Source organism: Anomaloglossus baeobatrachus, chromosome 2, assembly GCF_048569485.1.
Source record: "Anomaloglossus baeobatrachus isolate aAnoBae1 chromosome 2, aAnoBae1.hap1, whole genome shotgun sequence".
Taxonomy (NCBI): Eukaryota; Metazoa; Chordata; class Amphibia; order Anura; family Aromobatidae; genus Anomaloglossus; species Anomaloglossus baeobatrachus.
The window spans coordinates 290,209,976-290,324,284 of NC_134354.1; the positions used below are offsets into that span (position 1 = coordinate 290,209,976).

The following is a 114,309-nucleotide window of genomic DNA, read 5'->3' on the forward strand; positions in this document are numbered from 1 at the left end:
GACCTGATGCAGGGTCCATATAGCCGTGTAAACCAGTACCCCAACACATTAACCCCTCACTCATTATCCCCTCAAACATTAACCCATCCCATGCTGCTTTTCACTCCCCCCTTCCTCATGTGAACTTCCAGGCGCTACTCCATGCCGAGCACTTTGGTACAGAACTAGCTGTCAGCTTGTCGTCCTCAGCAGCAGTGCCTGGTCAACTTGCAGCATAAGGAACGATTTTTTAAATGTCCCCGTTCTGGGATCCATGTTTGTGTAGCACTCTCCTTCTAGTGCGGATAAATTTGTCTTCGAAAAAATGGCGGGCGGCGTCTGCGGACACTTCCGGGAAATCTCAATCTTTCTCCATAGAGATGTCTCAGGAAGCACAGATGTCATCAAACACCGCCGGACAAAACGGGAGCCTGGAAAACGGCGATAGACTGGGCTTTCTGCATGTTATGTGCCTGGATGGTTATGTCGTGATAACTGGAAGGCAAGTATTATATGGAAATAATCGGGGGCGCATTTTCTATGGTTGTTTTAGTAGAGAAGCTGCACAATACAGTCATCCTGAAGAATCTGACATACCCTAGTAATGGCTAGTTTTATATCTCCTTCGTCCGCCTCCATATACCCCAGCAGATACAGTGCCATCATAGGCAAAGCCCATATTTACCAGGGCTCCGCCACAGTGCACAGGAAGTGCCCACTCATGACCTGAGCACCAACATGGTTGTCATGGCAACGCCTGCAGCCAGAAATGCCATGTATGGCCCCTGCCATGGTAAGATCATGCCCCTATGTCCACAGCAGTCAGTGGTTAAATGAAAGTAATGCTTAGATAGTTGCCCCGGACAATCACACACACATACACAGTGTGTATAAACGCATACATACATATTATGTAATACATAAACACATTTGTGTGAACACACATACAACTTACATTTGTGTGTGTGTGTGTGTATATATATATATATATATATATATATTACACACACCGGTGTAAAAAACTTTGCCCCTTCCTGATTTCTCATGCCCAATTTCTAGAGTAAGGTAATCTTCTCTGATGAGCCTAATTTTCAGCTTTGCCCAACACCTGGTCCATCTAATGGTTAGACGGAGACCTGGAGAGGCGTACAAGCCACAGTGTCTTGCACCCACTGTGAAATTTGGTGGAGGATTGGTGATGATCTGGGGATGCTTCAGCAAGGCTGGAAATGGGCAGATTAAACTTTGTGAAGGACGTATGACTCCAGCCGCATACAAGGTTATCCTGGACAAACATTTGCCTCCTTCTGCTCAGGCAATGTGCCTCAACTCTGAGAACTGTTTTTTCCAGCAGGACAATGCGCCATGCCACACAGCTAGGTCAATCAATGTGTGGATGAAGGACCACCACATCAAAACACTGTCATGGCCAGCCCAATCTCCAGACCTGAACCCCATTGAAAACCTCTGGAATGTAATCAAGAAGGAAGAAGAACTGCTTCCATTTTTGCACCAGAAGTGGCATAAGGTCACACAAAAGCAGTGTGATAGACTGGTGGAAAGCATGCCAAGACATATGAAAGCTGTGATTAAAAATCATGGTTATTCCACAAAATATTGATTTCTGAACTCTTCCTGAGTTAACACATTAGTATTGTTGTTTCTAAGACCCGCAACACACATCCGTGTAATTTGTACGTGTGTGGTACATATTTGCACGTACCGGAGACACGTACACACGGAGACCCATGTTATTCAATGGTAGATGGCACACACACGTAAAATCACACGGAACATGTGACCATGTGGTAAGTACGTGTGTGCGCTTTTCTGCACGGACGACATGTCCGTTTTTGGCCGGCAGCACGCAGGCATGGACCCGCCAAAGTCTATGGGTCCGTGCCTGCACGTACCGCACACGGAGTATGTCCGTGTTCAGCACGTTTCGTGCATGTGCGTTTTTTACACTAGCGATCATATTTTTATTTTTTTTTAAATTAAATTCAGTATACTTCAGTATACTTACCTTTTTTTCTGCTGTTCTCAGTCATACTTACATTGGCGCTCGGTTTTTTTCTTCCCCCGGCTCATACCGCTCCCCGATCACCAGCGCGGTGAGGAACAGCTGTGCAGAGAATACGCGGCAACAATTACTTTGAATATGCCGGCCGCTCATTAATCAATCTCGTATTCCCTGCTTTCCCCACCCACAGATGCCGGTGATTGGTTGCAGTCAGACACGCCCCCCACGCTGAGTGACAGGTGTCTCACTGCACCCAATCACAGCAGTCGTTGGGCGTGTCTATACTGTGCAGTAAAATAAATAAATAATTAAAAAAAGCGGCGTGCGGTCCCCCTCAATTTTAATACCAGCCAGATAAAGCCATACGGCTGAAGGCTGGTATTCTCAGGATGGGGAGCCCCCCAGCCTAACAATATCAGTCAGCAGCCGCCCATAATTGCCGCATACATTATATGCGACAGTTCTGGGACTGTACCCGGCTCTTCCCGATTTGCCCTGGACCATCCTGGAGTACGCCGGACATGGAGGGCTTTTTCGGGCTTATAAAATTGGTGAACAAAGCAATTTGTTAGTGTTTTTTTTTCTAATAAAGGATTGTTCAGGTGTGTGTGTTTAGTTACCTTCCATGATTAATCTGTAAATTACAGTAACTAAACACACACACCTGAACAATCCTTTATTAGAAAAAAAAACACTAACAAATTGCTTTGTTCACCAATTTTATAAGCCCGAAAAAGCCCTCCATGTCCGGCGTACTCCAGGATGGTCCAGGGCAAATCGGGAAGAGCCGGGTACAGTCCCAGAACTGTCGCATATAATGTATGCGGCAATTCTGGGTGGCTGCTGACTGATATTGTTAGGCTGGGGGGCTCCCCATAACGTGGGGCTCCCCATCCTGAGAATACCAGCCTTCAGCCGTATGGCTTTATCTGGCTGGTATTAAAATTGGGGGGGACTGCACGCCGTTTTTTTTAATTATTTATTTTACTGCACAGTATAGACACGCCCACCGGCTGCTGTGATTGGGTGTAGTGAGACAGCTGTCACTCAGCGTGGGGGGCGTGTCTGACTGCAACCAATCACAGGCGCCTGTGGGTGGGGAAAGCAGGGAATACGAGATTGATTAATGAGCGGCCGGCATATTCAAAGTAATTGTTGCCGCGTATTCTCTGCATAGCTGTTCCTCGCCGCGCTGGTGATCGGGGAGTGGTAAGTATGAGAGAGGGCTGCTAACTTCAGTCACTCGGGGGATTAGCGGTCACTGGTGAATCCTTCACAGGTGACCGCTAATCAGTACGTGGCACACAGACAGAGCCGCGGCATGACAATGAAGTCTGGTGAAGTTCACCCGAGTTCATTCTCATCGCGCAACTCTGTCTGCTGTCAGCCGACATGTATCAATGACATTGTGCAACACACAAACGGACATTCCACACGGACATTCCACACGGACATTCCACGTACACATACACGGGCATTTTACACGTACACACGGCTCGCATACGCCATCACACGGATGCCATACGTACCGGAGAAACGCCACAAAAAAACGGAACACGGACCCGAAAAATGGACCGTGTCACACGAACGTTTTTATGCGGAAGTGTGTTTTAGGCCTCAATGATTATGAACTTGTTTTCTTTGCATTATTTGAGGTCTGAAAGCAATTCATTTTTTGTTATTTTGACCATTTCTCATTTTCAGAAAATAAATACAAAATACAAAATGTATTACTTGGAGATTCGGAGACATGTTGTCAGTAGTTTATAGAATAAAAGAACATTTAACTCAAAATATACCTATAGAGAAAAATCAGAAAAACTGAAAATTTTGCAGTGGTCTCTTAATTTTTGCCTGTGTAAGTGTAAATATCAATTCCCTGACTGCCCCGGCAGCCTGCAGTTTGTTTTCCTCCTCTAGGGCCAGCAAATTGTTCTCCATATTTTTCTTTAGTGAATGAGTCTGCCTTTTTCCATAAGAGGGAACAATTATAATAAAACTCTTTTACAGCAGATTGTCTCACTATAGGCATGGTAAAATGACAAAGAAACATGAATGTAGAAATCAAGTTTATAAGATGGCAAAGTGTCACCCAGTGGTATTATATGTGGTCTGTAAAGAACTTTTTATTGCTTGTTTCTTGACTTAAAGGAGTTGTCTCATTATTTTGAGGGATCATTTGGAAAGTGCTGGTAATAATTAACTTGGTAACGTATTTGTTATTAAAGCCCCCTTCCTTTCTTAAGAACATAGGTTGTTGTTTTTTTTTATTATTCTAGCAGCAGGTGCTGACTATGCGCAGTGGTTTCCAGCTCTTTTCAGTTGAGCTTGTAAGCGCTGCTCTGAACCTGGCTTGATTGCTTGAGCACACTTTTGGCTCCCAATCAGACTTAGCACAATTGCTTTCCTTTCATGCTGTATTTGCTTGCAGCATCTGTGAATGCACAATTAGTTTCTGCGACAATGCCCCTGGCCCAATCTGTCAGTCAAGCAGGAGTGCACCATCCGGCACACTGGATGAACAGCCCTTTAATATTTTTATCATGTTTTCCTGATTTTGCTTTTAGTGTAATTTAGATACTGAAAATAATAAGACTCTAACAATTGGTGGAAAAGAATGAATAGGCTAGTACAAATTCATAAACCTTTAAGGACCTGTGTTTTTAATCATAGGATGAAACATCAAAGTTGACCATGACGCCTCTTCTTTGAAAACATGGACTTCCCAAATTCCTATCATGCAGCTTTGTGCCTTGAAGATTATTTCCACTAAATAAGCTACTCAGGTAAGATATTAGTATCATCTGACTATTTTCTTTGCTGGCAGGTAATCTACTCTGTAGTGCTTTATAGTGTCAGCAGTCAATTGCATAAAGGGGTTCTATGAGAATGTGATAATATAGCTTCAGCTTGTCCTAGTTATGTGATGTGCCAGCATGAGACGCAGGCTGAAGACTTACAACTCCCCAGACCTGTGTCTCAACTGACAGAATAGCTGTATTATACTTACCTCAATCTGCCAGGAGCAGGGCTGTGATATGTGAAGAAATATTTTTTTTCTTGCCGAACACAGCAGGGTTATTTCCAGATTAATTCTCATCTGACAGCTTTATAGCATTGCACAGAGGCTGACAGAACCTAAATACAAATAAACCTTGAGGAGGATGAAGTGGAAATAACCCATGTCGTAATAAGGAATGTGAATATGGATTTCTTCACATACCACAGCCCTGTCCCTGGTAGACTGGCGACAGCAGCATAAGGGAGCGATTCATTAAGATGTTTATCCCAGAAGGCTGGTGGAAACATCTTAAAAGGTCACAATCTTTTTGCGCAGCTTGGCAGTTGTGCAAAAATATAGCAACCTTTGGGGTTTATACACTAGGCCTGATTAGCTACTCCAATATGGACGTAGCGTGGATGTGACCTCGCCCGCTCATCAAATTCACCTTAAGCTGTGCCACTAAAGTGGCTTAAGTTACCTCACAAATGACATTACCCACCGCTGGTGTACAGTTCCAGCAACTACGCACACTGCATATTAGACGCACCAGATTCATTAAGTGGCTATCGCTGATTGATTAGGTCACAGCACTCAAGTGAGCGCATCATGAAGATTGGCATGTGCTACGCTAGTCTTAATGAATTGCCACCTAATACTGTCGTGAAGGGCCAAAACTAATACGCTGAGCTGTATTTTGCTTAACATTTTATTGCTGCAGTAAATTACTGAGTCCGCAGCTTTCTTGTTGGCTGCAGCCGTCTCGAGACATTATTTATGTCATAGGAACGGCAGGAGACTCAAGACCTCACTGATGTAGGAGGTAACTAAACATTTTTTTTTTATGCAGCAGTCCGTGTGCAGTTATAAAAGGTTCTCCAGTAGTGAACAGCCCCTGTAAGGGTTGTCGTACACATTGCGATTATGTACTAATGTTCATTTTTTAGCCTTTAATAAAAACTATTTGCATCCATGTGGACTTATGTAGAATAAATATGTCTTCAATTCATTCCACATGCGTGGATCCACGAGTCACAGGTGCATCAGGCCCAAATATCTTTTCTCTTGGCCCAAAGTGTGCTTCTGGAGCAGAATGAGCCTCAGAATCACACTTTGGACCAGGTGAAAATATATTTGGGCCATTTATTGTTTATTAATCGGCCATACTAATATAACCACCTGCCTAATTCTGTGTAGTTTTTGTGTCGTGTCGCACGGTGTTGAGCTCTAAATTCACCGAGTGTCATGGCGACTTCTATCCCTGTTCACCAGACCTGGGCAAGGGGCGGCCCGCGGGCCACATCCGGCCCGCCTGCTCTCTGTGACCGGCCCGCCCGTCTTTAGCTGGTGCAGTGGAGCCGGGCTGCAGCGTGCCGAGCAGGGAGAGATCCTGTGCAGGTCCGCACAGTCAGTGCAGGCAGCGGAACGCAGGAGTCTTTCCTCTGTTCCCTGCCGGCACTAATTGTCACTGACACACGCGCGCGCTCTGACGTTGTCAGTACTGCGCTGCGTGTGTCATTTCAAAAGTTCCCGCCCGCCCTGCAGGAGAAGGAGCAGCACAGCAGACGGAATAATTCATCCTGCACTGTAGGACCTGCGATGATGTCACGCCCATGTGACTGTGTGGGAGGAGACACAGGATGCCGGGCAGACAGCAAGATACTGAATCCTGAAGGAGATGTGGACACATGATGACTGGTAATGAGAAAAGAGGGGACATGAGGGGGAGGGGGGCTGCAGGGTGAGTGCATATGAGGGAACATGGAGCTGCAGGGTGAGTGCATATGAGGGAACATGGAGCTGCAGGGTGAGTGCATATGAGGGAACATGGAGCTGCAGGGTGAGTGGCATATGTGGGAACATGGAGCTGCAGGGTGAGTGGCATATGTGGGAACATGGAGCTGCAGGGTGAGTGCATATGAGGGAACATGGAGCTGCAGGGTGAGTGCATATAAGGGAACATGGAGCTGCAGGGTGAGTGCATATGTGGGAACATGGAGCTGCAGGGTGAGTGCATATGAGGGAAGATGGAGCTGCAGGGTGAGTGCATATGAGGGAAGATGGAGCTGCAGGGTGAGTGCATATGTGGGAACATGGAGCTGCAGGGTGAGTGCATATGAGGGAAGATGGAGCTGCAGGGTGAGTGCATATAAGGGAACATGGAGCTGCAGGGTGAGTGCATATGTGGGAACATGGAGCTGCAGGGTGAGTGCATATGAGGGAACATGGAGCTGCAGGGTGAGTGCATATAAGGGAACATGGAGCTGCAGGGTGAGTGCATATGTGGGAACATGGAGCTGCAGGGTGAGTGCATATGAGGGAAGATGGAGCTGCAGGGTGAGTGCATATGAGGGAACATGGAGCTGCAGGGTGAGTGCATATGAGGGAAGATGGAGCTGCAGGGTGAGTGCATATGAGGGAACATGGAGCTGCAGGGTGAGTGCATATGAGGGAACATGGAGCTGCAGGGTGAGTGCATATGAGGGAACATGGAGCTGCAGGGTGAGTGGCATATGAGGGAACATGGAGCTGCAGGGTGAGTGCATATGAGGGAACATGGAGCTGCAGGGTGAGTGCATATGAGGGAACATGGAGCTGCAGGGTGAGTGCATATGTGGGAACATGGAGCTGCAGGGTGAGTGCATATGTGGGAACATGGAGCTGCAGGGTGAGTGCATATGTGGGAACATGGAGCTGCAGGGTGAGTGCATATGTGGGAACATGGAGCTGCAGGGTGAGTGCATATGTGGGAACATGGAGCTGCAGGGTGAGTGCATATGAGGGAACATGGAGCTGCAGGGTGAGTGCATATGAGGGAACATGGAGCTGCAGGGTGAGTGCATATGAGGGAACATGGAGCTGCAGGGTGAGTGCATATGAGGGAACATGGAGCTGCAGGGTGAGTGCATATGAGGGAACATGGAGCTGCAGGGTGAGTGCATATGAGGGAACATGGAGCTGCAGGGTGAGTGCATATGAGGGAACATGGAGCTGCAGGGTGAGTGGCATATGTGGGAACATGGAGCTGCAGGGTGAGTGCATATGTGGGAACATGGAGCTGAAGGGTGAGTGCATATGAGGGAACATGGAGCTGAAGGGTGAGTGCATATGAGGGAACATGGAGCTGCAGGGTGAGTGGCATATGTGGGAACATGGAGCTGCAGGGTGAGTGCATATGAGGGAACATGGAGCTGCAGGGTGAGTGGCATATGTGGGAACATGGAGCTGCAGGGTGAGAGCATATGAGGGAACATGGAGCTGCAGGGTGAGTGCATATGTGGGAACATGGAGCTGCAGGGTGAGTGCATATGAGGGAACATGGAGCTGCAGGGTGAGTGCATATGAGGGAACATGGAGCTGCAGGGTGAGTGCATATGAGGGAACATGGAGCTGCAGGGTGAGTGCATATGAGGGAACATGGAGCTGCAGGGTGAGTGCATATGTGGGAACATGGAGCTGCAGGGTGAGTGCATATGTGGGAACATGGAGCTGCAGGGTGAGTGCATATGAGGGAACATGGAGCTGCAGGGTGAGTGCATATGTGGGAACATGGAGCTGCAGGGTGAGTGCATATGTGGGAACATGGAGTTGCAGGGTGAGTGGCATATGTGGGAAGATGGAGTTGCAGGGTGAGTGGCATATGAGAGCTGCAGACTGACAGAAGGATGTGAAGGGGTGCAGAGTGTTTGAGAGGGGTAAGTTGGGGTACAGGCAGGGTGAAATATGTGGGCAGGGTGTGTGACATATGGGGGTGTAGTGTGTGTGATATGGGGGTGCAGGCTGTATGGGGAGCAGGGTGTGTGACATATGGGGGTGTAGTATATTACAGGTGTACTATATGGAGGTGTAGTATATTACAGGTGTGCTATATGGAGGTGTAGTATATTACAGGTGTGCTATATAGGGGTGTAGTGATGTAGTATATTACAGGTGTGCTATATGGAGGTGTAGTATATTACAGGTGTGCTATATAGGGGTGTAGTGATGTAGTATATATTACAGGTGTGCTATATAGGGGGTGTAGTGATGTAGTATATTACAGGTGTGCTATATAGGGGGTGTAGTGATGTAGTATATTACAGGTGTGCTATATGGAGGTGTACTATATTACAGGTGTAGTATATGGGGTGTAGTGATGTAGTATATTACAGGTGTAGTATATAGGGGTGTAATGATGTAGTATATCGGAGGTGTATTATATAGTGGTGTAGTATAATACAGGTATATGGAGGGGGTGTAGTATAATACAGGTGTAGTATATAGGGGTGTAGTGGTGTAGTTTATTACAGGTGTAGTATATGGAGGGGGTGTAGTGATGTAATATATTGGGTAGAACTGAGGTAATTATATTAGTCCGGCCCTCTAAACCAATCCCAATTTCTCATGCGGCCCCATGGGAAAATTAATTGCCCACCCCTGCTGTTCACACTGCAGAGTCTGATACACCACCTGGTGCTTATGAGTTGCAGTCAGACTCGGGCATCAACCAGTTGTGTGTTTTTCAGTGATCAGTTTAGCAGGAGTTAATTTCTGCTAGCCTATGGATTGCTGCTGGGGTCTTAGGTTTCTGGAAACTGATCGCAGTCGCCTCTGCCCTTTAACGCATGGTGGAGCCTGTTGGTCCACTCCGATTATAGCTCCATTTTGCAATACCTTTCCTTGGGCTGTGGTGATCCTGTGCGTTATTTGGAGTGTTGTGGAAATCACCTTATCATTTATTTCTTACAGAGCTTGTATTCGCGCGCGCGGGTGTGTGTGTGCAGTGAGTTTGAGTTTTGTTTTTTCCCTGTCTGTCTATTTGTGTGGGGTACACGACTCTTGTACCCGCACTCCCTGGGGGTGGAGGGAGAAGGGGTCTAGATCAGGGCTATTCAGGAGCTAGGGTTGTAATGGCAGCCCAAACATCGTCACCATTAGGCCTAAGCCACACTGCGAGAAAAACAGTGCGAGTGGAGTGCGATAAAACATCGCATTCCCCTCGGACCAATTCTAGCCTGTGTGTCAGCACACTTGAGCGATTATTTTCTCAGCCCTAATCAGACCAAGAAAACAATCGCAGCATGCTGTAATTGTAAGCTGAGACTCTTTTTCTCTCGCACCCATTCAAGTGAATGGGGCGAGAAAAAAATCGCACTGCACTCGCGGTACACCGGTGTACCGCTAGTGCAGTGCGAGAATGGCAATAGCCGGCTACGCAGGCGAGAGGGAGAGAAATCCCTCCCTCCCCTCCTGAGTGCCAGCCTGCCCCCCGCAGATGAGGTCTGCTCGCACGAACGGACCTCAGTTGCAAGGACACAAGCATGACACTCGGCTCTGCTGTACTGCCAGCACGAGCCGAGTGTCATGCAAGGGGATCGCAGTAGTCCCCGTGTGGCCCCAGCCTTAGATGTATCTTTGTGAACAGGGACAGCTCAGGCCTTCCTAGCCCTGGGGCCAGTGTAGGTGCCCCTGTACCAAGTTACCTCGTTACACCCCGTGACCGTTTTCCTCTGACACGTTTCTGTATGAACTCCCAGAACCTTTGAAGATGTCTTGTGTATCTTGCACCAAAACAATAGATGCAGATCCTTTTAAAGTTAAATGTATTTTTAACCCCTTCTTATTACACAATGTCGTCTGACCAGAGTTACCTTAACTGAACAAACTGAACTGAAAGATTTGGGAGAAAAATAAGGGGTGCGTCTTGAAATCCAAATGTAGATTCTCGAGGGGTTACAGGAGGCAGGGCAATGCTGTGCTGTTCTCTGTGGCTCTGCGCTGTGTGGCAGGCAGCGCACAGGCCATTCTGAAGATGTCGGCAGTAAGGGCTTTCAAATAATGGTGCGTGCGCAGATGGAGCTCTCTGCTCAAGCTCTCATCTGTGCATGCGCCAACTCCAGACGCCATTTCTTTGAAGCCCGCACCACCGACATCTTCAGAATAGCCAGTGCCTCACCGCCCGCAGCGAGCACCAGCACAGAGCATCGCCGGCTGCCTCAGTACCGAGCAGAGGACCGCCACCTGCCCCAGCACAGCGCCACAGCCTGCAGTGAGTATCTGCACCGCCCACAGCATCGCCACACTCTTGTACCTCCCCTGCCTCCTGTAAAAATTAAATTTTATGGGATAAAATAAATAAAAATTGCCAAAATTTTGATTCCGTTACCAGTGTTTACTGTATAGAATATAAATTAAATCTTCCCCCTGTAGTCGCGTTCCAGTAAGTCTGCCAGACATGATTTAAATGCTATTTTTCAGCAGTTCACCACTATGTTCCATTTCAAACCTGCTCCTAAGGCACTTGTGCTTGCAAACTGATGAGTGATGCAAATAGTAGCAGAGGGATCCCATTGTCTTTTTTTTTTTTTTTCCTTTTGATGCTTTTTTGCTACCATTGTTTAAAAGGATACATCATGAAGCTCAGACAGACTTTCTAGTTATTAGTGGGGACACTCTGCTTCTGTTTGGATCTGTTTTTGAAATTGTCAATTCCTTTTAAAAAAAAAAGTCCAAATGCAAGTGTAAACTTGGCTTCATACAATGCATTTTTTATTGTTTATTAAACATTCTTCCTATCAGGTGAATTTTGTTTATTTTTAGACTCCAGGATGCCTGTCGAAACCATGTCACCCAAAGACATTATGACAAACTCTCATGCCAAGTCAATCTTAAATACAATGAACTCTTTGCGCAAGAGCCAAACATTATGTGATGTGACACTCCGTGTAAATATGAAGGATTTTCCTGCTCACCGAATAGTACTTGCTGCCTGCAGTGATTATTTTTGTGCAATGTTTACTAGTGAGGTAAGTAGTAATTAAGATTATGAAACACTGTAGAACTAGCTCACACTACAGCTGCAGTAAAGTTGGCAGAATCTGCTCTCCTGTGTGTGATGTCACCTCCCCCGTCCAATCTGGGAGTTTCCAAAAGGCTAAAGGAAGATGAAGTATAGGATCACAGTTCGGAGCCATTTTGTTGGTGGCTGCAAACTGATCCTAATATGTCTAAGGCCAGCTGCATAGTGCTCCACCGTCTCCCTATGGCCCGCTCGCTGACGGTCTCCCTATGGCCCGCTCGCTGACGGTCTCCCTATGGCCCGCTCGCTGACGGTCTCCCTATGGCCCGCTCGCTGACGGTCTCCCTATGGCCCGCTCGCTGACGGTCTCCCTATGGCCCGCTCGCTGACGGTCTCCCTATGGCCCGCTCGCTGACGGTCTCCCTATGGCCCGCTCGCTGACGGTCTCCCTATGGCCCGCTCGCTGACGGTCTCCCTATGGCCCGCTCGCTGACGGTCTCCCTATGGCCCGCTCGCTGACGGTCTCCCTATGGCCCGCTCGCTGACGGTCTCCCTATGGCCCGCTCGCTGACGGTCTCCCTATGGCCCGCTCGCTGACGGTCTCCCTATGGCCCGCTCGCTGACGGTCTCCCTATGGCCCGCTCGCTGACGGTCTCCCTATGGCCCGCTCGCTGACGGTCTCCCTATGGCCCGCTCGCTGACGGTCTCCCTATGGCCCGCTCGCTGACGGTCTCCCTATGGCCCGCTCGCTGACGGTCTCCCTATGGCCCGCTCGCTGACGGTCTCCCTATGGCCCGCTCGCTGACGGTCTCCCTATGGCCCGCTCGCTGACGGTCTCCCTATGGCCCGCTCGCTGACGGTCTCCCTATGGCCCGCTCGCTGACGGTCTCCCTATGGCCCGCTCGCTGACGGTCTCCCTATGGCCCGCTCGCTGACGGTCTCCCTATGGCCCGCTCGCTGACGGTCTCCCTATGGCCCGCTCGCTGACGGTCACCCTATGGCCCGCTCGCTGACGGTCACCCTATGGCCCGCTCGCTGACGGTCACCCTATGGCCCGCTCGCTGACGGTCACCCTATGGCCCGCTCGCTGACGGTCACCCTATGGCCCGCTCGCTGACGGTCACCCTATGGCCCGCTCGCTGACGGTCTCCCTATGGCCCGCTCGCTGACGGTCTCCCTATGGCCCGCTCGCTGACGGTCTCCCTATGGCCCGCTCGCTGACGGTCTCCCTATGGCCCGCTCGCTGACGGTCTCCCTATGGCCCGCTCGCTGACGGTCTCCCTATGGCCCGCTCGCTGACGGTCTCCCTATGGCCCGCTCGCTGACGGTCTCCCTATGGCCCGCTCGCTGACGGTCTCCCTATGGCCCGCTCGCTGACGGTCTCCCTATGGCCCGCTCGCTGACGGTCTCCCTATGGCCCGCTCGCTGACGGTCTCCCTATGGCCCGCTCGCTGACGGTCTCCCTATGGCCCGCTCGCTGACGGTCTCCCTATGGCCCGCTCGCTGACGGTCTCCCTATGGCCCGCTCGCTGACGGTCTCCCTATGGCCCGCTCGCTGACGGTCTCCCTATGGCCCGCGCGCTGACGGTCTCCCTATGGCCCGCGCGCTGACGGTCTCCCTATGGCCCGCGCGCTGACGGTCTCCCTATGGCCCGCGCGCTGACGGTCTCCCTATGGCCCGCGCGCTGACGGTCTCCCTATGGCCCGCGCGCTGACGGTCTCCCTATGGCCCGCGCGCTGACGGTCTCCCTATGGCCCGCGCGCTGACGGTCTCCCTATGGCCCGCGCGCTGACGGTCTCCCTATGGCCCGCGCGCTGACGGTCTCCCTATGGCCCGCGCGCTGACGGTCTCCCTATGGCCCGCGCGCTGACGGTCTCCCTATGGCCCGCGCGCTGACGGTCTCCCTATGGCCCGCGCGCTGACGGTCTCCCTATGGCCCGCGCGCTGACGGTCTCCCTATGGCCCGCGCGCTGACGGTCTCCCTATGGCCCGCGCGCTGACGGTCTCCCTATGGCCCGCGCGCTGACGGTCTCCCTATGGCCCGCGCGCTGACGGTCTCCCTATGGCCCGCGCGCTGACGGTCTCCCTATGGCCCGCGCGCTGACGGTCTCCCTATGGCCCGCTCGCTGACGGTCTCCCTATGGCCCGCTCGCTGACGGTCTCCCTATGGCCCGCTCGCTGACGGTCTCCCTATGGCCCGCTCGCTGACGGTCTCCCTATGGCCCGCTCGCTGACGGTCTCCCTATGGCCCGCTCGCTGACGGTCTCCCTATGGCCCGCTCGCTGACGGTCTCCCTATGGCCCGCTCGCTGACGGTCTCCCTATGGCCCGCTCGCTGACGGTCTCCCTATGGCCCGCTCGCTGACGGTCTCCCTATGGCCCGCGCGCTGACGGTCTCCCTATGGCCCGCGCGCTGACGGTCTCCCTATGGCCCGCGCGCTGACGGTCTCCCTAAAAACTAGGCAGCTGGGGATTGGAATCCACAGTGCAGGGTGCCCAAGCTTTCTGGGCACCCCCACTGCGAATTGCAGTCCGCAGCCACCCCAGAAAATGGCGCTTTCATAGAAGCGCCATCTTCTGGCGCTGTATCCAACTCTTCCAGCTGCCCTGATGCCGGGTGGCTAGCCGGGTAATAATGGAGTTAGGGCTAGCTGTATATTATCAGCTAGCCCTAAGCCCGAAATTCATGGTGTCACGCCAATATTAGACATGGCCACCATGAATTTCTAGTAATGATAAAAAAAAACCCACAACACACAGAAAAATATTTTTATTAGAAATAAAACACAACACAATTAGTGACTCCATCTTTATTGAAATAAACCCCCTGTCACGAGCCACCGGGGGGGGTCACTCAGAAATCCCCCGCGCTGGCTACTAGTACGTCACAATCGGGGTGTAACAAGTGGGGGGTCACCCCTCCTTTATACCTCCCGACCGACAGACAGAGCACGTGATGCGCTCTCTAGCGCCCCTCTTATAGTCAGGCCAATTATGGAATTGCCCGACGATAAGCAAGGAGGCCGCTATACTACTTATGCCGATTATTGAAGGGTCCCCGGTGAGAGTAGGGTATATATTCCCCCCGACCTCCGCGGGCGGAATATATAAAACCTCCCCGAATCTCACTGGCCTCCCCACAATAATCCTTGGCACAAACTCGCTGCCACCAACCGATTTACGGTAACTATTAGCCGAACACACAGACGTGGGATTCAAGATCGAGATAACAGAACAGCCCAAGATTAATTATATAATTTAATCAGCCTAAAGCACACTAGAAACTACAATATATACAATAGGGAATCTACAGAATATACAGTTATGTCAGAGTACAGTTACAGATAAAGCATGGTTTACAAACAGGCATACACAGTTCCAGCAGTTACCTTGTGCGTCTGGCCACAGGGGGGCGCTGTAGACCAGGTTTCCAGGAACTCCCACAGATGTTTCCTACACGTGACCCCCAGCGAAAGAACCCTGGAAAATGGCCGAAGTAGGGTTATCAACCTGGGCAAATCCAGGTCCCCTCCTACCTTAGTGACCTCAGAGGGAGCACTGCTCCACCCCTGGCTGGAGTTATGGACAAAATCCACAGCATGGAATATGGCCATAACTTGGCCTGGGAGCGTCGTAGGCGGACGCCAATGCTCTCATTGTGACAGTTATGAATTTAGCTACAGAATGAGAGGACTCATGACTTGTCTACTAGTTCCCCATTGGCTGATATCACGCCTGGGGTATTTCCCAAGCTCCCGCTCCCATAAAAAGGGTGTGCCAGCATCGTCCGCATGCGGAGACACCATTTTTATGGTTGCCATATTTATCGGAAATATGGCTTGCGAGATATGAACCATTTTTTACTGGAGTCGTTCTGTCTGGATACTTCCAAGCTTGCTAATTAGATAGCAGCTCCTACCACAGGGTCACGGCAGGGAGTCATCCTGTGTCCATTGTTCCCACATCACCTAATTTCCATATCATAGGAGATGGCCATGGGATGTGACACCTTCACAGATGCTGGACATTGAGGACAAGAAGGGAGGGGGGCACTGCCAGGGAGTGATGAGCGATTATGACTGGAAGTCATAATTCATCTTCATATCCCGGGATTTGCCTCACACCTCCCCCCTTTTGAGGGCGCTAGGGGGCAGCACACTCCGGTGTTCCCCCGTGCGCCCGTCCGCGACCTCTCCTTGTCGGGACAGCCCGTCTGCGTTACCGAGGTCACGGCCCCTTTTGTGGCGAATGGTGAAGTTGTATTGCTGGAGCGCAAGGCTCCATCGCAACAATCGCCCATTCGTCCCAGAGACGGTGTGCAACCAGCTGAGGGGATTGTGGTCCGTCTCCACGATGAAGTGGCGCCCGTATAGATAGGGTTGCAGACGCTGCAGGGCCCACACTATGGCCAGGCACTCCTTCTCCATCGTGGAATAGGCCACTTCCCTTGGTAACAGCTTCCTGCTCAGGTAGAAGACTGGGTGCTCTTGGCTCGCAGAGTCCACCTGGCTGAGCACCGCACCGAGGCCGAAGTCACTGGCGTCGGTCTGTACTACAAACGGCCGCGTGAAGTCGGCTGCCTGTAGCACGGGCGGGCTGGACAGGGCGTCCTTTAGGGCCTGGAAGGCTGTCTCGCAGTCCATTGTCCAATCGACTGCAGAGGGCAGCTTCTTCTTGGTGAGGTCCGTCAAGGGCTTTGCCAGGCTACTATAGCGTGGAACAAACCTCCTATAGTACCCGGCGGTCCCTAAGAAGGACATCACCTGCTTCTTGGTCCTGGGGGTGGGCCAGGATGCGATGGCCTCCACTTTCTCAGGCTCGGGCTTCAGTGTTCTCCCGCCTACCCGGTGACCGAGGTACTGGACCTCGCTCATGGCCAGCTGACACTTTCCCGGCTTGATGGTCAAACCTGCCCGGTGGATCCGCCTGAGCACCTGTGCTAGATGCTCTAGGTGGTCCTCCCAGGTGGGACTGAAGACGGCAATGTCATCCAGGTACGCGGCCGCGTACCCTTCAAGTCCCTTGAGCAGGGTGTTGACCATCCGCTGGAAAGTGGCAGGGGCATTCCTCATCCCGAATGGCATCACCGTGGACTCGTATAGTCCAAATGGGGTAATAAAGGCAGAGCGTTCCCTGGCCTTGCGAGTCAGGGGGATCTGCCAATATCCCCGGCTCAGGTCCATGATGGTCAGGTACTGAGCCCCGGCCAACTGATCGAGCAGGTCATCGATGCGTGGCATTGGGTACGCATCGGCGACCGTGACAGCATTGAGCCCCCTGTAGTCCACGCAGAACCGAGTGGTTCTGTCCTTCTTAGGGACGAGGACTACAGGCGAGGCCCAAGCGCTGTTGGATGCCTGGATCACCCCCAGCTTCAGCATCTCGTCAATCTCCTGGCGCATGTGTTGCTGCACCTCCAGGGAGACCCGATATGCTGAACGCCGGATCGGGGGATGATCCCCAGTGTCCACGTGATGGACAGCCAAGTTAGTCCTTCCGGGCTGGTTGGTAAACAACCCCCGGAAGGGGTGTAGGGTGGCCCACAGCTGGGACCGTTGGTCTTCCAAGAGCTGGTGGCCAACCTCCACATCCTCAATGGATCCGCCTGCCCTAACCTGGGCTAGCATATCCAAGAGGGTTTCCGCTTCTCCCTCCTCGGGCAGGTTGCACACGGGGAGCGCACATGCCTCCCGCTCATGATGTGCCTTCATCATGTTCACATGGAAGGGCTTCCGCCTTCCACGGGCAGGGTCCAGGGTGACCAGGTACGTCACAGGGTTGAGCTGCTGGTACACGAGGTATGGGCCTTCCCAGGCTGCCTGAAGCTTGTCCTGTGGTACGGGGACCAGTACCCACACCTTTTGACCCACTTGGTAGGTCCTCTCACAAGCGTTCTGGTCGTACCAACGCTTCTGATCGGCCTGGGCTTGAGCCATATTGTCGTGTACCAGTTGCGTCAAGGCCTGCATTTTGTCCCGGAAGCGCATGACATACTCGATAACCGACACTCCAGGGGTGGCCAAATCCCCTTCCCAAGCCTCTTTCACCAGAGCCAGGGGGCCCCGCACACGTCGCCCGTACAGGAGCTCAAACGGTGAGAATCCTGTTGAGGCCTGTGGAACCTCCCGGTAAGCAAATAACAGGTGTGGGAGATACCGCTCCCAGTCACGCCCATGGGAGTCGACCAACATCTTAAGCATCTGCTTTAAGGTGCCATTGAACCGCTCGCACAGGCCATTAGTCTGTGGATGGTACGGGCTGGCCACCAGATGTCGCACCTGGACTTGCTTACAGAGGGCCTCCATCAGCTGGGACATGAATTGGGTCCCCCGGTCAGTGAGCATTTCCTGGGGAAAACCCACTCGGGAGAAAATCTCCAGCAATGCGGTGGCCACCTTGTCAGCCCGAATGGACGACAAGGCCACTGCTTCTGGGTACCGGGTGGCATAGTCCACTACCGTCAGTATGAAGCGTTTCCCGGAGCTGCTGGGGATGGCCAGCGGGCCGACCAGATCCACAGCCACCCTCCTGAAAGGCTCATCGATGATGGGCAGAGATACCAGTGGGGCTTTGGGGCGTGGCCCCGCCTTCCCCACTCTCTGACAGGTTTCACACGAACGGCAGTAGGCAGCCACATCGGCCCCCATTTTTGGCCAGTAGAAATGCTGGTTTAACCTGGCCTTGGTCTTAGCGATCCCTAGGTGTCCGGCCATCGGAATCTCATGTGCGATCCGCAACAACTCCGTCCGGAACGGATAGGGTACCACCAACTGTCGGTCCCTGGGCCACGCCTCCGGTGAACCCTGCTGGACCGTGGCCCGGTACAGCCGTCCTTGGTCCCAGACCACTCGCTCCGAGTCCGAGGGAGGCTGTGCCGCCTGCTCCTTAAGAGCTTTCAGGCTGTCGTCCGCTTCTAACGCTGCCTGAAACCCCGGACTAGATGTGGCCAGAATCGACGAGACTGTCACATCTTCGGTCAGTACCCCGGGACCTGTGTCCTGGCCTCCACCTGACTCGGCTGCCACTTGGTCAGAAGGGGAAGAGCTATCGGACCTCCGGGAGGCCCCTTGGCTTCCAGCACTCCCACTGCGGGTGACAGCGGCCACAGCCGCTGCGACCGTGGGTCGTGCCTGCTCCTCCTCCGTTCCTGACCAAGTCGCCGGTTCAGGCAGACCGACCTGGCTTCCTGACACCCCGGTTGTGGGGGAACCATGCACCGAGATCTTACCTGGGAGCACTTCCGCTCCTGGACCGGCCCCAATCTCACCTGCCTGTTCCCCTCCTGCAGCAACAGAACCCCGCTGTGAAATCTCTGGGGACCCCACATTTGCTGTGGTAGCCCCCACCCCACACACTGGTCCCCCCCCTGCAGCACCCTGCTCTCTGCTTATCCCTGCAGAGGGCAGCAGATCCCAGCTCACAGGCTGATTACTTGTAGAGGCATTGTCACACCTTTCTCTGACCCCCTCCCCTGTCACAGCTGCAGCTGAGTGTGTGTCTATGGTGTCTGTGCAAGCAGAAATATCAGAGTTCACTCCCCCCTCTCTCACATCATTCATAGATAACACATTAACATTGTCAGGAGTCATGTCCGTACTGGCTGAAGGTTCAGCCCTTGGTGGGGGCCCAAACTGGGAGGTTATCTGCCCCAAATCTGTCCCAAGTAGCACGTTTGCGGGGATCCGATCAGTTACCCCCACCTCCCTCACCCCTCGCCCTGCGCCCCAGTCCACATAAATGTCAGCAACAGGCAGCGCCGGGTCAATGCCTCCAATCCCGGAGACAGCGAGGGTTTTTCCAGGGATCAAGTCTTGGGGGGACACCATCTCAGGCCGCACCAGAGTCACCTCCGAGGCGCTGTCTCGCAGTCCTATGGTCACAGACCGGCCGACGGTGACAGGTTGGAAGCTGTCCAGGGACCTACCACCACTACCACCCACACAATACACCTTGGGCGGCCCTTGGGACGGGGACGGAGCCGGGGCCTTGGGACGCTGAGGGCACATGGCCTTGAAGTGTCCAGGTAGGTTGCACTGGTGGCACCATCTTGGCTCTGCCACGGGCCTGGAGAGGGGAGTTGAGGGGGACACCCCCTGCAGTCTAGGGGCAGGTGGGGCAGTCGCAGAATTCATCTTACCCCCTCTCCAGGTGCGGCTGGTGGCTGCTCTCCTGGCCTCAGGAGCCCGATTGTTGGTGTAGTCATCGGCCAGGGCAGCTGTAGCCGTGGACCCCTTTGGCTTCTGGTCTCGGATGAACTGGCGGAGATCCTCAGGGCAGTTCCACAAGAGTTGCTCCGTGATGAACAAGTCCAGGATCTCCGGTCCAGTGGAAAGCTGCAGGCCTTGGGTCCAGTGGTCGGCAGCTCGGGCAAGTGCCCGCCTGTGGTCAGCCCAGGAGTCCTGTGGTCCCTTCTGTAGGCTCCGGAACTTCTTGCGGTAGGACTCTGGAGTGAGGTTGTACTGTTGGATCAGGGCCCGCTTGATGGTGTCGTAGCCCTGATCTGCCTCAGCAGGCAAGTCCCCAAGGATTTCCAGGGCCTTACCCCTTAAACGGGGGGTCAGGTATTTGGCCCACTGGTCCTTGTCCAGATGGTGCTGCAAGCAAGTCCGTTCAAAAGCAGTCAAGAAAGAGTCCAAGTCTCCATCCTTCTCCAGCACTGGGAAGTCCTCAACACGGACCTTTGGAAGTTTGGTGTCTTGAAGGTCACGTGTGGCTGATGAGGGCCGGAGCTGAGCTAGCTGCAGCTGGTGGTCCCGGTCTGCCTGTTGCCGTCGCTCCGCAGCCTCACGCTCTGCCTGGCGCTCTTCACGCGCTGCCTGCCGCTCTGCCTGCCGCTCCGCAGCCTCACACGCTGCCCTGCGCTCTGCCATGAGTTCCCTGTAGCCCTCCCGGTCTCCAGCCTGGAGAAGGGCCATAGCCATTTGAAGAAGGCTATCCGAGCCTCCCAGGCTCGGTGGAATGGCACGTGGTGATCTGCGGCCCGCTGCGGAGCCTGGTGATTCACTGTCCATTGCAGAGCGGAGGGCTGGCATCTGGCTCGTTGAGGACCCTTGGGTGAGCTGCTCCTCATCTTGTCCAGCAGTGCCAGGTTGTGCAATGTCCTCTGCAGAGCTGTTTTCTGGCGTCGAGCTCCTGGAGGACTCGTGGGCAACCTCCTCATTACTGTCCACAGCACCGTCCTCCCTCTCTTCGGCTCCTGCTTTAGCATTGGCCAGTTGCCTAGCTCTGCTCCTGGTGCCATCAGCCATTCTTGCAGACTTTTGGTCACTGACACAGAACTGACACCTGATGCCTCCACACACCTTACAGTATCTGCACTCTGACACTCTAGTGTTGAGCTAGTCTGAAGACCCCAGCAGCCACAGCTGCTGCAGGCAGTCTTTAGTGTCTGGGAGTATGGGTCTCACACTCACACACACTATTATCTCGATCCCACCGCTATGCCACCAATATGTCACGAGCCACCGGGGGGGGTCACTCAGAAATCCCCCGCGCTGGCTACCAGTACGTCACAATCGGGGTGTAACAAGTGGGGGGTCACCCCTCCTTTATACCTCCCGACCGACAGACAGAGCACGTGATGCGCTCTCTAGCGCCCCTCTTATAGTCAGGCCAATTATGGAATTGCCCGACGATAAGCAAGGAGGCCGCTATACTACTTATGCCGATTATTGAAGGGTCCCCGGTGAGAGTAGGGTATATATTCCCCCCGACCTCCGCGGGCGGAATATATAAAACCTCCCCGAATCTCACTGGCCTCCCCACAATAATCCTTGGCACAAACTCGCTGCCACCAACCGATTTACGGTAACTATTAGCCGAACACACAGACGTGGGATTCAAGATCGAGATAACAGAACAGCCCAAGATTAATTATATAATTTAATCAGCCTAAAGCACACTAGAAACTACAATATATACAATAGGGAATCTACAGAATATACAGTTATGTCAGAGTACAGTTACAGATAAAGCATGGTTTACAAACAGGCATACACAGTTCCAGCAGTTACCTTGTGCGTCTGGCCACAGGGGGGCGCTGTAGACCAGGTTTCCAGGAACTCCCACAGATGTTTCCTACACGTGACCCCCAGCGAAAGAACCCTGGAAAATGGCCGAAGTAGGGTTATCAACCTGGGCAAATCCAGGTCCCCTCCTACCTTAGTGACCTCAGAGGGAGCACTGCTCCACCCCTGGCTGGAGTTATGGACAAAATCCACAACATGGAATATGGCCATAACTTGGCCTGGGAGCGTCGTAGGCGGACGCCAATGCTCTCATTGTGACAGTTATGAATTTAGCTACAGAATGAGAGGACTCATGACTTGTCTACTAGTTCCCCATTGGCTGATATCACGCCTGGGGTATTTCCCAAGCTCCCGCTCCCATAAAAAGGGTGTGCCAGCATCGTCCGCATGCGGAGACACCATTTTTATGGTTGCCATATTTATCGGAAATATGGCTTGCGAGATATGAACCATTTTTTACTGGAGTCGTTCTGTCTGGATACTTCCAAGCTTGCTAATTAGATAGCAGCTCCTACCACAGGGTCACGGCAGGGAGTCATCCTGTGTCCATTGTTCCCACATCACCTAATTTCCATATCATAGGAGATGGCCATGGGATGTGACACCTTAACAGATGCTGGACATTGAGGACAAGAAGGGAGGGGGGCACTGCCAGGGAGTGATGAGCGATTATGACTGGAAGTCATAATTCATCTTCATATCCCGGGATTTGCCTCACACCCCCCTCCGCAGTAATCCTGGGTTAGGGTCCCGCGCCGTCCAATCCGGATCCAATATCATCTGATCATTGGGGAAAAAAAAAAAATGGGTGAACCACCCCTTTAATGCAGAACTAAAAGTCCCCCATTGATTGTGAGAGCAGCCCCTCACTTCCACCTGTGACGTCATTGCCCCAGCAGAGAGGCGTGCGCGCACACACACACACATATTATACGCGCACACACACATTATACACACACGCGCGCACACACACATTATACACACGCGCGCGCACACACATTATATACACACACTATACACACACACACACTATACACACACACACACTATACACACACACACACTATACACACACACACACACTATACACACACACACACACTATACACACACACACTATAGACACACACACACTATACACACACACTATACACACACTATACACACACACACACTATACACACACACACACACTATACACACACACACACACTATACACACACACACACTATACACACACACACACACACACTACACACACACACTATACACACACACACACACTATATACACACACACACACACACACACACACTATACACACACTATACACACACATTATACACGCGTGCGCGCGCGCACACATTATACACGCGTGCGCGCGCACACATTATACACGCGTGCGCGCACACATTATACACGCGTGCGCGCGCGCACACATTATACACGCGCGCGCGCACACATACATGCGTGTGCGCGCACACATTATACACGCGTGCGCGCGCACACATTATACACGCGTGCGCGCGCACACATTATACACGCGTGCGCGCGCACATTATACACGCGTGCGCGCGCACATTATACACGCGTGCGCGCGCACATTATACACGCGTGCGCGCGCACATTATACACGCGTGCGCGCGCACATTATACACGCGTGCGCGCGCACATTATACACGCGTGCGCGCGCACATTATACACGCGTGCGCGCGCACATTATACACGCGTGCGCGCGCACATTATACACGCGTGCGCGCGCACATTATACACGCGTGCGCGCGCACATTATACACGCGTGCGCGCGCGCACATTATACACGCGTGCGCGCGCACATTATACACGCGTGCGCACATTATACACGCGTGCGCGCGCGCACATTATACACGCGTGCGCGCGGACATTATACACGCGTGCGCGCACACATTATACACACGCGCATACACACATTATACACACACGCGCGCACACACACATTATACACACGCGCGCGCACACACACTATACACACACACTATACACACACACACACACTATACACACACACACACACTATACACACACACACACACTATACACACACACACACTATACACACACACACACTATACACATACACACACTATACACACACACACACTATACACACACACACATACTATACACACACACACATACTATACACACACACACACTATACACACTATACACTATACACACTATACACACACATTATACACGCGTGCGCGCGCGCACACATTATACACGCGCGTGCGCACACACACATTATACACACGCGCATACACACATTATACACACGCGCGCACACACACATTATACACACGCGCGCGCACACACATTATACACACACACTATACACACACACACTATACACACACACACTATACACACACACACACTATACACACACACACACACTATACACACACACACACTATACACACACACACATACTATACACACACACTATACACACACACTATACACACACACACACACACACACACTATACACACATTATACACTATACACACACTATACACACACATTATACACGCGTGCGCGCGCGCACACATTATACACGCGTGTGCACGCGCGCACACATTATACACGCGTGCGCGCGCGCACACATACGCACACACATTATACACACGCGCATACACACATTATACACACACACGCGCGCACACACACATTATACACGCGCGCGCGCACACACATTATATATACACACACTATACACACACACACTATACACACACACACACACTATACACACACACACACACTATACACACACACACACTATACACACACACACACACTATACACACACACACACTATACACACACACACACACTACACACACACACACTACACACACACACACTATACACACACACACTCTACACACACACACACTATACACACACACACTATACACACACACACACACTATACACACACACACACTATACACACACACACACTATACACACACACACACTATACACACACACACACTATACACACACACACACACTATACACACACACACACACTATACACACACACACACTATACACACACACACACTATACACACACACACACACTATACACACACTATACACACACTATACACACATTATACACACACTATACACACATTATACACGCGTGCGCGCGCGCACACATTATACACGCGTGCGCGCGCGCACACATTATACAGGCGTGCGCGCGCGCACACATTATACAGGCGTGCGCGCGCGCACACATTATACACGCGTGCGCGCGCGCACACATTATACACGCGTGCGCGCGCACACATTATACACGCGTGCGCGCGCGCACACATTATACACGCGTGCGCGCGCGCACACATTATACACGCGTGCGCGCGCGCACACATTATACACGCGCGCGCGCGCACACATTATACACGCGCGCGCGCGCACACATTATACACGCGCGCGCGCGCACACATTATACACGCGCGCGCGCGCACACATTATACACGCGCGCGCGCGCACACATTATACACGCGCGCGCGCGCACACATTATACACGCGCGCGCGCGCACACATTATACACGCGCGCGCGCGCACACATTATACACGCGCGCGCGCGCACACATTATACACGCGCGCGCGCACACATTATACACGCGCGCGCGCACACATTATACACGCGCGCGCGCGCACACATTATACACGCGCGCGCACACATTATACACGCGCGCGCGCGCGCACACATTATACACGCGCGCACATTATACACGCGCGCGCGCCCACATTATACACGCGCGCGCCCACATTATACACGCGCGCGCACACATTATACACGCGCGCGCACACATTATACACGCGCGCGCACACATTATACACGCGTGCGCGCGCGCGCACACATTATACACGCGTGCGCGCGCACACATTATACACGCGTGCGCGCGCACACATTATACACGCGTGCGCGCGCACACATTATACACGCGTGCGCGCGCACACATTATACACACGCGCGCGCACACATTATACACACGCGCGCACACACATTATACACACGCGCGCACACACATTATACACACGCGCGCACACACATTATACACACGCGCGCACACACATTATACACACGCGCGCACACACATTATACACACGCGCGCACACACATTATACACACGCGCGCACACACATTATACACACGCGCATACACACATTATACACACGCGCATACACACATTATACACACGCGCATACACACATTATACACACGCGCATACACACATTATACACACGCGCATACACACATTATACACACGCGCATACACACATTATACACACGCGCATACACACATTATACACACACACAGCTGTGAGTGCTTTCCTGCAGTGACCTGGAACTCAGAAGGTGAGCCCAGGTCAACGCAGGGGCGCACACACAGCAGTGTGTGTGTGTGTATGTATATATATATATATATATATATATATATATATATATATATATATATATATATATATATATATATATATATAGTGTGTGTATGTGTGTGTATAATGTGTGCGTGCCTGCTGGGGCAATGACATCACAGGTGCTAGTAATTTCATTCACCTGACCCCGTGAAGACAGTGCCACCCGATATCACTACCGTGACCGGGTCTCGCAGCACTGCCGTCACGGGGTCATGTGAGTCCATTGTGAACTTACCTCACCTGACCCCCGATGTCGCTGGCAAGCTCCTGTCCTGGCCCGGTGTCCTGAGGCGGCACGTCATCATAGCTACAGCTGATCGCGTCCTCCGATCAGCTGTTCTGCAGACACCAAGCTGTGTAATGCGGGCTTCAGAAACATGGCGCCGGAGATAAGCGCTATGCGCAGAGGCCCACTCCGGCGCCATGTTTCTGAAGATTAGATTTTTACATTCAGCCAGAGGGAGGGAGGGAGGGAGGAACAGGCAGCGCGGGGGGGCGGGGAACACGTGCAGAACCCGCCCGGACATCAGGAGAGAGGGAGGAACAGGCTGGTGGGGGGGCGGGGAACTCCTGCATAACACGCCCGGACATTAACAGAGAGGTGCACACGTCAATCAAAAAGTGCACGAAATTTCAAACTTTATAAAGTTGGATTTCACTGCCTAAACACCCGAGCTGCCCCCTGATGGTATGTACACACTGTGCATGATAGTGCCAGCACTGCACTGGCTGCAGCTTATACACGAAAATCCTGATGGTTGGTTCCCTTTAATCCAAACATGTGAAGCTCATTGTTCTTTGTGCCTGAAATACTCCTTAATACTTTAGGGGAACCAAACAGAATTCTTGTGGTTTGAGGGGTTGAATAATAAATGACCCTCTGAATAAACTTTTCACAATTTAAAAAAGAAATAACATTCTTTTTTGCTGCAGTGCATTTCACACTTCCAGGCTGATCATTCAAATGTCACAATGCCAAGTTAATGCCGAATGTGTAAACCTGCTAAATCTGCAGGGGGTTGAATACTACTTGTAGGCACTGTATACAGCATTCTAGAATCTAAATATATATAATCGTCTAATTCTGTCTGTAACGGAAATCCCGCATTGCTGATTGGTCGCGCGAGCCGCCCGCGACCAATCAGCGTCCGGCCGCGAATTGGTGCGGCATTTGAACCACGCTTCGCTGATTCGCCACGCACAGAGACCGCCACACACCGAAGCCTCTATATACACCCCAGCAGCCTCTATATACACCCCAGCAGCTTTTATATACACCCCAGCATATACACCCCAGCAGCCGTTATATACACCCCACAAGCGAAAGCCTCTGTATACACCCCAGCAGCAGCCTCCAGCACGATTATACTCCCCTTGCACTTTCTTCTCTTTTCATACTTTGTAGTACTTTCTCCCTCCCCTCGCTGGCCCTGCAGGCTGGGAGATGCGGCTGCTTCCTATTTCCTCCTTTGCATGTCCCGCCCACCTCTCTGCTCAGCTGCCTCCGGATTGGATGTGGGTGTTGCTGAGGGAGTGGTGCGGGCTACATAAACTACATACATATTCTAGAATACCCAATGCACTAGAATGGGGCCACCACCTAGTATTGTATATAAGAACCCAGGCTGATCTGTGTAACATAAAAAAACAGCTTTTTAATACTCAGGGGGTGGTTTGGTTCAATGGGTGTCGCTGCTCTTGGTCCGTTGCCTCCTCCATCTTGCGCGGACGCTGTCCTCCTTTTTCTGAGGCCCCTGTGGATGACTCGTCCTATGTTGTCCAGAAAGGCCAGCATTGTGGTCCTTCGCATGTGTACTTTGATCTGCCAGCTGACGGCAGATTAAAGTCTTGTAATGCTCATGTGCTGGCAGTCCTTGACCTTTTCTCGCGCCTGCAAATTACAGTACCTTGATCTGCCCTTAGCGGGGAAGATGAAAGTGCGCCTGTGCAGGACCACAATGCCGGTCTTTGTGGATGATGTAGGACATGTCACCTACAGGGGCCTCAGAAGGAGGACAGCGTTTGTACAAGATGAAGGAAGCCCCGGAACAAGACCAGTGACACCCATTGGACCAGACGCCCCCGAAAGTGACTATTCTAAAGGTCTTTTTTTAAGTTATACAGAACGGCCTGGGGTCTTATATACAGCTGTATATAAGAGCTAACTGGTTGTGGCCACAGGTCATAAGGGAAAAACCTGGTGACAGATTCCCTTTTAAAGGGGTTGCCTGGTCTTAATCTACAAGTTTTCAGTAACTCTATGTGACTGCCGACTTATGAATCCTCACATCTCACCCACTGCGGGCTGTGAGGATTTCTCTGGTGCCACCACTGGGAGTGGCAAGTACATGATTTGCATACATGTGGTAACATACCAACTAGACTATTGAGCCTCACACAATTCAACTGTATTGAGCTAGGCCGGAAACAGTCTAGTTGGAATGTCGCTGGAAGTATGCAAATCGCATACTAGAGGTCACATGTCTGCCACTGCTGGCACTGGAGAACATGCAGACTGCGCTGTGCATGTGATGTGAGGATTCACAAGTGTGCAGGCTTGTAGCTTAAGACTGGACAACCCCTTTAAGTTCTATATTATTGGATTCTAATCTAGGAGAAATAGTGGTGAAGGTTTCTTAATAAAAATTGTGTTGAATAAGATGCGACTAATTCGCTAAGAGGCAAGTTCATTCTGGTTGACACAGAGCCCAGGCACTGACAGCGCTTGTAATGACAAAGACTGGACTGACCTGTCAATCAAATGCAGGAGCAAGGTGCCAGACCGGGAATTAGGAGTGAGGGCCAGCAAGCTGGAAGTGCTATAACGCTCTCCAATGCACCTGTAGCTAGCATGCAAATAACTTTAACTTCAGATTTCTGCAGTTTCGATTAACTTAGTGTAACAGGTTCCTTTTAAATCTGAGCAGAATAACAAAGGCGTTTTGGATTGCCACAAATTCTGCTATATTATATTTTATCCACAGCTATCTGAGAAAGGCAAACCATATGTGGATATCCAGGGACTAACATCATGTACTATGGAGATTCTACTTGACTTTGTATATACAGAGACTGTTCACGTTACTGTGGAGAATGTACAGGAGCTTCTGCCAGCTGCTTGCTTACTTCAGTTGAAAGGTAAGTGGTTACAGATGAATATTTCTCAAGTGATTGTGCAAGAATTAGTAATGACCTTCTATTTATAGCTCTTCGACGGACATACACAAATGTACACTCCTCCGCTTAAGTTGCAACATGAGGAAGAAAATATCGAGAGGTTAATAAAATCACAGGATCAATAGACATATCAGTGAGATTTAAATGATGAAAAAATGTAGACATTTTCAAAACTGTACAATTTATTCAGTATCAGGGTATGTGCACATGATCAGTGTCCACAGTGTTGTGTACGCTGTTTGTTTTTGTGGCTTCCAAAACTCTGCATTGTACAGTACAAGCACAGTAGATGGGATATATTGAAATTTCATGCCCACTGTGCTTCTTTTTTCTGCAGCATATACTTACATGCGGCGCAGCTTCGTGAGCTGTAGCATGTCATCTTATGCTGCAGAGACGAGACTGTTTTCAGCAGGAGAACACAGCGAAAATCATGATCCTGGGCACGGGGAGCTGTGTTCTTTGCCAGAGAACACTGGCGTCTCCGCAGGAGGCCCGACACTGCGTCTAGAACGAGTGTCTATGCGCAGGCACATAGTGTGAGCACCATGCACAGAAATACCAACTCTTCTAAGCCTTAGCAGCATGCTATAAATTAGATCAATTGTTGTTTGTCTAAAGGGGGCTTTACATGCTACGATATCGCTAGCGAGCGTACTCGTCCCCGTTGTTTGTGCGTCACGGGAAAATCGTTGCCCGTGGCGGACAAACTCGCTGCTACCCGTCACACATACTTACCTTCCTAACGACGTCGCTGTAGCCGGCGAACAGCCTCCTTTCTGAGGGAGCGGTTCGTGCGGCGTCACAGCAACGTCACACGGCAGGCGTCCAATGAAAGAGGAGGGGCGGAGAGCAGCCACAGGAAAGTCACGCCTACCTCGTTGCCGGAGGACACCGGTACGGTGGTGTTCTTCGTTTTTGGGGTGTCACACGTAGCGATGTGTGCTGCCTCAGGAACGATGAACAACCTGCGTCCAGAATAAGTTACGATATTTGGGAAATGGATGACGTGTCAACGATCAACGATTTGGTGAGTATTTTACATCGTTAGCAGTCGCTCGTATGTGTTACACGCAACGACGTCGCATGTGCGTCACGAATTCCGTGACCTCCAACGACATCTCGTTAGCGATGTTGTTGCGTGTAAAGCCCCCTTTAGGCTATGTTCACACGTTGTAGCTACCGTATTTTATGCTGCTTTTTTAATGCTTTTAACAGTACCAGCAAAAACTAGGAAGATTTGAGAAATTTTACTGAATTGGAAAACTGCTGCGTTCTTTAAATCTGTAGCCTGTGAATTTGTTCACCGTTTTCGTAGTGTTGTTTCATCATAGAAAACGAGTGCAAGAAAACGCAACCATGCATTTTTGTTTTTGATGAATAAAACTAGCACTATTAAACATATACTATAGACAAATGACACATCTGCACCTAAAAATGCAGCAAAACCTTCTTTGTAAGTATTCTTTACTGCCATGAGAGCAGGTTTTGCCTACTGAAAAACATGCTGCAAAAAAGGAACGTGTGAACATAGTCTAAGTAATCTTCTGCCACGCGGAATGCACTTAGGCACACATCATAATACTTTGCTACCAAATATTATGACAATTAATAAAAGGTATATATTAGGATGAAATGCAAATCTCCAGATATGGCAATTTCTGTGGGATCAAAATTGCAGTGCCATACAAATCTCCAAGTATATTGGACGAGTAAGCACATAGGGTCATCATTCAAATGTCACCCAATGATATACCACTTTATCAAATTTAATAGTATGTTTCCTCCAAGTATCACAGTGGCTACTATACCCAAATCAGTGTGTGTTAATCCACAGTATGCCTATAATACTTTGGATGTACTCCAAAAAGTGATCCAATTATTCGGTACCATCTATACATATCCCTATAAAGGAGACCTGGTCTCTTTATTACCCATGGCTAAAAATATAGTGCATTTTAGCATCAAGTGTATCTTTAGTGTTACCAGAAACCATCATGTTAAGTAGATTTATACCTTCCATATGGTTTATTAGTTATTTTCATGGAAGCTATATGCAATCCAGTAAATTATCGGCCCTTAGGTCATATGTCCCCTGTACACTACAGTTCAAAAGTTTGGGGTCATTTAGATATCTCCTTATTTTTGAAAGAAAAGCACATTTTTTTTTTTCAATGAAGCTAACCTTAAATTAAACAGAAATACACTCTATACATTGGTAATGTGGTAAATGACTATTCTAGCTGCAAACGTCTGGTTTTTAATGCAATATCTACATAGGTGTAGGCCCATTTCCAACAACCACCACTCCAGTGTTCTAATGGAACATTGTGTTTAATAACTGGTTAGTGGGCTAACGGATGTTTAGAAATCCCTTGAAAACCCTTGTGCAAGTATGTTAGCACAGCTGAAAACAGTTTTGCTTATTAGAGAAGCTATAAAACTGACCTTCCTTTGAGCTAGTTGAGAATCTGGAGCTTTACATTTGTTGGTTCCATTAAACTCTCAAAATGGCCAGAAAAAGAGAACGTTCATGTGAAACTCGACAGTCTATTCTTGTTCTTAGAAATGAAGGATATTCCATGCCAGAAATTGCCAAGAAACTGAAGATTTCCTACAACGGTGTGTACTACTCCCTTCAGAGGAGAGCACAAACGGGCTCTAACCAGAGTAGAAAGAGAAGGGTGAGGCTGCACAACTGAGCAACAAGACAAGTACATTAAAGTCTCTAGTTTGAGAAATCGACGCCTCACAGGTCCTCGACTGGTAGCTTCATTAAATAGTACCCGCAAAACACCAGTGTCAGTGTCTACAGTGAAGAGGCAACTCCGAGATGCTGGCCTTCAGGGCAGAGTGGCAAAGAAAAAGCTATATCTGAGACTGGCTAATAAAAAGAAAATATTAATATGGGCATTGGACAGAGGAAGATTAGAAAAAAGTGTTCTGGACAGACGAATCGAAGTTTGAGGTGTTTGGATCATACAGAAGAACATTTGTGAAATGCAGAACAACTGTAAAGATGCTGGAAGAGTGCCTGACGCCATCTGTCAAGCATGTTGGAGGTAATGTGATGGTTTAGGGTTGCTTTGGTGCTGGTTAAGTGGGAGATTTGTACAAGGTAAAAGGGATTTTGAATAAGGAAGGTTATCACTCCATTTTGCATTGACATGCCATACCCTGTGGACAGCGCTTGATAGGAGCCAATTTCATCCTACAACAGGACAATGACCCAAACCACACCTCCAAATTATGCATGAACTATTTAGGGAAGAAGCAGGCAGCTGGTATTCTAATTGAATTGGTAGCCCAGTCACCAGATCTCAACCCTATTGAGCTGTTGTGGGAGCAGCTTGACCGTATGGCACGCAAAAAGTGCCCATCAAGCCAATCCAACTTGTGGGAGGGGCTTCTAGAAAAATGGGGTGAAATTATCTCAGCAAATTAACAGCTAGAATGCCAAAGGTCTGCAAATGGAGCATTCTGTAATGAAAGCAATGGCTGAAGGAGAAAATTATTATTTCAAGCAAAAATCATTATTTCTAATCTAGTCAATGTCTGGACAGTCATAGATCTATTAACTTGAAGACCTAAATGGGTCGTTTATGTTTTGTTTTGCCCATGTCGTCTATATTACATCGGTAAGATCATCAGGCCATTTTTGTGAGAATTAGGGAACATTTCAATTCAGTCCATCCAGGGGTGGGAGCTACACAGTTAAAACATGTTAATGACATTCATGGAGGCAACCAAAAATTGTGCGTTTTGTGGAGTTGGAAAAAAATGTTCCTTCACCAGCAGGGGGTGATACCCATAGACATCTGTTAAGAAGGGAAGCCCGGTGGATCATGGATAGTAAAGCAATGGGTCCACTGGGCTTCAATGAAAAAAATGACCTATTTTTTTTTTCTTTCTAAGAAGGGATATTTGCATATGAAACCTGTCAGGTAAATATGACTTGCCCTATTGAGGATTTTGAATTATTCTACGACTGCTAAATATTCATATTCTCGTTAGTTACAGATATAGTTGATATGTTTAAGTCTTAATTCCGAAGAAAGAATATTTATTTAGAGATTTGTTTTTGTTTAACTTAAAGGGAACCTGTCACCACATTTTCGGCCTATAAGCTGCGTCCACCACCACTGGGCTCTTATATACAGCATTCTGACATGATGTATATAAGAGCCCAGGCCGCTGTATAACATAAAAAAACCCTTTTTAATACTCACCTAGAAGGTCGCTCCGGTGCACAGCAGTCGGATGGGTGGCAGCGTTCTCCGGGACCGGCGCCTCCTTTTTCGGCCATCTTGGTTTTCCTTATTCTGAAGCCGCGGTGCATGATGTGTCTACGTCATACACACGTGCCGGCATTGAGGTCCTGCGCAGGAGCACTTTGATTTGCCCTGCTCAGGGCAGATCAAAATATTGTAGTGCATCTGCGCATGACCTCAATGCCGGCGCTTGTGTATGACGTAGACACATCATGCACCACAGCTTCAGAATAAGGAAGACCAAGATGGCCGAAAGAGGAGGCCCCGGTCCCAAAGAATGGTGCCACCCATCCGACTGCTGTGCACCGGCTGTATATAAGAGCCCAGTGGTGGTGGCCGCAGCTTATAGGCCGAAGATGTGGTGACAGGTTCCCTTTAAACAATATGTCCTTTTTACTCTTGAGATTGTATTGCTACTAAGTGAAAGGTTTTTCCCAACTGTTTTTAATTACACCACGTCAGTCATGTAACTGTCCAATAAAAGGAATCAGAATGAACGTGGTTCCTGTGGACCAATCAAAGCGCCCTCTGTGGTGTGAAACAGTGCTGTTGTCCTTCGTGCTTCCCTCACTCCCCGCACTCACCTGTATGTGTCTTTTTGAATAAAGCAACGATGAACCGGTGAGTGCCTCCGTCTAACTTAATTTAATGTCTGGACTATATTTTCTATTCATTATGCAACTTATTTGATAAATAAAAGTATGATTTTTCATGGAAAAGACAAAATTGTCTGGGTGATCCCAAACTTTTGAATGGTAATGTATGTACTATCAGTTGATTAAAAAAATGGAAAAAGGAGAGCATGACAAGAAGAATAGGGCTGCAAAGCATCACTGGCAATGACCAAACCATACAGACAAGAAAAAGCAACTGGAGGCATCACACCAAGATTAGGTGAAAAAAGTGCTTTTATTGTTCCATTTCTGAACCATTCTCAAGGAAACTATCGGCCCTTTTTAAAGGGGTATCCCAATTAACAAAGTTATTGTTTGTTTTTCAAAGATCTCTTGATTTAAAATTAAGTTCCACAAAAAAATATATCCCTGTGCTGAGATGTTCTTATAAATGTGTCCCTGCTATGTGCTGTATAATGGCTGTGTCTGACTGTACAGGACATGGTCTGATCATACCACAGCTCCTGGGCCAGGGAAGAAGTGATAAAGCTAACGGACATTATAGCACAGGATCGCAAATGATTATTTGTTTGAAGTAAAACACTTTTTTTTACAAAAAACAGACAAGGAAATGTCTTACCTCACAAAAAGAATCGGCCATGATCTCGTGCTGTAATGGTCTGTATACTCTATTTTGTGCCCTCCCCTGTTCAGGAGCTGTGGTACGATCAGACCATGTCTTATGCCTCCGTCACGCCTCCAGTCTGTGTGGTGTCCGGTTTCACACGTGCCGGTGGCACGTTCACACACATAAAAATAAATGTCGATAGAGATCTTCACATCTACGTATTTATACCCATACCGTGTGTCCTTGTGAAAAACCTGCATGTCCGGGTGAGTCACATAGACAAGTCAGTTTTTTTGTCTAGTAGCACACGTCAAATGCGGGCATCACACAGATGACATTCGTGAGACACCGCACAAAAAATGGATATTACTGTAATAAATGGGGTTTTTTTAGATGTAAAAGATGTGCAAAGCTAGAAAAATTATAGATAAATGATACGTAGAATAGCTATAGAGGTAGCTAGATAGCTTGTACAGCTATTTAACAGAATTAATGACTAATATTAGAAAAAAAATGACTTTGGGTCCCCCCAATTTTTCATAACCAGCACAGGTACAGCAGCAGCTGCGGGCTGCAACACTCAGCTGTACCTTGGCTGTTTTTGAAAAATAGAGGGGAACCCACAATGATTTTTTTTTTTAATTATTTGAACAAATAATTAAAAAAAAGGTGTAGGGTCCCACCCTCCCCCCATTTTTCAAAATCGGCCAAGAGACAGCAGACAACTGGGGGCTGATATTTTTAGGGTAGAAAGAGCCATGGTTAGTTGGCTCTTCCCAGCCTAACAATAGCAGCCCATAGTCACCCCAGAGGTGGCACATCTATTACATGCGTCAAATCTGGCGCTGAACTCTGCTCTTACTGTTGCCCTTTTGCAGTGGCAAGTGGAGTAATATGATTGATGAACTGTGAGTTTCCAGCTGACTGCAGTTATTTATTCCAAATGATGTGCAACCAAATATTAAGTTGAGGATGGTTTTGTGTGAAATTATCTCCAGTGTGTGTTTTGTTTTGTTTTTTTCTTTTTCTTCTTTTGTGTTGTTCCAATACAAACAAAGGAAATACATGTGTAACAAAATGTTTAATTGCAGTACATTTTTGGGAGAAATACTTTGTTTTCTAGAACAATTTCATGGGTGCCATCACTTTCAGCCATGACTATATATGCTTTATTCCCTCTCGTGATGATTAGAAAGCAATGTACCATTTCCAACCAAAATAATCAGGTAGCTTCGTATAGCTGCTAATAATGTTGTCCACTTCACAGGTGTCAAGCAAGCATGCTGTGACTTTCTGGAGTCTCAACTTGATCCATCCAACTGTTTAGGGATTCGTGACTTTGCAGAGACTCATAATTGCTTAGACCTAATGCAGGCTGCTGAAGTGTACAGCCAGAAGCACTTTCCTGAGGTGGTACAACACGAGGAGTTCATGTTACTGCAGCAGGAGGAAGTGGAAAAGTTAATTCGATGTGATGAGATTCAGGTAAGAAGTCTGTATACACAGTTGAAACCAGAAGTTTACATACTCTGTCTAAAAAGACACATCTGCATGTTTTTCTTATTATCTGACATGAAATCAATAACAGCTCAGACATAAATGAAAGACCGACCTGAAAGTAATGTCTGAAAATAATCCCAGCTAATAACTAAACCATATGTTGTTAATGAGGTATATTATAAGCGCAAATCCAGAATGCCATATACAATACAAATACTGGATGTGCAAATAAAGCTGGAATAAAGAAACTGAGCAGTAATTAGATAAGGTATCACAAAACCAGAAATATATCAAAGCATGGCAGAAAAATCGTGAGCTTAAGCAAGCAAATACTGTATGATAGACCATGAAATCCCCAAAGACATCCTAACGTCCCACAGCCCCACGCGTATTGTCACACAAGGTGACATCCTCAAGGGCAAGAAAGCAAGGTCTTAGCAATATACTTTGGTCAGACAAGTGCATATGAACCCAAGAACAAAAGCAAAAGACCTTGTGAAGATGCTGGCGGAAGCTGTTCATTATCCACAGTGAAACGAGTACTGTATCAACATGGGCTGAAAGGCCACTCTGCTAGGAAGAACCATTACTCCAAAAGATACATGAAAAATGCCAGAGTAATGTTTGCAAATGCACATAGGAACACAGACTTTAATTTGTAGAGACCTGTCTTGTGGTCTGACGAAACACAAATTGAACTATTTGGCCATGATGACCATCGCTACGTTTGGAGGAAAAAGGGAGAAGCTTTGAAGCCTAAGAACACCATCCCAACTGTGAAACACGGGGGTGGCAGCATCATGTTGTGGTGTTGTTTTGCTGCAGGAGGGACTGGTGCACTTCACAATATAGATGTCATCATGAGGAAAGAGGATTATGTGGCAATACTAAGACTACATGTCAAGACATCAGCCAGGAACTTAAAGCTTGGGTGGAAATTTGTCTTCCAAATGGACAATGGCCCGAAGCTGAAAAGGCAGGTATGAGCAAGGCGACTTACAAACATGGCTCAGTTACACCAGTTCTGTCCGGAGGAATAGGCCCAAATTCCTACCAACTATTGTGAGAAGTGTGTGGAAAGAGATCCAAAATGTTTGATCCAAGTCATACAGTTTAAGGTGAAAGGTACCAAATACTAATGAAATGTATGTAAACTTTTGACTTTGCAGAATGTAATAAAAATACCTTAAAACATTCTCTCTCATTATTCTGGCAATTGACTAATATAAATAATTTTGGTTCCTAACTGACCTAAAATGGGAAAGGTTTATTCTGATTTTCATGTCAGATAGTGAGAAAACATGCAGATGTGTCTTTTTAGATAGTGTATGTAATCTTCTGGTTTCAGCTGTATGACATGTACTATCTTTTTCTGGTTTGCTATACATAATTTTTTTTTTTTTGTCCTTTTTTTTTTCTTTCTCATGCAGATTGACTCTGAAGAACCTGTGTTTGAGGCTGTTATAAACTGGGTGAAGCATAACAAACAACACAGGGACAAATGTCTTTCGCAGCTTCTTCAGTATGTGCGTATGCCTTTGCTGACTCCACGGTACATCACAGATGTAATAGATACAGAGGTATATGGAAAATGGATGCACATTCTGGTGTCTTCTGTGCTTTTCCTCTGTTATACAGGAATTTGCCATTGTTTCATGTCTACATTTTGCAGCCACTGATCAGATGCAGTTTACAATGCAGAGACTTGGTGGATGAGGCTAAGAAATTTCATTTACGACCAGAGTTGCGCAGTCAGATGCAGGGCCCAAGAACGCGAGTGCGTCTGGGTAAGTTCAGGAATAATTCTTATGTCAAGTTTAACTATGGTTAAAGAAGCACTTCCATAAAAAAAAATATCCACTTAATTTATTGCAGTCATCATATTATATAGTTCTCATTTACCCTTCTACTCAGTTAATTCTTCTATTAGGTCAAAGACATCACATGATTAAAAACAGACAAGCTGAATCCTTCTAAGGTCTATGTAGAAACAGGAAATCTGTTTTCCTGCATGTGTCATCATTAGAACTACAAGGTGTTTTCAGCAATGTAAATTTGTAGTTGTAATGATGACTCATACGGGGAAAAGAGACTTCCTGTTTCTATATAGAGCAGGGGTGGGGAACCTCCGGCCCGCGGGCCGTATGCGGCCCGCAATGACCTTTTCTGTGGCCCCCGGGGCACTGGAGCAGATTCCCGGTGGCTGTGGTGCTCGGGCAGCCGCTCATCTTGTCTATTGCCGGCAGACAGCACTGGGGGTGGGACTTCCTCCCTCTGGCTCCTACATGCTCCCTGTGAGATTGCAGCTAGAATCAGAGTGATGGGGGAGGGGCCTGCACGGGATATAGAAGGCTGTATAGTGCCCTGCGTTCTACCTCTCACACTCCCATTCTGTGCTCGGCTGTTCATGGCTAGCAGGTCTTTTCTTGGACAGAAAAGACGAGAATGAAGCCAGCCCCTGAGCTGAGCTGCTGCATCCATCACTTGTGCTGCACCTGATCTTACAGGGCAACTAAGCAGCAGGTACTTATATCTGCGCTAAGTGTGTTTATATCTAATATATACCACCATATATCAAATGTATTTGTCACTTAACTGTCCAGCGTCTGTTGTGTATACGACATGTGCGTGTGCTGTGTATACGGCGTGTGTGCTGTGTATGTGCTGTGTATACGGCGTGTGTGCTGTGTATGTGCTGTGTATACGGCGTGTGTGCTGTGTATGTGCTGTGTATGTGCTGTGTATACGGCGTGTGTGCTATGTATGTGCTGTGTATACGGCGTGTGTGCTGTGTATGTGCTGTGTATACGGCGTGTGTGCTGTGTATGTGCTGTGTATACGGCGTGTGTGCTGTGTATGTGCTGTGTATACGGCGTGTGTGCTGTGTATGTGCTGTGTATACGGCGTGTGCGCTGTGTATACGGCGTGTGTGTGTGCTGTGTATACGGCATATGTGCTGTGTATACGGCGTGTGTGCTGTGTGTGTGCTGTATATACGGCGTGTGTGCTGTGTATACGGCGTGTGTGAGCTGTGTGTGTGCTGTGTATACGGCGTGTGTGTGTGCTGTGTTTGGCACTTAATAAAGTTTCATATTGTAAGGTTTATTGGTATATCTAATTCCTGGTGTGCACATGTTTACATGCAGAACTTTTTGGCTTGTTGAGTGCTGTGTATGGATTATGTGTGTGCGGTATACGGCATGTGAGTGCTGTGTGCAGTATACAGTATCTCCTGTGCATGTGTACTATATATGGCCAGTGTGTGTCATGGGTAGTGTACAATATGACAACTGTGTCAAGGCTGTGTGCAGTATACGGGCAGTGTGTCAGAGCGGTGTGTGTATGTACAGTGTCTCCTGTGTAATATATATGATTTACCAATCTGCGCTTCAAACATAGACAAACCTGGAAAAGCAGTTGTGAGACGCAAACATCACAGCGCACCAAAGAGAATCAGCTCTGGCCGCCACAGTAGGGGTATAGGGGAGAGTTAATTAATTGTTTGACCAATTATAGCTGGGTCATTTTCAAGTTGATGATTTTGTGCGGCCCCCGAAGGTTGGTAGAATTTTCCAAATGGCCCCCGGCAGTAAAAAGGTTCCCCACCCCTGATATAGAGCTTAGAAAGTTTCAGCTAGTCTGTTTTTAATCAGGTGATGGCATAGACTTAATAGAAAAAAGAAGAATTAACGTGTGTGTGTGTGGATAAGTACTTTTGATACTTTGTTGGAAGTGCTTCTTTAACATTGACTTTACAGTCAATAAGTCAACTAGTGTAAGATGTTAGGTGAGGCCCTAATCCGTACTCGACAGCAATTTTTGAATGCACACTTCTACCATTTCTGATTAAGACTACCACCTTGACTGTCAAATACTCTGAATTCAACACTTTAAGCTGTTCTAGAAAGAAAAGCTGTTACCATGGAATTGTATACATAAGCTCTGCAAGTGATGGATTTTATAGATAGTGTACTAAATTTTGTTAGTACACTGTGACTCGATAATGCAAGAATTACTGATGCTTATTGTCACATGCACAACCCAAACATGAATAAGGTATACTGCCATTGGATATTCATATTTCATATTTCTTATATTTTCCTTAGCAGTAATGCAGGTCCATGTTCACACATTCATGGTTTCCATACTTTAGCATTATGAGAGTGCAAACTGTCTTTTTTCGTATTGGATATTCATGAGCGTGATCATGTATCGGCAGCCACAACCCTGATTTGGAGCTGTATAAAGGCACCTATACACATTAAATACGTCACTGAACCTATCAATTTCAGCAGTGCTACCTAGCCACCCAATATGTATAAGGGGGCTCCCAACTCTTCCCTCAACAGAATAATTTGAAAGAGAGATGAGGAACAAGCAGTTTTTAAATCCTGATCCTCTGGTTCTCATCAATAATCTTACCTGCTACACCTTTTTGCAGTGTTTATGGTAGAATAAATTCATTACAGCAGGATGTGAAATCTGTTTATTTTTGCGCCCCCCCCCCTAAGTTTAAACCATAATGTCTTGATATCTGTAAGTCGTGTACAGGGTGGGCTCTCCAGTATACAGCAATACCACGCACCAGGAAAAGGACTCTAGGCAGTTGGATTGATAAATAATTGTTTTACTTTACTAAAACAAAAAAACATGCATAAAACAGAAAGAATAGAACAATATATTTACAAGGCCAAAAGCCTACACCCCTATGCTGCGCCACTCATAATGGCGATTTATACCCCCTGCTCACCAACCTTTGCCTAACCAAGGGACTGTCTAAACATTTTCCTAATACCTGGTAATCCCTCTGGGTAGCAGGAGTAAGTGTGTGTGTGTGTGTGTGTGTGTGTGTGTGTGTGCGCGCGCGAACACTACCTACCAGTGGTGCAGCACAAGAGCTTACAACTTATCTACATAAACATAACCCATTAACCAAACGTGTCACTGTCCCTCTAGGATTCTAACTGTAACTGAGAAACTGACAGAGCAGAGGCAGCAAGTCTTATTGCCTATATAGTCGGCCTAAGCAGAACAGATATGTGTTTTGTTACTAAAACAAAGTGTTGCGTGCACGCAGTCCTGGGCCCAGCCTACCGTACCCGGGTACTGTGGTGTCCAGCTGCCATAAATACAGACTTTACGCTCCTCTCACAGTAAACAGCATAGCCAGCAACTGAAGAACGTCGGTCTCCAGCACAGGATGCTGCTCACAGGCGTCACGGTCCTCCTCACAAAACTCTAAAGGGGGCTTTACACGCTACGATATCGTTAATGTTTGGTCGTCGGGGTCAAGTTGTTAGTGACGCACATCCGGCGTCATTAACGATATCGCAGCGTGTGACACTGACCAGCGACCTTAAGCGACCTCCAAAATGGTGGAAATCGTTCACCATGGAGAGGTCGTCACAAACTCAAAAATCGGTAAGGGTTGTTTATCCAGGTGGTTCATCGCTCATGCGGCAGCACACATCGCTATGTGTGACACCGCAGGAGCGAGGAACGTCTCCTTACCTGCCACCGGCCACAATGCGGAAGGAAGGAGGTGGGCGGGATGTTACGTCCTGCTCATCTCCGCCCCTCCGCTTTGATTGGCCGGCCGCTTAGTGACGTTGCGGTGACGTCGCTGTGATGCCGAACGTCCCTCCCCCTTGAAGGAGGGATTGTTCGGCAGTCACAGCGACGCCGCCGACCAGGTAAGTATGTGTGACGCTGCTGTAGCGATAATGTTCGCTACGGCAGCGATCACAAACAATCGCATGCACGACAGGGGCGGGTCCTTACACGCTCGCTATCGCTACAAATTGCTAGTGATATCGCTACCGTGTAAAGCCCCCTTTACACAAGTCTTCTCACAATTTACTTAAGTGTTTCCGCGCCGACTCCTTTCTGTTATGCACACCTCTCGCTTTTGCTTCAGCTCACAGACCGCACCTCCTCCGGTCTCCAAGTCCACAGCCAAAGTCAGTTGAGCTGTTGCTATAGTGACCAAACAGTCAAAGGCAGATGCAAAACAGCGGCCCCTTGTGGCTGGTCAGTAACACTGCATACAATGAACGGTAAATAAGCCTTTTGCATTCGCAGTAGATAAAGGTCATCAATACACTCTCACCCTATCACATATCCTCCCGTTAGGATCAATATTCTGATTTTTTTTTTTTTTTTATTTTACTGTAATTTGCACCTACATCAGACACTACACAAAGAAAAAAATAATATATAATTAACATTAAAAGGAAATAGTGTACAATAGAAGGAAAAAACTGCAGAGCTGGAGAAATAAAGAAAATGTGACTCAGGTAAACCTCTGATTAAGTATTGAAATAACAGCAAGAGTGAATATGAGAGACTAAACCTTGTTCCAATAGTAAAGTTTAAACAAAAGTTGGGCAGTTGGTCTAAATTACCACTATCTGTAATAGGACAAGAGCATTTAGCCAAATGATCTGGAAGCCCCAATTCTTGTATGCTTTACATAATTCCGCAATTTAGGTACCCCAGAGATATGTGTGTGTGTATATAAATATATATTTTTAATTTACCATTTGTTTAGGGTAGTGATCTGGAGCAAACCAGCGCCACGTCTTCGACTGATAACATTAAAAAGAGACAAAAGGGAGTGGGGATTGGCAGTTCTGAATCCTTGAGTTTATTATATGTCTGCTCAGTTTCAACATATTCGTGGGTGGGATGACTCTGAGGATGGGTGGGCACAGGGTCTCTTTCTCCAGCATCACCTTACAGCATATCACAAAAGTGAATAAACCACTCACATTTTGTAAATATTTCATTATATCTTACATGGGACAACAATGAAGATGTGACACTTGGATACAATGTAAAGTAGACAGTGTACAGCTTGTATAGCAGTTTAAATTTGGTGTGCCCACTAAATAACTCAACACACAGCCATTAAAGTCTAAATTGCTGGCAACAAAAGTGAGTACACCCTTATGTGAAATGGGCCAAATTGTACCCAAACTGTCAATATTTTGTGTAGCCATCATTATTTATCAGTGGCTTCATTGGGGAACACAGAACCCTGGGGATAGTCTGTTGCCACCCGGAGGCTGACTCAGATATTACATAGAAGGTGCTGGGTGATAACGTAGCTCGCCAAGCAGAAGCACTGATTGTTTAGGCGCAGCAGCATGAGTGATAGCTAGAACCACGCACCCACGCGGGGGCATGATCACTGCCAAAAACGGGAGGGAATTGAAGCATAGAACACCGCGGCCCACATATCTGACACTGTGCAACTCCGCTCCCGCAACATCTGACACTGCACTGCCACCAGCACCAGGTACCCAATGTCGCTCCAGATGCTCCCCTCCTCCTCCACCTAACAGCCACTAATGGAAAGTGGAAAAGCGATAAAGAACAGGTAGAGTAATAGAAGAGGGTACTACTCAACTGTCCTGAAGACCACACAGTCTTCTGCTCCACCATGTACACGAATGCTATGTGGAGAGAACGGGCAGGTGTCTATTGGCGTTCGTACCACCTCCCCATACCTAAATGGCAGGGTACAGAGGTCCGGCCAAACGACACGAGAGGATACAGACTTAAGGTACAGACCGTACTCTCTGCTACAACGTGAGTGAAACAGAGTGCAAAAGCAAATTCTGGTAGGCAAGGTATAGTCTGATTGGGAGGAGGCAATTTTAGTTCTATGTAATATCTGTGTCAGCCTCCAGTCCAGGTGGCAGCAGACTTTCCCCAGGTTTCTGTGTCCCCCATTGAAGTCTAATGAGAAACAGATTTTACGATAAATTCCAAAAATCTTTTTTTTTTCCCTTTTTCCAAATACTGCCTTGACTCTCTTGGGCATGGTGTTAACTACAACTTTACAGGAGCCACTGGAATCCTCTTCCACTCCTCCATGATGACATCATAGAGCTGGTGAATTTTAGAGACTTTGTGCTCCACTACCTTCCGTTTGAGAACGCCCCACAGATGTTAAATAGGGTTTAGGTCTGGAGATATGCTTGGTCAGTCCAGCACCTTTTACCCTCAGTTTCTTTAGCAATTCAGTGGTCATTTTGGAGGTGTGTTTTGAGGTTGTTGTCATGAAAGGGAAAACTGCCCTATGCTCCAGTTTCCAAAGGAAGAGGATCATGCTCTGCTTCAGTATGTCACAATATTTTGTTGGCATTCATGGTTCCCTCAATGAATTATAGCTCACCACAGCCAGCAGTACTCATGCAGCCTCAAACCATGTCACTCCCACCACCATGCTTCACAGTAGGCAAGACAGTCGTATCTTTGTTCTTCTCACCCAGTTGCCATCACATTCGCTTGACACCATCTGAGCCAAATAAGTCGATCTTGGTCTTATCAGTCCACAGAACATGGTTCTAGTAATCCATGTCTTTAGTCTGCCTGTCTTAAGCAAACTGTGTCAGGGCTGTCTTATGCGTGATCTTTAGAAGAGGCTTCCTTCTGGGACAACAGCCATGTAGACCAATTTCATGCAATGTGCGGCGTATGGTCTGAGCACTGAGGCTGGCCCCAAACCCAGCCTCAGTGCTCAGACCATACGCATACACGCATACACAGTACAATTCTTGTACTGTGTTTCATAAGTAATGTGACTCATCTATCTATCATTTTTGAGCACATGGACTCGAATAACTGACGACTTCCCTAGGCCCCATATCCCTACTCACCTAAGTGGTGATACAGACAAATTAGCCACTGCGGACTGAGCACCTCTTCCTCACTGTGGTGTTACTACTTTAAGGGGTTGTTTCTATCTGAGAGAGGTCAAATCTAACCCAATAGGGAGGGCATTACCCAAGGATAGCCGTCGAAGAACGGGGGCGTCTTCATATTAGGACGCCGACCCCCGTTTTGGAGGAAGGGAAAGGTTAGGGTAGCATCTTCCTTCCTTTCTCAATCCTGTTTTTTAACTGTGTGATTTGTACGTAATTTTTGATATTAATAAAGTTCTATAATTTTATAAAAGTAGTTAGACTCTGGGTTTGGGTAAATATCTACTTTGCGCATCTTGTATTGGTATACAATTTACGGTATACGATGTATACCGGCGATCACATTATCTGGGTCCAAAAAAACCCACCCCAATTCATAATCTTGGGGGTCTCAGCTACCTCCGGTAGCTGAAACCCCCGAGATTTTCCATCACTGAGGGGCGCTACAGGCTTTTTCCGGCCTGACGTCTCAAAGCGTCGGAACAGAATAAGTTTTTCCGACGTCTTGAGACGTTAGGCCGTCGCTATGGAGTTAATGTTAAATGTAGTAAAAGGGGTGATTTGAACTTTTTTTTACTTTGTACGGTATTTAATAGTCCCTTAGGAGACTTGAACCCGCGATAGTCTGATCACTTGTTCTGTATATAGAAGAAATCAGTCTCTTATAAACGACAGCAATGGGCTGGTTTTCACAAGAGTACTGTGATGATAGACACAGGGGTGATCAACTGACCTCTAGCTGTTAAGACAACCCATCGGTGCGATCACGTCGCAGAAGCGCTAATACGGGCATAGAACAGCGCGCCCCCTGCTGCTTCTAGATCCTGCAACTCCCTCACCTTTCAACATAGCCAATGTATTAGTTGCAAAGTTGGTAATCTACCTTGAGACACTCAAAACGTATGTGTTTCTATTGCTTTGTACAGCCTTGTTTTGTTGATTTACAGTATATCAGAAAAGTGAGTATGCCCTCACATTTTTTTTTAAACATTATATTATATCTTTTAATGGGACGACACTGAAGATGATACTTCAATGTAAAGTAGTCAGTGTACAGCTTGCATAAGTGTGTAAATTTGGTGTGCCCTCAACTCAACACAGCTCAATTCTTAAACTTCTTGCAACAAAAAAGAGAGTACACCTCTAAGTGTAAATAGCCAAATTGTGCCCAATTAGCCATCTTCACTCACAAGGTTTCATGTGACTCAGTGTTGCAAGGTCTCAGGTGTGAATTGTGAGCAGCTGTGTTAAAGGGAACCAATCACAAGGATTTTCCTATATACCGTATCCTATATAACCTAAAGCCAGTGCTATAGTGGCACCATTAGGCTGATTCTCTACATACCTGTAGTGGTCAGCTTGGATGTTTAGGTTTTGAAATCTAAAATAGTAAAGTTTATAAAATTAGCTGCTTGTTGAGTGACAGCAGCTAATATATTCATAGTTATCCCCTCCCTCTGTTAGAATTAGCATAAGTATTATACAAACAATTCACTTTGTCTGTGGAAGGACCTGTGTGAGGTCATATCCATGTGACCAGAAGGGGCGGGGCCTCAGCCACCAAAGCTGGATACCAGGTCACATCGGTATGACATCACACAGGTCCTTCCACAGACAAAGTGAATCGTTTGTATAATGCAAATTCTAACAGAGGGAGGGGATAACTAAGAATATCTGATCTGCTCCAGTGCAATTGTCACTCAACAAGCAGACAATTTTATAAACTTTACTTTTCTGGATTTCAAAACCTAAACATCCGAGCTGACCACTAAAAGTATATATAGAATCAGCCTGATAAAGCCAGTGCTAGACTGGCACTAGGTTATATACGAAAATTCTGGTGATTGGTTCCCTTTAAATTTGGTGTTATCGCTCACACACTCTCAGACTGATCACAGGATGTTCAATATGGCACCTCATTGCAAAGAACTCTGAGAATCTGAAAAAAAATGAATTGTTGCTCTACATAAAGATGGCCTAGGCTACAAGAAGATTGCCAACACCCTCAAACTGAGCTGCAGCACAGTGGCCAAGACCATACAGCGGTTTAATAAAACAGGATACACTCAGAACAAGATTAGGTGTATGTGCTTAGCTTTATATCTAGAGGTTGTCTTTTCAAAATAGATGTGGAGGGTTCCAGGTCTGGCGTCCAGTGATCGTTGACCCAGTAGAAGAAGGTTCCATTCACTGGACGCCAGATCTGGAACCCTCCACACGGATTTTTGTAAGGTAGGACCCCCACAACTATTTCTGGTGAGCAACCTAAGAAACATGTGTCTAAATGGTGTTTTATATATATATATTTGTACTTTAGACACTGGTTGCTGTGGTTCCCTACGGTTACTCCTTGCCCCATTGTGGGACAGCAACTAGGTATGTGCTTTTTATCTTGGGGAGAGAGGAAGGATCGGTCCTTTATATTAAATCTCAAATGGATCCCTTTGTTTACACAGGACTTTGTTATATGTACCTCTTCTCTTAACACTGGAGGCTGCATAAGTGATTGTATTGTCACTGGGAAATGGCTGACCATTTGAAAATATTTACCTCGGCTGATGCACATAAGGTATTGCCGTATGGCTCCATTTTAACTATATATCCCTTATGTTGCTCCCCCCTTTTTTAGTGCTAATCTGGGTCCTCTGTATCATTGTTTCCTTATGTCCTCCTCCTTTCTTGTAGTAAATTGACTCTGTTGTGGGCTATATATATAGCCACACCCCGCAGCCATTGTTGTGAGCGATACAAATACGGTCCAGGGTGGATTAAGCACATTTATTCCAGGTAATTTAATACTGGGGATTGATTATGGACCTAGTGGCATATGTGTCCCGAAATGCCTTAATCAGGGAGCAAATTGGTGTCTGATTTCTCTTAATAGTGTCCAGCATTTTTGTGAATATCATTAACTTCTGAGTAAGACAGGAACCACCATTCAGAAAGGTACTGTTCCTTGATGTATGGTCCTCATTATAGGGAGAATAGTTATTACCTTTGGTAAATATATTAATAATGTGTTTACCTACATAGGTGAAAAATTCATCCTGACAAGCCCCATGATAGACCAGCTGAGTAGGCAGCATACTAACCTCCTATACTCCCCTGAAGTGAAAAATCAACTTCTGTTGGTCAGTATCGGTGTTCATTATGTGCACCTACACTTGTTATCTTAATGGATCTCTGGACATGTTACTAATGTGGGTTTTAATTTGTTGTGTTTGTCACAGATTTGATCAAAATCGGAAATTTCTATCAAGAATATGTTGAAAAGCCCCTGATGAGCCCCTGAATATTGATATTGACAAGGGTGAAACGCGTCGGGCATCTCTTGAATTGGTTCACATAAGAAATGTGGATTATTGTTTCTATTGGGCAATTCTTGTACTGTGTTTCATAAGTAATGTGACTCATCTATCTATCATTTTTACTGAGCACATGGACTCATGAATAACTGACGACTTCCCTAGGTCCCATATCCCTACTCACCTAAGTGGTGATACAGAAAAATTAGCCACTGCGGACTGAGCACCTCTTCCTCACTGTGGTGTTACTACTTTAAGGGGTTGTTTCTATCTGAGAGGGGTCACATCTAACCCAATAGGGAGGGCATATTAGGTCTTCATATTAGGACGCCGACCCCGTTTTGAGGAAGGGAAAGGTTAGGGTAGCATCTTCCTTCCTTTCTCAATCCTGTTTTTTAACTGTGTGATTTGTACGTAATTTTTGATATTAATAAAGTTCTATAATTTTATAAAAGTAGTTAGACTCTGGGTTTGGTTATACATCGTATACCGCCAATCACATTAAAAAAAAAAAAAAAAAAAAGGCAAATAATACTGATTTCTTTCTCATCTGACATGATCAAACATGTCAGATGTTAAAAAAATATAAGCCCCTAGTGCCCCCAAAACCCCCGGTATCGGAGAAATCAACCCCCCTTACCCCCTCCGAAACATCCAAAATGGCGCCGACGCGCACCGAAAACTACAGCCGCCGCCAGCTCTGCATTCATTTCCTTCTGATCTGAAATGATCAAACATTTCAGATCAGAGGGAAATGTCCTCCCCAAGCCCTCCACCGGGACACCGGAGCCCTCTGGTCCCCCGGAGACCCCTCCGGTTCTCCAGAGCCCTCCCTCCGGTTCTCCAGAGCCCTCCCTCCGGTTCTCCAGAGCCCTCCCTCCGGAGCATTCAGGATGACGCCGAAAACTGCCGCCGCCGACTCTGCATTAATTTTCCTCTGATCTGAGATGATCAAACATTTCAGATCGGAGGGAAATGTCCTCCCCTGAGCCCTCCTCTGGTTCTCCAGAGCCCCCCCTCCTCCGGAGCATGCAAGATGGCGACGCGCACAGTAGCGCGTGGCCCGCATTCATCCTCCTTCCCTCATTTCTGTCGCATGTGACATGTCACATGCGACAGAAAAGTCGTCCCTAGGTCCTGCCAGGTCTCCCGCCGTCACCCCCCGGTCTTCCCCGTTACCTGGCTGCTGCTCCGTCCCCGCGATCACTCCGCCTCCCTCTAAAAAGCTGGAGGCGCATGCGCAGACAGCGGCTGTCAGCTGGCTCCCTGCAAGCAGGGATGCTGAGCTCACTACCGCAACTGCTGTACTGTGGACCGGGGGAGTGTGAGTGCAGTAATCTGCAGCCACACTCCTCACATGGAGGGCCTGCTGTTCCAGAAAATGGGGGGTACATTCTCTCAGCGTGCCCCTCATATTCTGGAATGAGGTTACTGCAGGTCACTCTGCCCTAGGTTGGACCGGGGCAGTGTGAGTGCAGTATTCTCAGATTACTGCACCCTCACTGCTCACAGGAAGAGCTTGCTCTTCCAGAAAATGGGGGATACGTTCCCTGAGCGTGCCCCCCCATATTCTAGAAGGTCCAGAACTTCCAAAATGGATTACGGCGGACCGGAATTTTTTTTATTTTCAATAAATTGGTGGAAGAGGGAATGTTTTGGGGCGTGTTTTTTCAAATAAATTTTTTTTGTCGTCTTTATTTTTTTTCTATTACAGACTGGCTTAGTGATGTCGGGTATCTGTTTGTTTAGATGCTGTTACATCTCTAACCTCTGGGCTTGCTGCCAGGTGACATTACACATCTAGCATCAACCCCATTTATTACCTCGTTTGCCACCACTCCAGGGCAACGGGATGAGCTGGGGTGAAGCGCCAGAATTGGCGCATCTAATGGATGCGCCACTTCTGGGACGGCTGCGGCCTGCTATTATTAGGTTGGGAAAGGCCAAATACCTATGGCCCTTCCCACCCTGATAATACCAGACCACAGCTGTCTGCTTTACCTTGGCTGGTAATCCAATTTGAGGGGGATCCCACTTTTTTTTTTTTTTTTTAATCATTTATAAATAATTATAAAAAAAACAGCTTGGGGTGACCTCCAAATTGGATCACCAGCCAAGGTGAAGCTGCCAGCTGTGGTCTATAGGCTGCAACAGTCTGCTTTACCCCAGCTGGCTATCAAAAATAGGGGGGACCCCACAGCGTTTTTTTTTTAATTATTTATTTATATTTTGGCTAAATACAAGGCACAACACAATGAAAGTCACTAACGGGCACCAGCTTAGAATATGCAGGGGGTAGGACATTATATATGTGTTAGACATCTATCCATCCATTGATCCTAGCTCTTTAGGCTGTGTGCCCACAATCAGGATTTGCAGCATTTTGGATGCAGAGTGTTTTCACTGCGTCCATAACGCTGCGTTGTGCAGTACAAGCACAGTGGAAGTATTTTTAGAAATCTCCTGCCCACATCACTTCTTTTCTCTGCAGCCTGCGGTGCGGCTTCCTGAGCAGCAGGATATCAATTTATGCTGCAGAGAATAAAGTGTTCTTCGGAGAAAGAATAAAGTCTGCAGCAGTTTGAACCCGGAGTGTATACACAGGTAGCTGCGTTCTCCCGTGGACAACAGTCACATCTCTGCAGGAGGGCTGGCACTGCATCCTAGACAGTGTCGCCAGATTGTGGGCACATAGCCTAAAAGTGAGAAATTTGGCGCAACAGCAACATTTTTGTAAAGTACCTGTAGATTCAAAATTCTCACTATACCCCAGAAAAAGGGCTTGAAGGGTCTAGTTTCCAAAATGGGGTCACTTGTGGGGGTTTCTGCTGTATATGACCTAGGGGCCCTGCAAATGCGACATTGTGCCCACAATTTGTTTCAACTTTTACAAAATTCAAATCATGCTCCTTCCATTCCGAACCCTACTGTTTGTCCAAACAGAGCTTTTTTCACGACATATGGGGTATCACTGCACTCATAAGAAATTGGATAACAAACTGTGTGCTCCATTTTTTGGTATTTCCTCTTGAAAAGTGAGGAATTTTGTGCTAAAGCAACATTTTTCTGAAAAAAAAAATCTAAATTTTCAATATGACTACCTAAGGTTATGAAATTCTGTTAAGTATCTGTGGGTTCAAATGCACACTATACCCCTAGATAAAATCCTTGAGGGGTCTAGTTTCCAGAATGGGGTCACTTGTGGGGGAGCTCCACTGTTTAGGCACCTCAGGGGGTCACCAAACGCAACATTGCGTTCGCTAATAATTCCTGCCAATTAGTCAAATGGTGCTCCTTTCCTTCCGAGCCTTGCCGTGCACCCAAACAGTTGATTTCCACCACATATGATGTATCAGCGAACTCAGGAGAAATTGCACAATACATTTTATGGTGCATTTTTTTCCTGTTACCTTTATGAAAAAAAAGCTACCTGGTTAAAATAACAACTTTGTGGTAAAAAACAATTTATTTTAATTTCACGGCTTAACATTATAAAATTCTGTGAAGCACCTGGGGGTTCAGGGTACTCACCAAACATCTAGATAAATTCCTTGAGGGGTCTATTTTCCAAAATGGAGCCACATGTTGGGGAGTTTCACTGTATAGGCACCTCAGGGGCTCTCTAAATGCAACATGGCGTCCGCTATTGATTCCAGCCAATTTTGCAGTCAAATGGCATTCCTTCCGAGCCCTGCCATGCGCCCAAACAGTTGATTTCCACAACATATAAGGTATCGCCAAACTCAGGAGAAATTGCACAATAAATTTTATGCTGAATTTTTTCCTTTTACTCTTGGAAAAAAAAAAAAAAGCTACCTGGTTGAAGTAACGATTTTGTGGTAAAATGTTATTTTTTTTTTTTATTTTCATGGCTCAACGTTACAAAATTCTGTGAAGCACCGGGGGGGTTCAGGGTAGTCACCAAACATCTAGATAAATTCCATGAGGGGCCTAGTTTCCAAAATGGGGTCACTTGTGGGGGGTTTACGCTGTTTAAGTACCTTAGGGGACCTCCAAATGCAACATGGTGCCCGCAATCTTTTTCAGCCAAATTTCCTTTCCAAAACTCAAATACTACTCCTTCCGTTCCAAGCCCTCCCATTTGTCCAAACAAAGGTTTCAGACCACATGTGAGGTATCACCGCGCTCATAAGAAAGTGGATAACAAACGTTGAGGTCAAATTTTTGGAATTACCTCTTGAAAAAGTGAGAAAATTGATGCTAAAGCAACATTTTTGAGAAAATTATTAACATTTTCAATATGACAACGTAACGTTCACAAAATCTGTGAAATACTTGTGGTTCCAAAATGCTCACTATACCCCTAGATAGAGGCCTTGAGGGGTCTAGTCTCCAAAATGGCGTCACTTGTGAGGGGATTCTTCTGTTTAGGTACCTTAGCGGACCTGTAAATGCAACATGGTGCCCGCAATCTATTTCAGCCAAATTTGCTTTCCAAAATTCAAATATTGCTCCTTCTGTTCCGAGCCCTCCCATTTATCCAAACAGAGGTGTGGGGTATCTGCGCATTCATAAGAAAGTGGGTAACAAGTTTTGGGGTCCATTTTGTTGTATTATTTCTTCTAAAAGTGAATAAATTTGGGTTAGAGCAGCATTTTTAGGTAAAATTTAATTTTTGCTTTTTTTCATTCCACATTGCTTTTGTTCATGTGAAGCACCTGAAGGGTTAATAAACCTCTTGAATGTGATTTTGAGTACTTTGGGGGGTGCAGTTTTTAGAATGGTGTCACTTTTGGGTATTTTCTGTCATCTAGGCCTATCGAAGTCACTTCAAATATGATGTGGTCCCTAAAAAAATGGTTTTGTAAATTTTGATGTAAAAATGAGAAATCGCTGATAAACTTTGAACCCCTCTAACTTCCTAGCAAAAAAAAAATGTTGGTTCCTAAATCGCGCTGATGTAACGTGGACAAGTGGGAAATGTTATTTATTAACTATTTTGTGTGACATAACTGTGGTTTAACGGTATAAAAATTCAAAAGTTGAAAATTGCTAAATTTTCAAAATTTTTGCCAAAATTAAATTTTTTTTCATAAATAAACGCAAAAAATGTTGTCCTAAATTTGGTACTAACATGAAGTCCAATATGTGACGAAAAAACAATCTCAGAATCACTGGGATCGGCTGAAGCGTTCCAGAGCTATAACCTCATGAAGTGACACTGGTCAGAATTGCAAAATTTGGTCTCATCATTAAGGTGAAAATTAGCTCCGTCACTAAGGGGTTAAGAAATAAAAAATACACATTTGTTATTGTTCTGATCATAAAACTCCAATCTATCATAATATAAAAAAAATTGTAATAACAGGCGATCAAAACATTGTATATACCCCAAATTAATATCAATGAAGATATCAGCTTGAGGCGCACAAAACAAGTCCTCACACAGCCCCAGATCCCAAAAATTGAAACCGTGTTAGCTCGTAATCATACTGACCTGGAGAATCATACTGCCCTGTTAATTTTATGGTAAAATTAATGCCGCAAATTGAAAACCCTAAAAAGTATTGCAGAATTTCACTTTTTTTTATTTTGCCATACTTGTAATGGTAAACAGAAAAATATTCTATCATATGATAAAATTAATGATGTCATTCAAAAGTATAGCTCATCCCACAAAAAAAACCAAGCACTCTCATGGCTATATCGACAGAAAAATAAAACAATTATGGCTCTTAGACAGTGGAGGAAAAAATGAAAAATCTCCAGGCCCTAATGGGGTTATCCAGTCTAGATCCACAAGTCTGCAGTCATTTGATGTGACTGCAGACTTGTGAGTCTTCACATCGCACAAGAAATCTAGTCCTAAATTTTTCTTTAAGTCTGGCATCCAGGTAACTCGCTCACTTTTTTATTGTAAAATTCTGTTTTATGTCTCAAACAATTATCGTTTGCATATATCTTGGATTTTTTAAGTGCATTTTAACACATTAGCAGCTACCACATGATTCCTCATAAAGTAAATATATTGCTAAGGTGCTATTGATATGAATTTATAACAAGAAGACTGTAACAACCCATTCAATCCACACAGGCAAATAAATAAAACCAAGCATCCATTAATTTAGTGATTTGAAATAATGAGAAATGACACAGGGAAAAAGGATTGAACACAAAAAGAAAGGTGCAGAAAGCTGTGGAAAATCTTGCCACCGACTGAAATCTATCAGTAATTAGAAAGCAAGCCCTCTACTTGGTGAAAAATATCAACTGGTTAAACTGATAAGCCTATAAAAGGTGTCTCATTACCAAAGAACACAAGAAACAAACCTCTCATGATGTGTAAAACCAGTGAGCTGTCTCAAGACCTTTGCAACATATTATTGTTGTTAAAATATACTACTGTTATTAGATACAGAAGAATTTTTAAACTACTTAAGGTTCCAGTGGGCACTGCTGGGGCCATAATCTGGAAGTGGAAAGAATACGAGGAGTTGCTGATAAGTCTTTGGCTTTACCCAGAAAGAAACGAGATAGGATGATGAAACTTTACATTTATTCCACATATTCTCCACTGATGTCAACAGACCATGGCGGTTCCCAGTTCTGTCGACGCAGGGCTGTGGACTGCCATGGTACTGGGGTTGCTTTATTTACATTCACAGGTTTCCATTATTTGAGCTCGGTGACCTTTTCCTCTTGTTATCCTTGCTGAGTGTGCAGATCTTGCATTTCTCTACTTCAGTCTCTAGTCTTTATTGAGCTTATGTTTAAATAGCATGTTGTTTTGACTATGTACTACGAGGGGCTGCTGATAAGTGTTTGGCTTTACCCAGAAGAAAATGAGAGAGGATGGTGAAACTTTACATTTATTCCACATACTCTCCACTGATGTCAACACACTTCTTACATCAGTATTCCAAGTTCTGTAAGCCTAGCAAAACAAAGGATTTTGGTTGTGCCTCAAACAGGCATCCGTAGCAGCCATGGCATCAGAAATGGTGTGAAAAATGATACCCTCGAAGTGTTTCTTCAAGTTTCAAAACAGATGATAGTTAGAGTTAGCTAGATCTAATGAATAAGGTGGGGGTCAACCAGCTGGAAGCCCAGCTCTGCCAGTTTTGCCATGGTTGCATGTGCAGTGTGAGCGGAGGCGTTGTCTTGCAAGAACAAGATTCCTTTGGACAGCTTGCCGCGCCTTTTGGCCATCAGAGCTGCGTTCAGTTGGTCCAAAAGTTCAATGTAATACCTTGCATTGATTTTGGAACCCTTTTGAAGGTAGTCCACTAGCAGCACGCCCTCCTTATGCCAGAACACAGACGGCATCATCTTTAGTGGTTTGATTTTTGCACCCTGAACTTCTTTGGACGAGGAGAACCACTGTGCCTCCAATCTTTTGACTGCTCCTTGTTTTCAGGGTCATACAAATAAATCCAGGTCTCATCCATAGTGACCAGTTGTTCTAGGAAGCTCTTATCAGTTCGGAAACGCTGACAAATGGACCTGGAAGTTTTACTCGCATGCTTCTCTAATCTGTTGTCAAACATTTGGGGACCCACTTTGCAGATAGCTTCCTCATGTCCAAATATTCATGGATAATGAGACAAACACGTTCACGGGAAATCCACATGATGTCTGCTATTGCTTTAGCTGAAATCCGTTGATTCTCCAGTATGAGGTTGTGCACAGCATCGACGATCTCCTGAACAACAACCATTCTCGGTCGTCCAGGACTTTCCTCATCATTGGTGCTGAAGTGGCCCATTTTAAATTTGGCAATCCAGTTCTTAACTGTGAAATATGAAGCGCATTGATCTGCGACATAACAATATAAATATTTTTTGCGGACTTTCCTTGCAGAAACAAGAATTTTATCACTCCTCTGCTCTCCAGTTGCTGTAAATATCACAGACTCTGACATTTTGTTTTCCCGCATGCGTAAAACACTGTTGCCATAAGCAACAAACACAAAATTTTGAAAACCTATGTTAGACGCATAAGGCTTTCATGTGATATAAAATTCATTACCATATAAACAAAAAAAGATCAGAAATCAGTAGCTTCTCGTATAATTTCACCATAAATTGACCACGACCAGGTGCTCCCCACAAGATTTCAGATGGAGGAGTGAAAAGAATTATCAGATGAGTTGTCCAAGAACCACCTGTGGAGAGCTAGAGAAAAACCTGGAATGAACAGGTACACTTGTTTTCAAAGAAAACAATATAATTAATAATTATAATCTAATATATAAAGCTCAGTGTGTGTATATGTGTATATATGTGTGTATGTATGTGTGTATGTCTGCTAAAGGAATCCGCACCATTGCATTTACAATCGCGAAATTTTGCAGACACCCCATGTGATTCAGGAAACGTCATAGACAATGTTTTGACGGGAAAATTTAACCCCGTGCTTTACAGTTATTCACCAAAATCCTGCCTCCATTTAACTGAATGGAGGTGGGAGCTACAGGCTATAAATAGCAACTGTCAGTGGTTGCTATAGGAACAAAATAAACTGTTAGTATAAGAAGCTTATGTGTGAGGTAATAAGATGTCGGTGGGGAGACAGAGAGAGACACAGACAGAGACAGACGGGGAAAGAGACAGAGACAAACTGGCAAAGCGAGCTGGGCAAAGAGACAGCCCTGGAAAGAGACAGCCCTGGAAAGAGACAGACCTGGAAAGAGACAGACCTGGAAAGAGACAGCCGGGCAAAGAGACAGACCTGGAAAGAGATAGACGGGGAAAGAGAGAGACAGACACACACACACACACACATAGAAACAGACACCGAGATAGAGAGAGAGAGAGATAGACAGACTGATACAAATACAGACATAGAGATAGAAACAGACAGAGAGACAGACAGACATTGACAATGCCCGGGTACTACAGCTAGTTAAATAATATAATTCACTCAAATTCCACGCCCTGTATGCACCATCACCATGGAAGACTCCATTGCTGGAAAAAAGAATATTCAAGTACATTTAAAGCTTACTCAAAAACATTAGAGAAGCTTGTGAAATACTGGGAGAATATAGACTGGTCAGGTGAAATAAAAATTGAACTCATTGGATGCCATAATACACACGTTTGGAGGCCAAAAGGTACTGCATATCACCACAAAAACACCATACCAACAGTGAAGTTTGGAGGAGGCGTCTTTAAGCTGCCATTACCAACAAAGGCTTTTGTACAAGTATTAAATACATTTCAGAAACAGTGTTTAATACTTTTTCCTTGTGTCATTTGTCATTATTACACATTCCTTAAAGGGAACCTGTCAGGTGTAATATGCACCCAGAACCACGAGCAGATCTGTGTGCATATTGCTAATCCCTGCCTAACTGTCCCTGTATACACTAGCATAGATAATAGATAAAGAGATCTTTAGAAAAAGTATTTCTAAAGATCTTTTATCGTATGCTAATGAGCGAGGGGACTAGTCCCCTGGCCATTAGTTCCCCTTGCCAGTCAGCTTCATTAGCATGTTAGTACGCCCCTGTGGGCATGCTAATGAATGCGCAGCATCACAGGGTTATCTCACTCACCTCTCCGCCGCCATCGCGTCCGACGGGGGATTTCGGCGCAGTGTGCATGACCCCGGAGTTTGGGTCATGCGCACTATGAAGCCGGGTGTACATGTCCTGGCTTCAAACTGAAGTAGTGCGCATGACCCAAACTCCGGGATCATGTGCACTGAGCCGAAATCCAGCGTTGGATGCGATGGCGGCGGAGAGGTGAGTGAGATCATCCTGTGACGCTGCGTATTCATTAACATGTTAGTACACCCCACAGGGCGCCAACTGGCAAGGGGAACTAATGCCCAAGGGACTAGTCCCCTCGCTCATTAACATACGATAAAAGATTTTTAGAAATACTTTTTCTATAGATCTCTTTATCTATGCTAGTGTACACAGGGACAGTTAGGCAGGCATTAGCAATATGCACCCAGAACTGCTCGTGGGTCTGGGTGCATATTGGATCTGACAGGTTCCCTTTAATTTCTGGACATCTATGGTTTTATTTCTTTGCCTGTGGGAATTGGATGGGTTGTTATCAACATCTGGTGAGAAATTCATATTAATAGCACCTTTAGAAATATATTTACTTAGAAAATTGGTGACATGTTCAAGACTCAAAAAAATATATAAAAAAGTATGAAAACATTGTGCTTCTGAATTTGGTTACAAAATGTTAGTTGTGATAATCATTGTATATTTATGATTTCTGTTATTCTTATTTTTTGAAGGAGCTAATGAGGTGCTACTCGTCATTGGAGGATTTGGTAGCCAACAGTCTCCTATAGATGTAGTGGAGAAATTTGACCCCAAAACTCAAGAGTGGGGTTTTCTTCCGGTGAGTTTAATAGTTTGCAGTAAACTCTAAAAAGATTTTGGTAGTAATTTTCCACATCTGTAGGACAGGTATTTGGGCTTTTATTGTTTTTTTTTTTTTCAATTCCATTCCCAAAATTTAAACAAAACAGCTATTCGTTTTCCTTTTTGTTTTCCACTTTATTATAATTATTATTATTATTTATATATGCTTACATAACGGCATCATATTCCATAGCGCTTTACAGAGATAATCATCACTGTCCCCATTGGGGCTCACAATCTAAGTTAATATTGAATAATGATTGAATTATAATAATTGAATAGCATGTTTGCACGCCCCAGTGGGTGTGCAAATATTCTAAGATGGCGGACTAGTCAGGAAAACTTAACATCCCTGCGCTCATTATCATATCATATATAAAAGATCTTTAGAAATACTTTTCCTAAAGATCTCTTTATGTACAGTATGCTACGGCTGGGACTGCTAGGCAAGGATTAGAAATCTGCAGCCAGAACTGCTCGGGGTTCTGGGTGCATATTGCACCTGATAGGTTCACTTTAATATTTTCAGTTGACAAGTAACCTGCCTTCAGTTAGTACAGACATTCCCATCTAATATATAAAGTTGAGTGTATGTGTGTATGTCCGCTTAAGGAATCCGCACCGTCGCATTTACAATCACGAAATTTTGCACAGACTCCTCATGTGACCCAGGGAACGTCGTAGACTATGTTTTGACAGAAAAATATAACCCCGTGCTTTACAGTTAGTCTCTAAAATCCTGCCACCATTAAACTGAATGGAGGTGGGAGCTATAGGTTATTAATAGCAACTGTTAGTGGTTGCTATAGGAACAAAATAAACTGTTAGTTGAAGCTCATACGTGAGGTAACATGATGTCGGTGGAGAGATGGAGAGACAGAAAAAGACAGACAGACAGAGACACAGACAGAGACAGATAGAGAATAAAGACAGCCCTGGAAAGAGAGAGCCCTGGAAAGAGACAGCCTTGGAAAGAGACAGCCACATAGAGACAGAGAGAGACAGACAGCCACATAGAGACAGAGAGAGACAGACAGCCACATAGAGACCGAGCGAGACAGACAGCCACATAGAGACCGAGCGAGACAGACAGCCACATAGAGACCGAGCGAGACAGACAGCCACATAGAGACCGAGCGAGACAGACAGCCACATAGAGACCGAGCGAGACAGACAGCCACATAGAGACCGAGCGAGACAGACAGCCACATAGAGACCGAGCGAGACAGACAGCCACATAGAGACCGAGCGAGACAGACAGCCACATAGAGACCGAGCGAGACAGCCACATAGAGACCGAGCGAGACAGCCAGCCACATAGAGACCGAGCGAGACAGACAGCCACATAGAGACAGAGCGAGACAGACAGCCACATAGAGACAGAGCGAGACAGACAGCCACATAGAGACAGAGCGAGACAGACAGCCACATAGAGACCGAGCGAGACAGACAGCCACATAGAGACCGAGCGAGACAGACAGCCACATAGAGACCGAGCGAGACAGACAGCCACATAGAGACCGAGCGAGACAGACAGCCACATAGAGACCGAGCGAGACAGACAGCCACATAGAGACAGAGCGAGACAGACAGCCACATAGAGACAGAGCGAGACAGACAGCCACATAGAGACAGCGAGACAGACAGCCACATAGAGACAGAGCGAGACAGACAGCCACATAGAGACAGAGCGAGCGAGACAGACAGCCACATAGAGACAGAGCGAGACAGACAGCCACATAGAGACAGAGCGAGACAGACAGCCACATAGAGACAGAGCGAGACAGACAGCCACATAGAGACAGAGCGAGACAGACAGCCACATAGAGACAGAGCGAGACAGACAGCCACATAGAGACAGAGCGAGACAGACAGCCACATAGAGACAGAGCGAGACAGACAGCCACATAGAGACAGAGCGAGACAGACAGCCACATAGAGACAGAGCGAGACAGACAGCCACATAGAGACAGAGCGAGACAGACAGCCACATAGAGACAGAGCGAGACAGACAGCCACATAGAGACAGAGCGAGACAGACAGCCACATAGAGACAGAGCGAGACAGACAGCCACATAGAGACAGAGCGAGACAGACAGCCACATAGAGACAGACCCAGAGATAGAGAGAGAGACAGACAGACACATAGAGACAGACTGATACAAATACAGACAGAGAAATAGACACAGACAGACAAGGAAAGAGACAGACAGACAGTTACTATCTCGGGCAACGCCCTGGTACTACAGCTAGTTACTAGTATACCGTAGTAGATTATTGTTCTACCCGTGGTTTTGACTTACAAATACAGTGCTGAGGTAAAAAAAACCTCAACAAATATGCAACGTACGCACGTGGCCTACGGTTTTGTTTCTTTTTTTTCTGTAAACTGAGATGGCTTGTATTCTGCTGGCAGGCCACAGTTCTCATTTGTGCCATTTTGGGGAGTAGGGGAACATACAACTTTTAATCACATTAATCCTTTTTAAAACTTTTTTTGGGGCGGTATAGTATGAAAGAAAAGCGATTATGTCATTGTGTGTATACTGCGTGTGGGTAAATGACATTAGTTTTATGGTTGAAATTATATCAATTACAGTGGAACCTTGGTTAACGAAAACAATCCGTTCTGGGAGTGTGCTTATTAACCAAGTTACTCGTTCAGCAAAGCAAGATTTCCCATAGGAAATAATTGCAATGCAGACAATTCGTTCCACAACTTGTTAAATGTCCCATCCTGGTCCCCTATTGTGTCATTCCACACACGTACAAACACGCACGCACACACAAACATGTACAAACACACAAGCACACACGCACATATTATGCTCACCTTACCTTCCGTTCCATCGCCGGTCTCCTGGGACTTGCTGTTCGCTGGTACGGGGTCATCACGACGAGGGAGAAACTTCCGCTGCGAGAGCGCTGACATCAAAGGCAGGAGCCGCTAGCCTCTAATTGGCCAGTGCGCTGCCTTTGAGTAGCAGTGACAGGCGAACTTCCTGCTTTGTCGCTATGGTTGCCGATGCACAGCCTATACCGGCGAACTACAGGACCCAGGAGACCGGCGATGGAACTGAAGGTACACATATTATGCTCACCTTACCTTCCGTTCCATCGCCGGCCTCCTGGGACTTGTAGTTCGCCGCGAGGATTACTACCTCGTCGCGATGTACCGGGGAACTACAAGAACCATGAGGCCGGCGGTGGAACGGAAGGTAAGGTGAGTATAATACTGTATGTGTGTTTGTGCGGACTGCAAGTGCGGGTCAGAGCGCGGTGGATGTACGGAACCGGAAGTATGTGCGGTGAGTATTTTGCTCGTACAGCAAAGCTTTCTCGTAAACAGAGTTACAAATTTACAGAAAGCTTTGCTTGTTAAGCGAAATTCTCGTTAACTGGGTTACTCGTTAAGCGAGGTTCCACTGTATATTATATTTTTTATACATTTGTTTTTTATTAAAGGGTTGGCCCTTTTTGTCTTTATATGTGCACACGTTAAGTATTTGCTGCAGCCATGTCTTTTGGCAGGACCAGCTCTGCTGCACTGACAGCCTTCTGCTGTGTATTGATTTCCTCATGTAGCACCGCAAGTCCCAGCATTTTCTTCTTCAGCCTTCTACTTTTCCATCTAATTGTTCTTTCAGCCCTCATTTTAGTGATTGATATTTTCATCATCATGTTTTTCATCCCAGAACTTGTCCTGGGTGTTTCTATTTTACCATTCAGCTTTATTCCTTTCCATCAGTGCGTTCCATTTTATGCTATACAATTGATTCTAACAGTCTCCGTTCTAGCCGTTTGTAGCTCGGCTACCATATTTGCCTATGTAGTACCACAAGTCTAGCCATTTTAGCTTGGTGTATTCATTTTCAATAATTTTGCCTTTTTTTTTTTTTCTTTTTTCAACCAATATTGCATTATGTTTTACAATTGTTTTGTTAGTGTTCAGTATCCTCATCACCATGTCTGCTTGTGTGGTACTACAAGCTCCAGCACGTTTATCATTTCCACATTGATGTTTGACTTCCTTTGTCCTACTTCAGCTCCTTGTTTGGGATTCTCTATTATGTAATTTTTACTTGGTCCCTTACTTGAAAACTCAGAAAAGATTGGCACTCCACCTTTTCCATGCGGTGCACGTGGAAGGAACATCCAGACGAAATAAGAAATCCTGGCACTCGCTTGCTACAGCAAATTGTGACTTTATTGCAATGAAGCAACCAGCGAGTGCCAATATTTCTTATTTTGTTTGGCATGTCCCTTATTTTTACTGACCTTTGACCCCTTGATGTCAGTGTGTTTTTTGTTGTTTTGGTTGTGCTTAGTACTCTCATTCTAAGGGCTCGGTTCCAGTTGCGTACTGCATTTAATGCGAGAGCATCGGAAGTGATATGCTAATGACCCTCTGCTGCGTGCATCAGCCGAGGGTCATGTGACTATGATCTGATCTTTCGATTGTATCACAGTTGCGGAGAAGAGGAGGGAACACTTTCTCCCCATCTCCTCCGCTGCCGGTCTCTGGGTACGTCGCACTGCAGTCAGATGACATGAGAGTGTAGTGCGATGTTTCACACACTCCCATAGACTTTTATGTGCGTGAGCCGAGAATCGCTGCAAAACACAGTATGTTGCGATTCATTCCACATGCCACTATGACGAGAAATCAATCACAAATGGACACTGCCCCATAGTTTTGCACTAGAGGGAGAGTAATCCAATGTTTTATCGGATTGCACTCGTCCGTTCAAAATGCAAGTGGAACCGTATCCTAACACTAATTCTATTATTCTGAGATTATATCGCACACCACAGTGTCTTATCATTATGTGTTATGTGCGGTACCTTTCTTATTTGATGTCAGTGTGTAACCATTTCCCACCTTTTGTATTTCTAATATACAAGCTTTTCCCGAGGAAGATATCTGTCCGATAACGAAACGTGTAACCCTTAATTTCATAAACACTTAAGTAGATATTACCTGTCGGGAGCACTTACATCTCCTACTCTTTTATTTAAATTGTAAACTATGTAACAAGCTGTTCTTGTTATCACTTCAATCAAAATCAAGGTTTTAATTGTGACAACACTTTTTTGTCTGTATTGTTCTTACTAGTAAGTTTATCCTACTTAGTATATGAGTGTTTTGTGAATTTCTGTATGGTGAATTTTGAATTTAAGTATGTATGGTGTTCTTTCTTTCTCCACAAACTGTACTACTTAAGAGGGGATTCTTTTAGGCATTTATAGCCTATTCCCAGGCCAACTAAAAACTGTTTCGTAGGTGCCATTCCTACATCTGGATTGGTGCCTACTGTATATAGAGATTAGTGTGGCCAAGGATTGACAAGTAGGGATTGGAAGCCTCACTCTCAGGAGGTCCTTTTTGTAAAATTGTAATGAAAGGATGTTTGAGTATCCACTATACAATTTTTTTTCTACATATCACCGTAACAATCTTTTAAAGCTAACACATTGTTTTTTTTTTTTTTATTAATTAAATAACTATAGAAAATACAAAACGAAAGGACACAAGTACAATGTTATATATTATCTTAGACATCTTAAATTATCCCCAGCCAACCTGCATCCCACCCTAAAATGCCTTATTGGGGGAGAGACCGGAAAAGAGAAAAAACAAACTCGCATTCTGTATTGAAAAAAACAAACTTAAATTAAACATAACATTTCTGCCAAATTTTCTGACACTCAACATCTTTGGAGCGACTTGGATAAATAGTTTTTCCATAAAATATATTTTGTGAGATTTATCCAATACAATTTAATCTTCATCTGTCCAATTAACGAAAATCAGTATGTACCTTTTTGAGGGGGTTAGGTGACTGATTAATATTGTAGTTCTGTATTTTATTTACTACTCATGTTTTCTTTCTGCTCTATAGAGTATTACTCGTAAGCGCCGCTATGTAGCAACTGTGTCACTTGGGGACCGTGTCTATGTTATTGGTGGATATGATGGGCGATCCCGACTCAGCTCAGTGGAGTGCTTGGATTACACCGCAGAAGAGGATGGAGTATGGTACTCTGTGGCTCCCATGAATGTAAGGCGAGGTCTTGCTGGTGCCACTACATTAGGAGGTACTGGAATTTTAAGAAATTGTGGCAATCTTTGAAAAACAACATGTTTACCCATAGGTGATAAATTACTATGTATTTTTGTATGGGATTGGGCATACCAGACTTTATTTTTAAAGTTTACTCTCATTGGGAATGATTGAAAAATGTAAAACTGGTTTATATTTTCTTAGATATGATATATGTCTCGGGTGGATTTGATGGAAGTCGTCGACACACAAGTATGGAACGCTACGACCCTAAAATTGACCAATGGAGCATGCTTGGTGATATGCAAACAGCACGTGAAGGAGCCGGCCTTGTTGTCGCCAATGGGGTTATTTATTGTCTAGGTGAGTGAGGAAAGAGGAGCATACTTTGCGCGGTTTGGCTCTGGTTTTAGATTGCTTTTGCATGATTTGACTTTGAATGTGACTTTCAGGTGGTTATGATGGGTTAAACATTTTGAGTTCTGTTGAAAGATATGATCCTCACACCGGGCATTGGAGCCACGTGACGCCCATGGCTACTAAACGGTCAGGTAAATAAATCTTGTTGTGTTTTATGTTGTTGTGTAGCTCTTCAAGGATATGTGCCATCTTTTGTTCTGTTATTGCAGGTGCTGGGGTGGCACTACTGAATGATCACATATACGTTGTTGGCGGTTTTGATGGCACTGCTCATCTGTCATCTGTGGAAGCCTACAATATTCGTACAGACTCATGGACAACAATGACTAGCATGACTACACCACGCTGTTATGTTGGAGCCACAGTTTTACGTGGTAGACTTTATGCCATAGCTGGGTGTGTACTTTGAGTTGGGTAAAGATGTCATTTCACCTGAAACTGGGGTTTACGTAAAACATATTACTGAGGGCCTAGTTTTAGGATTTTTCATCAGTGTCATTTCATATCATGGCATGGGGCTCAGCTGACTGACTTTACAAAAATGTCTGAATCTGCTCATTGGCATTTTATTTCACTAGCCCTGCAACTGGTGCCCATTAGATTCAAAGTATTTTATTCCAGAATGTGGGGTAAATTATATGTTAGTCTCAGGGGAGTTGGAGTCTGTGTCCATTTTGGTAAAAATAAGAAAACAGTTATGGCTCTCGGAATAAGAAGGAGAGGAAAAAACAAAAGTGAAAAACAGAAAATGGCTTGATGGGGTAGGGGTAAAATAAAACCAGCCATTGAGACAAACTTCTTTAACCCCATGTCACGTGTGGGTGCATAGAATGGACTCATGAGCTGAACCTATTCCATTCCAGCAGGTGCTGGATTGGATAGACTAGCTCCGATCACTGCTGTTGAATAATTTAATTGCGGCTCTCAATCCTTGACAGCAGCTGTTACATAATATGATTGCCATCTGGTGCAATTGTTCTGGCGCCTGTTGCCCTTCACTAAGTGACGTGATTGCAGTAATGAGTGAGCATGATAACTCTGAGCCTACTAAACTTTAAATTCGGGGGGGAATAGTGGGGGCTATACCAATTCAGAAATTTAGATAATTAGAAAATAAATATATTTGCCATTCTGGTTTCTGTAAAACTCTAAAGCTATTTAACGGACATGGTAAGTGTCCTGTAAAGCAAGAAAACAAAAACAGAACTGCTGGGTTTTTTTGGGTCACAACATTCCCCTCCATCTCCTCTTCCAAAAAAAAAAAAAAATTATATTAGCAGTGAAAGCGTCATATGTCACACAGGTTCATTGATTTAAAAATTAAAAGGTTACGTTTTTCAGAAAATTACGAAAAAAAAAACAATTTTTAACATTTTTAACTTTTTTTTGTTTTTTTTGTCCCAGAAATCTTACAAAAGTAAAGATAACTGTAGTATTGCTGTAATCTACTTGCCTCAAGAATCGTGTTCTAGCTACTTTTTATTGCCCAATGAACACTGTACACTTGCTGTTGCTGTTGTTTTCCCCATTTCAGCCCATTCTGTAATTGCTTTCCATAATATAGTAAAATGAATAGTGCTATTCAAAACTTCAACTCATCTTACCAAAAGTCCAGCACCCATAGAGCTTTGTTGACAGATAATAAAAAATGTATGACTCTTGAATGAAAGGTAAGAAAAAAACGAAAGTGTAGAAAAAAAAAAAAATCACCTGCTTTGGTAGCAGTTAATATGAAAACAATTAGATATTTATGGACCCAGAAAGGAAAGTAATGTGTTCAAATTATCACATCCAGCCTGAGTAATCCTGCGGCCAACTTACAGCACCTTTACAAAAATTAAAGGGTACATGTCAGGTCCCTTTTGCCCTCCAACCCAGCAGCATTCGCATGTGTATGTCATAATCTTCTGCCTAACCAGCCCTATATAATGCTATGCAGTAATTTTAATGTTCAAAAAAAAAAAGTATTTATAAAGTGCAGTGTTCCTTTGCTAAATAGGGCCTTGACTAGTCGAGAGGGTGTGGTTTCCTCAGAGTAGTTGGGCCTATTTTGGTGTTATCACGCCCTGTGGATGTGATAACATGATTTCCATGAGCTGGCGCCATCACAGCTCCTGGAAATCTTGTGCATGCGCATGGCTCAATTCGGCATACGTCAGTGCGCCTCAGGAGCCGGGTGTATGTGTCCCTTCTTCACTTCTGATGATGCGCAGTGCACCTCTTTAAAGCCAGGACATGTACACCCGGCTCCTGAGGTGCACTGACGCATGCTGAAATATGCCACGCGCATGCAGAATATTTCCAGGAGATGTGATCATGCCGACTCCTGGAAATCATGTTATTGCGCCCACAGGGCCGGCTAGTCTCTGGAAACAGCGCCCATTCGACTAGTCAAGGCCCTAATTAGCATTGGAACAGTGCAGGGTGTAAATGCATTTTTTTTAAACATTGATTTTAGTAACTAGTATTATACAGAGCTGGTTAGGCAGGGATTTATGGCAGACACATAGGAATAATGCTGGGTTGGAGGGTAGAGGGGACCGAACCACTTGTCAGCTTAGTTTTATGATTTAATACTGAGGTCTTTCTCCAATATGTATTTTTAACTCTGAATTATTTTTATTTTTAGGTATGATGGCAATTCACTACTGAACAGCGTTGAATGTTACGATCCTGTTCTTGACAGCTGGGATGTGGTTACCTCTATGGCCACACAGCGCTGTGATGCCGGAGTCTGTGTACTTCGGGAAAAATGACAAGAGACAGCAATACTGGAGCTAAATTGGCCTACTGGTCTGTGATTTGTGGGAAAATGTGAATATTGAACTGTTAAATATGTAAAATACGCATCCTGCCAACCACTGGAGCTTAATGAGATTTATGAAGATCTTTCCAAACTGTGAAACAAAAGGTGCCTCATCGTTGTGTCGCAGACAACCTGTTTGTAATACTTCTGATATCAAACTACATTTCAGCAACAGAACCTTTTTTTAGAGCAATTTACCTGGACGTTACATTGCAGGAGACAAGTGTGGTTGTGGTAAAAGTTCCACCTCGTACTATTCTGTGCCAAGGCATCTGACACATACATGCACGAATATGCACTTAATTAAAGCATATATTGTAAATATAGAGTGAAGACTGGACTGGTTTATTGCTGCAATAATACACAAACACTCACCGTCACGTGTAATACTGGAGGGTAAAGACAACCGTTCACCAGGTCAGATGGAGACAGTTCTTGCTTTTGTTTGATTCCCTCTATTCCAAAAGTACTTGTTTTGTGTTGTTGGGGGTTTTTTTTGTATGTTTTTTTTGTTTTGTTTTGTTTTTTAAATCCACCCAGTGGTTTCAGAAATATTGTCATTTTTATTAAGTTAATTTCCTCAAAAAAATGCCCATTTAAGTGCTATTTCTCCAACCTGGATAAGCTTCAAACTATAACATAACACACAATGTCTGATTGGTATTTTCAGAACAATGAAGCTATGGAAAACTGAGTAATAAAATATTAATTTTTATTCAAATATTCATAAAAAAAAATTGTTACAAATATAAAATTTCAATAAGAATTCCACATAAATACAACAGAGACATGAATATGAGTCCACACGCAAGGTAAAGGATTACTTTTAGAGTAAAAATTATCTATATTTTATAAAAGTACAAAACCTATACAAATATAGAAAAATATATCCCTTATATATATAACAGTGATTAATAAATACTATCACTATTTCACTATTTCACATAATTATTCAAGGGCAAAATTCATATAAATAATGGGGTAATATGAAAAAATATATATAATATCAAAGTTTATTTGCAAAATGCATTATCTTGATCATATATATATATCTATTTATATAATTGCCTTATTCTGTCTGTCTGTCTGTCTGTCTGTCTGTCTGTCTTGCTCCAAAATTGTGTCCTTACAGTGACACAAAGCTGATTGGCCGCTGGGCTCGCCATGGCCCCGCCCCCCCGCACGGATTGGCCGCTCGCCCAGGCTGCGCCCCCCCCCACAGATTGGCCTCTCGCCCCAGCACCCTGCAGGCATTGGCAACTCGGCCACGCCCCGCCCCCCTCACGCAATGCACGCTAGCTCTGGCCCGCCCCCCCCACGCATTCCCCGAACCGACACGGTCACGGAGCCACGACTACCAGGTGAGTACTGTACCCCTGGGAGCCCACATCAGCGTACGCCGCCAAACCAGCCGACACATACCCTTGCATTGCTGGGGCTGGCCGGCGTATGCTGGTGTGGGCTCCCGTGCGAGCGGGGGACGAGATACGCTGGTAACCATGGTAGCATAGTTACCAGCGCATCAAGGTCCTGCAGCGGCGCAGCATACACACACGCACACACATAACAGCACACACATACACACACATCAGATCACACTCACTCTCACACACACCTCACACACACATCACATCGCATCCACATACTCACAACATCCTGGGATATCGCTTGCTTCTCGGCGGCGATACTGTGCTGTGAGCTTCCAGGACCTGCCGGAGGATCACATGGCCCGAAGCATGTGGTATCTCCGGATGTTGTGAGTATGAGCGCGTATGTGCAATATCGTCAATGTGTGTGTGCGTGAGTGTATGTGATCGGGTGTGTGTGAGTGTATGCGATCGGGTGTGTGTGAGTGTATGCGATCGGGTGTGTGTGAGTGTATGCGATCGGGTGTGTGTGAGTGTATGCGATCGGGTGTGTGTGAGTGTATGCGATCGGGTGTGTGTGTGTGTGTGTGTGTGTGTGTGAGTGTATGCGATCGGATCTGTGAGTGTCGGCAGAGGAGCACGGCGTGCTGGAGGAGGCTGGGAGGAGAGAGGCTGATCCTGGGGAAGGCTGGGATGGGGAGGCTGAGAGAAGAGAGGATGATGCTGGGGGAGGCTGAGGCTGGGGTAGGCTGGGAGGAGAGAGGCTGATGCTGGGGACCGAAAAGGCTGATGCTGGGAGGAGAGAGACTGATGCTGGGGTAGGCTGGGAGGAGAGAGGTTGATGCTGGGAGGAGAGAGGCTGATGCTGGGAGGAGAGAGGCTGATGCTGGGGGAGGCTGAGGCTGGGGTAGGCTGGGAGGAGAGAGGCTGATGCTAGGAAGAGAGAGGCTGATGCTGGGAGGAGAGAGGCTGATGCTGGGGGAGGCTGATGCTGGGGGAGGCTGAGGCTGGGGTAGGCTGGGAGGAGAGAGGCTGATGCTGGGGACAGAAAAGGCTGATGCTGGGAGGAGAGAGGCTGATGCTGGGAGGAGAGAGGCTGATGCTGGGGGAGGCTGAGGCTGGGGCAGGCTGGGAGGAGAGAGGCTGATGCTGGGATGAGAGAGGCTGATGCTGGGGACAGAGAGGCTGATGCTGGGAGGAGAGCGGCTGATGCTGGGAGGAGAGAGGTTGATGCTGGGATGAGAGAGGCTGATGCTGCGGGTAGAGAGGCTGATGCTGGGAGGAGAGAGGCTGATGCTGCGGGCAGAGAGGCTGATGCTGCGGGTAGAGAGGCTGATGCTGGTGCAGCATGGGGGATGGAGCACGATAGGGGGTGCGCAGCAAGGCGGATGGAGCACGTTTGGGAGTGCGCAGCATGGCGGATGGACCACGTTTGGGAGTGCGCAGCATGGCGGATGGACCACGTTTGGGAGTGCGCAGCATGGGAGATGGAGCACGATGGGGGGTGCGCAGCATAGGAGATGGAGCACGATGGGGAGTGCGCTGCATGGGGGATGGAGCACGATGGGGAGTGCGGAGTATGGCGGATGGAGCACGTTTGGGAGTGCGCAGCATGGCGGATGGAGCACGTTTGGGAGTGCGCAGCATGGCGGATGGAGCACGTTTGGGAGTGCGCAGCATGGTGGATGGACCACGTTTGGGAGTGCGCAGCATGGTGGATGGAGCACGTTTGGGAGTGCGCAGCATGGCGGATGGAGCACGATGGGGGGTGCGCAGCATAGGGGATGGAGCACGATGGGAAGTGCACACCTCCCCCCAACACACACACGCGCGCGCGCACTGCACAACACACAACACACACACTGGGAACCACAAACACCGCCCTACACAGACACCCACACACACAGACAACGCTGCACACACACAACACCCAACACACAAACACCGCGGCACACACAAATATACGCACATACCGCACAACACACACATTGCACAAAACATACCTCCCCCCAAAACACACGACACACACACACAACGCTACAGACACACAGCGCTCCACAAACAACGCAACACACATACAACACCGCTCTCACCCCCCGCCACACCCAGACAACACCCAGGACATGTACAGCCCCTACACAAACACTTGGTAACTACACACAACATCATCTATATATATATACAGTTAGGTCCAGAAATATTTGGACAGTGACACAATTTTCGCGAGTTGGGCTCTGCATGCCACCACATTGGATTTGAAATGAAACCTCTACAACAGAATTAGAGTGCAGATTGTAACGTTTAATTTGAAGGTTTGAACAAAAATATCTGATAGAAATTGTAGGAATTGTACACATTTCTTTACAAACACTCCACATTTTAGGAGGTCAAAAGTAATTGGACAAATAAACCAAACCCAAACAATATATTTTTATTTTCAATATTTTGTTGCGAATCCTTTGGAGGCAATCACTGCCTTAAGTCTGGAACCCATGGACATCACCAAACGCTGGGTTTCCTCCTTCTTAATGCTTTGCCAGGCCTTTACAGCCGCAGCCTTCAGGTCTTGCTTGTTTGTGGGTCTTTCCGTCTTAAGTCTGGATTTGAGCAAGTGAAATGCATGCTCAATTGGGTTAAGATCTGGTGATTGACTTGGCCATTGCAGAATGTTCCACTTTTTTGCACTCATGAACTCCTGGCTAGCTTTGGCTGTATGCTTGGGGTCATTGTCCTTCTGTACTATGAAGCGCCGTCCGATCAACTTTGCGGCATTTGGCTGAATCTGGGCTGAAAGTATATCCCGGTACACTTCAGAATTCATCCGGCTACTCTTGTCTGCTGTTATGTCATCAATAAACACAAGTGACCCAGTGCCATTGAAAGCAATGCATGCCCATGCCATCACGTTGCCTCCACCATGTTTTATAGAGGATGTGGTGTGCCTTGGATCATGTGCCGTTCCCTTTCTTCTCCAAACTTTTTTCTTCCCATCATTCTGGTACAGGTTGATCTTTGTCTCATCTGTCCATAGAATACTTTTCCAGAACTGAGCTGGCTTCATGAGGTGTTTTTCAGCAAATTTAACTCTGTAATCAACCCCAGACCTTTTAACTACTTCATTGATTACAGGTTAACGAGAGAGACGCCTTCAGAGTTAATTGCAGCCCTTAGAGTCCCTTGTCCAATCACTTTTGGTCCCTTTAAAAAGAGGAGGCTATGCATTACAGAGCTATGATTCCTAAACCCTTTCTCCAATTTGGATGTGAAAACTCTCATATTGCAGCTGGGAGTGTGCACTTTCAGCCCATATTATATATATAATTGTAGTTCTGAACATGTTTTTGTAAACAGCTAAAATAACAAAATTTGTGTCACTGTCCAAATATTTCTGGACCTAACTGTATAACAAAAATCATACGTGAACTACACAATACGTAAATTCTAGAATACCCGATGCGTAGAATCGGGCCACCTTCAAGTATATATATATGTGTGTGTGTATATATATATATATATATATATATATATATATATATATATATATATATATATATATATATATAATTTTTATTTTTTTTTAAAAAAAGACAAAATATACAAAGAATTAAACCATGCAATTAATAGCACGTTAAAACCTGTATTAAATATATAACACCCATGAAAAAAAGCCCTATATTGCAGCCTTAAATGCTGATAGAAAGTGCCAAGTGCAATATTCCAATCACTGATAAACACAAGCCTGTCAGTATTGCACGATATGCCCGATATAAGTTTCTCCCTCTTTAAAGTGACGGACCTCAGCCGTATTCATTAGATAGTTATGGGAGGCATAAGCAACATACTGCACAGTACTTACAGAAGACTCACTCCACATCCCGTCACCCCTGGTTACTCTAAAAATAATCCTTTACCTTGCTTGTTGACTCATATTCATGTCTCTGTTGTATTTATGTGGAATTCTTATTGAAATTTTATATTTGTAACAAAAAATGTTTTAATACTGAATAAAAATTAATATTTTATTACTCAGTTTTCCATAGCTTCATTGTTCTGAAAATACCAATCAGACATTGTGTGTTACATTTTTATTAAGTACTGGTTTCTATGCGCTTTACGAAGTTGGTGGGATTCTCTGGATGTGTTTTTAGACTTCTCTGTATTATTATCCTGTTGGCAACACCCCCTGATAATGAGGATAAAAGCCAGCACTGGAATTGTTTTCGTTTTTTCCTCCCCTTCTTCCAAGAGACATAACTTTTTTTTTTATTTTTCGGTCAATATAGCCGTATGAGGGCTTGTTTTTAGAGGGGCGAGTTGTACTTTCTAACAACACCATTCATTCTGCCCTATACTGTATTGAAAAACAGAAAAAAGTGTGGTGAAATTAAAAAAAAAAAGTGCAATTGTACGATAGTTTTTTTGATTTTATATTTACTAAGTTCACTATATGGCAAAACTATGGGGAGATAAGGTATGCACACCAGTGACTATGTAAGGGGAATACATGAAATAGCAGAAACTGCTGTGTGAATACTGACTTGAAAAATCCAATAGCTATATGCAAGAGTGAATATGTGAAAAATGGAATCTGCATTACTGCCATGAACATATGAATAAAGAGAAATTTAGCTACTGAATTGATCAATGCAATAGAGCCCCAACACTACGCCAAAGTATTTCTCTACGTTGGGGTCCCTAGCTTGTGTGTGTCCTCTCATGCAGTTAAAAAACCTACCGTGTATGGGAAGCTGAGACCCAGGCTATTTATGCGTATGATATGGATTGGCAATAGGTGTGGTTGGGGAGGGTTCACAAACGAAAAAATACTAACAAATAGGAATAACGTTTGGAACACCATTCTAAGGGTATGTGCGCACGTTGCTTTTTACCTGCTTTTTTGCTGCTTTTTCTTCTGCGCTGTTTAATGCCAAAATGGATGTGTTCTTCTATTCAAGCAAAGTCTATGGGAATTTGGGTTTCTTGTTCACACTAGGTTGTTCAAAATGCTGCCTTTTTGAGGCAGAACTTTGGTCAAAAACTCAGCTTTGCAGTGCAAAAACAATTGACATGTTGCTTCTTTGAAAAGCTGAGTTTTTGACCAAAGTTCTGCCTCAAAAAGGCAGCATTTTGAACAACCTAGTGTGAACAAGAAACCCAAATTCCCATAGACTTTGCTTGAATAGAAGAACACATCCATTTTGGCATTAAACAGCGCAGAAGAAAAAGCAGCAAAAAAGCAGGTAAAAAGCAACGTGCGCACATACCCTTAGAATGGTGTTCCAAACGTTATTCCTATTTGTTAGTATTTTTTCGTTTGTGAACCCTCCCCAACCACATCTATTGCCAATCCATATCATACGCATAAATAGCCTGGGTCTCAGCTTCCCATACACGGTAGGTTTTTTCACTGCATGAGAGGACACACACAAGCTAGGGACCCCAACGTAGAGAAATACTTTGGCGTAGTGTTGGGGCTCTATTGCATTGATCAATTCAGTAGCTAAATTTCTCTTGATTCATATGTTCATGGCAGTAATGCAGATTCCATTTTTCACATATTCACTCTTGCATATAGCTATTGGATTTTTCAAGTCAGTATTCACACAGCAGTTTCTGCTATTTCATGTATTCCCCTTACATAGTCACTGGTGTGCATACCTTATCTCCCCATAGTGATTTTTTTTAGGTTTTTTCACCCAGTTCGGACTTAGAATGGTGTTCCAAACGTTATTCCTATTTATTTATATGGCAAAACTGACCTGGCAATCTGATTCCCCAGGTCAGTACGAGTTCATAGATACCAAAAATGTATAGTTTTATTTTTGTGTCAATCAGATTTTATTCGAATAAAGAACATGTTTACAAGTTATAGGATAGTCGACATATGATATAGAGTAGAATAACTCAAATCTTGGAGGTAATAATAGAACACTTTTCTACTTGGATAATAATTCCTTTGATTACACACTTCAGGTCAGACAATAATCACCCATGTAATAGCTTTGCTTTGGAGATGATGCCAACTGGGTGACCAACAATCCGACCCCCATACAAAAATTTATGCAGCCTCGTTTAGAAAGGGGAGGCAACGTAGATGCACAAAGTCCCTAAAATGGCAATCCTGTCTAACAATGTAAACATAACATAAAATGTACAAAGAGGAAAGAAAGATGAGAAAAGAGGAAATGTAGGGGGAGAGGGAAAAGAAAAGAAGGACCAAAAAGATGTCTCGTCTGACTCGTGTGCAGCCCCCGGCACTTTTGTTTTGTGGAATGGACAATCACAGAGGTCTCACGCCCCCAACTGAAGCTTGAAACCATAGTGCCAGGTCTGGTGTCTCTCTATACATAATCCACGGTGCCCACAGCCTGAACACTCGCTCCCCCGAGGCAGACGCCTAGCCGACCAGCTCCTCCATCCTATAGATCTGGTTAATATCGGCTACCAGTTCAGGCCGCGAGGGCACTTTGGTCTGCCTCTAGTACCTTAGGATTAATCTCCTTGCCCCCATCAAAAAATGCCTTAACAGGCTTCTCTTGAAGTTGGCGATCGAGATATTGCTTAAGGATAGAAGAGCCAGTTCCGGCATCGGCTCAAACCTAGTGGATGACACTTTATTCAGAAGGGCAAACACGTCTAGCCAAAAATATTGTATGAGAGGACAAGATCACCACATGTGGATGTATGAGTCTCTATCGTTTGAGCATCTCCAGCATTCTTCAGAGACAGATGGGAACATGGAATGAATTCTGGAGGGGCAATGATACCACCTAGAAACCATTTTGTAGCCCCGTTTCTGCGACGATACATCCAGCGACGACTTGTGAGTAAAGAGTAATATTTTTGAGCGTTCCTCATGCGTGAGGGGTCTCCCCAAATCCACCTCCCATTTGAAGAAGAAAAGGGCATCATCCTCCCGTCCAGACAACTCAATCTGGAACATTTTGTATAGCAGGGCAATGGTGTGTTCCAGAGGCTCTCCCACAAGACACCGAGACTCAAAGGGCCTCAAGGGCCTATAAAAGTTAGTTTGTGGTGAAAGAGACTTAATAAAGCTTTTCAATTGCTTATAACCAAGCCAAGCTCCTGCGGGAGTGCGGTTGTCAGGAAAGAAAGAATGAAGGGGCCTCATACACACATTGGACACTAGATCCCTCATTATGGACACCATGCCTCTGGACATGTGAAGGAATATGTTGCCTGTTAAATCTGTCGGGAGTAGAGAATTAGGGGTACTTTACACGCTGCGACATCGCATCTGAAATATCATCGGGGTCACGTCGTTAGTGACGCACATCCGGCGCCGGTAACAACATTGCAACATGTAAATCCTTTGTGCGACGATAAACTATCGCAAACGCTTCGAAAATCAGTGATCTGTGTAGTGTCGGTAATTTTCATAATGTCGGGTCGACCGCAGGTACAATGTTGTTTGTCGTTCCTGCAGGTCCACACATCGCTGCGTGTAAACCCGCAGGAGCGACAAACATCTCCTTACCTGCGTCCCAACGGCAATGCGGAAGGGAGAAGGTGGGCGGGATGTTATGTCCCGCTCATCTCCGCCCCTCCGCTTCTATTGGCCGGCCGATTAGTGACGTCGCGGTGACGCCGAACGAACCGCCCCCTTAGAAAGGAGGCGGTTCGCCAGTCATAGCGACGTCACTAGGCAGGTAAGTAGTGTGACGGGTCGGACGTCGCCGAGCAGGTATGTGTGTGTGAAGCTGCCGTAGCGATAATGTTCGCTACGGCAGCAATCACCACATATCGCATGTGGGGCGGGTGCTATCGCGCTGGAGATCGCTAGCCGATGCTAGCGATGTCGCAACGTGTAAAGTACCCCTTATTGTGTAAAGGTGTCAGTGGTCCAGGTATAGTGGAAATGCCCAGGAGTGCGTTCGAACTCCTGAGAAATGAGGACAAGCTCTTTACGAGCAACGGCCTGGCCTGAGTGCGTGGGTGCGAAGGGCTGGCGACCACAACTCTACGAGAGGGGCGCAGTCTGTCCGCGACATCTCCACCTCTACCCAGCGCTTAGAGGTTTTGTTATGGTAGAGATTCAGAAGGCATTTTCCCAATGAAGCAAGGTGATATTTTTTGAGGTCTGGAAGGCCTGCCCCCCCCCCTCCCCCGCAAGTCTAGGCTTGTTCAGGACTCTATAGGCCAGCCAAGGGCGTCTGTGTGCCCAGACAAATCTAGTTATGGCTATTTTTAATTGTGAAAAAAGGGAAGCTGGCAAGGGTATGGGAATTGCCTGAAAAAAATATAACAGGCGAGGCAGAATATCCATCTTTATGGCATTTATCCTGCCTAACCAGGATATTGGCAGCTTATTCCATTTCAGGACGTCCGCCTCTATCTTCCCCACAACTTTAAGGATATTCGCTCCGTACAAGGACGAGACATCAGCAGTCAAGTCAATGCCAAGATATGACAATGATTTCCCTTGCCACCTAAAGGGGAACGACGCTCGAAGCTGATTGATCACCTGGTGCGTGAGGGAAAGATTAAGCGCCTCTGACTTGTGCATGTTCATTTTAAAATTGCTCAGCGAGCCAAATCTGTGTAGTTCCAACATAATGTTCAGTAGGCTCATCACTGGATTTGTTATGAACAGCATCAAGTCGTCTGCGAAGAGAGCTAGTTTATCCTCCCTGCGCGGAGCCGGGACCCCTTTATTTGATTGGTTGGACCTTATTGCCACAGCCAAGTATTTCATTGTGAGAACAAAGAGCAGGGGGGACAATGGGCACCCCTGCCGCGTTCCGTTCTTGATGTCAAAGGAATGGGAAATACCCCCGTTAACCTTAATCTGACCAGAGGGGTTTGTATATAAAGCCAAGATCCTATGTAGCATTGTTTGCTGCAGACCTGCCGCCTCAAGGACCTGGAACATGAACTCCCAGTGCACCCTGTCAAAGGCCTTTTCTGCGTCCACCGACAGGATGCACATGGGTAATCCAGTCCTCCACACTCTATCAATCAGGGATATTGCTTGTATTGTGTTCTATCTTGATTCTCGTCCTCTAACAAATCCTACTTGATCAGTGCTAATCAGACAGGGAAGAAGCAGCTGCAGTCTATTTGAAATGAGCTTGGCATACATTTTAATATCTATATTGATCAATGATATTGGTCTATAGCTCCCGCACTGGGGGGGGTCTTTACCTGGCTTGGGGAGGACAATTATGTGGGCTGCCAGCTCCTGTTTCGGGAAGGATCCGCCATTGGATACGTAATTACAAGTGGACAAAAATTGGGGGCTCAATTGGTCAATAAAGCGCTTATAGAAACCCGCTGTAAACCCATCAGGCCCTGGGCTTTTCCCAATCTTTAAATCTTTAATGACGTCTGTTACCTCCTCTAATGAGAAGTCCTCCTCTAGGCCTGTGGTTATTATTGGGTCCAGCTCTGATAATTTGGTAGAGCGAATATACGTTTTTATTTTCTCTACTAATTGTTGTTTAGGGAGGTCGAAAAAATGTCCCTTAATATTGTATAAATTTTGATAATCCCTAAAGCATTGTAATATCCCCTTTATCTTCTGGATTTTTTTCCCCTGTTTATCATTTATGAATGGTACGTGAGTAGCCAAGTTGCGTGGGTGTAGTGCTCTGGACAGAAACCTGCCACTCCTATTCCCATACTGGAAGAACCTGCCCTTAAGTCTTTCCCTCCAGCATCGTGTTCTGTGGCCTAAGAAGGACAGCAGTTTCTGCCTGGCTGTAGATAATTGACCAAATATGTCCTGCGCATTTGTGCGTTTGTGGGCGGACTCTAGGTCAGAGATCTGGGAAGAAAGCGTTTTGATCTCCTCCATTCTTTCCTTTTTAAGCCGACTGTCATGTTTTATGAGGACTCCTCTCAGGACACATTTTAATGCCTCCCACTTCATGGATGGGGCAGATTGGTCAGCCATGTGATCCAGTGTGAAGTTTGAGATTGTCTGGGTCACGTCTGCTAAGCATAACGTGTCCTGCAATAAGTTCTCATTGAGGCGCCATGTGAATCCTGACCTTTCTGCTTTGCCAAGTTGTATGGAAAGATATATAGGGGTGTGGTCAGACCAAAGGATGGAGCCTATCTTTGTGTTTAAGTGGAAATCTAGGAGTGTCTGGGATATGAAGAAATAGTCAATCCTGCTGTAAAGTCGGTGTGGCATGGAGTAGTCAAGTCAAGTAGTACAAAATCAAGGTGTTGCAGTGGCCTAGTCAGTCTCCTGACCTTAACCCAATTGAAAACTTGTGGAAGGAGCTTAAGATTAAAGTCCACATGAGACACCCAAAGAACCTAGATAACTTGGAGAAGATCTGCATGGAGGAGTGGGCCAAGATAACTACAGAGACCTGTGCCGGCCTGATCAGGTCTTATAAAAGACGAATATTAGCTGTAATTGCAAACAAGGGCTATTCCACAAAATATTAAACCTAGGGGTTGAATAATAATTGACCCACACTTTTATGTTGAAAATTTATTAAAATTTAACTGAGCAACATAACTTGTTGGTTTGTAAGATTTATGCATCTGTTAATAAATCCTGCTCTTGTTTGAAGTTTGCAGGCTCTAACTTATTTGCATCTTATCAAACCTGCTAAATCTGCAGGGGGTTGAATACTACTTGTAGGCACTGTAAGTTCTCATTGAGGCGCCATGTGAATCCTGGCCTTTCTGCTTTGCCAAGTTGTATGGAAAGATATATAGGGGCGTGGTCGGACCAAAGAATGGAGCCTATCTTTGTGTTTAAGTGGAAATCTAGGAGTGTCTGGGATATGAAGAAATAGTCAATCCTGCTGTAAAGTCGGTGTGGCATGGAGTAGTAGGTGTAGTCTCTCGTGTCTGGGTGAAGAACCCTCCAGGCGTCCACCAGCTTCAGGCCCTACAGCTGTCTTTTAACTTTATGTATAGAGGAGTGAGGATATGAGGACTTACCCAAGGAGACATCCGTGGACGGACCATTGGCAAATTGAAGTCGCCACCGAGTATCACAGGAAGGGGACCTGCGAAGTCCTCCAGTAATGTCCGACATCTGGCTCTGAACTCCTGCTGGTTCTTGTTGGGAAAGTACACATTAGCTATCACAAAATTGTGGGAGGCCCAAGAAACTCTCAGAAAGACGTATCTGCCCAATGGATCAATGAGCGAGCCTAAAACCTCAGAAGTGAAAGACTTATGGAAGGCTATGGACGTCCCGCAAGACTTGGAGTCTGGGCAAGTGCTGTGATACCAGACTGGATAGAATTTAGATGAGCACCGAGGCACTGAATCTTGCCTAAAGTGTGTCTCTTGGAATAGTAATATAGAGACACGCTGTTTATGGTTATTATAACTTATTTGACTTCTTTTGTGAGGGATGTTAAGCCCCTTTATGTTCAGGAAGCAAAACTTGAGACTATTCATTGTCTGAGTAGGGTAAACAAACTGATATTTGGGACTGCCACAACTGCCCAGACGAGAAAGAGAGGGAAAAAGTGAGAAAGCATAGACAAAGGTAGAAGACATAAGATAAAAAACATTAATAGTAGACCTTGTGCAAAAGCGCTTGTCTCGACCTGAATGTGCCTAAGGCCTAAAACACACTTCCGCAAAAAAACGTCCGTGTGACACGGTCCGTTTTTCGGGTCCGTGTTCCGTTTTTTGGGGCGTTTCTCCGGTACGTATGGCATCCGTGTGATGGCGTATGCGAGCCGTGTGTACGTGTAAAATGTCCATGTTTGTGTGTAAAATGCCTGTGTATGTGTACGTGGAATGTCCGTGTGGAATGTCCGTTTGTGTGTTGCACAATGTCATTGATACATGTCGGCTGACAGCAGACAGAGTTGCGCGATGAGAATGAACTCGGGTGAACTTCACCCGACTTCATTGTCATGCCGCGGCTCTGTCTGTGTGCCGCGTACTGATTAGCGGTCACCTGTGAAGGATTCACCAGTGACCGCTAATCCCCCGAGTGACTGAAGTGAGCAGCCCTCTCTCATACTCACCGCTCCCCGATCACCAGCGTGGCGAGGAACAGCTGTGCAGAGAATACGCGGCAACAATTACTTTGAATATGCCGGCCGCTCATTAATCAATCTCGTATTCCCTGCTTTCCCCACCCACCGACGCCTATGATTGGTTGCAGTCAGACACGCCCCCCACGCTGAGTGCTGTTTCACTGTACCCAATCACAGCAGCCGGTGGGCGTGTCTATACTGTGCAGTTAAATAAATAAATAAATAATTAAAAAAAACGGCGTGCGTTCCCCCCCATTTTAACACAAGCCAGATAAAGCCATAGGGCTGAAGGATGGTATTCTCAGGATGGGGAGCCCCACGTTATGGGGAGCCCTCCAGCCTAACAATATCAGTCAGCAGCCGCCCAGAATTGCCGCATACATTATATGCGACAGTTCTGGGACTGTACCCGGCTCTTCCCGATTTGCCCTGGTGCGTTGGCAAATCGGGGTAATAAGGAGTTATTGGCAGCCCATAGCTGCCAATAAGTCCTAGATTAATCATGTCAGGCGTCTCCCCGAGATTCCTTCCATGTTTAATCTGTAAATTAAAGTAAATAAACACACACACACACACGAAAAAATCCTTTTCGGGCTTATTAAAATGGTGAACCAGGGTATATGTTTGTGTTTTTTATTTCTAATAAAGGATTTTTTCGGGTGTGTGTGTTTATTTACTGTAATTTACAGATTTATCATGGAAGGAATCTCGGGGAGACGCCTGACATGATTAATCTAGGACTTATTGGCAGCTATGGGCTGCCAATAACTCCTTATTACCCCGATTTGCCAACGCACCAGGGCAAATCGGGAAGAGCCGGGTACAGTCCCAGAACTGTCGCATATAATGTATGCGGCAATTCTGGGCGGCTGCTGACTGATATTGTTAGGCTGGGGGGGCTCCCCATAACGTGGGGCTCCCCATCCTGAGAATACCAGCCTTCAGCCGTGTGGCTTTATCTGGCTGGTATTAAAATGGGGGGGGACCGCACGCCGTTTTTTTTTTAATTATTTATTTATTTTACTGCACAGTATAGACACGCCCACTGGCTGCTGTGATTGGGTGCAGTGAGACAGCTGTCACTCAGCGTGGAGGGCGTGTCTGACTGCAACCAATCATAGGCGCCGGTGGGTGGGGAAAGCAGGGAATACGAGATTGATTAATGAGCGGCCGGCATATTCAAAGTAATTGTTGCCGCGCATTCTCTGCACAGCTGTTCCTCGCCGCACTGGTGATCGGGGAGCGGTATGTGCCGGAGGAAGAAAAAAAACGAGCGCCAATGTAAGTATGACTGAGAACAGCAGAAAAAAAGGTAAGTATACTAAATTTAATTAAAAAAAAAATAAGATCGCTAGTGTAAAAACGCACACGCACGAAACGTGCTGAACACGGACATACTCCGTGTGCGGTACGTGCAGGCACGGACCCATAGACTAAAGCGGGTCCGTGCCTGCGTGCTGCCGGCCAAAAACGGACATGTTGTCCGTGTAGAAAAGCACACACACGTACTTACCTCACGGACACACGTTCCGTGCGATTTTACGTGCGTGTGCCATCTACCATTGATTAACATGGGTCTCCGTGTGTACGTGTCTCCGGTACATGCAAATACGTACCGCACACGTACAAATTTAACGGATATGTGTTGCGGGTCTAAGGAGAACAGTAATGTCTGTTCTGCGCACTGTGAAGGGGGAGAAGGAGCCGAAAACATTGCTCACTCCCTCACCGACCCTCCCAGCCATTCAAACATAATATAATAACATTGGGGTAGTGCAACTTGAACCATTATGGCAATGAAGCCATCAACATATACTTTAACAGTAACAATTTTAAACCTTAAACATTAGCAGAGATCGTGCAGCGGACTGCGAAGGAGAGTAGGAGGGGAGGGTGAAGTGGGGGATTGGAGAAGGTGAACTGGTGAGTTAGGGGTGAGAAATGGAAGGAAGGGGGGGCACAGGGGAGAGAAGAGAGGGGGAGGAGGGAAGAGGGAGAGGGAAGAGGGGGGGAGAGAGATGGGGCAAGGGGGGGGGAGAGGTGGAGGAGGGGAAAAGAGGGTAAGAGGGGGAGAAGGGGGGGAGGGAGGGAGAAGGAAGAGGTTTGTTTGTTGGGGTTTTTTTGTGCAGGAAGAGAGAGCAAAGTCACAGACTATCTAATGTTATTCTGACTTCCCAAAAAAGGTACAAACAGCTCACAAATCTCCCTGTCACATTGTTAATGGGTAGAAGGAGGCGAAATCATGGCGTATAGTTTTACTTTTATCTAAATGTAAAAGCTAAAGAATTGTACTTTTGTCGCCATTTTTAGAGACCCGTATAGTTCTCATTTTTCGGGATCTGGGGCTCTGTGATGGATTCATTTTTATGTCTTGAGCTGAAGTTTTTAATTATACCATTTGTGGATAGATGCAATGCTTTGATTGCTGGTTATTGCAACGTTACGACGACCAAAAAAAATATATTTTTTTTTATTTTTTCGTTGCGCCCTTTACTGATCAGATTAATTGATTTTAGATTTTGATAAATTGGGTATTTCTGAACATGGCAATACCAAATGTGTCTTTTTTATGTTGTTTTTTGTTCAATTGGGCAAAAGGTGGGTGTTTTGAACTGTTTTTAGGTTTGTTTTTTATTATTTTTTTCTATATTTTTTAAACTTTTTTTCTGACTTTATTTGTCCTTTCAGAGGACTTGAAGCCTGCACTCTGATCACTTCTGCTGTTCATAGCGATAGCATCCCTCTGAATAGCAGAAATGCTGTTCTATGAATGTCCTCACTCTCCTGGCATTGACAGGAAGTAAGTCATGACAAGGATCATCAGCTTACCCCACGTTGCCATGACAACCTATTGGTGCCAATTTGGTGGCGCGATTCCCACCGAAGCGTGTTAGATCACGCTGTCATAGTTTGACAGCGCAATCTAACTAGCTAACAGGCATGCGTGGATCGGAAATCCACCCGCACCTGTTAGCTGCACATGACTGATGGACTAGTGAATTGCGCTCCTGGTAACCTAATAAATAAGACACCACACACTGCGTGACATGGATTAAAATTTTGGCCACAGCAGCCCTTTATTTTTATAAGAAAAAACATCAACAAGAAAAAACAAGATTATCGGCCCAGAGATGTGGTTGTTATAAATCCCAGCCCCATATCCCCCTCCGCCGTGTACACCTAGCTCAAGGGGGATTCTGGGTATACCCCTTGATCATTTTCCTTGTGTCCGCTGAGCTCCTCCCCAGGGACCCATCTATTCCACTGTCCACTGAGCTCCTCCCCAGGGACCCATATTCCACTGTCCGCTGAGCTCTGGCCCAGGGACCCCATTAAAAACATAATTCTCCAACCAACAAAGAGGGGGTTTAAACAACCACATCCCGCCGCCGCCAAATGCTGCTGTAACATACAATATTAAAATGTTAATACAATATTAATATGTTGATATGACATTGTCAATTTGGATACATTACTGATAACAATTGATACAATACGATACAATACTAATAATGTTGATAAAATACCGATGATGTTGAATACCAAAACATTGTTAGAATATTGACAGTGTTGCAAAGTCCTGATATTGATACATTTCCCTTTATTATAGGGAGGGTGGGTGGGACAACTGCTGGTTCAGTCTTTGAGTCCAGGACAAAGGAATGACACCTTAACATGGGACCTATTTCTTATATGGCCCCTGCCCCCTGTCTCTCCTCCTGCTCGCTCACCCCCCACCACATTCCTTAGGTAAAAACCCCATCCCTTACTCCTTAACCCTTTCCTGGATCTATCACTGCCTCAGTCATGTACGTTACAGCTATCTGCCTTCACTCTGCTTGACTGATGGACTAGTGAATTGCGCTCCTGGTAACCTAATAAATAAGACACCACACACTGCGTGACATGGATTAAAATTTTGGCCACAGCAGCCCTTTATTTTTATAAGAAAAAACATCAACAAGAAAAAACAAGATTATCGGCCCAGAGATGTGGTTGTTATAAATCCCAGCCCCATATCCCCCTCCGCCGTGTACACCTAGCTCAAGGGGGATTCTGGGTATACCCCTTGATCATTTTCCTTGTGTCCGCTGAGCTCCTCCCCAGGGACCCATCTATTCCACTGTCCACTGAGCTCCTCCCCAGGGACCCATATTCCCTGTCCGCTGAGCTCTGGCCCAGGGACCCCATTAAAAACATAATTCTCCAACCAACAAAGAGGGGGTTTAAACAACCACATCCCGCCAAGACTCGCTCTTGTGACACCTTACAAGAGTGAGTTCCTCCACAACTTAATGGCTCGTTCTACTCCTTCTTGTATTCCCAACATCCATATATCAATGCCAATGTCATTAAGATGTACCTTATCATCTCTCCAAAATTGTTCCTTTGTATTTTCCAGCATCTGGTGACGTATGGCCACCCCTCCGTTTTCCAACACAAATTTTGTTATTTTTTTATTAACCTTTATCCTTGTATTATTGATGCGAGCCACTGATCGCGCTGTTCTCCACATTTGTTTCGCCACTGTTTCTGGGTAAGACCTCCATAAATTCAACATATCAAGCTTTATGTTCCTAACTAAATGTCTTGATGTTCTTATTGCTAAATCATTACCACCTAAATGGATAAGTAAGACGTCCGGGGGGCGGTAGAACTCCACATGATACTGGATTTCTTTCAACAGCTGATGCCACTGCATTCCCCTCTTTCCTATCCATGTCACCCGTGCCAAGGAACTGGGCAACCCCAACTGTTTGCCATTAGGCCTGACTGCTGCACGTAAGGCCCCCCAAAAAACAAATGAATGTCCCATGATCCAAACCAGGCATTGCTGTTCAGCTAAAACAAAAAACAAAAACACAATTATCACACAATTGTCTAAATGAAGACACAACTACTATAAGATTACCAAAATGTACACATATATATACATGTACGCCATTTATAATAAATGTAATCTAATGTAACTCTTAAATCTGCTCGATTCCCATCTCCCGATTTTTTTAACTATGTCAGGCTCTAAGCCCCATCTAGCAGCTTCTGTGGCTGCTCCTATCCTAAATGAGTGTGAAGTGAATGCATTTGGAGACTCTCCCAATATTGTCAGGCATTTTTTAAGAACTGCTGTGAATTGAAATTGTGACAATGACTTACAATCCTCATGAATTAGTAATGAACCTTGGATATTTGGCCTTCTTGAGACATAGTTTCTAAAACAGATGACCGGGCAGGCCCTGGAACCGCTTAAAGGAAACAATGTGATCCATTTTCCTCTACCCTGTTGATCAGTTTTTGACTTTGCCAGAAAACATTCCAATCTGTCTGTGTACTGATGCACGTCCTCGGCTTGTAGACCCCCACTTCTGGTGGAGCTACTCGACACTAACTCGCTGATTCTAAAAGCTCCAAAAAAGGCCAGTGTGAATGCACAACTAAAGAGAAACACTTCAAACGGACTGCTCCAGACTCGGCCTAGTACACTCAGTATCTGCTGCAATAACTGGAAAGAAATCGGACGCCGTTTATCTCTGGTCTTCTTACAACTTTTCCTGTAACCCTTTAGGGCCTGCTTAACTAAAAAATGCTTTGTGTAATCAGTGAAGTCGTGCAACTTAAACCAAAAAGCTAATCCAGACATTTTACTATCAATACTGGACAATGAAGTACCATCCACAAAGGCCCTGCTAATGTAAAATAACAACAAGGAAACATTGTCATGTACACTGGCATCATGTCCCACTAGAGCACACAAATCTTCCCATTCCCTCCATGCTGACTGGTACCTCTGCCATGTGCTTACACCCACAGACCGTTCTATCAGAGCGTATGCGGTGTCACTGGCAGTGACCACAGAAAATCCGGACACTTCTTGCCTTGTACCTCTGCCATCGGGGCTAACGAACGGAATCTGTCCCACTGAAAACGAGACAGAGCATCAGCCACAGAATTACACACACCGGGGACATGCACAGCTGTAATCTGACAATTTGACTTTAAGCAGCGCAGCACTAGATGACGCAGCAACGTAACAACAGGCAGGGAAGAAGCTGATTGTTTGTTGATGACTTCTACAACTCCCAAGTTATCACAATGAAATCTCACTTTTCGGTTTTGGAAAATATTGCACCAAATTTCACAAGCAACCACTATGGGGAACAATTCAAGGAGTACTAAGTTTCGTGTTAACCCATTGTTTCTCCAACTCTCTGGCCACCTATCTGCACACCACTGTCCAGAACAATATGCACCAAAACCAGTTGACCCCGCTGCATCAGTGTGGATGTCTAGATCAAAATTTGAAACCGGTGGTCTGATCCACAATGACCTCCCATTAAACTCCATTAAGAACTGTTCCCATACCGCCAGATAGTCCTTTAATGTTCTAGCCAGCCGCACAAAGTGATGTGGAAAGGTTATGCCTGAGGTAGCTGCAGCTAGGCGCCTACAAAAAACTCTACCCATTGGAATAATGCGACACGCAAAGTTCATTTTTCCTAACAGCGATTGTAGATCCTTTAATCTGATCTTATGGTGAGATCTAGCTTCTCTGACTGCCTCCAGCAGATCACTGACCTTGTCATCCGGTAATCTGCACTCCATGGCTTCACTGTCAATCAAAATTCCTAAAAACTTGATAAGTGTAGACGGGCCTTCTGTTTTATCTGATGCTAACGGTACTCCAAAACACTTAAAAACCGACTGAATCGCTGACAATAATGAAGCACAAACAAATGACTTTGGTGGACCAATACATAGGAAATCATCTAGATAATGCAGGACAGAACGCACGCCGGCTTCCTTCTTTACTACCCACTCCAAAAATGTGCTAAATGATTCAAACAAGGAGCATGAGATGGAGCAGCCCATCGGTAAACACAAGTCTACATAAAACCTTCCCTGCCACTGACAACCCAAGAGATGGAAGCTTTCTGGATGGACTGGTAAGAGTCTAAAGGCAGCTTCAATGTCTGTTTTTGCCATTAAAGCTCCTCTGCCGTACTTCTGAACCCATGCAATCGCTGTATCAAATGAAGTATACGAGACTGTGCAAAGTTCCTGATCGATTGCATCATTAACTGAGCTTCCATGAGGGAAGGACAGATGATGGATCAGCCTAAACTTATTGGGTTCCTTCTTTGGGACCACCCCCAATGGAGAGACCCTTAAGTTTTCTATTGGCATTTTGGGGAATGGGCCTGCCATGCGGCCCAGGTCAATTTCTTTGTTTAGTTTTGTGGAGACAATGTGAGAATATGTATAAGCTGAAGCAAGGTTACGAGAACAGGTTAATGGGCCTGAAGTAGATGGGATCTTAAAACCTTCTGAGAAACCCTCCCCCAGCAATTGTGCTGCTTTTCTATCTGGGTACCTGCTTAGATAGCCCACCATCTCCCCGAGTCTAATTGGGGTTTCCCCCTTTTTGGTTAATCTCTGCTGTTGGGGTTTTATTTCGTTTAAAGCATTTTGATAGGCTATGGTTTCCACTACAGAAGGTGCATTCATGTCTGTACCTGCATGTGTTTCCGAATCTGCACTGGCTATCATTGAACTGCCAGCAGCAACCTTTTCTGTTTGCTGCCGACAATCCGATTGCTGATGATCTGCCGACATAGCCCTGAAAGGGCTGATTAACCCCACGTGGCGCTGTCATGAGACGCATCCATAAACCAATATCTTTGTGATCCCAACGAATCCCTTGGCGACCAGCCTTTCGTTGGCGAAACTGCTCATCATAGCGCAGCCATGCTAAACCTCCATACACACGGTGCGCCTCCCCGATAGAATTCATGTAACAAAATAAAGCAGAGCAATGTTCAGGAGTTTTTTGGCCTATTACACTTGCTAATATGGCAAAGGCCTGGAACCAATTGCTAAATGTTTGGGGGATGAGACAATACCGTCTTTCTTGTTCCTCTCTTTTCCTCTCATCAAACCTTACTCTATCCAAGTTATATTTTTCTAAGGGCAATAATGAAAATATTTCCACATATTCGTCGGCCCAAATCTTCTCCCTAACCTCCTGTTTCAAATGAATTCCTAGAGGACCCTCAAAACATACATATAATTCTCCTTTTGCTGCATCAGATAATGTAACCCCTTGTGAAATTACTGCGTCCTCCTGTGTCTCTGGATCAGCACACAACTGACTTACCACCTCCGATGTCCGGCGACCATTCCCACACCATGCAGCAATAGGAGAAGAAGTTATGGGTAAGCTAGACTGACTCAAAGCCTCCTTAACCCCTGACACTAATTGCTGTACTACTGAATTAAGATCCCATCCTACATTGCCGGGAACTGTACCCCCAACTGCGCCCACTGGACTCATTACAGGTGTTGTTACACTAGATATAGGACAAGAAAAAGTGTTCTCACCAATACCTGGCTGCGTCCTAGGTTGACCAGCCGTCCGTGACGTATTAGTTATAGTCTCTACAGCCCCTCCATTATTGAAGTGCTGCGTGCTGCTGCCCTCTAGTGGGGAGTCGTTATCTGTGTCATAGTCATTGTCTGGAATCTCTGCTGAGTCTTGTAGCTGTAGATTTATTGCTTGACTCACATCCTGAGCCGGCCGATGAAGTCTTTGTCTGGTTAAAGTACTTTTGCGCAGTTGTCTTTTTGGATTCCTACCACTCCTCGTGTAATGAGAACCCGGATCCGGAAATGTTGTGTGTCCTAAGCCCATCCCCCCGTGTTGGTTCATTTCCTGGGGTGAGGCCGTATGATGTCCTCTAGAATGATGCAAAGTTTGTTGAGGAAGTTCTAAGGATTCATGGTGGGCTGTCGTCACGTCAGTTGTAGCTTGTGTGGCTGCTTCTCTGGCTGGCACCTCAGTAGAGCTGGACTTTCTCCTTGCACTTCTTGGTGTCTCTCTGGTTAGATGGTCGGGCTCTTTTCTCTGTACCTTGTTATTCTTGTACTGTAGTTTCCTTCCTGGTTTGTAAGAAGGATCAGAGGCCGTGCTGCGCTTTGCTCTTTTCCTAGAAGTAACAGAAGGACTTATGATCCTATTGTGAGTCCTATTGGCCATTTCAGAAGTTAGTCTCTCAGGAGGTCTTGATCTTCTTAGAGTTTGATGTTCAGAAAGTTCAGAAGGGACAGATGCTGTATCCCGGGCACTCTTCAGCAATTCGTCTAGCTGGGCCTGAATCCATTCGGGCCTACACGTCAAAGCCGCTGTCTGAACGCTCCTCAGCAAGGCATCCATACTGCTGGTTCAGTCTTTGAGTCCAGGACAAAGGAATGACACCTTAACATGGGACCTATTTCTTATATGGCCCCTGCCCCCTGTCTCTCCTCCTGCTCGCTCACCCCCCACCACATTCCTTAGGTAAAAACCCCATCCCTTACTCCTTAACCCTTTCCTGGATCTATCACTGCCTCAGTCATGTACGTTACGGCTATCTGCCTTCACTCTGCTTGTCTGCTGATCAGATTAGCAGACATGCTGGAAATAATGTGGGCTCACCGCGCAAGCCTGCATTAAAGGAACAGATATGTATAGGTACATCCTAGGCCGTAATGGGGTTAAAAAACCCCCCAACAAAACAGAAGCTGGAGCAGCCGGAATAAAATGAGTGCAAATTCAGGTCCTACTTAAGCACAACATGTTGCTACGAGTACTACTGTATACGTAAAGTGAAATTCCCTTACTGCTTGCTTATTGTAGGAAAGTTATAGGGGGGATATGTGGCTTGGCCAGGCATGTCAGCAGACGTGCAGCAGGAGAGCCTCTGAATATCTCCCACATCTCCTGGTCCTCGGCGGGAAAGGCGGTGGCAGCTAATGCGGCTGTGAAACTAGCCAGCTTTGTGTAGACCCCAGGCAAAAGGGTTTCCTCCCCATTAAAGGCACAACTGTTACCTAATGGGGATAATGGACAGCCTGTAATGCCCATAGGTTAGCTCTAGAATCCTGAGATTCTGCCTGTCCAGCAAACTCCAGCAGACGATGCTCCCCTTGATGACAGGCAAGAATAGCAGGGGACTGAACCTACATTAAAGGACATATTTATAGCGATAACGCACTGTAGCTCTGCTACATCATTAATCTTTTAGCAGACCCATCTGAGCACTGAATAATTCTCCTATATGCAGCAAGGCTAGCAAAAGGTCTCTGAACTTGATATATCAACAGAGGGGCAGATCAGTGACCTAGAGGATAAATTACCCCTAATTAAGAGGGACTCATGCAGACATGACTAAGGTGTACTCACATAGCGAGATCGCTAGCGAGATCGCTGCTGAGTCACGGTTTTTGTGACGCACCAGTGACCTCATTAGCGATCTCGCTGTGTGTGACACTAAGCAGCGACCTGGCCCCTGCTGTGAAATTGCAGCTCGTTACACACAGGGCTGGTACATTTTTTGGTAGTTGCCCTCCCGCTGTGAAGCACACATCGCTGTGGTTGACAGCGAGAGAGCAACGATCTGAATGTGCAGGGAGCCGGCGTCTGGAAGCTGCGGACGCTGGTAACCAAGGTACACATCGAGTAACTAAGAGAAGCGCTTAGCTTGGTTACCCGATATTTACCTTGGTTACTAGCATCCGCCGCTCTCAGGCTCCCAGTGCTGGCTCCCTGCACACGTAGCCAGAGTACACATCGGGTAAATAAACGAAGCGCTTTGCTTATTAACCCGATGTGTACCCTGGCTACGAGTGCAGGGAGCCAGCGCTAAGCGGTGTGCGCTGGTAACCAGGGTAAATATCGGGTAACCAAGCAAAGCATTTCGCTTAGTTACCCGACATTTACCTTGGTTACCAAGCGCAGCATCGTTTCCACGAGTCGCTGCAGGCTGGGCTGGTGGCTGGTCACTGGTCGCTGGTGAGATCTGCCTGATTCACAGCTCACCAGTGACCATGTAGCGACTCACCAGCGATCCTGACCAGGTCATATCGTGGTCGGAATTGCTGGTACATCGTTTAGTGAGACGGTACCCTAACAAATCTTAGCTGGATGATCTGAAGAAGAGGGTCAGGAGAAACAATATAAGGATAGTGGGTATTTCTGAGAAAACTGAAGGATATAATCCCACTGAGCACTTTGAGAAGAGGATACATTCAATATTTAGTTCTGAATCATTGTCCCCACTTTGTCATGGAAAAGCACATTAGAGTACCTACCAAGCCACTACCACCAGGGGCCCCTCCACGTCCAGTTCTCATCAAGCTGCTCCACTATCAGGACAGAGAAGCAATCCTCAAAGCTGCTCGCATTAAAGGGGATATCTGGTTTAATAGTCACAAAATCGTCTTTTTTCCAGATAAGTCGGATTAAGTCTCAAAGCGCAGGGCATAATTCCAGGATGTAAAGCGTTGCTTATGCAATTTTGCAAATTTCCTATTCTATGATATATCCAGTGTTGCTGCTCTGGGAGAGTTTTTTCTTTGATCATCCTAAAAGAGGCCCTCAGTTGGATGTATCAAAATGAGCAGAGGCTTAGACCCAATTTGCAACGTTGATGTTTTATATCGTAAGATGTGCCTATCCGATTGACTGTTGGAGCCATTTACTTCTTTTGTGAAGCCACGGCCCAGTGGAACTATGTATCCTGTCTATTGTTATAAGAATAGCAACAAAGATAGGGCTGCAGTTGTAAAGCGTCCAGGTCAAAAACTAGTACTCTAGCAGGATACAGCTAAGCCCCCACTAAGTGGAGGCATCACAGGTGCAGGAGGAGCAAATCACACACACACTTCCAAAAAATGGAGGGGGCGATTGCTGGATGGTAAAACTGCACACTGATGGCTTGCATAGAGCGCTGTTCACACATGCAGATGCACAGTCACAAGCTCGCAGCCTATTAGGTGACGCCCATTCTATTAGATCAGGCGGGCTGCCAAGCCGTACTCCATCTGAGCACCATACAGGGACAGGAACTGAGGTTTTAGTTGGTATTATGGCCATTTTTTGGAAGTGTGTGTGTGATTTGCTCCTCCTACACCTGTGATGCCTCCACTTAGTGGGGGCTTAGGCTGCTTTCACACTTGCATTGTTTTGCATCCGTCAAAATCAGTTGTGTGACTGATGCAACGGATGCATTGCACATAGCGGCACAACTGATGTGACTGATGCTGCGAAAAAACAGTTTGGTTTTTGTTTTTTTTTTTACTATTTTACCGGCGGCTGGCTTTTCTGAACGATTGGCTGATCGCTCACAAAAGCCGGGCGATCAGCTGATCGTTCAGAAAAGGCAGGCCCCGGGCGATCAGCTGATTGCTCACAAAAGCCGGCTGCCGGGCGATCAGCTGATCGTTCCTGCTGCTGGAACTGAATTTACAGTCCATCATGGTTTTTTACTGTGCACGTGCTCACAGTAAAAAAAGATCCGCCACACACAAAAAACATTAGTGTGCATTCCTACCATCTGACGGTCAGTCAGTAAACGACTGATACATCACGCGGCGGATGCAACGCAGGACCATCAGTCACAATCTGTCGCTAATAGAAGTCTATGGGGAAAAAACGGAATCCTGCAAAATATTTTGCAGGATACCGTAATTCCTCAAGGCGACAGATTGTGACTGATGCAGAACAACGCAAGTGTGAAAGCAGGCTTAGCTGTAATCTGCTAGAGTACTAGTTTTTGGCCTGGGCACTTTACAACTGCAGCCCCGTATATTGTGGTTTAATGGCAGGCTCCTAAGGAATGTTTACACTTTCGATAATTCACTTGGTTGCAGGATGGACTGGTGCCCTCCTTCATCTGTCCTGAACAGATGGAATTGTGATTTCCTGTTGTCTGTTTTGTTTTTTTGAGAATTATTGTTTTCAAATTATGCCACATGGTTCTGAACGGAATACTGTTATAACTCACTTTACGCTTTATTTGCTGTTCTATTGCGACTTGATATGGGTATGTATGGGAAAAGGTAATGTTTTCACCGTGCACATTTTCTAGTTCATATTTAGTTGGAAAAAATGGCTAATAATACTAAATTTATCCTCTAGAAAGTTAAGGGTGCTTTACACGCTGCGACATCGCTAGCAATTGCTAGCGATTTCGTGCGTGATAGCACCCGCCCCCTGTCGTTCGTGCGACATTTGGTGATCTCAGTCGTAGCATACATTATCGCTACGGCAGCGTCACACGCACAAACCTTTTTAGCGACGTCGCTGCGACCGCCGAACAATCCCTCCTTCAAGGGTGAGGTGCGTTCGGCGTCATAGCGACGTCACTAAGCGGCCGCCCAATAGCAGAGGAGGGGAGGAGATGAGCGGCCGGAACATGCCGCCCACCTCCTTCCTTCCTCATTGCCGGTGGACGGCAGGTAAGGAAATGTTTGTCGTTCCTGCGGTGTCACACGTAGCGATGTGTGGTGCCGCAGGAATGACGAACAACCTCGCTACTGACCAGACAACGATTTTTGGTAAATGAACGACGTGTTACAGACCAACGATTTTTAACTCTTTTGCGATCGTTTAAGGTCGCACCTAGGTGTCACACGCTGCAATGTTGCTAACGACGCCGGATGTGCGTCACAAACACCGCGACCCCGACGATATCGTTAGCGATGTCACAGCGTGTAAATGGCCCTTTAGGGGCTTAGGAGGTGTCTCAAAACGGGGGCTGTTATGGAGTATATGTGGGAACATTTACCGGAGGTGGTGTTACTGCAAAATAAGCACTTGAAAAAAGATAACTCCATCCATAAATCGATCTTGGATAAGCCACAGTCTTCACTCTTCGTTTTCAAGCTACTCCAAAAGTGTCAGTATTCTGGTACATACAGAGGAGATCAAAATTAGAGAACGACACACAATTTCCTAAATGTTAAGGTCATTGTGTAGTCCTATGTGATTATATCCTAACATGAGTATACGAGCAGTATTTTAAGCTCATTTCATGCATTGAATTTATTGTAAAGCACATAATAAAAATGTAAATGAGGTAAATGAAAAAGAACACTGATCAAAATTAGAGAACGCTTCCAGATACCTGCAAGTTATTGGTATTAATTTCCTTAATTATCTGATAGGGTTTCTATTTCACTAACAGCCTAACTTTCCAGTTTGCACTGACTCTGCGAAAATGGTGTGCTATTCCTCCAACAGCAGGTGGTCCAGATGATGGCCAAAAGGGTGATCCTATCAGCCATAGCAAGAGAAGTTGGTCGTTCCCAGTCTGTGATTTTGAGAATATTGCAACGTTACAACATCACAAATTTTCAAGTCCCCCAAGATGGCTGGTCGCCCTCAAAAGACAAATGCAAGAGAGGACAGGATGATGAGGAGCATCTCCATGGGTAATCGTTTCAACACTGCAGCTGGAATTGCTCGTTAGTTCAGCACTGAACAGGCTAATGATCTCTCTTGTCATGTTGTGTCATGACTGAAAGTCCACACTGCAGTGACCAAACCTCTCAAAGAATCAAAAGGAGCATGTTGTGTGGATAGAAGAGAAGTCGTCCACAGTTCATTTTAGTGATGAATGCAAGAAAGCATTATGTTCGTCGACAATCTGGGGAAAAACTGTGCCCAAAGTGTGTTAAGAAGTCAGTGAAAGGTGGTGGAAGAAGTGTCATGGTTTGGGGAATGTTTTTTGCAGCAGGAGTTGGACCTCTAATACAGCTACATGGCAGAGTGAATGCAAGTGTGTATCAGAACTTTCTTCAACGACACGTGGTTCCTTAGGCTACTTTCACACATCCGGTTTTTGCTCTGCAGCACAATACGGCGCTCTGCAGAAAAACCGCAACCGTTTTTTTTGCCGCCGGTTGCGGTTTTTTTTGCATAGACTTACATTAGTGCCGTATTGTGCCGCATGGGCTTGCGTTCGGTTCGGTTTTTGCCGCATGCGGCAGATTTAGTCGATGCCGCGGCCGGATGGAACGTTGCCTGCAACGTTTTTTGCTCCGGCAAAAAAATCGCATCGCGCCGCATCCGGCCGCTGCGGCGCATTTTTCAATGCATGCCTATGGACGCCGGATGCGGCGCGATGCAGAAAAAACCGCATCCGGACGCCGTATGCGGTTTCTTCCACTGCGCATGCTCAGTAGCATGCCGCAAGCGGCAAAAACCGGACGGGCCGCATGTAAAAACTTATGCAAAGGATGCAGTGTTTTCGCCGCATCCGTTGCATAGGTTTCACAGCCGGATTGAGCCGCACGGCTCAAACCGGATGTGTGAAAGTAGCCTTACTTGCATTTATCACTTAATCAGCCAGTAATTTACATGCAGGACAATGCCTCCTTGTCGCACAGCAAAATGAGTAAGGGCTCATGTGCACGTTGCGGGGTTTTTTGCGTCTCTGCAACGTTTTAAGCTGCAGCGTCACATTGTCAAAATTCATGCGTTCTGCTTCCCCAGCAAAGTCTATGAGAATCATGCAAAATCCGTGCACACTATGCTTTTTTAAACGCAGCGTTTTGATTGTCAAAAAATTGACAAATTCTCTGCATTTAAAAAAGCAGCATGTCCATTCTTTTGTCCGTTTTGGCAGCGTTCTACACCCATTGAAATCAATGAGTTGTAGAAAAACGCTACCAAAATGCTAAGCAGTGCGTTTTCACTGCATTTTTGTTGTAATCCGCATGTTCTTTTGACATAACAAAGGCAGGTCTTTCAGTCTCTCTCTCTCTGTCGGTTGGTCGGTCGGTCTCTCTCTCTCTCTCTTTCATACTCACAGATCCACGATCACCGGCACGGCGCTGCATGGCGTTCACACTGTGGCGGCTTCTCCTCTTTTGAAAATGCAGGCCGCTCATCATTCCATCTCGTATTCCCTGCTTCCTCCGCCCACCGGCGCCTGTGATTGGTTGCAGTCAGACACGCCCCCACGCTGAGTGACAGCTGACTCTCTGCAACCAATCACAGCCAACGGTGGGCGGGTCTATCTAATGCAGTAAAAAAATAAATAATTAAAAAAAAACAAAAAACAATGTGCGGTCCCCCCAATTTTGATACCAGCCAGGGTAAAGCCACACAGCTGAAGGCTGGTATTCTCAGGATGGGGAGCTCCACGTTATGGGGAGCCCCCCAGCCTAACAATATCAGCCAGCAGCCGCCCGGAATTGCCGCATCCATTAGATGCGACAGTCCCGGGACTCTACCCGGCTCATCCCGAATTGCCCTGGTGTGGTGGCAATCGGGGTAATAAGGAGTTAATAGCAGCAGCCCATAGCTGCCACTAAGTCCTAGGTTAATCATGGCAGGTGTCTCCCCGAGATACCTTCCATGATTAACCTGTAAGTTAAAGAAAATAAACACACACATTAAAAAAATCCTTTATTTGGAATGAAAGGCAAAAAACAGCCTCTTTCACCACTTTATTAATCCCCAAATACCCCTCCAGGTCCGACGTAATCTACATGAGGTCCCACGACGCTTTCAGCTCTGCTACATGAAGCTGACAGCGAGTTGCCACAGACCACGACCGCTCTCTGTCAGCTCCACGCAACAACTGAAGTGAGCCGCGCGATCAGCGGTGACGTCACTCAGGTTACCCATGGCCACCGCTCTCGGGTGGACAACTCCAGCTGTGGCCGCGGGTCACCTGAGTGACGGCACCGCTAATCGCGCTGCTCACTTCAGTTACTCAGGGGATTTGCGGTCACAGCTGAGTCCTTCATGTGTGACCGCAAATCAGGCTGCGACACACAGAGAGAGAGCCACACGATGTCAGTGAAATCGGGTGAAGCTCTGACGTCACTGCTGCGGACTCCTGTGTCCTGGCACTGACCTCGGAGGTTCATCTGAGTTCATGACAGCACACAGACACAGAGCCGTGGGATGACAATGAAGTCGGGTGAAGTTCATCCGAGTTCATTCTCATTGCCCGGCTCTGTCTGTGTTCTGCTGTCAGCCGGCATGTAGCAGAGCTGAATTGCCAGGGGACCGCATGGACAAAAATGCATCCAAAACGCATGTAAAATGCATCCAAAATACATTAGTTTTGGATGCATTCTTTTTGTCATAACGCAGCGTCTAGTCTGCCGGAGGGTGCATTTATTTGGGCACTAGTCAGGACGCAGTGTGCGCATGAGCCCTAAAGCAGTTCCTTGAACCAGAAAACAATTAAATGGCCAGCCCAGAGTGCTGATCTAAACCCAATAGAAAACCTCTTGAAAATCCTTGGTGACAAAGTTATGGCCAAGAAACCCACAACAGTCAAAGAACTGTGGAAGAGACTGGAAGAAGAGTGGCCCAAAATCCCACCAGAGCAGTTTGAGAGACTAGTGATGTCCTGTGGCCGCAGATGTGCTGAAGTCATTCAAAGCAAAGGCCTTTACACTTCCTACTGATTGGTGACTGTTGTTACCTTTAGAAAATTTAGTTATAATATTTCTATGTGCTACAGTCATTGCTGTTCTCTAATTATGATCATCACGTTTTGGGCAAAAGTAAAGGTTTTATGTTGATAAACTTTGAATCTTTTGTAAAACCCAGTTCTAGTGGCATGGTGCACCCCTTACAAAAAACCTTCAAATGTTGATCAATGTAGATTACATTGTTTCTGAAAAAAGCAAGTGAACATACATTGTTCTCTAATTTTCATCTCCAGTGTAGATCCTCCATTTGAATGTTCTCCAAAATTGATGAGGGTTGATTCATGGGTGTCCATTGTAAAATATACTCTAAGGAAATTCTTTTAATAGCAGTTTATATTCCTCCTGCCTATAATAACTACAGTTTACAGTGTGTCCACCCATATCCTGTCCACCGCCATTAACTTGAGAACGACAGCAGCTATAGTCATAGAAGTGGTGTCTAGGTACAGTGCTGGCCAAAAGTATTAGCACCCCTGCAATTCTGTCAGATAATACTCAGTTTCTTCTTGAAAATGATTGCAATCACAAATTCTTTGGTATTATTATCTTCATTAAATTTGTCTTCAATGAAAAAAAAAAAATATTTGTCATAAAGCCAAATTGGATATAATTCCACAGCAAACATAAAAAGGGGGTGGACAAAAGTATTGGCACTGTTTGAAAAATCATGTGATGCTTCTCTAATTTGTGTAATTAACAGCCCCTGTAACTTACCTGTGGCACCTAACAGGTGTTGGCAAGAACTAAATCACACTTGCAGCCAGTTGACATGGATTAAAGTTGACTCAACCTCTGTCCTGTGTCCTTGTGTGTACCACATTGAGCATGAAGAAAAGAAAGAAGACCAAAGAACTGTCTGAGGACTTGAGAATCCAAATTGTGAGGAAGCATGAGCAATCTCAAGGCTACAAGTCCATCTCCAAAGACCTGAAAGTTCCTGTGTCTACGGTGCGCAGTGTCATCAAGAAGTTTAAAGCCCATGGCACTGTGGCTAACCTTCCTAGATGTGGAAGGAAAAGGAAAAATTGGCGAGAGATTTCAACGCAAGATTGTGCGGATGGTGGATAAAGAACCTCGACTAACATCCAAACAAATTCAAGCTGCCCTGCAGTCCGAGGGTACAACAGTGTCAACCCGTACTATCCATTGGCATCTGAATGAAAAGGGACTGTATGGTAGGATACCCAGGAAGACCCCACTTCTTACCATGAGACATAAAGAAGCCAGGCTAGAGTTTGCCAAAACTTACCTGAGAAAGCCTAAAACGTTTTGGAAGAATGTTCTCTGGTCAGATGAGACAAAAGTAAAGCTTTTTGGGAAAAGCCATCAACATAGAGTTTACAGAAAAAAAAAAGAGGCATTCAAAGAAAAGAACACGGTCCCTACAGTCAAACATGGCGGAGGTTCCCTGATGTTTTGGGATTGCTTTGCTGCCTCTCGCACTGAACTGCTTGACCGTGTGCATGGCATTATGAAGTCTGAAGACTACCAACAAATTTAGCAGCATAATGTAGGGTCCAGTGTGAGAAAGCTGGGTCTTCCTCAGAGGTCATGGGTCTTCCAGCAGGACAATGACCCAAAACACACTTCAAAAAGCACTAGAAAATGGTTTGATAGAAAGCACTGGAGACTACTAAAGTGGCCAGCAATGAGTCCAGACCTGAATCCCATAGAACACCTGTGGAGAGATCTCAAAATGGCAGTTTGGAGAAGGCACCCTTCAAATCTCAGGGACCTGGAGCAGTTTGCCAAAGAAGAATGGTCTAAAATTCCAGCACAGCATTGTAAGAAACTTATTGATGGTTACCGGAAGCGGTTGTTCGCAGTTATTTTGGCTATAGGTTGTGCAACCAAGTATTAGGCTAAGGGTGCCAATACTTTTGTCTGGCCCATGTTTGGAGTTTTGTGTCAAATGATCAATGATTTGATTTTTGTTTCATTCTCTTTTGTGTTTTTTCATTGCAAGCAAAATAAATGAAGATAATATTACCAAAGAATTTGTGATTGCAATCAATTTCAAGAAGAAACTGAGTATTATCTGACAGAATTGCAGGGGTACCAATACTTTTGGCCAAAACTGTATAGTAAAGTAGCTATGCTTTACGCAATGAAACCACCTATAGCGCCACCTGGTGGAAAACAACGGAGTTAGCATTTTTATCTCGAAAACGGAACGAGATAGAGAAAAAAAGTGAATTACAAAGTTGTAGGGCATCATCAATTCAATATGAATCAACACCTTGCATACAGAAATGCTATGAATAGAAAGTATAAAACTCACAAGGCTGCGGACGTGAAGCGATACCTCATGGACACCTTCCTACAAGTCACTGGGTATGGTGGCTGCGTGGATCGGCCTCCACGCTCACCTGACCTGACCCCATTGGACTTCTTTCTGTGTGGTCACATCAAACAGCAGGTGTATGCGACCCCTCCACCAACATTGCAGGACCTACGACGACGTATTACAGATGCTTGTGCAAACATGTCACCTACCATATTGCACAACGTACAGCAAGATACAGTATGCTGTCCAGAGTCCAGATGTGCATTGCAGCTGATGGTGGCCACTTTGAGCATCAACGTTAAATGAGCGTCATACGTGTGACCGGCATTCAATGTTTTGGGGGGGGGTCATGGGTTTCATATCATAGCATTTCTGTATGCAAGGTGTAGATTCGTATTGAATTAATGATGCCCTACAATTTTTTAATTCACTCTTTTTCTCTATCTCTTTCCGTTTTCAAGATAAAAATGCTAACTCTGTTGTTTTCCTCCAGGTGGCGCTGTAGGTGGTTTCATTACGTAGCGCATGGCTACTTTACTATACCTAGACACCACTTCTATGCCTATAGCTGCCGCTGTTCTTAAGTTAATGGCGGTGGACAGGATATGGGTGGACACACTGTATAACAAAAGTGAGTACACCCCTCACATTTTTGTAAATATTTTCTTTTCATGGGACAACACTGTAGATATGATATTTTGATACAATGTAGTCAGTGTCCAGCTTGTTCTCAGTTTAAATTTGGTATGACCTCTAAATAACTCAACACACAGCCATTAATATCTAAACTTCTGACAACAATAGTAAACACCCCTAAGTAAAAAAAAAGCCAAATTGTCTCCAATGTGTCAATATTTTGTGTGGCCACCATTAGTTTCAAGCTCTGCTTTAGCACTCTTGGGCGTGGAATTCATTACAGTTTCACAGGAGCCACTGGAATCCTCTTCCACTCCTCCATGATGGCATCATGGAGCTGGTGCATGTTAGAGACCTTGCGCTCCTCTACCTTTTGAGAATGCCTCAATAGGGTTTAGGTCTGTGTTCCTGTAACCGAATTCCTGAGTCCGTTCCAGTCCTGCACACCCATAGCCATGTACCAGCCATCAGTTCAGTACCTGCCGTCCAATCTGTACCAGCCATCCTACCGGAACCTGCCATCCAGTCTATTCCAGCCATCCTTCCTGTACCTTAGTCTGCACCTGCATTCCTGACCCCTGGGATCAGTTGCCGCAGAATCGGGGACTGCCCTGGAGTGGTACCTGGCAGCTATCTTCCAGCACAAGCCTAAGGCCTAAGCCACACGGCAAGAAAATCGGTGCGAGTGGAGTGGGATAAAACATCGCATTCCACTCGGACCAATTCTAGCCTGTGTTTCAGCACACATGAGCGATTATTTTCTCAGCCCTAATCGGACCGAGAAAACAATCGCAGCATGCTGCAACTGTAATGCGAGACTCTTTCTCTCGCACCCATTCAAGTGAATAGGGCGAGAGAAAAATCGCACTGCACTCGCAGTACACTGGTGTACTGCCAGTGCAGTGCGAGAATGGCAATAGCTGACTACGGAGGAGAGAGGGAGAGAAATCCCTCCCGCCCCTCCTCTGTGCCAGCCCGCCCCCCGCAGCTGAGGTCTGCTCACATGATCGGACCGCAGATGCAGGCACACTCGTATGACGCTCGGCTCCTGCTGTGCTGCCAGCGCGAGCCGAGTCTCATGCGAGCATCGCAGTAGTGCCCCTTGTGGCCCCAGCCAGTAACACCCCTCCAATGTAAGCCCAGATACCAGCATGGCACCGCAGTCATTAGGAATCCCCCACCTTCCCAGTATACAGGGTTTTTGTAGGTGGACAGTAGAGGAGAAGGTGTCACTTTATGCGTATGATGCATTATTGTGTTTAGCAGAGGACAGACATTTAATCTGGGCAAGCAAACTCCAAGAATAAGACTGAAAACTTTTCAAAGAGACAAAAGTGATGGTAGTCGGGCAGTTCCAAACCCGTAGGTCTATTTTATGGCAGCCCAACTCCAGCATATAAGGGGATGGGATGATTCTAGACGAGGGGATACACAGCGTCTTCTGCTTCAGTATTATTTTGTCTTAGGTTATGTGCGCACTTTGCGTCGAGGTAGTTGCAGTTCTAAATGCATCCTCTGGCACAAATGGTTTTTGCCAAAGTTGGTTTTGACCACAAAAACGCGATAAATACGCGTGCGTTTTTAGCGCGATTTACATGCTTTTTCATTGCTTAAAGTCAGATGCGTTTTCAATACAAAGACACTACTAAAAGTTTTAACATTCAAACTATGAAAAAAACGGAAAAAAATGATGATAAATATATTGATTAAAATTATACACAAAATAAATATTATTATTAAATATATAACTATTTTTTAATATATAAGCATAAAATAACATTAAATTATGGTAATTTAATTAATCCTCACCTATTGTACCATCACCCATTCCCTGTAGACTGTGAGCCCTCGCGGGCAGGGTCCTCTCTCCTCCTATACCAGTCTGTCTTGTACTGTTAATGATTGTTGTACGTATACCCTCTTTCACTTGTAAAGCGCCATGGAATAAATGGCGCTATAATAATAAATAATAATAATAATAATAATAATAATTTGTCGGACTGTGTGTGTGTGTGTAATGCCACTAGCTCCTATCATAGTAGTAGGTAAATGATGACCTGCATCACTAAGGACAGGATCGAGATACCTGTGCATTGTGCTATATGTACATGTGTATGTGTGTGTGTGTGTGTGTGTGTGTGTATATGTGTGTGTGTGTGTGTAATGCCACTAGCTCCTAGTGGCATTACAAGAAATCCCTATTTCCCATAGGCATTGCTGGAAAATCAAAACGCTGCTAAAACGCAGGTAAAAACGCAAAGTGCGCACACAGCTTTATAGGTTAGAGGCTCATAACTTTAGGACCTCTTCGGGCTCACTCCCAATGTTCCTACTTATCGACTGTGGTGCAAGTTTAGAAAACTGAAGGGTCTAAAAGGAGTCACTGAATTTACCTCACTTTGGGAAACCCCTTGGGTTACTAATCTTTATCAATTGGAATCTGAGGGAGATTCACCGAGTGTGTTAGGGTTTGATAGGAGACCAGTTTAACCCCTTTACCCCCAGGTGATTTTCATTTTTCGGTTTTGTTTTTTGCTCCCCTTCTTCTGAGACCCGTAACTTTTTTATTTTTCCATCAGTGTAGCCATCTGAGGGCTTATTTTTTTCAGGAGAAATTGTACTTTTGAATGAAAGCAGTGGTTTTACCATATAGTGTACTGGAAAACATGAAAAAAATCCAAGTGCAGTAAATTTGCAAAAAAAAAGTGCAATGGTTTTGGGGGGTCTTTTATTCATAGTGTTCCCTATATGGTAAAACTGATTTGTCGGCATGATGCCTCAAGTCAGTACGAATTCGTAGATACCAAACATGTATACTTTTACTTTTATCTAAGGGGTTAAAAAAGTACAGAGGTTTTTTAAAAAAAAAAGAATGGCGCTTTTGTCACCATTTTCGGAGACCTGTAGCATTCTCAATTATTGGGATCTGGGGCTCAGTGATGGCTTATTTTTTGTTTCTTAACCCCTTAACGAGTAGTAATCTTACGTCCTAGCGGTCATAGTGTTACTGCCCGTAGTCTGCTGCAAGCAGCTTGCAGCGATCGGCGCACATATCAGCTGCTTTTTACAGCAGACATGTGAGCCTGCCAGGCATGAGCGGAATCGTTATCCGCCCTTGCCTTTTGTTTTTTTTAATCAGATCTTTTTTTATTAAATCATTAGGGATCAATACAGAGAGTATTTCACTTTTCATATAACTGATAACAATAAACAGATAAACACATGTGATTTATAAATCAGGTTCTTTCTCTGCATATATGTAAATATAGTAATAGAGTTCTCAAATCATAGTTATATTATATAGCTTGAGCCTACAAACCTCGTGGCTCTACAAATAAACAAAACTTAAATTATGCAATAATGCCTCAGACTAACAGGAACACCTCCTCCATCAGCCGTGTCGCTCCACATCATATTGCTATACTCTCCCGCCCCTCCCTCTCCGTGCAGTCATCCATGAAACCGTTCCAGTCCTCTCTCACCTCTTCATTCAAAGTCCACTTCGTCACAGAAAAAACTAGTTTTAATTCCCTTCCTCACACATGCCATCACTGCAGGCACAACAGTAACCGGTCCAGCATTGCATCCCGAACCAGTGCACTAGCGGGTAGGCCCGGCAACTCCATCCATGGCCGCCAAATGCTGTAAAACTTTTTCAATGTTTTTCTTTTTAAATAAACTCCCCTTTCCAATCTTATGACGTTATTTAATTTGTTTTTGAGCTCTGGTAATGTTGGTGGTAGAGGGTCTAACCAGTGATATGCAAGTAGCTTTCTTGCTTGGTACAAGATACGGGCTATTCCCAGGGCTGTTGGAGAATCCGGATCCACTTCTCCTTCCCACAGACTCAACAGGCACAGGCGGGGCGACGGTTGTATTGTGATATGATATATTTGATCTATAAGTCCCAGGGTTTGGTTCCAGAGATCACCAATGTGTCCACACTCCCATATAACATGCATCAAATGGGCATCATCCTGTCCACACCTAACACACTGTGTTTGGTCTGAGTCCCATCTTAAATAGTAGACTGGGAGTTTTATATACCCTGTGGATGAGATATATTTGAGACAGCTCCGATACCGCCAGTTTAGGAACTTGTTCCAATATATCAGACCACTGGCCTTCCGTCAGGGGACCGACGTCTCGTTCCCATTTGCTTTTAACAATCAATGAATGTTTTTCCAGATGGGCAGGTAGTAATTTTTTATATAGTTCCGAAATAAGACCCTTAGAGGACTCAGATGTAAGCAGCCTATGTAATGTTTGATTATGTGTCACTGTGACCGGGTTTGTCCTCCCCTGTCTTTCCAGTGCTTGTCTCAGCTGCAAATACTGATAAAAGAAGACATGTGGAAGGTGAAACTCCGTTCTCAGTTGTTCAAAGCTTTTAAGAGTATTATTTTGTAGTACTTGTGACACTAAATGGATCCCTTTATCCTCCCATCCTCTGAACCCTACTAATTTTTTAATTTCTGGCAAGTCGGGGTTCTGCCACAGTGGCCAGAGCTCTGTAGGTCCGCTTATCCCCAAAAGAGACTTACCCCTGTCCCACACCCGGAATATCATAGCCAGTGTGGGATATCGTGCCCCATTTATCTGTCTTTGTCCCACATCCAACCGGCAACCTGGGTACTTCCATACTGATCCCTCTCTCACTATATCACCACTGGTATCATACCCTCCTTCTTTGCCCCAACCCCTCAGATGTTGCATCTGGGAGGCTATATAGTATATATATGGGTTTGGTACCGCCAGTCCTCCCTCCTCCTTTCCCCGCTGTAGCACTTCCAGTCGAATCCTAGCTTGCTTTTTCTTCCAAATAAGTTCCCGGAATATTGTATTAATTTTTACAAAAAATTCCCTACATATCCACACTGGAGAATTATGTATAAGGTATAGTAATTGTGGCATCATTACCATTTTAATTAAATTGGATCTGCCGATATTTGATAGCGGCAAACGGCACCAGGTATGCACTTTTGCTCTGAATCGCTGTAACAGGGGTTCCAGATTTAGGGCCTGGAAATCCTTCGGGATTGGGCTGACAATTACTCCCAGATATTTAAACTCCCGGACCACAGGAACTGGAATCTGTAAGTCCGAAAAGTCCCCCGGAAGGGGGTCCAACAGCATTAAAGCCGACTTGGACCAGTTGATTCGTAGACCAGACCTCTGTCCAAATTCCCGAATGATATTCATTGCCGGCAAAATCGAGGAACGTACCCTGTCTAAATATAAGAGTAGATCGTCTGCGTATAATGATATCTTTTGTTCCACGGCTCCACACCGAAATCCCTCTACCTCCCTGGATTTCCGTATTGCCACTGCCAACGGCTCCACTGCAGTCGCGAATAGCAAGGGTGAAAGCGGGCACCCCTGTCTAGTACCTCTTTCAAGAGGAAAAGACTCGGAGACCCTGCCATTAACCCTAACCTTCGCCACCGGTGAGTCATATAGCAGTTTTACCCAATTTATGAATCTATGTCCAAAGCCCAGTTTCCGAAGTCCAGCCCACATATATTCCCATTCAAGGCTATCGAACGCCTTAGCGGCGTCTAAAGACAAAATTGCCCTTTCCCCCGGTAGCTCAGAACTATGTTGAATTCCCAAATATAATTTCCTGAGATTCATAGATATGGCTCTGCATGGAATGAAGCCTGTCTGATCACTCTGCACTATAGATGAGATGACTCGGGACATCCTATTGGCGAGCACCTTGGCCAGCAATTTAATGTCTGTAGGAGAGAAATTGGGCGATACGAATCCGGGATCTCTGGATCTTTTCCGGGTTTTAATATTAAGACTATTAAGGCTTCCCTCATAGAGGGTGGGAGGACCCTCTGCCTTTCAGATTCTTCAAATACCTTAAGTAGTTTGGGTAGCAGTAAGGGTGCATACGTTTTATAAAACTCTCCAGGCAGGCCATCCGTTCCCGGAGCTTTTTCATTTTGTGTCTGGCCAAGCGCTTCCTCCAGTTCTTCCAATGAGATGTCCCGGTCCAGCAATTCCCTGTTTACATCACTCAGTGTAGGAAGAGAGAGAGCATCCAAATACTGCTCAATCTCAGTCTCCGTGAGGTCACAGTCTGATGTGTATAGCCGCATATAATACCTCTTTATTTCTCTTATTATATCCTCGCTTGCTGTTACAAAGTCACCCGATTCCGTCTTTAACCTATTTATATAAGAAGATCCTTCCTGTGCTCTAATGACTGTGGCCAGTAGGTGCCCCACGCCCTCCCCCGCCATAAAATAATTTTGTTTAAGGAAATAGCGTTTATTTTCTGCCACCGACATGAGATTTTCTTTGAGTGACATCTGTGCCTTCTCTAGCCCTTGCCTTTTAATCCCTTAAATGGCACGGTCAAGAAGTGACAGCGCCATTATAATTGCGACAGCGGTAAACATTTACTCACCGCTGATACTGGAAATCACGTGATGTGAACACGAGACTTCCGGTGGTTGTCATGGTAGCACAGGGTCATGTGATGACTCCTGTAGCTCACATGACTCACTTCCTGCTTCACACAGCCGAGAGCTGGGTGAGATAGGAGATGAGCATATCTGGTGTTCACAGTGTGTAGCTGTGATCAGCAGATATGGCAGAGTGATCAGACAGCTGATCCATATAGTCCCCTAGGGGACCTAGTAAATAAAAGTTTTAACTTTTTTTTTAAAAAAAAAAAAAAATAAAAAACCCTAAAAGTTCAAATCACCCCCCTTTCGCCCCATTGAAACTTAAAGGGTTAAAAAAATAAAAAATATACACACATTTGGTATCGCCGTGTTCAGAAATTCCCGATCTATCAAAATATAAAATCAATTAATCTGATCAGTAAACGGTATAGCGGCAAATAAAATTCCAAAGGCCAAAATTAAGTTTTTTGGTCGCCGCAAATTTTGCGCAAAATGCAATAACAGGCGATCAAAACATAGCATCTGCGCAAAAATGGAAAATGGTACCGTTAAAAATGTCAGCTCGAGATGCAAAACATAAGTCATAACTGAGCCATAGATCCCTAAAAATGAGAACGCTACGGGTCACGGAATATGGCGTAAAATGTACGCCCCTTTTTTCGGAAAAACTTCAGATTTTTTTTTTTAACCCCTTAGATAAAAGTAAACCTATTCATGTTTGGGGTCTACGAACTCGCACCGACCTGAGGCATTACAGCAACATCAGTTTTACCATATTATTATTATTATTTATTATTATAGCGCCATTTATTCCATGGCGCTTTACAAGTGAGAGAGGGTATACGTACAACAATCAATAACAGTACAAAACAGACTGGTATAGGAGGAGAGAGGACCCTGCCCGCGAGGGCTCACAGTCTACAGGGAATGGGTGATGGTACAATAGGTGAGGACAGAGCTGGTTGCGCAGTGGTCTACTGGGCTGAGGGCTATTGTAGGTTGTAGGCTTGTTGGAAGAGGTGGGTCTTGAGGTTCCTCTTGAACCTTTCCACGGTAGGGGAGATGTGATGTGCTGAGGTAGAGCGTTCCAGAGTATGGGGGATGCACGGGAGAAATCTTGTACACGATTGTGGGAAGAGGAGATAAGAGAGGAGCAGAGAAGGAGATCTTGTGAGGATCTAAGGTCGCGTGCAGGTAGGTACTGGGAGACTAGGTCACAGATGTAGGGAGGAGACAGGTTGTGCATGGCTTTGTATGTCATGGTTAATGTTTTGAACTGGAGTCGTTGGGCGATGGGAAGCCAGTGAAGGGATTGGCAGAGTGGCGAGGCTGGGGAGTAGCGAGGGGAGAGGTGGATTAAGCGGGCTGCAGAGTTTAGGATAGATTGGAGGGGTGCAAGAGTGTTGGAAGGGAGGCCAGAGAGCAGGAGGTTGCAGTAGTCGAGGCGGGAGAAGATGAGTGCATGCACTAATGTTTTTGCAGATTCTTGGTTAAGAAAAGCACGGATCCGGGAGATATTTTTGAGTTGTAATCGGCATGAGTTGAAGAGGGCTTGGATGTGTGGCTTGAAGGATAGAGCATATAGTGAACACGGTGAATAAAAGATCTCAAAAACAGTAGTGCTATCGCACTTGTTTTGCAATTTTTCTGCACTTGGAATTTTCTTGCCGTTTCCAGTACACTATATGGTAAAACTCATGGTTTCATTTAAAAGGACAGCTCGGTCTGCAAAAAAACAATCTCTCACATGACCATATCGACTGAAAAATAAAAAAGTTACGTCTCTCGGAAGAATAAAGAAAAAAAAACCCCGAAAGCGATAAATCGGTTGGTTGTGAAGGGGTTAAGCTGACTTTTTGTAATGGTACCATTTTTGTGCAGACGCTACGTTTTGATCGCCTGTTATTGCATTTTAAAATATTTTTGATTTTAAATTTTGATAGCGCGTGCATTACTGAACACGGCGATGACAACTATATGTATTTTTCTATTTTTTTAACTGTTTTATTTTCAATGGGGTGAATGGGGGGGGGGGGGTGATTTGAACATTTATTTTTTTCATACTATTATTATTATTGGGCTCCAGCCTAACCCTATTTGCACCAGATTGTAAAGCTGGATTGGTACCACTCACATGAGGTCCCTGTACTTAAGTCTCATACTTAGCAACCTTCATCTTTGATTGACATTGCTCAGGTCGGTCTCCAGCAGTTGGTGACCGGCCTATTCGCTTCAGTGTTCGCTGGGTGATGTGGAAGTCACAACTCAGTAAAAGTCTATGAGAGCAAAAACAAGGCTGTCATAGACTAACATTGAGAACCTGTGACCATTACCTTTTTACATTCTACCTATGGTGCTGATCAGTTGTCAGGATCACTTTACATCACACTTTGTTGTTTACTTGAAAGGGAATTTGTTCCCAGGTTTCTACCAACTAATCTGAGAGCAGCATAATGTAGAGACAGAGACCCTGATTCCAGTGATGTCACTTACTGGCATTTGATTACCATAAGAGGTCTATTAACTTGCTGCCATTTAATGCTCCACATTTCTGAGCTCTGCATAACCTCTCCCTCACCACAAATTGACAGCTTTCTGCCTATGCACAGTGTACAGGGAAAGCGGCTAATCAGTGTTGTGGGCAGTGAGTGATTATATAAAATCTGAAGCAAGCAGCCCAGTAAGTGATGGATTTGTGGAAGGAGGGTCTCTGCCTCACATCATGGTGCACTCAGGAGCAGTCACCTGCTGCCACCGCTTTCCCCTCCGGCAGCTCGGCACCATGGATCTAGGTCCTCACACTTCCAGCTGCTGCAGGCGCCCTCTAGGGGCGGAACAGAAACCCGCGCCATTATGTGTGTAGGAGAACCCCTTCAGAGAGCCATGTGCCCATTATCACGGGCGGCCTTCTGCAGTGCCCCTCACTGTAGTGTAGGACATGTGTCTCCGAGCACCGCTGCACTCACTACTGGCGTCCATATCACAACAACTACTGGAGCCGCGCGGCCGCTCTCATTCCCATTCGCGTGCCCAATGACGTCATCTCCCTGGTCACATGGCAATGACGTAGAGGGCCTGAGTCTGCAGCACGACAATGGACGAGACGCTGGTGGCTGCTGATGGAAAGAACCTGCGGGCGGTGCTGTGTCAGCGCTGCGGCTGCCGGGTGTTATCGGCCGGGACAGCAACCCTGGCAAAGAGAGAGGTCAGCATACCCTGAATCTGCACTGCCTGGCTGTATGGCCATCCTCTCTGCCCGCAGGAGGAGAGTGTGGCTGCTCAAAGGGGTTTTTACACTACTGGACAATAAGTGCCCCATAGTAAAGCACAAGTATTATCAGTGCTGTGTGTCCTGGACACATCTGACTGAATAGAGAAGCCTGCAGCTGATCAGTGATTGGCTGCAGCGGTCATGTCACAGTGTCATGTGACCGATGGGATACACAATCTTGGTAGTATGGGTTTTTCTTTTACATGGGCCATTTACACTTCCGTTTTTTGCCATCAGTCACAATCCGTTGAATTTTGGAAAAAAACAGATCCAGCGTTGGATCCGTTTTTTTTCTCATTGACTTGTATTAGTGACGGATTGCGACAGATGGCCTCATGTTACATCCGTCATTTGACGGGTCCGTCACAAATGCGTGTCCGTTGGATGGAGACGACGTCCATAGTAATGTTTTTTGTGTACGTTGTTTGGTGTAAGGCTGCTTTCACACATCTGGTTTTTGCTGAGCGGCACAATACGGCGCTTTTCAGGAAAAACGCAACCGTTTTTTTTTACGCCGGTTGCATTTTTTTCCTCATAGACTTGCATTAGTGCCGTACTGTGCCGCATGGCCTTGCGTTGCGCCGGGTTTTGCTGGATGTGGCATATTTAGCCCATGCGGCGGCCGGATGGAACGTTGCCTGGCACGTTTTTTTGTGTGACAAAAAAAACGCGATTTACAATGCAAGGCTATGGACACCGGATGCGGTTTTTTGAACTGCGCATGCTCAGTATCAAGCCGCATCCGTCAAAAAACGGACGGGCCGCAAAAAACGGAAAAAAGTATGCAATGGGTCAGTTTTTTTTCGCCACATCCGTTGCATAGATTTTTGAGCCGGATTGTGCCTGATGCAAAAAAACTGATGTGTGAAAGCAGCCTAATGGAAACCTATGGGCGCAGGATATCCATCGTCATCCGTCAAATGACGGATTCCATCGCGGGATTCCGTTTTTTGCAACCGAGCATGCCCAGATGCGGTTTAAATGCATTGCTGGCCAGAAAACTCTCCCCCTCTCGCCCACTCCCTTCCCCTCGCCCCACTCCCTTCCCCTCCCCCTCTCCTTCCCCTCCCCCTCTCTCCCCCTCTCTCCCCACTCCCTTCCCCTCCCCTCTCTCTCCCACTCCCTTCCCCTCCCCCTCTCTCCCACTCCCTTCCCCTCCCCCTCTCTCCAACTCCCTTCCCCTCCCCCTCCTCTCCCCACCTCCCTTCCCCCCTCCCCTCTCTCCCACTCCCTTCCCCCTCCCCTCTCTCCCACTCCCTTCCCCCTCCCCTCTCTCCCACTCCCTCCCCTCCCCCTCTCCCCTTCCCCTCCCCCTCTCCCCTTCCCTCCCCCTCTCCCTTCCCCTCCCCCTCTCACCTTCCCCTGCCCCTCTCCCACCTCCCTTCCCCTGCCCCTCACCCTCATCCCCTCTCTCCCTGCCCCTCACCCTCATCCCCTCTCTCCCTGCCCCTCTCCATCTCCCCCTCCCCCTCTCTCCAATCTCCCCCTCCCCCTCTCTCCTTCTCCCCTCCCCCTCCCCACTTCTCCCCCTTGTGACTGATCGAAAAAAACCTGATGTGTGAAAAGTAGCCTGTGAGGCAATTCATGCACTGCGACCCAGAGCCAGGTATTGATGTCTCTGCCATGCTGTGGTGTTTCAGAGAAATCATGCTCTGGAGACTAGTCCTCACCCATCCCAGCACTGCCGCAGGTGATTGACGGGTCTGCCCTGTGCACACACGAGGGTGGGACCGGTCCACTCATCTGCGGCAGCGCTGGACACATCTCTGGCTATGGTCCCCCGGCCGGATCGTCAGAGTATATCGTCTCTGCAATGCTGGAGTGTTTCAGAGGATAATACACCTGGCTGTAGGTCTACTGCCCACACTTTGGGCACCAGGCATTACCATTCCTGTAAGGAGATGTCCAGTATATAGGAATCCCTAGTGGAGCCAGGGAATCTGAGTGATTACTAGTGATGAGCAAGGCACTGCCATGCTTGGGTGCTCCGGTACTCAACGAGCAGAAGGACTCGACTCGAGCACCGAGTGTAATGGAAGATCTGGAAAAATGCTTGAGTCCCCCGTTGCCTTCCATTATGCCTCGATACTAGAGAGTCGAGCCCGTCCGAGCTGCTCGTCTGGTGCATGGTACTGCTCTCTCATCACTAATGATTACGGCTGCAAATTATGGTTTACTATGGTAATCAGCCGGATAAGGGGGGGAATGATTTCTAAGGGACCTTCACAAGTCACAACCAGTGCTGAAAATGTGTGTGTTTTATGTAATTATAAGGGGTTGTCCACTGCTCGGGACAATCCCTTCTCATTCCCCATGTTTGCCCCCTGTTAAAATAAAAAACACCTCCGTTGTCGGCGCCGTTCCTGCGGTGGTTGTTACACTTCATCAGCGCCGGCTTCACTGTCCCCGCCTTTGGACATATAAGTCCGGCACGGGAGGGGCTATAGGATTTTTATATTAATAGAGGCCAAACTCAGTGAATGAGAAGGGGCTGAGCTAGTAGTGGAGAACCCCTTTAATGTCTGTTGATTAGCCGCTCCTGCTAATACCTGTTATGATGGGGCTTATTGTAACGTACTTTTACCAGTGGCCACTAATGAGCACCAGAATTATTGGGGACTTTTATTATGTTTGTGGTATGGGGCTAAGCACTAACAGACCAAGTAGTTGCTAATTACCGCGCTGTTCTGTCGGGGAGATCTGCTGGCTCATGGCGGCCACTGATCACTACTTGCCGGAGATTCTTCAGCTTCCGGAGATGTTAGCAGAGCAGCATCTTCTCTTCTCTGTTGTCGGGGCGTCTCTGCCGGTGTTGTGCTAATTGACCTCAGGCTCCCTATAACCTAACTGCTGGAAGCCGGCTGTCCGTAAGCATGACATCAACAGAGACCACTTAGAGGTGAAATGAAGCCGAGGAATT

General features: G+C 46.0%; 2 protein-coding genes and 1 long non-coding RNA gene across 3 annotated transcripts in view; all 3 read left to right on the top strand.

Annotated features, from left to right (window-relative positions):
• The first annotated feature begins 340 nt into the window (after positions 1–340).
• KLHL12 (kelch like family member 12) lies at positions 341–68,476 on the top strand. Its single transcript, XM_075335846.1, has 13 exons — positions 341–481; positions 4,676–4,788; positions 11,583–11,788; positions 29,285–29,438; positions 36,258–36,475; positions 37,921–38,070; positions 38,163–38,277; positions 58,728–58,834; positions 64,761–64,956; positions 65,127–65,285; positions 65,375–65,473; positions 65,552–65,738; positions 67,972–68,476. The coding sequence occupies exons 3-13, from the start codon at positions 11,591–11,593 to the stop codon at positions 68,096–68,098; spliced, it is 1,710 nt and encodes a 569-aa protein (XP_075191961.1). The 5' UTR covers positions 341–481; positions 4,676–4,788; positions 11,583–11,590; the 3' UTR covers positions 68,099–68,476.
• On the top strand, positions 47,669–48,913 carry LOC142289891 (uncharacterized). Its single transcript, XR_012750183.1, has 5 exons — positions 47,669–47,770; positions 47,887–47,988; positions 48,086–48,147; positions 48,235–48,332; positions 48,432–48,913. It is a non-coding gene; the product is annotated as an uncharacterized LOC142289891 (long non-coding RNA).
• Positions 68,477–111,164: 42,688 nt separating the features above from the next.
• The window catches only part of RABIF (RAB interacting factor), a 15,176-nt gene continuing 12,031 nt past the window's right edge, over positions 111,165–114,309 (top strand). Inside the window, exon 1 of the mRNA XM_075333832.1 lies at positions 111,165–111,323. Within this exon, the coding sequence (XP_075189947.1) occupies positions 111,213–111,323 (111 nt within the window). The 5' untranslated portion in view covers positions 111,165–111,212. The remainder of the gene's footprint in view (positions 111,324–114,309) is intronic.

What these genes read in the sequence shown, in the direction of transcription:
- KLHL12 (XM_075335846.1), top strand. Translation starts at nt 11,591, where the DNA reads ATGCCTGTCGAAACCATGTCACCCAAAGACATTATGACAAACTCTCAT. An exon ending in CATGGCTACTAAACGGTCAG is followed by an intron (nt 65,474 to 65,551) that starts GTAAATAAATCT and finishes CTGTTATTGCAG; the next exon opens with GTGCTGGGGTGGCACTACTG. An exon ending in AGACTTTATGCCATAGCTGG is followed by an intron (nt 65,739 to 67,971) that starts GTGTGTACTTTG and finishes TTTTATTTTTAG; the next exon opens with GTATGATGGCAATTCACTAC.